Raw genomic sequence first — 122,518 nt, 5'->3', positions numbered from 1 at the left:
GTCTAGCAGGATGTCTGCATTGATTTAATATCTTTTAAAATTCAAAGGAGGATACTGATTGGGGGAAAGGAGGAGAAAAAAAATTAAAAATTCATTTCTCCATAGCTGCAAGAGAGCTAAATCACCATAGTGAGAGAGGAAAATTTCCAGGAAATCTAGCCCTGGGCCGAACACACTCCACAGTATGTTTGCTTGTGCAAAATATGTGGAGCTGGAATTTGCCAGGGCTGCCACAGGGTAGGAAAAGGATCAGACTTCCAGTAACAATTAGCACCTTCGTTTAAGAATTTAAATCAATGGCTTTCAGACTCCAAAAAGTGCATAAAAATCGCCTGAAGTGCATGTTTAAAATGTAGATTCTGCTGGGGATTTAGCTCAGTGGTTTCACTACCTGCTGCACAAGTGCAAGGACCTGAGTTCAATCCCCGGTACCCAAAAAAAAAAATGTAGATTCCAGGATTTCTTCTCTGCCTCCTCCCTTCCAATTCTGTATGTATGAGATAAGGCCAGGATTTTGTATTTGTTAACAGAATTCTGCATCTGATTCCAATGCAGGTAGCTAGAATCTAGCCTTTCAGAAAAACTAATCAATTGATCAAAAAGTAGAGAATACTTAGGTTGTAGACTCCGTACTTCATGAGCACCATTATAGCAGAGTTCATCAGCATTCATCTTGGGCTGCCTGTACATATCATCTTGGTGGACTGATCTATTTCCCCCTCCTCAAGCCTACACATGCCAAAGTGAATATCAAGTCACACCACCTACTGAAAAAACAAGTATTTGTGATGTGTGCTGCTATCATTTTCGGTCCTGCTGCTTTCTTCATCCTGGGAGGATATGTTTCTCCTTTTTTAATTTTAGGTTATTAGTACCTGTGTGTAATACATGTTTACATTCCTTGTGGGGAGTTGGTACATGTACATAACACATCTTAATTCCTTTTTCATCCTCTTTCTCTTCTTCCCTCCCTCCTCCTTCTTCCTGTCTCTTAATCCCCTTCCTTTTTTTGTACATGCATAATGTATACTGGGAGAATTCTTTCTACTCCAGGTATATATCCACTTTTAATCAGTGCCTTTCATCTTACACATCCATCCTCTTTTCTTTTTTTTGTTGGTACTGGGGATCAAACTCAGGACTTTGTGATTGCAAGGAAGGCACAGTGCCACTAAATCCCGGCCCACATCCACCCTCTCTTATCCTGTGTTTGCTTTCTCAGCCACCTAACCACTGAGCTTTACCAAGGTCGTCAATAAATAATGGTGAAGAAAAGAAACCCCTAAACTCCAAGATATAACACCTTGCTCAGTACCATCTTTCCGGTGCAGACCTTTGTCTTGGAGTTCTCTAACTCTACCAGTAATCTGTGGGTCTGTCACACAGATCTCATTACCCTGTAACAATCCCTACTTTCCTGGATACAGTGTTTTCCAATTTCTTGATGTGGTTCACTGGCCTTCAAATTGGAAAGAGTACAAGATCCCTTCCAGCAGATACATAAACATGGATAGTTTTAAGGGACTCATTTTCCAGATCATTATTTTCCATGTTTATTTTCTTTCTCAAAATTGAACTGCTTATGAATGCAGCAAAATGCTAGTTTGTACTTCCACTTCTACTTTCATAAGGAACAATTCATTTGTAGTATAATAGTACCATGATACAGTCTTACCCCAGGGTGTAAATATCTTCAACATGCCCACAAAAGGACAATTCTAAGTATTTGTTTTAAGGTCCTTGTCCCATTCCCCATAATTATTTTTAAAAATTCCTGAAAGCAAAGCAAAGAGAGCTGTGGCAAGAAATAGCCAAGGCTTTCATTGCAAGACTTTGATCTAGTCCGTCAAAGTGTCAAAAAAGTTACCAGTAATTATGTGGGGAAAATATATATAAAATTAACATTTTTATTTCCCCAGCCCTTTCTGAGTAAATGAGTTAGACTACCTCTAAGTGAAAGTATAACACTTAAGTAACTATTATTTCACTAGCTGGTCATGAAGCCCTTTCTAGTAAGGATTACAATTATTTGCTTTTAACTCTACTAACAAAGTTGAGTTAACTGATAGACCATTAAAAAGAATGTTTAATGATAAATCACTATATGATTTTTTATGTTTAATTTGGAAAGACCAGAACAAAATCCCTTGCATTCATATCTCCTTATTTATGTGAACAAATTTTCTCAATATATCTGTAAAACCAAAAAATAGGATGAAATGATTGTTGATCCTATTCATTTTAAAAATAAGAATTATCAGGGTGAGCCAGTCCCAGCACCCGGAAGGAAGTTCCCCGCCTACATCCCAGGCTCCTAGAGCAGAGAGGGTGAGCCAGTCCCAGCACCCGGAAGGAAGCTCCCCACCTCCATCCCAGGCTCCTAGGGCAGTGAAGCTCAGCTGGTCCCAGCACCCAGAAGGAAGCTCCCCACCTCCATCCCAGGCTCCTAGGGCAGAGAGGGTGAGCCAGTCCCAGCACCCGGAAGGAAGCTCCCCACCTCCATCCCAGGCTCCTAGGGCAGAGAAGCTCAGCCGGTCCCAGCACCCAGAAGGAAGCTGCCCCGCCGCCATCCCAAGCTCCTAGGGCAGAGAAGGTGAGCCATGCAGGTGCCAGAACCACCCCCACCCCCACGCCCCCCGCCATGGAAATGAGAAGACACATAAAAAGCCTCAAAAACAGACTTCTGGATCACTTACAGCAACCCCAAAGGGAAACGAGATGGAACAATCTGATACTCAACCACCTGGACTCTCTGAACTGGCAACAAAAGAGGATCTGGGAAAAATGAAATCAGAAATAATTACTCAGATAACAGCAAAGATTTTGCTCATGGTGCAAGACATGATTAATAAATCTAGAGAGGACACAGATAAAAAAATAGAGGATCTGAGGAATATGATGGAATCCCAACATAGGAAACAAATGGAATCCATAAAACAGATACAAACAGATTTCCAAGAGATTAAAAACTCCATCGAAAGTCTGCGCAGCAGAATGAACCAATGTGAGGATAAAATTTCAGATATAGAAGATAAGATTGCAATTAGTGAGGAGGAAAAGAAAAATTGCTTTAAAATTGTAAGGGAACATGAGAAATCAATCCAGCAGCTTCTAGATGATGCAAAGAAGAATAACATAAGACTGATTGGAGTCAATGAAGAAAGAGGAGAGAGTGCAGATGACATAAAAAAAACTCTTCACAGAAGTGATGGCAGAAAACTTCCCAGGCAGAGAAAAAGAACTTGACATACAGATAAGTGAGGCATGTAGGACTCCACCTAGCCTTAATCAAAAATATCTACACATAGGCATATAATACTTAGGATTCCAGAAATCCAACAGAAGAATAAAATTCTACAAGCAGTGAGAGAAAAGAAACAAATCACATACAAAGGAAAGCTCATCAGAATCACAGCAGACTTCTCAATCCAAACCCTCAAGGCAAGAAGAGCTTGGAGTGATGTATTTCAAGCTCTAAAGGAAAACAGCCTCCAACCCAGACTGATGTACCCTGCAAAACTATCTTTCATAATTGATGGAGAAATAAGATACTTTCATGATAAAGAGCACCTCAGAAACTTCATGAATACCAAACCGGCACTCCAAAAAATTTTAGACAATACCCTAGGAAAAGACAATAGGATCACAACCCCAGGAAACCCAGCAGAATGAATCCACTGGGCATGACAAATTAAATGCAAAGGGGGAGAATCCAACAAAAATAAAAGTCATTACAAGGCTTTTAAAACTTTTAGCTTCATCTCCCTAAAGAGTGTATAATTTAATCTTATTATTGTATTAATTAGTATTTTTCTGATTCTAGAGTTGCACACCTTTCCTTGTGCTATACTGGCTATCATCTTCTTATGTCTACTTTTTAATTGGGTTGTCTATTAATGAGCTCTAAGAATTCTTTATATATTCTGCTCATAGGTTATAGGCATTGTAAATATGGTCTGTTTAAGGACTACTTTTCATTTTAATGATATCATTTAAAGTTCTAAATTTTGATGGAATCTCATTTATCAATTTTTTTTCTTTTATACATCATGTTTTTTGTATCCTAGGTAGTTCTTGCCTACCCTGAATTCATAAACATTTTCCCTTATAATTTCTTCTTAAAGTTTTATACTTTTAGGCTTTCTTATTTAGGTTCATAGATCCCTTCAAGTTATTTTCATGTATGGAAAAAAAAGGGTTGAGGTTAATTTTTTATATACGGATACCAGGTGTTCTAGTGCCATTTGCTGAAGACACTATCTCTTCCTTGGCTCTTGAATCGAGTTTACAGTCTATAAAATGCTAATGTTAAATAATCTTTCAAAACTCAGTGGACCATATATGTGTGATTCTATTTCTAGATTCTCTGTTTTATTCCAATGATCTATATGTCTTTCCTTACACCAACACTGCCTTGATTACTGTAGCTTTAGAAGAAGTCTTAAAATTGGGTGCTAAATGTCTTCCAACACTGTTTTAATTTTGTTTTTGTTTTTGGCTTTTCTGGGTCCTTTGTACTCCTACATAACTTTTAAATTTCAATATCCAGTTCTTCATTTATAGCAAGTATACACAGACCTGAATTTTTATATATACCTTGTGTTTTCTAATCCTGCTAAATTCAAGTACAAGTTCTAAGGGCTTCTAGAGTTTTCTTAGTATTTTCTCTGTAGATGATCATTTCATCTACATATAAAGATTTTGCTTCTGCCATGCCAATCCTATCCTAGTTGTATCATTTTATTGCCAGACTATTTTGGTGGGGACTAGGTTTCAAAGTTTAATGGACCGATAAAGAGTAAGCATATTTGCCCTTGTTCCCCACCTTAAGAAGAAAGCATTGTATCCTCTCCATTCATACAAGGCATTCTCGCTGGAAGTATGGAGTACATGTCTTTAATCTGTTGAGAAGTTTCTGTTCTGCTTCTAGTCTCCTGATAGCTTTTACCATGAACAGCTGTAGAATTTAGTCCAATACTTTTTCTCCAACTAGTGACAGGATCATATGGCTTTTTCCTTTCCTCTGTTAAAATGATGACTTTTGGGGGTGGATCTTCCAATGCTGAACCAACACTGCCATCCCTATAACAAAACCACTTTCTACATCCTGCCAGATCTGACTTCTAATAGTTTGTTTTGTTAAACAAATTTCTATCTATGTTCATACTTTTTTCTTCTATTATCTTTATCCAATTTTAGGATTAGCACAATGTTGAGTTCCTAAAATGAGGGGAGAAGTGTTCCTTCTTTTTTCTGCTTTAATTGTTTGATATAATTTATCAGTTAAAATGTTTATGAGCCTGCTGTTTTCATATAGGTAGGTTTTCAAGCTAGGAATATACTTTCTTTAATAGGTGCTATTCAAATTTTATATTTCCTCCAGAGTTAGTTTCATTAATTTGTCTTCCAAGGTACTTCTTAGAAGTTGTCAAATTTATTTCAAAAAAGATTTTTGTAATATGCTTTCTATATCCTTTTAAATTCTGTAAAATCTGTGGTAATGTCTCCTAGATCTTAATATTGTAATTTAAAAAATGTATAACTGATATTGTGTAACAGGAAGAAAAGGTCTAAAAGAGCAGGGGAATTGGGAGGGGTAGGGGAAGGGAAGAAAGGGAAAGGAAAAAATATGAGAAAAGGAAAAAAATGGAAACAAGGTCTTTGCAAATAGGGAAGGATGGAGGGAATGAAGGGAGGGCAAGGGAAGGGGAAAAAAATAAGAACCAAGAGACTCATGTAATGGTACAAGATCCCAATGATGAATGTAACTGTATTTTATACCTAAAATGTACCAATATACTTAATGGGGAAAAAAATACAAAAGAAAAAGAAAGAAGAATTACCAGTCAGGCATGGTGGTGCATGCCCAGAATCTCAGCACTCTGGGAGACTGAGTCAGGCAGATCTCAAATTTGATCCCAGCCTGGGCAACCTAGCAACATAGTGAGAAGCTGGCTGAAAATAAAAAATGGGCCATATCTCAGTAAGAAGACACTAAGTTCAGTTCTATTATGGCTTATATCTAGATGTGCCCTCCCCGCCCAAGCCTCATGCACTCCTAGGAGGAGCTTTGGGGAGATGGCTAGATCTAGGGTGTTTGATACTGGAATTAAGGTTGTATGGAACTGGATTAGTCCATTGATTGGTAGTACCATGGTTCTTGGTGTGGCTGAATGAATTTAGTGTAAGACAGAAGCCCTGCCTTGAACATGGGTGGCACTATGCAAAAACTTTGTAGCTTAGATGTGATTAAAAAAAAAGAGGCAGGGTCACTGCCTTGCTGCCTGCTGCTTGCGGCCTCCTGCCTACTCTACCATGAACTGTTTGTCTTCTGCCATGCCAACCTGCCTTGGTGCCAAACAACTATGGACTAAAACCTTATAAACTGAGCCAAAATAAACCTTTCCTCCTTTAAATTATGGGTGTTGAGTATTTTGTTTCAGCAATGAGAAAAGTAACTAAGACAAGTCATCAGTACTGAAAAAAAGAAAGAAGGGAAAGAAATTATTCATTCATGGATATGAATAAAGAGAAGAAACATTCACTTCATTAAAGCATTTTCAAAAAGTTTTACATTTTATATGTAATAATAATTTATCTAAATATATACCACTGTCCTAGGAAAGAATGCTCCAGTCTCATTTCTAGAGACTAAAACTTGCTGATAGCATTCTGGAAATGCAGTGGGAGGAGGCTGGAGATTTGAGATTGGAGCCAGCAGATGGTGGTTTTGTTTTTGCTTTTGTTTTGTTTTGTTTTTGAGTCAAGATCTCACTGTGTTGCTGGCCTGGAACTTCTGGGCTCAAGCAATCCTCTTGCTTCAGCCTCCAGAGTAGCAGGGACTACAGGTATACACCATGGCCCTCAGCAAGCTGGAGGATATGTCACTAACTAGATTTGCTTTTGGTCTTATCTCCCACCCCATGAATTTATCTGAGTTCAGACTTTTCCAGAGCTTTCACAGAGAGTAAACCTACTTTGCACTTTTCAGTTTCTCTGCCTCTCTTGTTCCCCATGTGAGTTCACCAAAGCCATCCTCCACTGCCTGGATTTAAACAATTTTGTTTTTGTTGCTCACAGTTTTGAGAGCTTGTTTGGAGGTTGTATCAGGGGAGTGCAGCTACTCGTATAAGGTTCTTCTCTATGGGGGGTGTCTTCCTCTTTGAGTGGTGAGGGAGAAAGGGGACACCCTCTTAGACAGATCAGCCGAATCAACCCTAGCAATCAATGAGATGACAGATGTTGCAGCCAGATCTTACATCCTGCTGCTCACCATTTTGATACTGTGACTCTGATCTAGCATGCTTTTGGGTTACCCCTATACACCTCCTGCTGAGTGCCTTTTTGAATGCCAGTCACCCTGTCCCAAAGGTTATCTGGACATCTCTAATAGGTCCCCTCTATTTCCCTGGCTTCCAATGTCTACCAAAACTCTCCCCTTCCTGGAAGCCTTCCCTGCCTTGATCCCTCCACATTGCTCATTTCAGTCACACTCTCTTAAATAGTTCACTGGATGCACTGCACTTCCACTTTCCTACCTGTATACACCGTTCCCTCACACAGTGCACATTCCAGCCATCTGACATTCTGTGTGATGCGGCTCAAACATCATCACCTCTGTGCAGCCCTTCCTGGCCCTGTTAGTCTGGGCCAGGTCCCCCTCTGCCAGTCTCACCCATAATCCCCTGGGCTCTTCACTATTGCAGCACTTCCCATGCACTGTTCTAGTGGGCCTTAAAAATTATTAATGAATGTGTGACTAGTTAAAATGGAAAGGCGTTAGATATAGAAACAGAACTCCCTGTACTTAAGTTCTGTGTTTTCTCATATCCCCTGTATATATAACACAGTGCCTGGCCCATATTTGACCCATGATTACAAGAATAGAAAAAGATTAGAAATAAAGTTAACCCACCTACAAGAAATTCCTAAATTCTGATGAGAGGTTAGTTCAATTTTAAATATTTTTAGCATCTGTTACCACTGCCTTGCTTACTCCTTCAAAGTCTTACACCTTAGGAAAGGACTGAAACATCTCTGAAATTTGGCATCAAAACTAATTCAATGGAAAGAGCACAAAGTTTATGTAAAAGTAGAGCAGTAAAGCTTTTCTTTTTTATTGTTTCCCATCTTTTTTTTTAATTGTCAAAGACTAACTTACAAGATCAACAGACATTCAAGACCCAAGATATACTTATAAATTCAGCTACACAAGAGATACCTTCCTTAAATTTACTATTTTGAGTCCCCATACTACCTAAATAGTGAAAACTTAGCCCTAATAAAGCAGGGGTCACCACCACTCTTCCTCTCAGGCTTTCATATAAATTCCAGAAAAGTTTGTCTGACACCGCAATGTCATCTGTGTGTGCTAACACATGCTGAGATGTCCTACCAGCTGCCTGGTCTGTGGGCATTGATCTTCACAGCTTGCCCCAATTCACTTGTGTCTGTCAACATGGCCCCTTTGGTCTGGACCTCTGTGTGAATACTTCATACACAGGCAAATCATTCTGTGGCTACTGTGATATATTGCAGTCTCAGAACCTCTGGAGGTTGTTTTGAGCCACTTGCCTAAAGGAATAGGTATCAGATTGGCAGCCTGAAGCCATTTTAAATCTGCAAACATGTTTTTTGACTATATGATCAAATCATTTAACAAACCACCCAAAAATGAATGTGAAATAAACCATTGTAGATAACTCACAGTTCCATAGATCAGCATTTAGGTTGGGCTTAGCTGGTGGTTCTTCTGCTGGTCTCTTTTGGGATCACTCATGTCTGCAGTCATCTGGCAGTCAAATTGCCTCCTTTATAAGTCTGATAAGAGAACAATTCTGAAGCCAAGAGTTGTGGTACATCCTGTTATCCCAGCACTCAGGAGGCTGAGGCAGGAGGATCACTGAGCTACACAGATTAAGACCCTATCCAAAGTGGGTATGGTGGTGTCTGGGATGTCCTAAATTAAGTTTTAAGCCAGAAAATGGAGGCAAAAGATAGAGCAGGTCATTTTGACTCATATCTTCAAGGTTAAATTAACAAAAAAGGAAAAAAACCTGTTCTACATTTTGATATGCTGCAGACTAATCATCAAGACCACGTTGTGTTCTGATTTTGGAACAACCAACCAAGAATTTGCAGAAGCTTTTTATGGACTAATATCCTACTTTTGAACTTTGCCCATTTCATATTGTCTTGCCCTTCTTATCTATAACGAGTGCAGTTTCAGTGTAAATCATTTTTTCTTCTTCTCAAAATTTTATTCTAAAACATCCCAGCCCTGTGTCTGGGGACATTTTCCGAACTGCTGTCTGGCCATGCTGCTGGTGGCTTTGGGAATTTGTCCCATTTTGGTTAACATCTATACAGATCAATAAACCCTTTATTTTCAGGGACCTCCTGGTCTCAAAGTTTGATTTAAAACTTCCTTTTGTCAATGTTTAAACACTGGAGCTTCATTTTGTCTTGAAAACATACCCTACCTATTTTACTGATTGACTCTTCCTCCAGGTTTGTTGAATTTGCATTTATAATAATAAAGCCTACTTTACAAAATTATTTTTGTGAAATTAAATGAGGTAATGTCTGAAAAAAATCTGGCACAAGCAAGCACTCCGTATATATTTGGTTCCTTCCTGAATACTACTAGCCACAAAGTTGCTACATTCCAGAGACTGGAAGGAGTCACCAAGATGAAGGAGAAGAGGGTCCTGGAGCGGATGGCAAGAGAGTAACTCCTTGATCTGTTTTTATAGTAATAAGGTGTTAGGAAACACAATGCTTAAAGAATTTATAAGAACACGATATATTTGTTAAGAAATTAAGAAAACCGGCAGTAAACATCCCAGTTTGCTTTAAGTGAAGTGCTTCAGATGTTGAACAGTTTACTGGAGAGTCTTAGCTCCTCCCAGGGAGGCACTTGCAGAGCTGTGTGGTCCCTGTCCCTGTCTTCAAGCAGCTCTGTGGAATGCCTGGATCAGAACACATTTGTCCTCACCACTCTGCAGGAGGTGTGAGCACTCGTCTCTGTTCCTTTCCAGCAGGACAGAGTGGAGAAGCCCCTGCCACATCCCACAGGCACTAACTCCCACAATTTCCTCTCTTCGATAACTTTAAACCTCTACCTTTTGTAACAAGCCTGCTCCTTTCAAGTGGAACAAATAATTGGCTAATATTTATCTCAGGTGAAGAAGCAACCCGGCCTCTGCAAACTCTTTCATAAACAGCCACATTTAGTTAAAAAAAAAAAAAAAAAAGTTGTGTAAGCTATATATTTGCTAGACTTTGTCCCTGTATGTCAGTTAGGCAATCCTACTTGTTACTCTGAGTCATCTGTTGACCAGGGAGTCACACAAGATTATGGGAACAAGAAAGTCCAGATTTTGAAGAAGAAAAATCACTTCAGCTGCAACTTTGTCTCTCTGGGCCTGGATTTCCTAAAGTCATTACAATTGCAAGAGAAGGAAAATGGCTGAGCTAAAGGTAAGAAACCACCTCTATAGAACTAGGGGGTGTGTCTCATTGGTAGAACACGAATGTGCAAGGCCCTGCTTGGTTCACATAAACCAGTGAGTGCACACAGGAGCATGGAAGGGAGGAAAACAAAAGGAAAGAATCCATCTGACAAGTTTTTTGAGGCTTCTTCAGACAGAATTTATAGAACCTTCTGTGAACTCCTGGTATCCGAGTTTGGGGAGGTGGAGGGGTTACAGTTCAAACCTCTACATTCAAAGACTCCAGCATGGTGTCTGGGCATGGCTGGAGTGATAAGGGAGAGATGATAGAGGAAAGAGATATCAGCCATCTCTTGCCTTTGTTCATTTCAAATATTGACTTGGAGAACCTTAGGTGTTCTAAGGACACTCCTCCACCATAGACACACTTTTCATTATGTCCATTTGCTGCTCCCTATTTTCCGACACCTTCCTGTAGCTTCAGCTTCCTGGACTGCTTCCAGTCAACCAATTAGATGTGCATAATCTATTCAGTTGTTTTGAGGCTCAGGATCTGCCTTGGCCAGTAAAAGACCTAGCACCTCCTCTGGAAAATATTTTCTTCTTTTTATTTATGTGCAATTGAAAAATATGAATAGGTCAGGTGCTAGGTATCTTAACTATGAGTTAACTCAAATTGTAATCCTCAGAATAAATCTGAAATGTAGATGTTCTTGTTTTTATTCAACCAGTAAGAAAAGCAAAGCTCAGAGGAACTAAATGACCTACCCAAAGTCTCAGCTAGTAGGTAATGGAGACTGTATTAGAACTTGGGTTTATCTTAATCCAAAACCCAGCCCCAAAAAGAGCCTCTGTGGCTCCTACTAGACTGGTGCCTTAAGGATAAGAAAAGGCGTGTGTGTTCCTAGTGTCTAAAACCATACCAAGTGTTCAACATGTACAAATAGAACTGAATAAAATTGCCCAAACCTTGGTTTAAGCCAAGTAGATCAGGCACCCTGTTCCCCCACCTGCCGAATGCAGAATGCTCTTCTACCATTCCCAATGCAGGGTTTGAGTACTGCCTAATGCCCTTCAGCTGATCCTTCGAAAATCTCCCTAATTAACTGGGATACAGAGTAAACATGCTTGTTTCTTTATGCCTGATTGACCGTGCCCACAGACACCATGCTGGAGTTAACTCTTATTCTTTCATTCAGCAGATATTACGTGCTAGTGTATGGTGCCACAGATTAATATCAGACTGGAACTGAGTCCAGGATAGGTAGGTTCAAGAGAAACATCCTGAAGGAGGCTGTTTTGAAGCTGAGACTTGACAGAGGAGTAGTCATTAGCAAAGTAGAGGACAGGACCAGGAGGGACAGCATGTGGAAGGACACAACATACACAGACAGCCCTGCATATTCTTCGATCCCAGTGTTTCCACCACATTGGAGTTGCTAGAGGAACAGCCAAGTAGAGATGCCCAGGAGGTGATGTGATGTATAGATCTGGATTTCAGGGGAGTGGGCAGGGCTAGGGGAATGGATATGGGATCATCATGTCAGTGGTAGTAGTTGAAGTCTTGGAGGAGGGACAATACATAGACAGATTTTTGGGTTTGTGTTTTGGTGTGTTACTGGCTGTTGAACCCAGGCCTTTTGGACCAAGTTACATCCCCAGCTCATTCTAACTTTTTTTTTTATTTTAAGACAAGATCTTGATAAGTCACTAAATTGCCCAGGCTGGGCTCAAATTTACCATCCTCCAGCTTCAGCCTCCCAGAGTACTGGGATTACAAGTATGAGCCACCATGGTTGGCTAGAAACTTTGTTCTCTGATGAAAATCCTGTAAGGAAGTTTCCAGCAGGGGTTGGAAACATCCTTACCATTTATAAATAAATTATATCTAAAGTCACATCCTGCTGTAGTTTTAAGCAACTTAGTATGCAGGGCACCAGCACACCAACATGAATTGCATGCTGGTCTTTGTTCTCCATTTCAAAGGTGTTCCCAGCTTGCTGTCTAATCTCTAGAAGGAAAGGTTAGCTTCAGAGGTTAGGAATCTAAATACAGAAAGCCAAATTGCATCATACTCATTCTAATGGATAAACATTATGTAACTTTTTAGAATGTTTCTAATCTTTTATTTCTTCAAATGAAGTCATATTTACATAAAAGCACAATTGAGAGGAAAAAACTCAAAAAGACAAAATAATGAATTTGAAATGGACTACCCTACATTCTTGAGTAAGTTGCTTCACATCTCCAAGCCTTTGTTTCTTTATTTCTAAAATGAAGAGCCAGTTTTACTTGTGGACATTGAGCCGCACCACCAGATACTTGATTCACTAATTTGGGTCCATATTTAATAAGTTTCTGAAATTATTCTAATGGTTAGCTAGAGATGGGACCCCTGGCCTACATAATTTGTTTGCTGTTACTGTAAAATAGAAATTACCAGCAATTCACTGGCTTAAAACAATTCAAATTATTTCCTCTTACAGTTCTGAAGATTGGAACTCTGAAATTAGTATCACTGGGCTAAAATCAGTGAATCAGTGTAGCTGGTTCTTTCTTGACATCCTGGCAAAGTCTGTTTCCCTACTTCTCCAGCTTCTAGAGGATCCCTATATTTTTTGGATTCTTTGGCTTGTTGATCTTCCCCTATCTTCAAAAAGCATCACTCACATCTCTCTCTCTCATCACACCTTTTCCTTCTTTGCATTCATGTCTCCCTGTACCTCTGTCTTAACAGGACACTGGTGATTACATTTAGGGTGCACCCAAATAATCAGGAATTTCCTCATCCCAAGATCCTTAATCACATCTGCAAAAATTTCTTCTGCTATGTAAGGTAAAAGTCTCAGGTTTCAGCGTTTGAGATATAGATATCTTCCAAGGCCTTTAGCCTATAGCAGTGGGGGTAAACCTATGGCACGTGTGCCACAGTGGGCTGTTTGTTATCACTGAAAGCTTTAAAAGGTTAGTCATCACTGGCCTACAGTGACAAACTGCAAGTTTCTCTAACAATCTATAGTCTACGTTCCTGTCAAGGTTAAGAAGAGATACTGGACTCTGAACAGGAAAAAAGAGAAGCAGTAGTTCTATCTCTACCCTGACTTCTTTATTTCCTTCATGCTCAGTAAAAGTAGGGGACACCATCTGCTAGCCCCATCAGGTGTTACCCAAACTTCTCCTTCAGAAAAAGCATCTCATAGAACTACTGACAAGTAAATCATATCCTGGGAGCCAGGTGAAAATTAAAAGGTGCACTGTATACTACTGAGCTGCCAAAGAACTCAGTAGTTTACTCTTTTATTTAGGAAGTATGGATATAATTCTCCTAGAAATAAAATCATATTTTTTATGTTGGATCAAATTACTCCGAAATCTGAACCAAAGAAAGTACACAAACACTCATGCTTAATGTCAGGTTTTTATTTCATTTTTGTATAAGGTATATTTTTACACAATCACTGAACCAGCTGGAGTTGAATGCTTGAATTTTCACAGCTGATAAAGGAGTTCAGACAGTGTCCTTGAGCTCAAAGCTAAGAAAGCAGCTGCAGAATACAGCTTCCTCAATTCACATCCCTTCAGCAGAGAGGGACATGGCATTTTAAAGCTCTGATAAACTCATCTGTAATTTTGCTCCCAGAAGATTAGGAAAACCAACTGAGTCAATAATGACTCAGCAGCTTCTCCCTCCTCTTTAGCCAATGCACTGCAGCTAAAATGCAGAAAATGACTCAGAACTCACACCTCTCTCAGAGCTTGGATGGCGCCCTTCCAAGCCACCCGCTGTTCTTTCTGCTTTCTCTTCTATTTTTTAAAGCACAGCCTGTGTCGATGCTTCAGAATCACATACACTAACTCTTTTTTTTTGTTCTGAATACACTTGTAACCTCTGCTCTGAGACCAGCAGTTGCAAAGGGGAAGGTTAATGAATAAAATCACCCCTGCCTGCTAGAAAGCTCAGCTGTTCTGGGCACCTCTCAACTCTTCCTTCCTCCATGCAGAGGGAAACAATGAGGCGGTCAGACAAAATGAAAACACTGTGTTAGTGACTTGAGCCACAGGCTGCTCTAAAATTACATTTCAGAGAATTGAAAATAATTTGGAGTCATTACTGATTCTCAGCAGCTCAAATTCGATCCTGTTGATGAGCATGGTGAGCATGAGGTTTATTTTGAGAGAAGAATGTTACATTGGGTGGAGAATCAAGATACTTGATGGGCTCTACCATTTCCCCAAAGATATCATTCCCAATTGCATGCTGCTGCTGTGAACAAATCTGATTATAATATATCTTGTTAGGTTTTTTTATGTCATGATGAATTTTTAAATATGCAAATAATTGTAGGGGCTGAGGGTATAGCTCAGTGGTAGAACACATGCTTAGCATGCATGAGGCCTCAGATTCAATACTCAGCACACCCCCAAAAATTGTATCTGAAAGCAGAAGAATGATTTCACTTCTTTGCTTTCTAGGTCATAACTTTTCCCATTTGATAGTTCTTCCAAATATAGATACTGTTGGCTTGATCATTGCTCATACATCCAAGCATGCTACATCTAGTTCATCTTTCCCCACACTGCCAAGAACTCTAGAGGGCCTACCCTCCACCCACATTCATCCTTCTTATAATTCTTAAAGAAATGTGCTCAGATGGTGGCATTTCACTCACCCAGTAAGACTTAATTTTCCTTACTTATTTTGGGCTAAAATCAGTTGGTGCTTAAGGTATGGCAAAGGAGTTCTAAGCTCCCTTATCACCACATATGTATATACACTTGTAGTAGAAACTAGCTCTAAATGAGAAACTAGGTCCATCAACAGAAAACTGCTAAATACTGTCTATGGCCCAAGGTACCATAAAGACGAGCAAGACTACAATAGTCCCAGCCTTCCTGAAACATATGAAAGAGCGAAAAAACTACTGTCACAGTGACAGCCATGTGACAAAACTCATAGGTCTATTAAGCATTGCAAAAGTAAATCTCAGGTTGTAGTTGGTGGGCAGTAACTGAGGCAAGATGTTGCCAAAAATTTACTGGCTCTTTGTCAGAGTACCCAGTGGTCCATAAGCACAATGTGTCACAGGCATTTTGAAAATAAAGTTTCAGAGAAACAAAAGCTGTTTCAGGAGGAGAGTGGAATTCCAGTGCATCTCAAGGGTGGGATAGTTGGTGCTCTCCTATACAGAACCACTATGGTTCTTACAGTTGGTACAAGAGCGCATACCATATGCTTGCTGACTCTTGGCTCATTTCTCAAGAAGCAAGTTTATTTTTTATTTTTTATCTTTTTCATGACAATCCTCTTGAAGATTTAAGACAAGTTCTTTTTTATATATAAATATATCCTCAAATCATAAGAACGTAGCCAAAAGTTCCACTCGACTTTCCCATTTGAACTTCTTTTTCCTATTGGCAACAGGAAGTCACTGACAGTTTAAGAAGCAAGTTTAACTTCAATCATCCCAGAAATCACTTTGGTTCACTTTTACTCAGCTCTCTATGGACCAGTAATCTGATAAATAACTGAGCTTTTCTTTGAGGATCAATATCTATTGACTTGTAGTAACTGTTACCAATAAAGCAGTCTTTCATGGGAAAAAAAATAAATTTCAGGATCCCCATAATTTACCTTGTTGAGAAACTTCTTAACTTTTTCCCTCTGGGTGTAAAGTTAAGAGATGGCAATCATAGTAGTCTCCCTTGCCATTTTGAAAAGTTTCTGGGCTGGCAAATCTCCTACTCCTATCTTTCAACCTCGTTTATATGTATTCATACAGATACAAATACATACATGTGTGTGTGTGTATGTGTGTGTGTGTATTCCATGAATGAGCCAGATAATGCAGGGCTCTGCTGGCAGCAAGGCTAGTTTAGAGAGAGCACTCTGGCAAGGATTTTGCTGTCAATTTGATACACACAACTTCCCAGTTGTTTTCCTTCAGCATATGGAGGGAGAATAGATCTCTAAATTCAGGGAAGGTACAATCTAGGCCCAGCAAGATCCTACCAATCTAGAATTGAGATGATGCCTGAGCCATTTCCCCTCTCAGGAACTCCCAAAGACTAGATTTAAATAGCTTGTTCTTGTGATGAATAGGATCATTAAAAGCAAGCCTATACATCAACTAAATGCACCGAGTAGAGAATCTATGCAATATCCAGCTCTTTTCTTCTGATTGACTAGACATCTTTAAAATTCATATAGCTGTGTGTGGTTGTGCATGCCTGTGATTCCAGCACTGGAGAAGCTGAGGCAGGAGAATTACCATGAGTTCGAGGCCAGCCTGGGCTACATAGTGAGTTCAAGGCCAGGCTGAACTACATAGTGAGACCTTGACTCAAAAAAAATTTCTTTTTAGTTCATACAAAGCATATTGTCTTCCCTAAATGGTTTACATGCCAAGACACACCAAAGATATTATTACAAGATCATACACAAACAGATGACCATATAGAAATTCTTACCTTTGTATATTGCCTATTGTGAAATTCTCTTTAAATCCCATTAACGCTGACATTTGTGCCTTTGTCACATGCAGTACATTTCTGGATTTGGAAATGAATGTGCTTCAGAGGACCCTCGCTGTCCAGGTTCCCTGCCAGAAGGACAGGTATGAGTGAATAAAATACTTAGCATTGAATTGTCAGCCCAAGTGATTAGGTTGTAGGCCAAAATGCCTCTACCAAATAAGGCTCTTCTACGTTGGCAGGTGACCTGTCTATGAGTTTCACAAATAATTTGGACAATTGGGATACAAAGCAATGACAATATGAAGGTTAAATTTGGATTGGTAGTTACCTATCATCCAACCCAAATTAGTAAAATTAAATGTAGGACTTTCAGGAGGAGCCTCAAAGTTCAAGGCTCAGAGACTTCCCATTGAATAGCATATGACAATGATAAAATAAGTTACTTTAAAAATGTATGTACAAAGATGTTTGCACAAGTATTGGTATAGCAAAGCTATGATAAAAAAGTTTTCAAAACTTTTGAAGATATTTCATGGCATGAAAAAAATGCTTATGATAGTATTTTCTTAAAAAAAAAAAAGAAAGTATGATTATTATGGGATTACATGTATCACAGAATCTTGTATTAGTCACTATCTCATCACCAGGAGAAAATATTCAGCACCCACAATCTTAAGAAGGAGAGGATTTATTTTGGGGTCACAGTGTTGTCTATGATCTTCTGGCTCCAAGGCAGAATCAGCATGGCAGAGAGGCATGGCAAAGGAGCACTGCTCACCCCATGACAGCCAGGAAGTAGAGAGAGAAGGGCAGAGTCGGGGGCAACACCTTTTTAGGTTATACCCCAGAGACTCACCTCCTCTGACTAGGTCCTACCTCCAAACATGAGAATTATGGGGGACATTTTAGATCTAAACCATAACATTCTGCCCCTGATCCTAAGAAAATATATATCCAATTCCCTGTGTAAAATTCATTTAGTTCATCTGAGTCACCAAAGTCTCAACAGGTTCAGCATTGCTGAAAAGTCCAAGTTCAAAGTCTCCTCTGAGACTGAAGGCAAATTCTTAGCTATGAGAACATTTTTATTTTATGAAAATAAAAAAGAAAATTAAATACTTCCAACATATAATGCTACATCCTCATTTCAAAGGGAGGGAGAAATAGGGGGATAAAAAGGAATGGACCAAGCAAGACCAAAACCCAGTAGGGCAAACATTAAATCCTAAAGTTTCATGCTTAGCACCTGTGGCAGAGTGTAGTGAGATGTGTGCTCCGAAGGGCCTGAGTAGTCCCACCCTATGGCCTTGCTGGTTCTAACCCACATGTCTTCTTTCTTGGGCTGTCTCTGCTCACTGCCTGCAGCTTTCCTCAGCAAACATTCCATGTTCCTAGTATCTCTAATTTCCTGGAGTTTCCACTACACTTTTGGTTTCATTCCCAAAGCTTCATGCACTGCCCTCTCAGAGACTCCTTGCCTGGTCACCCAGCCTTTCCCCTGAAATCTGGGTGGAATCCTCCATGATACCATAACTCTTGCATTCTGCATCTCTGAAAAACTAGTCTCATGTAGATGACACCTAGGTCTGCTGCCAGTTAAAGCAGTAGCCAGGCCTTCTTAGACCATGCCTGAAGTGGCCTGTGAGTGCCTGGATGGCTGGGTATGGTGAAATGAATCTCAAATTCCCTTGAGCAAAGGGTCTAGGAGTTCTCTTCTTAAATGAAAGGGTTTACATTTTTTCAACTTTGAGCCTGTCATGAGTGGGTTCTTGCTGATTCATAAGAGGCCTTCAAGCCATCTTTCCTATTGCCTGATGCATAGAACTTGGCTTCTTCTTAATACTAACTTTTTGGCAATCATGCGGTCCTGGCTCTCCTCAGATCCCAATTTACAAGTGCTTCTTTTCTGACCATACTGCACATTTTTGATATAATCCCACTTTGCTGTTTTATCCTGATTCTCATTGTAGAACTGGCTGAAAAAATCCACTAGTACTCATGCTACAACCTGATCAGTGGTTGCCTTGAAATTTCCTCTACCAGACCAATTTTTCTACTACCTTTAATCTCAGTCTCTCAAAAAAGTCTCAGGACATGGGCAAAAGGTGGACAAACATTTTTCAGAATATAACACACATGGCTCTGATCCAGTTTCCAATACAGTCCTCCTTCTAATCTGAAACTTCATAAGCCTGGCCTTTACTATCCACATTCCTAGCAGCATTCTTGTCTTCTGAGTTCTAACCAGAATCACCCATCAAACTCTCCTTAAAATATTCTAAGGCTTGCTCACCCCATGGCATACAGGAAGCAGAGAGATAAGGGAGGAGCTGAAGACAAGAATACACCCTTCCAGGTTATACACCCAGTAACCAGCCTTCTCTGACCAAGTTCCACCTCTGAATACAAGACTTTTGGGATATAGTTTAGATTTAAATTATAAAAGATCCTCATTTTGGAGGACAAAAATAGAAGAAAGCATACTAACATGTTAACATTGGATGATTTCTGGTTGGTGAGATAATAGGTGATATATATTTTATAAATTTTCTAGAGTAAATGTGTTTGTTACTCTTATAATCTAGGGGAAAGCCACATGAAATGTTATCTATGAATTGGGGATGAACACATGCCCATTTGGGGCAAGACTCCCCCACTGAATTGGTTGGTGGGAACGTGTGATGCTTTTTGAAATGATGCTGTTTATTTCCTCCTTTGTCTTAGAATAATCCTCAGGTCTGCCCTTATAACCTGTATGCTGAGCAGCTCTCAGGATCAGCTTTCACTTGTCCCCGGAGCACCAATAAGAGAAGGTACAAGGATGATTAATTCTGTCCTCATACTGTGGGAACTATGACCAGGACTTTGTATTTCCTCCTGTACTTGGACCACAGCATCTTAGGGCTGCCCGAGATCCTTCTGACAGGCTGTGTTTTGGACTACAACCACAGTCCAAGCCTTGTTCCTAGCTAGAATCAAGTGACTGATAGGACAAAGTGAAATAACAGCTACATAGGGCCTGGAAAACTCACAAGTCCAATTCCACTTACAAATTCTAAAAAGTATTCACAAGAAAATATTTCTTCTAATTCTGTAATACTCTGACCTTCCTTTAAGGATTGTCTAGTTAAACTTTGGTTTTTCAGTATATAATGATTCATTCACATTTATAGAAGATTCAGAGACATATCTTTCTCAGCTGAGTAGGAGCATAATGTTCTTTGCATGAACATGTTGGATAATCCAAGATTGGATAGTTGAAAGGTCATGTGTACTATGGCCCTTTGTGGTTTGAATTAATAAGGTTTTTACTCTTTGGAATTTGCCCTTGCTGGAAATCAGCACATTTGTTAGCACAGTGCATCACGTTTGTGCTTACTCTAACTCCACAAGCCAGGTCAGTGAACTTGTTCCTTCGATTAACTTTTCTGGGACAGGTTGGATGTAACAGGTCTTGTAGATTCAGGAGGCAAAAAGTTTTGTGACTTAAAAAAAATGTATCTAATTGCAGGAATTTCAGTCTGTGAAGGCATCTGTGAACAGGGATGCTGCTGACATTGGAGATTTGAATAAGATTGCAGATGGTCTTGCACTGCTTACAGGGAGAGAATAGGTTGATCTCAGCAGTGTCCTTCTGAGAAGCAAACATGGCAGTGAATACTAAAACACAACAAAGGACCACACAAATGATATACTTTTTCTCTTACTAGTTAATCATGCTCACACTGAAGTGCCCCCTGAGTTTAAATCCTGGCTCCAGCCATGTGACCTTGGACAAATTATTAACCTCTCAGAAATTCTAGTTCTTCTTTTGTAAAATAGAGACTGTTATCACACACATTTTATAGTTGTGGTATGGATTAAAGGGCTTAGCATATTGCCTGGCAATGGTCAATATTCAATTAATAATAGATATTATTAAAATCATTACTGCCACCAGAGCAGAGTTTCTGCTCCATTCAAGATATCTCTAGGAGATAGTCAGAGGGCTGAGCAGGAGATATGGCAGGAGCTGTGTTACCATATCAGTATCAGTGTTGTTTCTTTCTTGATAGATAGGTGTTTGGAGGGACAGGGGAAGAGATAGAGTTTCTCATACATGTGAAAAATCAGGAGTTAATTCTACTGTTATTTAATCAGCCAGCCCTCACCACCACCAAGCCCAAACAGATAGGGTAAGGCTAGGGCATAGACAATTCCTATCCGTTCTAATGTATGACAACCAGGCCTTTGTGACTGTGTTCTTGATTTTGTGGCCCATGCATTGCCAGGCCACCTGGTCTCTGGATTCTGCCTGCCCCCATTATTCAGCAATATCTTCAGCCAGCAGGAGCTGAGCTCTGTTCCAGGAGGCTGAAAAGGAGCTGTTGGCATTTCATTAAGAAGCTGGCAAACTTCCTTGAATCAGAATTAAATCTCTGTCCAGGGCAATGTAGTGCTGCCTGGGGAGTTTTATAAACTCAGCTAAAAAATAAGGGACACTAGGCATGGCTCACCCATCTGTTTAGAACCCTCAAATAGTATCCACAAGAATTTTGTGAAAATGTTCAAAATCCCCTATAGGAAGATAGATCCAAACTCCGTGTACACATGGGCCAGAATTTCTCAGTCACTACTCACTTAGTTACAGAGTGCAGGGAACCACAAAACTATTAGAGATTCTATCTATCTCAGGGATTAAATTATATTTAATTAGTTAGCTAACCTCCTGGGTTCTTGGGTTCTGATAAGGTGAGAGATAGGATAGAGAATGTGGAATTTGGACTGGCAAAAATCTAAATGATTAAGGGATGTCAGACAATTGAACAAGCATCTAGTAAGTAAGTACCTACTATGTGCCAGGTACTTTAAGTATGAAGACTCTCAGTTTTCACCACAGTCCTAGGAGATAAAGATGAAGAACATAGGATCCAGGAAGTTTAGTAACTTTATCAGAATCATATCTAAAACATGAATACATGCTTTCAACCCCATGTACTATTAGGTGATGGAGGAGCTTAGCAAGTCTATCATCTGGGGTCGCATCATCAAGAGCTGGAGGAATAGGATGGAAACAGAACAAATCTAGCACATTTATCTCCCAAACAGCTCAAGGATGGGCTAGGCCCACTCCACCCCCTGGGGAAGATTGTCCTTGGGCTTAAAATAGACCTGGTCTTCCACTGTCAGGAGTCAGGTTCTTCTTCCTTCTGTACCCTGTCAGAGTAACGAAAAACTTAGTCCCTCTTAGTGACTTTCATTGTTCCTCTCCACTTCTGGAAGGATTTCCTCCTTCAGGATTCCTTCATCTGACTCTTCCTCCCTTCCCAAACCTTGAGATCTAGTCTTGGCAGAGAGGTGCTTAGTTCAGCCCTTGACATATTCAGACAGTAAGATTTAGAAAAGAAAGAAAACAAAAAACAAGCCATAAATATACTATAATAAAAGGCAGATACATACTCATAATTTTGGGTCATTGAAGTGTTAATTTCAGAAACTTTAATGACAAAAACAACCCAACTGAAAACAATATAGGACTTGTTCAAGTAATTCATACAAAAATTATTTGACTAATAAATAAGTGAATCAATTCCCAACCTTACTCATAATAAAAAGAATACAAAATAAAATGAGATACTATATCTCACCTATAAGACTAAAATCATAATATCCCAGACTTGGTGATCAGGCACTCTCAGACATTATTGGTAAAATTATACATACATTGGAGATTCTGGGAGAGTCCATATGAAAACTGTTAAGCTCTGATGCATTTAAGGAATAGCCTTGTAGAAATTGGAGAAGGAGCCATTTACCTCTCACAACTTTTAAAATTATTTCAATTATTTTTACCATTAGTATGTATCATGTTTATGGTTTTTAAAGGAAAATCTCCAGGAGGAAGACGGGGAAGATGGATTTGTATTTCAGAAATAACAAAGATAGCCAAGTGTGGCAGCACATGCCTCTGGTCCCAACTACTCAGAGGCCAAGGCAGGAGGATTTGGGCAACTTAGCAAGACCCTGTCTCAAAATAAGAAAAAAATTTATGGGGGCTGGGGATGTAGATCAGTGGTGGCTCTGCTTTCAATTTCCAGGACTGCCAAAAATAACAAAAACAACTCCCATATTCCTTCAATCTATATCATATTCATTGTGTTGATCTTTTAGAGCAATGACTAATATCCTATGATGTAAATAGGCTAATTTTTTTTCCTATGGATTTCCCTCAGGTACCTCCTCTTCCCTCAGAACTGTTGGGAAAGACAATCCTTCCTTGTTTGAGTGTATGGGAATAACTAGGAGCCAAAGCCTAATCTGAAGAGTGAAAGATGTAGTGGAAAGGAGAGAAGGGACCAGAGCTGTGGGTGGCAAGTGGCTGTTAAGAAGTGATGGTGTGTCATTGTCTTTCATACTAAAGCCTAAATATGGTTACTGACTCGAGTGTCTTCCTGAGGGCACCTCTGAGCCAGTCTGTGTGTCATCTAGCATTATCCTAAGGCTTGTGTGTTCTTGTTTCCTTCTAGCTGGCTGTATAGGATTCTACCTTCAGCTTCTCACAAGCCCTTTGAGTCCATTGACCAAGGCCATGTCACTCACAACTGGGACGAAATTGATCCTGATCCTAACCAGGTAACTTGGTCCTGTGAATTGGAGCACACCATATATCCAAAACCCAGAGCAGAACTATTTAAATCAGGGTCAGGGACCTTGAAAAATTAGACAGCTTTTAAAAATAAATGCTAGCATGTCTGTTTTGGGCTTAAACTTGAGTGGGGATTTTGGAATTAATTGATTGGGGTGTGTGTGTGTGTGTGTGTGTGTGTGTGTGTGTGTGTGCTTGTGTCTTTCTAGCCCAGTGATGGCAAACCTTTTAGAGAAGAGCACCCAAACTAAAACCCAAAACCCACTTATTTATTGCAAAGTGCCAATCCTGCAATTAAACCCAAATACTGAGGTTTTAGTTTAAAAAAAAAACAACTCAAACATTAACATCTTTCATTTTAAAAGAAACATACAATAACACGCGTGCCAAAGGTTCACCACCTCTGTAATCTAGCCTAATAGGCACAGGAGTAGTTCAGACTTGGTAGCAATGCCCAGGTAAATTGGATGAATGGAGATTATGCAGGCTTGTCAAAATACCTACATAGGTGTTTTGTTTTAATCTAAGCATATCACAGAATATGGAAAACATTTTCAAAACTGACATCCTTGAAGAGAGGCCTCTGAAATCTGTACAGGAATGAGAGATTTGTTGTTTGAGCGGGATGCTGTAAGTCTTGTGACAGATTGCTTTCACATTCTCTTCAGACTTAGGAACTTCCAATGTTTACCAGAATTTTCCTCCTTTTTGCTCTAATGATGAGTGGGCTTTTTGTCTGGGTATCAGTATTATTTATATACTCTGGTTGCAGCAATGAGACAGGCTCAACATGATAATGAGCCAAAGTCTTCCTTTTAACCTGAGAACTCTAGTATATTGCCTTTGTCTCTGAGTTTAAGTACATGCCACCAATAACAGGTTTATAGTGCAGGGTGAAAAACAGACCTCTACTTCCCAGCTGTGTCCTTGAGCCATGATGTTTCATTTATAAAATGTGATAACACCATCTGCCTTGCAGTGCTATTGTGAAGAAGACATGAGAAAACAGGTGTGAACATGCTTTGCAACCATGCCTGGCATGTTGTAGGCAAGAACTGTGACTCTGATACAGCCATCCTGAAATATTAACTTAAAGGTAGTGATAGTATCTATCAGTCTTGAAATTTATATTAGATTTTCTTTTTTGTTTTATATATTTTTTTAAATTTTGAGGTCTCCCTCTGCCCTTATTTCTCTCTTCTATCCTCAGGCCAAGGAAATCCTTTACTTCTTTGTTTATCAGGACATTTTGTGTATACCTGCGTATCTACTTCCCCTAACACTTAAACTTTTTGTAAAACAAAAGCCAAAATGATTCCTAGTCACTTTTGGTTTCCTGCCCTGTTCCATCTCTTCCTTCAATTATAGAAATAATCAAAGAACTAAACACAGCTCAAACATTGCCCACCCCTCTCCAGCAGAGGTAGAAAGAGAAACTTTCAGGGTAGAAAATAATGTAAATTAGCAAGTGTTAGCCACCTCACAACCATTTTGAAACTGAGATATTTTGTTCAAATAACTGATCCCAAACTTGTGTGAGGTTTAATGTATGCAGGGATGACCTCCCAGCCCTCCACGGGCCTGTATGTTGCCTTTGAGAATATTGGAGAAAAGGCAGGCCCCTGACTCAGCCCCCACACCAGGGCCCATAAAGCCAGGCATTCAGCTCCTGCCCTCCTCTCCTTCGGCCTGACAGGCCCCTTGTGCTGTCAAACAACTTGTACAGTTAACCTGGGAATGACGACTTTACTATATCCTAGAGTCTCTGGATCCTGACTCCATCTTGTTTTTCTACCTTGCCTCCCGCACTCTGGAGTGGGCAATGCGTCTGACCATGACAGACCATCTTCCATTAGCCATTACCTCCTCACTCATCTCACAAAGGGCTATAAAGTCTCTGCTCATTCTCTGCAGATCTGTTTGACTCCTACGTGGGTGATGTAGACAAAGTGAAAGCATGAACTGACGACAATAGAGAGATTAATCAGAAGGAAAGGGATACAAATTTATTAATGGGTAAATTACAGGAGAGTAATAATCTACAACTCAAGAAGGTTCAAACGCTTACATCCCTTTCTTCCTGAGAGGGGAATGGGGAGGTAGTGTCAGGTCCCTAGAAAGATGAGGCTGGAACTTCACTGTGAACAAAGATTGTCTTGTCATGCAGTTAACGTCTCCTGGGTAACCTCTCAGAGCTGCCTTAAGAAGTGATTTGCAAAGCTGCCACGTGGTGATGACTTAGTTTTCTCTCTTGTCATGTGATTGATCTTTGATGAGATTCCTAGGCAGGGAGTTTAAAATGATGGCATTTCTTTTTGGAAGATTTTTTTCTTACTCTGATAAGAGAACTTCAGAGAGAGAGACAGACAGAGAGAGAGAGAGGGAGGGAGGGAGGGAGAGAGAGAGAGAGACTCCTTGTATGAGGGAGAAACTAGGGAAATTTAAAGGGATTTAGATTCTAAGATTGTTTTTCAGCTAGCATGTCAAACCACCATACTTTGGGGTTCTGTTCTCTAAGCCTTGGAAGTTATATCTCAAATTCTACAATTTCTCTGTTAAAGTTGCAATGATCATACTAGTTTATTTTTATTTTGAAAGGTCTTAACTGCTTAATAACACAACTTCATCTTCTACAAGAAAATATAAAGGATGAATACATGTGCTTTCCTAGCACCTCTGGTCAGGTTAAATGGCAATCAAACATTTTTTTATGTACTATTTTTGATGATTGAGAGGTATTTGGACTGCAGTAAGTTTTCTAGTTCTTTCCTTCAGGTGGCAGAGAATCCTCAATTATGTTTCTGATAGTTCTTTCAAGTAGAGCCATATCTCATATTTTACAGAGGAACAAAGTGGTTGTAAAATCAGCGAGTAAGATGAAAATTAAGCATAAATGAAATTATCTCTGAAGAGCCCTTTAATCACTTATAAAGTGTAGGATATGTGGTTTTGTATGTGCTACTCAAGATGCTAATCTTTCTGCACACTAAATTTGAGAACCACTAAATTAGATTAAATTAAGGATTATGGGAAAAACCCATAGGCAGATTTCAGGAATTTAAATCATGTGTCCTTTAAGGTAGAAATCAAATCAATACTGGTAAATAGGATGGGATGGGGATTTTCAGTACCCCTGTCTGCTCACATTGTCCCTAACAATTTGTCTCAGCCTTCAAATCTTAATTAATACACCTTCATAGATTTGTTTGTGGTTGTCAGGGCAACTATGAAACCATATTTCTTTTACATAGTCTAATTTGGGATGGGGAACTATGTTTTAAACCTAACTTTAGGAAAAAGTGTGATGTGTAATATGCTTGGGAATATATTGTTATTAGTATATGTGCTGCCGAAGCAAGCACAGGGAATATAATGTTATTACATGTTATTTTCAAGATAATTTATTATTTATTATTGCTTCATGTTGTTTAGCATGAACACATCCTTTCTTAAAGGTTATTTTGAAGTATAGGCAGCATAGCCATGGAAACTGAAAAAAAAAAACTCTAGAGACTAAAGAATTTCTGAAATAAAACGGTTTACTGAGCCATTTCAGGTGCTAACCAGAAAAACAAAAGACCAGGTCCCAAGCCACATTCCCACCACTACCAGCAGCGGGGCTGAATGGCAGTTGGAAAATATCTGGCAGATCAGAGCAAAGAGCATGTAAAAATAAACTGGGGTAGGAAAGTAGTACTCTAACATACGTTGGCAACAGGTAAGGGGCCTAGGATAACACTGAACAAGAAAGCTTGGGGATAGGAGGGCAGTCCACAGGGATAATTGTTGCTACTGGATCAATTGGGGTTGACAGTCCTAAAACTTTATATGCAAACAGAGTGTGATAATCTTGGTGTTCACTGTGATGGGATTTAAGTCAAGAGCTCAACATAAGTAGTCTCTTTTGTTGGTTTTACCCCAAGCTGTTAGCTGATTAACTTGCCTTATCTCTTTCCCTCTCAATCCTCTGGCCTTTGTCATTAATTTTAGGACATCTCAGAAATTTTTTCTTTTATCAACACTAACCCTGTTACGTTAGAATTTTCTCTAGATTTGTCTTATTATATAAGTCACATATATTTATAAAAATTCAAATTATGTAGAAATTAATTCAGTAGAAAATAGAAGTCTCCTATCATAGGTGAGAGTCTTGTGTATGTTAATTCATTATTTCACAAACAGTTGCCAGAGAAGTTCATAGCACTCTATTAAAAAGCTTGAGCAAATAGAATCATCAGTATATCTGTTGCAGAAGTTTCCACTTGCTTCTTAGTAGACCCTCAATCTATATTTGTTCCTCCTTCCTGTTTCCCATTCCAACATTGCTTTACATTTGTCCCTGAACTTGTTACTTTCTCTTGTTTGAATTCCTCAAACACTTCTTATATGGTAACTACCAAATGGCTTTCTGCTCCAGTACCTCCCCTGCTGGTTTGAGACCCTGTGTTCACACACACTGTGAGAGGTACGCCTCAGAACATCACCTCCATCCAGATAGTGGTTTACCTTGTCACCAGTCACCTGCTTCCTTTGCCTTGATACACACAACCTGGCTGTTCTTGAAAAATCATTTACTCCCTTTTGACAAGTTAATATCTCCTTCCAATTTTATGCTGCATTAATTAACCACAGAAATCTGCCTTCATCACTTTCCCCCCTCATAACCTCTTCCAAATATGTACTCCAGACTCTCACTGAGAAAGTCTGAGAAAATTATATTTAGGTATCTCTCTGACAGTCCTTCCCAGCTGAAACCTGTATGACAGGTATGCTTTCACCTGTCAAAGCCCACATCCAGTACTTCAGCAGCTTCACCAACTACCCACTTGAGTCATCTCTGGGAATTTGAGGATTTGAAAATTGCCATGTTTCCTCCTCTCTGATATTCAATCCCACAGAGAACATCATGGGATAGGTTGTCATCACTGTCATCCTGATGCCCTCCCAGGAAGATGGGGGCTTATCTCCCCTCCGCCCCTGACCTTGATTTTCTTTAGTGTTTATTTAATCAATGATCCAAAAGTTAATGAAAACTTTTGAGTGTATTTAAATTCAGCCTGTAGATATAAGTTCAACCCATTAATATTTTAAATAAGAACCATTCCTAACTTTATCGTGTGTCTTCTTCTACTTCCTGAAGTCTCAGAATTTAATAAACAAATCTGCGTCCGATTTAACCACAGTTTTACAGATTTCCATTACCATTCATGAATCAGCATTCCACTTTAAAAGTCAGAGTCTTTTAAAATTTATTTTTCTTATTATCACAGTCCTTACTTTTGATTGTTGGAAAGTCAGACTTGACCCAGTTAAAATAAAGCTTTAGCTGAGGAGACTACTTCTTGGTTCTCAATCACTATAATTGGGATCAAATGAGAAATACCTCAAAGCTAATTAATGACTATATCATATAATTCCTTCTGTTCCCAGTACATGTAAATTATAAAAAATGTTTAAAAACAATATACCCTTACAGAATTTTTGCTGTCTAATTTGTCAAATTGTTTAGGTCTTGCCATCCTGAAAGCCCTCTCCTGTCCAAATTTGTCTTGGTTTTTTCCTACTTTTTTTAGTCTTTTGCCCAAGTGTTTCTCTGTCTGTATCTTTGTCTCTGTCTCTGTCTCTCTCCTTGTCTGTGTCTCTGTTCCCCTCTGCTCACCCCCTCCCTCCCTCCCTCCTTTCTCAGTACTGAGAATCCAGGGCCTCACAAGCTAGGCAAGCATTCCACCAGCCCCAGCAAAACTTCTTAAAACTCCCTTTCAGCTGGGCATGGTGATGCATGCCTGTAATCCTAGCACTTGGGAGGAAAACTGAGGAATGAGGATCACCATGAGTTCAAGGCCAGCCTGGTCTATATAAGCAAGACCTTATCTCAAAAAAAAACCAAAAACTTTTTTAAAAATTTGTCCCAGACTCCTTCCCCCTCCAATCTTCTCTCCCCTCACCTAGCATGTTTTGCATGCTCTACATGCCTTATCACCAGAGGTTGTTGGCTTGCCTCTGCCGTACCCTATCTTGTGTCTCTACATAATGACATTTGTTTGTAGGTCCCCCATCCCCTTTTGGTAAGAGATCTGCATACATAACACTAGTCTCCATCATGAACCTGAAGATCAAGGACTGCAGTGATAAGGGGGAAATCAGAATTTTCCATAGACAGCCTGAAAGGAAGGGAAAGAACTGTAAATACTCTTATATTAATGTTTTGTTTTAAAATCAGTTATACATATATATTTGCTATAATTATGGTCAGCTGTAATACAGTTTTATATTGTTTTTTTAAAATTTAAATATCATGTTTTGTGATTTTTTTCTATGACTTTATAAACTCCTTAAGGGCAGATAACTTTAATGCTGTATTATAATCCAATATATGTTTATAGACAATTCCTTTATTGTCAGATATTTAGGCTGTTTCCATTTTTGTGCTATAAATCATCCACAGTTAAATACAATCCTTATCTCTGTAGCATTCCAAAGCATAAACAGCTGACCTCCTCTTTTTCCTTCCTGAGTCTATTTCTTCCCTGGGCTCTGTGACATAGCACTGACTGCTAAGCCTACAATGGAGTGTTCTCTTGTTTCTGAGCTAGACTTGCTTACCTCCTCTTGTCTCTATCTCCCTCCCAGGAGGAGGGTAATTACTCTCTTCTCCTCTTCCCTTTTCTTCAATTTCTTATTATACTCATGTTCCCTCTCTCCTCTGTGTTAGTCTGATAGGGCCACCATAACCAAAACAGACTCATAAAGATTTACTTTCTCACAGTTCCATATTATAAGATGGAGGTGTCAGCAGGACGGGTTTCTTTTGAGGCCTCTCTCCTTGGCTTATAGATAGCTGTCTTCTCTCTGTGTCTTCATGCCATTTTCCTTCTTTAAGTGTCTGAATCCAAATTTCCTCTTCTTATAAGGAAACTGGTCATCTTCAACTAGGCCTCACTTTTAGGGCCTCGTTTTAACTTAATTATCTCTATAAAGATTCTATGTGCAAATACAGTCACATTCTGAGGTAAGAATTTTACCAGGTGAATTTGGGAACACAATCCAGCCCATAACATGCTTCCTCCACTTTCTCTCCCTTTCCTTCCAAGTATTAGATAGTGATTCCCACGTTTGTTGCATTGTGGGTTTGTTTTTTGTTTGTTTGGGTTTTTTTGCCTTAGAAGTGAAGGGATAGTTGTTGATGAGAAATGCCAAGGTGGGACAAATTGAGGGGAAGAACTCCTTGAGGGACAGAGGATTTTTCTAGCCCACTTTGCTTCCCACCTCCCTTGTCTCTTGCCCCACCCCAACATACATACACACCTCAGCAGGTAGCAATATGGAGGCCTACCTTCACCCAACTACCTGGGCCCAAATTTGCTATAGCCTTGTGGGCCACATTGGAGGAAGTCAGTTAGACCACCCTGGGGTTCAGAGGCCATGCTCGAGCTGTTATCACTGTGGAAACCCACTTACACTTTATCATGCACTTTGTCTCCTCTTGCCATCTTCCACATCTCTAGGTTTTCTTTTTTTATTTTATTTTATTTACTGCTCCATGACATTAATGGCCATCTCTCTGCAATATGTTTTACAAATGTCTCTCCCAATTTCACAACTCACATTGGACATTGCCATGTATGTGTCCCATCTCAACAGAGTCCATCTAAAATCATCATAATCCCATCCAAACTACTATCTCCCCTTGGTCTTTCTAGGATGTTACTGACACAACTGTGCTTCACACACCCAGGTTTGAATCCTTAGAGTCATTTTAGAGAACTTATCTTTATTCCTCTATAAGGAGTAGAGGTGTGACATCCACAGGGAGTCTTGTTTAAAATGTGGAATCCTCAACTACACTCAGCAGAGACTCTGATTCAGTAGGTTTGAGGTGATACCCAGAAGCCTCTCCAGATAATTCCCATGTAGGTGGACATTAAGAAATACTGCTTTAAGAAATATTGCTATAAATGGGGGAAAAAGAAGAACCAAGATGTATCATGTAAAGGTACAAATTCCCAATGATGAATGTGATTGTAATGTATAGCTAAAATATATCAATAAAAAATTTAAAAAATAAATAAAATGCCGAACCCTTAAAAAAAAAAAAGAAATACTGTGGTAGAGCTTTTAAAAAGATATCTCTGGTTCTTTCCTTTCTTTTCTTTTTAAAATACTTGTAGGTTTTTAAATTTTTTTTTATTAGTACATGTTTGTGGTACATAATGATTACATTCACCGTGGGGAGTTGGTGCATGTATATGATATATATTAATTCTTTTTTATCCCCTTCTCCTCCAGCCCTCCCCCTCCATCTCTATATATATATATGGTACATTTTTGTATTACATAATGATCATGTTCCTTATAGGGACTTGGTATATGTATAAAACATATTACAATTTCCCTTTTTGAAAAAAATCTCATTCTCTCCCCACCTTCCTTTCATCTCTTAGTTTCTTTCCCATATGCTAAACATCTATCTTCCTATTACTTCCCATTATCTGTCTCTTATTTTGCTCTTTATTTATATTTTTTGGTTTCTTATGTAAGAGAAACCATGTGATATTTAATCTTGTATGTCTCATTTATTTCATTTAACATTATGGTCTCAAGTTGGATCCATTTTCCTATAAATGACTGAAGTTTATCTTTCTTTATGGCAGAGTAGTACTCCATTGTGTGTATATACTGTATTTTCTTTACATTCATCTGTTGATGGACATATAGGCCACTTCTAAGATTCAACCACTCTGAATTGTGGTGCTATAAAGTATGCATATATCATTGTAATATTATATCTTTAACTCTTTCAGAAAGATACCTAAAAGGGAAATAGCAGGGTCAAATGGAATTTCCAGTTTTAGTTTTTTTGAGGAATCTCCATACTAATTTCCATTGTGGTTGTACTAGTTTATACTACTACCACAGTGAACAAGGGTTCCTTTTTCCCCATAGCCTTGCCAGCATTTGTTGCTGGTTGATTTCTTGATGGTAGCCATTCTTTTTGGAGCAAAATGGAATCTCAGTATTGTTTTAGTTTCCATTTCCCAAATGGCCAGCAATGTTGAACATTTTTTCATGTATTTACTGGCCATTTGTACTTCTGACAAATGTCTATTCATTTCAGTTACCCATTTTTTAATTGAGTCTTTTGACTGGGGGGGGTGTCTAATTTTTTTGACTTCTTTATATATTTTACATTTTAGTCCTTTATCTGAGGAATAGATAGCAAAATTTTTTCCCATTCTGTAGGTTGCGTCTTTAGTCTGTTGGTTGTTTCCTGTGCTGTGCAGAAGTTTTTTAATTTGATAAGATCCCATTTGTTGATTCTTGGTGCTATTTCTTGTGCCAATTGGGGTTCTGTTCAGAAAATCCTTGCCTACACCTATGTCTTCAAGAGTTTTACCTATTTTGTCTACTAGCAGATTAAGTTTTTCTGTTTGTTTTTTTTTTGGTACCGGGGATCAAACTTGGGACCTTGCACTTGCGAGGCAGGCAGCGGAAACACTGAGCTAAATCCCTGGCCCTACACAATTTTAGAGTCTAGCAATTCTCAGTTTTCTCCAACTATCCTTAATGCCTGTGGTTTTTCGAGGTGCCACCCTATTCCAGAGGCCCCTCTGATTACCCAGACTGTGGCAATGTCCAAGCTGAAAAGTGTCCCTGCTCATGACAGTAGATAAGGAAGCTAGTCAAACACCAGATCCATGGTGAACCCAGGCTGTAGGGTGAGGACTCAATTATTCAATGCTGACATTTTCAAACCCAGAGCAACTCAGGCCTGGCCTGGCTCTTGGCTTTGGAGAGTGGGGCCTGTGTCCTTCCCAGTCTGAGCTCTAACCCCTCAGGGCTTCTCTTTCCAGCCTGCTCCCTGGCTCCTTATCTGTGGCTGTCTCTCACCTAGTAACCATGGGAGGCTAACATTGGATACCCTAAAATGAAGCCATCCCATAGCTGTACTCCATCCCATATTAAAACACTTAACCCTTTCCCAGAATGTCACCCAATCTGGCAATATAGTGGGTGCCTGCACTAGGATGCCTCCCCAGTGTTGTCTGTCACGTTGAAGGACTCCCATCCAAGCAAAACCCAGTACTGCCCTAGAGATCAGAGCTGCCAGCCCAGTCCACCACTGCCATTTTTCCCTGGCGTTCCCTGAGGCCCCAGCACTCTTTCTGCTTTGGCAGAATCAGATGAGACAAAGTCTAGAGTGTTTCTTTCCCTTCCCTCCATCATGGTCCATCTCTTCAACTTCTCTGTAGCTTTTTCAGTTCCTTCCCAATTCCCAGGGCTCGCTCTCTCTTCTGCTGTCTCTCTCTTCTCTCTCTCTCTCTCTCTCTCTCTCTTTCTCTTCCTCAAATTGTTATTTTTCAGTATCTGGTTTCTAAAATCTCAGAGAGGCTGAATTGCTGCTCCTCACCACTTTGCCATTTAAAAATCCTCCTTCCTTTTCTTGATTATACTTCCTACACAACTCATCTCCTCTTTCCTAGACTATTATAATGGCTTCCATGTGGCTTCTTCACCTATATGCACCTTGCTGCCAGTCAGTTCACTAAATTATCATCTCAAAAATCTCCAAATTCCCCCCACGACCCCTCCCCTCTACTGCCTGGATAGTCCAGGCTCCCAAGACAGGAGGTCAAGACTCCTGATTCACTGTCATGGGCCTTCAAACCTCTACTTCCTGCCATTTCCCTTACTTACCAGCCATGCTAGGGCCATCACCATTCCAGGACAACACCAGAAATCCTCCTGTCTTGATGTTTTATGCTCTTTCATCTACCTGGAATTTTCTCTTCTTCACTCACAAATGTCTACCCATTAAAATCCTACCAGCTATTAAGACTCATTTTAAGTACTACTTTCTTCCTTGAACTCTTTCAGTATTTCTCAGAGCATCTGAGAAGAGGAGGTATGTCTCCATCATTTTCATCTGATCTGTGGGACCCAGCATATACCTTCTCACAAATAATAAAATTTGCAGGTATTTGTTGAATTTACTCCTTGGTAGCTCAGACCTCATCATCCTATAAATAGACTAGATTGCATTTCCATAAGTGCATTCCCTGCCATTTGCCAACAGTGCAGTGCACAGTGCCCTGTTCAGCCCTTTTGGACAGCTTGCTAGATCTTTTTTATTATATATCTCTATCAACTTATATTTCTCTCCTTAGAAAGATATTGGAGCTGTCTGCAAACTAGATGGTTTCATTACTTGAATCTCTTATTTTCCATGCATAAGTTGTTAAATAGGCCCTATGCCAGGATATATTCCTGTGAGAATATTCTTGTTTACATGTTTCTTCCAAAGGCATTTTTATTATCCATTTCCTTATTTCCTATCAGGTAGACTCTATGTATCGAGGATGTTCTTCAGTGGTTTCCCTGAGGTTGGAGACTGTGCCATGATCACCCCCAGTGCCGGGTATAAAATTTGGCACACAGAGAGATTCAATAGATATTGTTTGAGTGAATTAATATAAGGGGATTGGACAAGAATGCTGACATCAATCTTAGCAAAGGTATGGTCCCGGGAGTCAGACTGGGCCAGGATTACTTAGCAGTAGAGGGATAGTGAATAAGAGTCAGATTGAAAGTTGAAATGTAAGACCATTAAATGTAGTTTAAACCTGGGTTGATCAGGAATAGTTTGAGAAAAAGATCAAGACAGGCTGAGATAAAAGTTCTCAAGGTATATAGGTTAATAAAAGGGACTGACAGAGACATCAGTTCTTAGTAGAGAAAATTCAGATACTCTAAACCATCAGTTTTCTTCTATAAAAAGATGATAAAATTCATACATGCCTCAGAAGGTTGTGAGAATTAAATCATCCAACAAATATTCAATATATGGAACTATGTTCCATAATCTATGCTAGGTGCTGGATATCTTAGTCATTTTTTCTTCCTCCCTTCCTCCCTCTCTCCCTTTCCCCTGTTCCTCTCCTTGTCTTCCTAACTGCCTTCTTTCTTTCCTTCCTTTCATGGTGCTGAGGATCAAACCCAGAACTTCGCTCATGATAGCCAAGTGCTCTGCAATTAAGCTACATCTTCAGTCTTATTAGTCCATTTTTTGTTGTTATAACAAGATACTGAGGTTGGGTAATTTATAAAGAATATTGGTGTGTTTATTTCAGACTTCTTGAGGTTGGGAAGCCCAAAAGCACAATGCTGGCATCTACTGAGGGCCATCTTGTCGCATCCTAACATAGCAGCAGGCATCACACGTTAACATTGAGAAAATGTGCTAGCTCAGGTCTCTCTTCCTCTCCTTACAAAGTTATTGCCTTCATGGGGGCTCTATCTTAATGACCTCATCTAACACTAATTATTTTCCCAAAGCTCCACTTCTTAAGTATTATTGACATACAAATTTGAGGATTAAGATTCCAACACAGGAACTTTTGTGATACACTTCTGCTGTGGTTTTGATGAGTGTACTCCAAAGGTACATGTGTTAAAGGCATGATGTCCAAGGTGGAACAATTGGAAGGTGGTAGAACCTTTATCTTTAAGAGGTGGGCCTTAGGTCACTGAAAATGTGCCTTCAAAGGGAATTATGAGACCTCATTCGCTTTCTCTCTCTTTTTCTTCTTGGCTCATGAGGTGAGTGGTTTGCTCTGCCATTTGCTCCTGCCATAATATGTCTCCCTCACCAGAGACCCAAAGCAATTGGGGCTACTCAGTCTTGGACTGGAACTTCCAAACTTGTGAGCCAAAGTAAATCGTTTCTCTATATATGTTAATTCCCCCAGGTTTTTTTTTTTTTTATAGTAATGGGCAACTAATATGACATTTAAACTATAATACTGGGTAATGAATATAAAGCCCTTAGCTTTGCATTCAGGGGCAAGGTCAAATGCAAATGTAGGCTTCTGTCCTTGACGGTTCATCTTTTTTTTTTTTTTTTTATAGCCTCATGAAAGAAAGACTTTAGGAAGTCTAAATAAACTATTATAATGTGTATGCTTCTTATCTATGTCCTTCTCCATTACCTCAAAGAACTCCAGTGGATCAATCAGAGCGTGATTTCTCTCCACATAAATTATGCTTTCCTTTCTCCTCAAACTGCAAGATTTGCTGAAGAATTCAGTGAGCCACTATTTTATTGTACTCACCCTTGCCTTCTTATCTGGACTGAAACTTGCCACTAACAATTACCTTGGACCTCTCTCAGCCACAGCTGCTTAAACATTATGATCTCAATTTCACCCATAAGCTACTTCGAAATTCTTGGGTAGATGATACTGACTTGTAATGATATGTCTATCTCTAGCCAGCCAATGTTGTTAAGACCATTCAATCAGTCCAGGCTAGCTAAATCCATGTCGATTTTGAGTGAAATCTCAGAAAATCAAAGAATCTTAGTGTTGAGAGGGATTTTCATATCATCTAACCTAACTCCCAGTCTTCTAAGTTTGGAAATACTTAGGCTAATTATTTATATTTCCTTTTCATCTCTGAGTATGAATTTTGAATCTCAGTTATTGAATGTTGCTAAGGATTTCTGTCTTCCTCCTTTGGAAATATAAAAGAATTTTAAATTCTGACTTTGGAAACCCTTGAAGGTGTTTTTCAAATTATTTTTTACCACTTCATTTATACTAAGTAGAAGCTTATTTTCCAACAGAATTTGTGAATGCAACTGCAAAATATGTGAAGTAATGATATAATTGAAAGGAGAAATATACAAATCCACAATTATAATTGGAGACTTCAATACTGCTCTCTCAGGAGTTAATAAAACAACTAAAGAGAAAAGAAGAAGGGATATAGAAGTGATGAATTCGTGTATGCATGAAGAACTGAGTTATATATTGGAAATAATCTTTGGACTTTCAGAAATAGTTGTAAATTTGCTAGCTATTGCCTGAGCATCATTTTGCTTTCAAAACCTCTCATAAATTTGCTATATTCTTATTCTTTGAAATATAGTAATGTTCTCAAGTGCCTTATATCTCTTCATCCAATCATTCAATAAATATTTACTGATGCCTGCTAGAGTCAAAATATTGCATCAGGTGTTACAATTGGTATCATTGTTTCTGAAATGTTTAATAAATTCTGTATAAGGGAACTATTTGACATTATATAGTATTAATAAAATAAACTTTAAAAGTTGTTGGATAATATTAGTCTAATTGGTCTCCCATAATAAAATTCCATAGACTGGGTGACTTCAACAACAGAAATTTATTTTATCACAATTCTGGAGGCCACAAGTCCCAGATCAAGGTGCCAGCAAGGTTGATGTATATGTTAAAGGCTCTTGTATAGGACCACTTTTTCACCACATTCTTATATGGTCTTTCCTCTGAGTTCATGCGGACAGAAAGTAAGATTGCTTCATCTTCTTTTAAGCCATCAGTCCCCAAACTTAAGATTTCATTTAACCTTAATTACCTCCTAAAGATCCTATCTCCAAAGCAGTCACACTGGAGTTTAGGGCTTTCACATATGAACTTGCAGCAGGACACAATGCAGTCCATAGCAAGGACTAAATCAGTTAGAAAGCATTCTTTATGTTTTTCAGAAGGACTTTTCTGAAGTCTTATAAAATTTCAGTTCTCCCCAGTATCCTTTTGTTACATGAAAAAAAAAAATGAGAGAGGAAGAAAGAGAGTGAGAGACAGAGACAGAGAGACTTTCCTGAGGTCACAGTAAATGCAGAGAGAATAGCAGAAACCAAGTCTCTTAGTTCATCCCAGTACACTACCCTCTTGGTCTGGCCTTGGGTAAGAGAGTTACTGCTCTACAGCATATGTACAATTAGGATTAATAGGAGTCGTTTCATCCTCTTCACAAAGCTTCTTCCTCTCATTCACCAAACTATCATAACAGGGACTCCTGAATCAGTTATCTTTCTTTCTTAAGGATTCAGGCTGGATTCCTCTTGTTGGTATTGCACTTATCAGACCTGCCTTGGGGTTTTTATTATCCTTCATAATATGGGCCCTATACAATCTGAACATAGATTCTGAACAATCTGCTGCCATCAGACCAACAGATGAATGATTCCTCTTCCTTTACCATCTGTCATTTGAAGGGAATCTTTTTTTTTTTTTTCAGTAATGAAGGTTCATCAAGGCCATTGCTTTATCTGGAATGTGGATCCTGCTGAAGGCACACTTCCTACACTGTCACACAGTTGTCTTTTCTTCTGCTACTGCAAGCCCTCTTTCTTCATTACTTGATGGCTGATATACTACAGAAGACCTTGAAAAGCTAGCCAGAAAACAGATCAAAAAGCTAGCAACAAATCAGAGAGCAATTCCTATGCTGGTCTCTCTACTTATGTCTCTGTCTGTCTGTCTGTCTGTCTGTCTCTTTCTCTTTGTCTCTGTGTCTCTCTATCTCTCTCTCTGTCTGTCTCACTCTGTCTCTCCTCCTTTTTTCTCTATCTCTGTTTCTATCTCCCTTCTTTATCTCTCTCCCCCTTTGCTTTCTCCTTTCTTTTATTTTTTATTTTTATCTTAAATATGTAAATCCTTAGATTTGTATTATTTAGACATTCCTACTATTTAGTAACTAGCATTATCACCACCATATCTGGCCCAAGATGCCACAATTTAATTCACTGATTGCTTGGTTGGCTGATTAGTTTATTGCTAAGGCAGTTCACTAGATAGATTTTTCTGAGCATAATGTTTGTTTCAACAGTACAGTGATCATAGAATCTCTGACTTCGCTGTGCTGATTCTCAAATTCTGACTGCACTTTAGAAGAGCTTCTTATAAAATACTGATGTGTAGGCCCCACCTTTACAGATTCTGATTTAATTTGGCCTTGGTTTCAAAGGCTGTGCAGGTGATTCTCATGGGTATCTAGTGTTGAAAATCTCTGGTTAGAGTGCTAAAATGTTGCCTAGGCAACCATTGAACTGATACTCAAAACTTTTCCTTTGGAAAATGTAAAATGATGACTCTTTTTCAGACAATTTTCCTGGGTATGCAAACTGCACTGCTACTACAGAAAGAAGTGGCAAAGTAATGGTTAGCAGTAGACCAGACCTCTCCACAAAACTACAGCAGTGCTCATGGGTCGGGGTATAGCTCACTGGTAGAGCATCTGATAAGCATGTGTGAGGCCTTGGGTTCAATACCCAGCATGTGCGAGCACACACTCACACAATACAGCAGCACTCAATTGTGGATAAGTGGATGGTACTTCCCAAGGTCTGGGGAATATCCTTTTAGGACAGTAGTTTTCAGCTAGGAGATATTTGGTCCCCAAGGGACATTTGACAATTTCTAGGATATTTTCAGTCATTACAGCTTGGAAGAACGCTACCTGCATCTAGTGTGTGGAAGTCAGGGATGATGCTAAACCTCCTCCAATTCACAGGACAGCTCCTATACAAAGAAGTATCCAGTACAAAATGTCAAAAGCAATGAAGGTTGAGAAACTTTTTCCTAGATTTTGCTCTCAAAGTCTCCCTTCTCCCCCAAGAAAAATCATTCTTAATGGAATTAGTCCTGAAGTATTTCTATCTTTCTGAAGCACAATTTCAAAGGTCTTTTTCAAATCCACTTTTGGTTTCTTTTCAAGTAGTCTCAAAATGTGATCTTCCTGCTTTGTTTTTAAGAAATGAAGTCTGAAGTCTGTTTCTTAACTATGTATGTCAGAGAGGCAGAATCATACCAGCACAACCTTTTCTATTCGCTGCTTCCTTTCCCATCTGGCTGTGCTTCTGAAATACAGAATGAACTGAGCCACAGGACCAGATGGAGCCCTGCCCAGCTGGCCTCCACCAAGCACTGCAGCCAATGGAGCCATCCCTGGGTGAAGGTCACTTCATGAGACATGCACTGGGAATGCTGGGGGCATCAGCCACCAGCTTAGGCAGGTCACACCTGCTGCCATGTTGATTAATAAGTGCTGGGCTGACACTTTGAGTGGGGCCTGAACCTGCTGACTTTTCTCTCCGCTTCTTTAGATCAGTTTATTATTAAATTAAAGATTGTTGTGATTTAAACTGAACCATCAGGCAGCCTGAGGACAAAAGCAAGGTTTAGTATGGAAACTGAACCTGGTACTATATTTACCAAATCTAATCTCAGCTGGGTGTGTTTCCTTTCTCTTAAAGAAATAATTCAAAACCCCCAGGGCTGGAAGTCGAAGCAGAACCTTCCCCTGTGGTGTCAGGAGCCCACACAGAGAGGCTAGCATGCTAGGAAACAGAGCTGATTATAAATAGCATGAAAAGCAGCATCAGTCAAAATTCACTGATGTGCCTGAGCGAAGTGTTAAAAGAAACAAATAGCTTCTGAAAGAGAAAGCAATGATTTCTATTTTTATAATTGAAAGTGCTAAGGAACAAAGATGGTTTAGATTCATGTATGTTAAAAAATACACTTATGAACACATGACATACACACAACACACACACACACACACACACACACACACACACACCACCACCACCAACAACAACAACAACAACAAAGCTCCTTTAAGGAAATGATGGCTGATCATTGATTTTAAAATACCCAAATCACAAGTGTTCACAGAGGGAGTAGCTGTCCTTTAGAAAGTCTATGGCTTCTCTTTATGAAATAATTTTTCTATGTGTGTATTTTTTTCTCCAGCTCAGATGGATACCATTTGAGATCCCAAAAGCCTCTCAGAAGAAAGTGGACTTTGTGAGTGTAAGTCAATTCTTCGCACCTTCCCGCTGCCTGCCTCTCTTCTGCAGTGAGTGATCTAACCATTTGTGGGCTGAATGCCAAGCAGAAGCAGCCCTATCAGAAGGCAGCAGAGACAAAAGCACCTGCATATGCCCTGGGGGCTGGCCAAGGATGTCTTACACACACCAGATGGCTCTTGACAGCATAAGGCACTCAGGAGCTACTTACATCTCAGAAAGGCCAATGGAAAGCAAACATTTTCCTACCTCAAGCCCCCTTTCTTTAGGCTAGAACAGGGAATCTTAACTATTTTGCTCCACGGGCCCCTTTGATACTCTGGTGGCAACTGTATTTTTAAATGTATAAAATAAATTACATTAAATTACAAAGAAGTCAATTATGTTAAAATATAATAATGAAGATATTAAAATAAATTTCATTTGGCATATGGTCATATAATATAAGCTTCCCTTGTTAATGTACTAAAATAAAGATCTATGGAAAATGTAATAACTATGGTTGGGCATGTATGACATTTTAAGATATCTGCAGCATATGATATAAAAATATCCATGATTTCTGTCATTGATAAAGATATGGGCACTACTCATACTGCTGTAGTTTGCTGCCTGTCTTCATATAAGTTGAAGGCAAATATAAATTTCACTCAGATATTAGTGAAAATAAATATAAAATGTTTCCCATCCAAACTCATAAACCCCCTGAAGTGGGCAACTGGGTTAGAATGGCATCATCTCAGGTAACAAGTCTAGTTAGTATGGTGCTGGCTGGCAGCTCTGCCTGGTAATTATGGGTTCTGGGAATACTGGAACACTTGTGCCAAGAACAAGGGCTATCTGGGTGAAAGAAGGGAGCTAGAAGGAAGTGAGGTTAAAGAAAGCAAACAGAGGCTTCTGAAGACAAAGTCAGCTCATGGCTTACTGAGGGACAGTCCAAGTGTCCAGCCATCAGCCACATTGTTAAATAATCTTGAATTCTTTATTTTTACTAAGTGCTCTAAATCTTGTACATACTCACTTCAATAGACTCCACATTTTTAAACTGAGTTAAAATACAAAGAGAAATCCATCCTTCCTGCGCTTCCTTCTTTTGTGCTTTCCATCTGTAGGTTTGGGTGAAGGCTGTTTTGGGAAGGTCCACGTGTTAATGGTTTCCTGCACAGTGGATCTTTTGATCACATAGCTGAGAGAATTAATCAGAATGCACTGTGCTGGGGAGATTAGGATGATCCTTTTGAATTCATTTTAAGTATTAAATTTGTGCTTTGTAAGTTTATTGGATATAGCCATTAAGGCAATCCAGATTTAGGCCATGGCTGGCACCGAAGGTCAGCCACAACCCAACAAATATTAAGTAAATTCCAGGTCCCCCAGAGGCAGTCTGGATTCCATATATCCCACTGGTCCTGAAGAGAAGATTCTACTTGATACTTACCTCATGACACCCCTCAGGGGCAGGAGGGAAAGCTAGTCTCTTGGGCACTATTCATATTCACTGTTCCCTCCCAATGCAGGGCCTGCACACCTTGTGTGGAGCTGGAGATATCAGGTCTAACAATGGGCTTGCTGTCCACATTTTCCTGTGTAACAGCTCCATGGAGAACAAGTGAGTAGCATAGTGCTAGGTCAGGACATCCCCATTTCCAAAGGCTGTTGGCCAGAGGATGAAAGACTCACTCTTATAAAATCACATGTGCACATATAATGTTGTTTTCATTATTGTGGGGGTTTTCTCTCAGAACAGTGTCAATATGTATTTATTAATAATGTTAATAAGCATTTCTATTTTGACTGACTCTTGTGAGATAAACAAGAATGTAACATACCAGTGCAAAGAGAAAACTGAGGATGTGGTCCTGGAATGAAGGAGTAGTTCAATAGGCATTTTGACTTTAGGTAGGTTTGAGTTAAAATATTCTTAATTTCTAAGGTTCCCCAATCTTGTTCTTGAGGCGGAAGTCATGCTGCATGAGCAGCCATTAAAGCCACCTGTTGGTGGTAGATCAGGCTAACAGAACTGGCTTCAGGTAATAGCTTTGTTAAGATTAATGTTCCTAAGTAGAGAAGTTTATGTGACTTATGTTCCTAGTTTTTCACTCTCCTGAACTTGATTTACAAAGTGCCATTATTGTTTGCAATGATATACAAGTCTTGTCACTTTCCAAAGCAGTTCTGGAAGTCCTCTTTCATGAGTGTCTTTACGGTGTGATCAAAAATACAGCAGTGAATGCTGCCACCAAGTGCCATCTAACAGAAAGAAAGGCTTGTAAAAACATTACCATGTATTCTCATCCACTTTATTCACCAGACTTAGCACCGTGTGATTTCTGGTTCTTCCCCAAAGTCAAAATGACCATGAATAATAAATATTTTGAGTTGATTCAGGACATCAAATACAACTAGAGACACTCACAGGTGAGGATTTCCAGAACTGCCTCAGAAAATGGGAAGGATGATGTGTTTGAAGTGAAGGGGAGTATATTGAGGGGAGGTTAATGGCCATCTGTCTTTTATTGTAATAATTTTTAAAAATTTTTAAATATTTGCTGTATTTTTTTATCATACCTTATAGTTCTGAAATTTTTTGTTTGCTCTATGAGGGAAGAGAATAGGTTATTCTGTTCAGTATCTTATGTTCAGCATTGAGCCTGGTACACAACAGTCACTAAACAGTAATTTATAGAACATATTAATTTGTCTAGGAAGTGTTAAAACAGAAAACCACAAGAAGTAATCTATTTTTCAGATGCTTTTACAATTCAGATGGGGATTTCTTGATTGGTAAGTTCTGAAGATTTCCAATCCCTTGATCCTTAGCTACAAGCCCCTTTCTAATTTTCTATGCATTATTTTCCTACATTCTCCCATCTGTTTTATTACATTTTATGCAATCTATAGACTGAGGTCTAGAGGCCAACGGTGGTATAGAAAAGATGTCTTAATCACTTTCCTGGGACACAGTACCCAACACCTACAACCTCAAGGAGGAGAGGTTTATTTTGGTTCATGATTATAGTCTATGATCAAATGGCTCCAAGGGAGAACAGCATGGTAGAGAAGCATAACAGAGGAGAGCTGCTCACATCATGGCACCAGGAAGCAGAGAGAAGGGAGGAGGCGGGAAGGTAACTACACCCTTCCAGGTCACACCCCCAGTGACCGCCTCTAACCTCCCCACAATACACACAACTGACCAGTGGAAGAATCTGCACATGAGTACAGCTCCCCTGTGTTCCAATCACTTTCCTAAAACCTCATCTCTGAACACATGAGGCTTTGGGGGGATGCGCCAGAGCTAAATCATAACAGATTCCTAGCATACCCCAAAGCACCTACTCTATTTCTGATCTCTATTTGCCCTTCTCTTCTGGGCCTTTCTGATCTGAGAAATCTGAGCAGTTTAAATGAAATGAAGAGTGATACCAACCTGTGATTACCTTATTTTTAAAAAAACTCTATTTGGGGTGGGGGATTTAGCCCAGTGGTTCCGCCGCCTGCCTTGCAAGAACAAGGTCCCGAGTTCGATCCCCGGTACAAACAAAACAAAACAAAACCTCTATTTGCCTTCAAATTTGCCCAAGAAAAGTCAATCTGTCAACGATAAGTACAATTTAAATACAAATTTTCATGAGACCATTTAAAATATAAGATCTAACAGGAATTTTACTGGTACATATTTCCATCCCATTTGGTGGCTTTAATACTGATGTTCTGGAGTTAACATTTTGATGTAGACATTTGATGCGCAAATCCCAACCTCCTGCTGAAACTGTCAGAAATGGGTGCTTTTCCATCCTATTTCTGCTACCCTTTTTGGTCAATTCACAAAGCTGTATGCATACAAGCACCTCACCTGGCAACCATTAAAAAAAGAGCAGTAAAAGAAAAGGAAGTCATTTTTTAATTCATATTCTTCCAGACAGAAAAATAGCTAACTGAAGTTGTCAGAATACAGTATACATTTTCCCCCAAGAGACACAATGAAGCTCTTTTTATTTGGAATAGAAAGAAAATTCAGCCCTTAAGCATTCATGAAATGGTTCTTGCACAAAAAGAGTTGCTCATCACTGTCCTATCTTTTTTTCATTAGTTCCCCAAAAAGGGAAGCTTCTCATTTACACTGAGTTTGGCAAGATATATGTGCAGCCCAATGAGATCTGCGTCATTCAGGTTGGTAATGTGCCCCCTTTCCTCCCTGCCTCTCCCTAATTTGGGAGCAATCAGATGTTTCAGCTACTGCTATTTCCAACTCTAAAATGTCTCTGTTATGTCTAGGCACTAGGGAGGAATTTGAGCTACACAGAAGGCTTTGTTTGCAGAAGTGTAAGCAGGCTTAAGTGCCTGCTTTTGTTTTAATATAGCTCACAATCCAAAGCAAAAAGCATTTGTCATTTCATTTTCCTAAATGTTCATAGTTGTTCTGGAGAGGCTCTGTTGGAGGTAGGCAGACATGAAAGTGTTTTTGTTTTAAGTGTGGTTAAATCAGGGCCACTGTTATCTCTAGGCCTAATAAGAAATTAGACTAGATTTGGCTTGGTTCATAGATGTGATTAGGAGCTAGGTTTTTCTACTAACTCATATTTAATCTGGGTACCTCCCAAAGATAGCTTAACAAACCACAGCTTATAATTGCAGGTGTGATTTTGAAAAGCACATCTGTGTCTCTGTCCATTCCAGAGAGGAATGCGGTTCAGTGTAGATGTCTTTGAGGAGACCAGAGGCTACATCCTGGAGATCTATGGAGTCCACTTTGAGTTACCTGACCTGGGACCCATTGGTAAATCTTCACTATAAGTCTCTAAGCTTCATTTGAGATATAGGAGACAAATAACTGCATGAAAGTTGAACATCCTTCTCTCTCACTGTCTCAAATTTCAACTTTCCTGTTTAGACACCTTCTATAGACCAACTGTCTTTCTAACTGCATGTGTAACTAAAAATGACTCAAGCCAACCCATTATAAATTTCTCTCTAGTATAATACATAGACCATTAGAAATACAGAGTGACAGATTCTAGGTATGCAGTGTGTACTTCAAACAATGGTTTACTGTGGCCAGGGTCATCAAGAACAGCTTCACAGAAGACATAAGATTTGAGTAATTCTTGATGAAAAGTTGAGGACATGTAAAAAGAAAAGGGATTACAAGCAAAAGCATACAAGTGGGAATGTACCCTTCAAATAATCATTTTCTTAAATCAATAGGTTGTGTGTAAGTGGGGAAAGCCAACAAAATGGTTAGGGTTCTAGCCTATGAAAAGGGGTATTGAGGCTGATGACATGCAGTCTGTGAACCTCACATTCCTGCTGAGCACTTTCTCCCAAATCCACAAACATAACAGTAAAAAGGTACACCTCTCAGTGCCATGAAAAGCAACAGTTCCCACAAGACAGAATAAAACTTCCAAAAGTGAATCAAGGTCCCCTGGTCCCCATACCTCTGGCAAGCTGGTGGCAGAAGATGCAGGAAAAAAAAGGGAAGGTGTTAGGAGAGGTTGCTCTCAAAACCTCCCGTGGAGTAAACAGAAAGCTGGGGAAATCAGCCCTTGGTTTCCTCTTTGGCCGTACCTCCCAGTTCTCCCTCATCAACAGCTTTTCAGAGCAAAACAGGGACAGGCCAGCATGTGCCTTCTGGTCACTCCCCTGGGGGATCCAAATATTCAGAGGAAGGTGGGAGGTGGCAGAGAGGCAGCTGGAGCCCTGGCGGGCCGTCTGTCATCCTGCTCACCACCCACTCTTCCCACTTTGGTCTGGCTTCCTGCTGCTCCCCAGGCAGCAGAGGCTCTGGGTTCCATGGAACATGTACCCTCTGGAAAATATATATAATTTACTAACCAGCTGGGGGCTTTTTTTTTTTAACCCCGGGAGCTGGAAATGATAAAACACTCCCCAGGTCTGTCCTCTCAGAGTTAAATTATGTTTTTGTATTTACGCTTTTCATATTTGGTCTTTTGATTTATTTTCTTTCTCTGGAGGGAACACTCCTTCCTAAGCAGGGCTGAGTAGGCAAGTCCTGAATACTTGTTTCTCCCTGAATGGCAGGCAGAATTTTCAAGCTGGAGAGAAGTTTTATAGACTTGGATTCTGAGTTCTGTCTAAAGAGCAGAGGCCTGCTTCGGACAGCAGTATATAGCCCACCCTGTACATGAGGTCTAGAGTACTCAGGTCTTCTTGGAAAAACAAAGGTCTAATATTCTGTCAGATCTTCCATTTTCCTCTTTCTTATTTCCTTCCTTTCCCTTTCTGTCAACTGTAATGATGAAATAATGCATATAAAATGGCCTTGTCACTCTACAAATGGAGGAGATGACGTTGATAATGATACTAATGAGTTTTGTGAATTTTTTTTCTAACCAAATTCCTTGGGTCTTCCCAAACAGGTACCAGCCTGGGCATCCAGTGAGTCTTGGAGTAATGAAAGCAATTTGTAGAGTTGTTCTTTTTTTGTTGCTGGTTTCTGTTTTTTGACACTGGGACTCACTATATAGTTCAGGCTGGCCTTGAATTTGCTGTTACTGTGTTCTAGGGGCTAATGGCTTGGCCAATCCTCGTGATTTCTTGATACCTGTTGCCTGGTATGAAGATCGTCAAGTATCAGGTGGTTACACTGTGATTAATAAATACCAGGGGAAGCTGTTTGCTGCTAAACAGGTAAAATAAGAGGTTTGATAGCCAGGGAGGGAATGAGCAATTCCTGATGGCCAAGACCAGTGTTAGGAACTTCACAAACATCCTTTCTTAGCCATTCATGAAAACTAGCCAGGTAGGGATAAGGAATTTACCATTGTCCCAGCAAGTGGCAGAACCAGCATTCAACCCACATCTGTCTGACTCAAAAAGCTATGCTATTTCTATTCACCCAGCAATGACAACTCTGCAATGCAGAGTCTCTATAAATGGTGAGGGAAACATAATGCACAGGCAGTGTAATTTGTTCTAAAAAAGAATATAAGTTAACAAAAGGATCAACCAAGATTTATATTCACCAACTGCCACCCTGTTTTAAATACAAGTCATAGTTGATACAAAGCAAGTAGAACTCAGTTAATTAGCTTGTCTTGGTTTATACCACAAGCCTGATAATCTCAGGACATAAGCAAAGGCACAGGTAACAATAATTTTTAAATTATAGCATAATATATGATCTGTAATATAACATATTAATATATATTATTATTTAATATATTGAGCATATGTTAGAATCAATTAATTGTGTGCTAAAAAGAATCCAAAAATCTCTTCTGTTCCCATTATTTGTTTGCTTTATTTTGTTTACCTGACTTATTGCTTATATTTGGCAAGGCATATTATTTCCTCAAACAGCATCTAGAGGTCACACAAACCAGCAGAGCCTTTGACACTTAAATTAACCACTGAGGCAGACACATTCAGGGTTTCTCAAAAGTGTCTGGGGACCATTTACATCAAAAAACCTCAGAGAGGCTTGTATAAAATGCAGATCTTTAGATGGTACTCCAGCCTGACAAAAATAATAACCTCTGGGGATGAGAAGTGGAAATCTATGTTCATTTAAAACATGCTCTCACCTTCCTTTTTACATACAGCTCTTAGAGAACTGTCATTCCATAAGCAGTCGGCAGCAGCTATAGAAAGGTTTCCACTTCCCACTTGGACCTTGTGCTTGTTATCCTCTGTGTGAGCCCCACAGACCCTTTCTTCTTGCTCAGCCATGGTCTGTGCCCTGGACTTTTGGCCTATATGGGCAGTATTGTATGGGCTCCTTAGTCTGCTGGCTTTTGGGGAGTTTGGGCCACATGAAATTAGAGGGCAGGAGAAAAGACAAGTTGAGATATTTCCTCCTTGCTCCCTTTCTATTTGTGACTGTTTTCTGGCAATAACTGCATTCCCCTCCTTCTGTCCCACTCCCTCCCTGTGTCCAGGTGAGTAGCCCAGTGGTGTGCTGCAGCCAGTTCATAAAAACTCACACAAACCGATATGCACACCTCTTCATAACTATGTGCCTTGCAACGTCACATTGGTAGCTCAAAAATGATCATGCTGGGTCGGGGATTTGGCTCAGTGGTTTCACCGCCTGCTGCTCAAGCGCAGGGACCTGAGTTCAATCCCCGGTACCAAAAAAAAAAAAAAAAAATGATCATGTTATGAGTATTTACACCCCAGAAATCAGCATATGCTATACATCAGAGCTTTTTATTTTTCAAAGAGCTAATTGTCTGTTAACTATTTAGCAATGTATCCCCAAGAAATCCCTTCTTCATGGTTCTATCTCTGGCTAGAGTGTTATAACTGTTTTTCCCTCTCTATTCCTCATGCTAGGAGTCACTGTCTTCTCACTCTTGTGAAGCTCAGATACCTCTTCAGCTCTAATCATTCCTTTTAAACCTAAACCACCTCTGTGAGTTGTCTGTTCATTACAGTCTTTGGAAGATTCTGAATTGGATCCTCTTTCCCAAGTAGACCCATAGTGGCAGTAGAGACTGCCTCCTAATAGCGGAACACCAATTCCCTCCAACCCCTGGACAGGACCAAGAAGGACCTTACACTCACTCTGATATTTCAAATCTTTGGGACTGGAATTTTTAGAGGTCTTCTCCCCTATCTTGTACTCACCAACCCAGAGCACTATGTCTACTGGAAGTTTCTATGGGATACAAAAACCTGGAGAACTATCACAGTAAATGATCACTGCATCAGGAAACAGAGGGTAATCAAGATCATTTGAAAGTTGTTGGCATCCACAGATTCCCACAGCTATGATAAAAAATGTTGATAAGACAGTACTTAGTAAATGTGCTACACTTCTGCTGCACATGTGATCAGAAGGCAGCTTCAGTTTATGAATAGAAAAATAGGGTTTATGGATAAGTGTAGGGGGGTGTTAAGCACCCACAGAATGATTAAGAGTTATGCTTCTCCCAAAGGATGGTATAATTAGATTTAGAACAATATAAAATAAAGAGAGAGTTATGCCCAGTACATATTGTAGGATCTCAGTTACAAAAATATTGATGCGAAGATCGTCCTTTCCTGCTTTATGTGATTAGGCTATCTCCCCATTCAATGTTGTGGCCTGGCATGGGAACTACACACCCTACAAGTACAACCTAGAGAACTTCATGGTCATCAATTCAGTGGCTTTTGATCATGCGGTAAGTCTGTACCTTGTAGGGGCCTTAGTGGTAGATCAGCCCTTGCATGGGAGAGATCCATGGTAGACCATGAAATTTTCACATTTAACATTTATTTTCAAGGTTACCTTTGGAAGGCCTATGCATAGTCATTTGTTCCTTGGTGAAAAAGTAAATAACAGCTAGTGAGGAAGCCAGTCCAGATATTCAACATTCACCCAGAATTACAGCTCAGTTCTTTGCAGAGTAATCACATTAACTCTTATAGATGGATTAGAAACTTAAAAAAAAAAAAACCTATCCAACTGCTAATGTTAGTGATGGACTTAGGAGAAGAAAACATTTATGGATTTGAAAAGGTCTTTGTGTCCACAAATCTCAGGAGACTACTCTGCTTGTTCTGGTTGCCTACCTGGGACCCTCTACTCTGGGCTGTTTGGCACTGATGGAGGGAAAGTCCCTCTTCTGGGGTTACTCATAATGTTCAGGGCTTGAACTTCAATCAAAGACATTCTAGTGTATGAACTTGGTCATAATTTTTAGTCAATTAGTGGCCACAAATAGGTCCTTGATCTACTGTAGGCCCCCAAAGTCCCACACTCTTGATAAAGTGCTAGTTCTGAGATCCTGTGGGAAAGTTCATTTTGCAACCTAGTTCATAACAGATTAACTGAATCCACAAGCTGGAGGGATAATTAAGGCAGAAGCCAGAGAATCAGAGACAGGAGGATTATTATGAACCATTTAGACTTATCTCTGGGGGGACAAAACTACTTTTCTGAATAACTGCAACTCTTAATGACCCAAAGGAGGAAAGAAAATCAAAATGCCAAGCTCCAAACAACTTGAAAAAGTATCCTGAGACACTGATAAAGCTTTATTTGAGCCTCATGACCATTTCCTCAATAGTTTCAGAGCATTTCTCGTGACAGATGAAGAAATGTTAACTCTGCCAGCCATAAGGGTTGGTTTTTTAAATTTGAATTTACACAGGTCCAATCTTCTCTGTACAGCTGTTATAGCTTCTTCTAAAATTCAGATCCAATCGCTCTTCCACCACATTGGAAAACCTATGCAGGCTCCCCACAGTTTAGATAAAAGTCTGTGCTCTGAAGCGTGGCATCTGATGCTCCTCACCATCTGGCCCTGGACTCCTTTTCCAGCACCACCTCTTGCCCCTGTCCCTTCTGTCAGTGCACCCTGGGTTTTAACCTTGTCTCCTCTGCATAAACTCCCTCTGCACTTTGATGTTTCTTCTATTTTCTGTAATAGGATGCCTTTTTCCTCCCTCCCTCCCCGTCCCTCTGCCTCCCTTCTTGTCCCTCCCTCCTTCCTTCCTTCCTTTCTTCTCTCCTTCCCTTTTATTTCTCTCTACCTTTCTCTTTCTTTTTTTCTGTTCATTTATCAAGACCTAGCTTAAATGACATCTCCTCTCTGAAGCCTACTCTGGTCTTTTCAGGTAGAAAGAGCAACTTTCCTCTTCCTTGCCCCAACTGAAGGCTGGAGATACAGGGATGAGATCACAAGCATCCCTGACTCCCCAGATGCTAACATGGCATCTGAAATGAAACATGATTGTTGATTTCAGTTAAAGAAAATTTCAGTCTTTCCACTAAAAGAGTCTTTTTTTAAAAAAAAAAAAAAGTTTTTAAAAAATCACAATCTTGTCCCTCAAACTATCCCCCTCTACACTATCACCACCAAGACTGGTGGAGTAAATGGTGTGTTTTTGATCTGAGAGTCAACAAAGGTCAGAAAACAGGAAAGCAATTCTCAAACTTTCTTGCCTATGCATACAATCTGGATTCCCCCAAAGAGAAACATATCTGCATCTACACCAAAACTTAGAAACTATTTTATCCTATTAGAAACTATTTTCCTACCTTACTCTGAGAATCTCTCCTGCCCAAGGAGAGAAGGCTCTGAGAGAAGGTAGCACCACTGCTAACAGAGCCATGGGGTGGGATTGGGGGGTAGTGTGGGCCCAGCAGGGTGAATAAGCAGCTCAGAATCCTCTTAGCTGGTGTGAATTCGTTTTGCTTCAAGCACAGGAAGGGTCAGATGTGTGATTACTGAACTCTGACCAGAAGCCCAGACTCCTGGGCCTTGATCTGTGTCATTGATCAAAAATTAAACTATTGGTTAAAAACACCTTTGAGCACAGATGACATGTGTGTCCTTGTCCAGTCATGTCCCTTGCAGCCTGCATTCAGTCTCTCCTTGTGCATTCACAGGACCCATCCATTTTCACAGTGTTGACTGCGAAGTCTCTCCGCCCCGGAGTGGCCATCGCTGACTTCGTCATCTTCCCGCCTCGGTGGGGGGTTGCTGACAAGACCTTCAGGCCTCCTTATTATCACAGTGAGTCTTTTTCCAAGTCAAACTTGGAATTCAGAAAGCAAAGCAGTGAGCACTGCACATCAGGAATAATGCCCAGATTGTTCTGGGCAGTTTTCCCTGCCCTGAGTTCCAGATACTGCCCCCCAGGCCTGCTGCTGATTCCCAGACTTTAAGCTGCTCAAACCTCACACCATCTATAGGGATGGCAGGATGCATAGACTTCAAGCTTAGATCTCTGTGTTCTCCAGCCCTGAAGAGAGGCAGAAAAGTAGGTAAAGTGCTTACCAAGTTTATGTACATTTCAGATCTTTCTTTTAAAGAATGGAGAATGACAGCAATGTTGTTAGTTAACTGTTCTGGGGGACTTCATTACCTAAGTCTGGCTCAAGGGCCAGGATAATGTGCCCTCTGGTTATTCCTGCAGTACAAAGCCAACCTCAGTCTACACTAGAGGACAGATTCTATTCTGGAAAGAGTTCCTTCAGGGTACTTGTTTCCTAGATCAAGATCTTAAGAATCTACTATTTTTATTTTACTAATAAATTGTGAGTAACAACTAATGTTAATGGCCTGTTCAAAAGGCCCTGTTATAAATTCTGTAAAAATGTTAACTCACTTAATTACTGTAACAGCTAAAAGAGATAGGTAATATGATTATCCCCCTTTTTATTTACCAGAAGATGAAACTGACACAGAGGAATTTGTTGATTCTCAAGATCTCACAGATAGTTAATGGGAGAGTCAGTGTTTGATCACAGACTGTCTGATGCCAGAGCAGACACTATGGCCACTAACTGAAATGGCTAGCATAGTGGCATAGTGCCCAATTCATAATATGCATCTAATATTTATTCAATAAGTGAGTAAGATGGATCATAACTATGTTTAGTGAGGTTAATATTTTTCATTGTGCAATAGATAGCTGAAAATCAAACCTAAGTAAAGAATGGTGTATAATTCTGCTTCCCAAACATTGCATTTTTTTGAACACAGAGCTCTAGAAAGACTCTAAGATGCTTTTCAGCTGAAACATTCTGGAAAACAAATTTCTTTCCATAGTTCACTGAAGGGTCTTCTGTTTATATGAAGTTTGTGTCTGTATGTAACAGTTCCCAGGTACCAGGGCTCTACAGTGTACATTACACCAAAGGACTGATGTAGGCATTTGTGAGGTGGGGAAGTAAGGTATTCAGGATCAAAAAAGGCCACTGCATAGTTAAATGCAAGCATCCCCTTTTCAGGTGCCATGTCAAGAGTGCCTTTTAAAAATAAATAGTTTATGCTCAAGGCCCACCCCAGAGAGTTTATTTCCTTGGCTTTAAGGTAGAACCTCAGACTTGCATTTTGAGCCAGCAAGCCAGGGGATTGTGACAGAGGAGTTTTACAGACATTTTGTTGAGAAATCATGACCTCGCATTTGTCTTACCACCTGGGCAAAGGGATAACAAAACAGAGTGACTTGGACAAGTTTGCTTTTGTGCTATAGGCCCTCAACTCACTCCTTCATCTTCCTATGTACTTTAGACCACCTGAAACAAATGACCTTGTGAAATATCTCCTATAATTTTTTAAATGACTCTCAAAGTAAATTTGACCCTGGGATAAATTTCATAAAGCTATGGATGCCCTGAGTTGGTTGAGAAAAAAAGCATAGAACCCCAAGTTAAAAATTAGTTTTACCACAGTTATCAAAAATATCTCTTTAGCAATACTCAAACTCTTTGCTACTTTGATGTAACTTTAAAGGCAAAGTGGCCAATTACTGCTGTAGAAATGTTGCCTCCAGTCATTTTAATGCAACTTCGCCAACGAGATTCGGCTTTAATCAGAAAGGCAAATTCTACCCTCCCACTGTCCTTTGAAATATTGTAAGTGATGTAGAAATGTTATCACCAAACTCACTGCTAACTAAATTCATATTCAGATCAAAGCTGAATTCCATCTTGGCTCTTTCTTAAAATTAAGCTGCAAAGGTGACCCGAAGGATACATACTAAAGTGAGGAACCTGACAGCAAAATTTAAGTCATAAGCAGAACTGTTTTTAAAATACAGACACTTTGTGCTTCCATTTGCTTCTTTTCCTCTATTTCTGCTTCATGGAGAAGCAAGTTGAGATATGATCTTCTGCAGGCACTGTCACACCCACACTCACTTTGTAAGGATTTGAAGCAGCTTTTTGTTCTAGGGGAAGGGTGGGTATGGCTGCTTAGATTATGGAAATAGTTTGACACTTTCTTACACTTCACACATAAGGAAGAAGGGCAGGGATTGACCAAATCAAGTGTTTGACTTTGCATGACTTTGCATCTCTACTCTGTGGTTTTCCACATTCTCTCAGGACAGATTATGAGTCCTTTTAAACAATCTCTTTCTTATTTCTCTCTGTATCACAGTACTTAGCCCAATAGCTAATCACATATGTTTTATGAATGGACAGGTAGATGGGTAGATGAACATGGAAAGGCATTTAAATTTTCTCAAGTGTTATATTTCTTTCATTCTTGCTCTAAAGGTGTTGTTATTCTAATAAAGAGCTTTTATTTCATAGAAACATTACATTGAAAGATTATAAGCAGGATAATTTTTGTCAAATTTTGTGTGACTCCAGAATACATTTAACTTATGAGAAACTGGATTTCCTTTTAAGCTAGAAAATAACTGTCTAACACCCAGAGCTATTCAATAATATAATAGGTTGCTTTGTAGAGTAGAGAGCTTCTATCCCTAGAAGGCATGCAGGGAAAATCCCAGGAAGTACCCTGTCAGGAATGATACAGAAAATCCTTCTGCATTGAGTACGAATAGGGGTCATTTCTAATTTTAAGATTCAGGTTTCTAGAAGAACTAAAGAATAAGATTATATCTGATCACACACATTATCAATTGATAACAGACTGTAAGTCCAGATTTCTTTATATTATGTCACCTTTCATCAGTACACACACACACACACACACACACACACACACACACACACCACTTCAGCTTTCTAGATTGGTAATCATAAATACTGTAATGCCATGTATTAAAGGGATAATTTGGGAAGAGGTTCTGATCTAGGAGAAAAGCTGATATTGATATGGGACTTGTTAATTAGGACAGAATGCTTCCATTGTTTATTATTTATTTGCATTTTCATTTTTTTCTTGTCTAGGCCTTGGTTTTCTTCAGGTCTACCCTAGTTTCTTTCAGATAGTGGATCTTTTTTTTTTTTTTTTTTTTTGGTACCAGGGATTGAACTCTGGTCCTTGCGCTTGAGCAGCAGGCAGCAAAACCACTGAGCTAAATCCCCAGCCCAAGATAGTGGATCTTGAGACTTCCCAGTCCACATAGCCATGGAGTAGAGCTTAGCCTACCAAGAATTCGACACTGATTGATATTTTGTGGATGCTCTTCTGTAAATCCATACTCTTTATTGTTAATCCATGTTTTCTATTAATCCTATAATATTTATCAGATTTTCTATCTCCTTATTCTGTAGAAATAATGCTAAAAGGGAATTTTTTTTTTGTCTTGCCTTCAATAATAAAAACAATGCTGCTTCCACCTTTCCAGGGAACTGCATGAGTGAATTCATGGGACTCATCAGAGGTTACTATGAAGCAAAACAAGGAGGATTCCTGCCAGGTGGAGGCAGCCTGCACAGTGCCATGACCCCTCACGGCCCTGATGCAGACTGCTTTGAGAAGGCCAGCACAGCCAAGCTGGCACCAGAGAGGATTGCTGATAGCACCATGGTAAGCGGTTTAGGTGCCACTTCTCTGTGCTTCATTCTCCCCATCTGTATAATGAGTGTGCTATCCAGACAGCAGATGGCAGTAAGTTAACCTTATGGGCTGTTCCACACTATTCAAGTACAAAAGACTATGACTATATCTGTGGGAAAGATCTTCCTATATCTACATGCAGCCCTGGGTATGTGCCCTGTCTCAGAGTCTTCTGCTTTAGGAAGTAAACCCCTAAGGCTACAAAAGCAGGGGAAGCCAGCTGCCTCCTTCGGCCAGTTTTAAAGCCAATACAGGTCAGGAAGCCTTTGCATCACTATAGTCGGTGCTTGTGAGCAATGATTCCCAGCTGTTTTATTTTCCTGCACTCTGCTTTGGCATGGGATGAAACTGATGGGATTTAAAACCTGCTCTGTATTCCTCCTGCATCAGGCTCTAAACATTGGAGATGAACACAATTGCAGTTGGCTATGGTACTTGATTTTATTTTAGTTTTGCATTCTTGGAGGTAGAATTAATGAACCACGAGAAATAATTTTATACTAAATCATATGCAAAATTGCTTTGCATTTTAAAATAAATGTCTTCAGTGCTATCTGGTTTCAAATCTGTTACAGAGAACTGTTCAACCCCATTCCCCATTTGTAAACTGCCTAATTTTTGAGCAGTAGCTCTCCTTCTATCCCTACAGTTTACTTTCAATTCTAATCCCAGGGCTAGAGTTGGTGGAGCTTCCTGCAGGAGTGTGGGCCAGAGTCCTTCCTATCTGCTTAGTCTCTCTTCTATTTCCCCTTGCAAGGGCCTCTTTGGGGTTTCTATAGGACCCCACATCTCTATGAGACATAGCTTGACAAACTCATTTAAGCTATTCCCTCTGAAGCCTCCTGGAAATGCATAGGCTACTCCAGGATTGCCCTGAAATAACCTTTGGTGCCCTAAATTGGCTTTGGGCTGTCAGTGTTCCTGGGGAGCAGTGTCTACAATAGTGAGGCAGAGAATAGGGCTGGTTTTTTTGTTGTTGTTCTTTTATTGGTACATTTTAGGTATACAATCTGTTTACATTTATCATTGGGTGTTTGTACCTGTACATGATATATCATGGTTCTTATTTTTTTCCCCATTACCTGTGCACCCTTTACCCCCTCTGCCCTTCCCTATTTACATAGATTTCATTTCCTTTTTTTTTCTTTTCTCATAGTTTTTCCTTTCCCTCTTTTCCTTTCCCCTTCCCCTCCCTTCACTCCATCATCTTTGGACCTTTTTTCTTATTTCAAATTATCAATTATTCATTTTAATCATTTTAACCCTTGTTTACACTATCAGTTTCTCACACTAGAGAAACTATTTGGTATTTACACATAGGTGTCCTATTTATTTCACTTAAGAATATGGCCTTGATATGCATCCATTTAGCTATAAATGACTCTAGTTTTTCATTCTTTATGGCTGAGTAGTACTCCATTTTATTAAAAAAAAACACATTTCCTTTATCCAGTTTCCAGTTGATGGGCACTTGGGCTGCTTCCAAGCTTTAGCTATTACAAACAGTGCCACTATGAACATGGGTACACATATATCACTGTGGTACGATTCTTTTAATTCTTTTGGGAAGATACCCAGCAGGGGAATAGCTGGGTCAAATGGGACCTCTAGTGCTAGTTCTTTGAGGTATCTCCATACTGATTTCCACAGTGCTTGCACCAGTCTGCACTCCCACCAACAGTGGAGAAGGGTTCCTTTCTCCCCACAACCCCGCCAGCATTTGTTATTTGTTGATTTCTTTATAGCAGCCATTCTTTCTGGGATGAGGTGGAATCTCAGTGTTGTTTTCATCTGCATCTCTCAAATGACCAGTGATGTTGAACATTTTTTCATATATTTGTTTGCTGCTTTTACTTCTTTGTCTGAGAAATGTCTGTTCATTTCAGATGCCCATTTTTGAATTGGGTCTTTAAATTTGGGCGGTCTGATTGTTTTCAGTTCTTTATATATTCTAGATAGTAGTCCTTTGTCTGAGGTATAGCTGCTAAAATTTTTTTCCCATATTGTAGGTTGTCTGTTAGCTCTGTTGGTGGTTTCTTTTGCAGTGCAGAAGCTTTTTAATAAGATTAGATCCCATTTGTTGATTCTTTCTGCTAGTTCCTGTGCTGCTGAGGTTTTGTTCATGAAGTCTTTTCCTATGCCAATGTCTTCAAGAGTTCTACCTAACTTATCTTCCAGCAAATTTAGTGTTTCTGTCTTAATATTTAGATATTTAATCCACTTCAATCTTAGTTTAGTGCATGGTGATAGGTATGGGTCTAGTTTTAATCTTTGGCAGGCTGAAATCCAGTTTTTCCAACACCATTTATTAAATAGGCTATCTTTCCTCCAATGATGATGGTTGGCTCCTTTGTCAAAGATGATGTGGCTGAGCATGTCTGGAGTTGTTTCTGCATCTTCTAATCTATTCCACTGATCCTCAGGTCTGTTTCTTTGCCAGTACCATGCTGATTTTATCACAGTAGCTTTGTAGTATAGTTTCATGTTGGGGATTGTGATACCCCCTGCCATGTCTCTGTTGCTTAGAATTGCTTTAGCTATTCTAAGTCTCTTATGGTTCCAAATGAATTTTTGGATTGTTTTCTCTAGTTCTGTGAAGTATATTGTTGGAATTTCAATTGGCATTGCATTGGATCTATACAGTAGTTTTGGAAGTATGGCCATTTTCATGATATTGGTTCTTCCTACCCAGGAACAAGGGATGTCTTTCCATTTTCTTGTATCCTCTTCGATCTCTTTTTTCAGAGTGCTGTAGTTTTCAGTGTAGAGGTCTTTTGCTTCCTTTGTTAGGTTGATTCCTAGATATTTCATTTTTTCAGATGCTATTGTAAAAGGAATTATTTCCCTAATTTCTCTCTCAATGAGTCTGTTATTTGTGTACAAGAAGGCTATTGTTTTTTGAGTGTTGACCTTGTATCCAGCTACTCTACTGAACCTGTCAATTAAGTCTAGAAGTCTGGTGGAGTTTTTTGGGTCTTCTATGTAAAGTATCATATCATCAGCAAATAATGACAGTTTAACTTCTTCTTTTCCAATCTTTATTCCTTTTATTTCTTTCTCTTTTCTAATTGCTGTGGCTAATGTTTCCAGAACTATATTGAACAAGAGTGGTGATAGTGGCCATCCTTGTCTTGTTCCTGATTTTAGCATGAAAGTTTTCAGTTTTTGACCATTTAGTGTGATGTTGGCTGTTGGTTTTTCATAGATAGCCTTAATCAGGTTAAGATAAAGACCTTCTATTTTAATTTTCTGTAGGGTTTTTATCATGAATGGGTGCTGGATTTTGTCAAATGCTTTTTCTGCATCTATTGAGATGATCATATGGTTTTTGTCCCTGACTCTGTTAATATGGTGTATTACATTTATTGATTTACGAATGTTGAACCATCCTTTCATCCCTCAGATAAATCCGACTTGGTCAGGGTGTATGATCTTCTTGATGACCTTCTGTATTCTGTTTGCCAGTATCTTGAGGATTTTTGCATCTATGTTCATTAGGGAGATTGACCTGTAGTTCTCTTTTTGGCTTGGGTCTTTCCCTGGTTTTGGAATCAAAGTAACACTTCCTTCCAGGAATGAATTTGGAAATATTGCTTGCCTTTCAATTTCCTTGATGAGTTTAAAGAGTAATGGCATTAGTTCTTCTTTAAATGTCTTGTAAAATTCAGCAGTGAAGCCATCCGGACCTGGGCTTTTCTTTGTTGGTAAATATTTTATTACATTTTCAATTTCATTCATTGTAATTGGGGTGTTTAGAATTTCTATATCTTCTTCATTTAACTTTGGCAATTCGTATGTATCTAGGAATCTGTCCATTTCTTCTGTGTTTTCCATTTTATTGGAGTAGAGGTTCTCGAAGTAGGTATTGATGATCCTCTGAATTTCTGTTGGATCTGTTGTGACTTCACCTTTTTCTTTCTTAATTGCATGTATTTGTGCCTTTTCTTTCCTTTTTTTGATAAGGTTGGCTAAAGGTTTATCAATTTTATTTATTCTTTCAAGAAACCAACTCTTTGATTCATTGATTTTTTTTTATTGTTCTCTTAGTCTCCATTGCATTGATTTCTGCCCTGATCTTCATAGTTTCCTCTCTTGTACGAGCTTTGGATTCATTATGATCTTCTTTTTCTAGGAGCTTGAGGTTCTGGATTAGGTTATTTATCTGAGTTTTCTCTGTTTTCCTAATATAGGCATTCACTGCTATGAATTTCCTGCGTAGAACTGCTTTCATTGTGTCCCATAGATTCCTGTATGTTGTACTGTCATTTTCATTTACTTATAGAAACTGTTTAATTTCTTCTTTAATTACTTCTGTGACCCATTGGTTGTTCAAGAGGATGTTATTCAGTTTCCATGTGTTTGTTGGGGTTTTGCGGTTTCTTGTGTTATTGATCTCCAATTTTATTGCACTATGGTCTGATAATAAGCAGGGGATAACTTCAATTCTTTTACATTTACTTAGACATGTCCTATGAGCCAGCATGTGGTCTACTCTGGAGAATGACCCGTGTGCAGCCAAAAACAATGTGTATTCCGATTTTGTGGGGTGGAACACTCTGTAAATATCTATTAAGTCCATTTGTTCAATAGCTTGGTTCAGTTCTAGAATTTCCTTGTTAACTCTTTGTCTAGATGATCTATTTGTGATAGTGGGGTACTGAGGTCCCCTACTACAATTGTGTTAGTGTTTATTTGGTTTTTCATGTCTATTAATATTTGTTTTGTATAATTGGGGGCATTCGTATTTGGTGCATATATATTTAGGATTGTCATCTCTTCCTCTTGGATTGTTCCCTTCACAAGGATGTAGTGACCGTCTTTGTCTCTCTTAATTAGTTTTGGTTTGAAATCTACTTTGTCTGCAAATAAGATTGCTACCCCTGCTTTCTTCTGGGTTCCTGTGGCATGGAGAACTGTTTTCCATCCTTTTACTTTCAGTCTATGAGTTTCTTTTTGAGTTAGGTGTGTTTCTTGTATAGAGCATATTGTTGCATTTTCCTTTTTAATCCATTCTGCCAGTCTGTTTCTTTTGATTGGTGAATTGAGGCCATTAACATTAAGGGTTATAATTGATAGATATTGATTTATCCTTGTCATGATGTTTTACTTTTGTTGGCTCTTTTATTTCTTATTTTTTCCCCCTTTCCCTTTAGTGTCTTACCTTGCCTGGTGGCTTCCCTCTTTTGGGCCTCATGGAGTTGTGACCTTCACTGCTTTTTTCTAGGATATTGTTTAGAATTGCTTGTAGTGCTGGTTTGGTGTTCATGAAATTTCTCAGGTGTTCTTTGTTGTGGAAGTATCTAATTTCCCCATCGATTTTGAAAGATAATTTTGCAGGATACAACAGTCTAGGTTGGAAGTTATTTTCTTTTAGGGCTTGAAATACTTCACTCCAGGCTCTCCTTGATTTGAGGGTTTGTGTTGAGAAGTCTGCTGTGATTGTGATGGGCTTTCCTTTGTAGGTGATTTGTTTCTTTTCTCTAACTGCTTGTAAAATTTTGTTCTTCTTTTGGATTTCTGGGATCTTGACTATTATATGTCTAGATGTAGATTTTTTTTTTGATCATGGCTGGTTGGAGTTCTGTATGCTTCACTTGTCTGTATGTCCAATTCTCTACCTCTGTCTGGGAAGTTTTCCACTATTACTTCTGTGAACAGTTTTTTTTTATGTCAGTTGTGCTTTCTCCTGTTTTTTCATGGACTCCTATCAGTCTTATGTTATTCTTCTTTTCATCGTCTAGCAGTTGTTGGATTGATTTCTCGTGGTCCCTTACTATTTTGAAGAAATCTCTATTTTCATGGTCTCTAACTGTGATCCTGTCTTCTATATCTGATATTCTATCTTCAGATTCTCTTAATCTGCTGTAGACACTTTCAATGGAGTTTTTGATCTCCTGAATATCTGTTTGAATCTGTTTCATGGATTCCATTTCTTTCTTATGTTGGGAGATCATGGTTTCCATTTCTTTCTTATGCTGGGTATTCATGGCTTCCAGCATGTTTCTGAGCTCATCTATTTTTTTTATCTGTTTCTGTTCTAGATCCTCTAATCATGTCTTTCACTCTGCTCACCATCTCTGTAGATATCTGGGAGATTATTTCTGCTTTGAATTTTCCTAGAGCCTCATTCATCTGTTTTGTTACTTCCTGTGCTATCAGTTCAGGGTATCCAGGTGGTTGGTTATGGGACTTTTCCATCTCATTTCCCCCAGGATTTACCCTTGGTGGGGTGGAAGTCTGAGTTTGTGCCTTGCTTAAATGTCTTCTCATTTTTGTTTTTGGTACTGTCCTTGGTTTAACTCCTGGGTTGATAGTTTGAAATTGTTTATTATAGGTATCTTTGTTGCTTGTAATTAGAACCCTTATGGAATGATTGCTTCTCAGAGGTGTCTTCCAGATATAGCTGGTCTTTAAGTTTTGAGTCTCTAATGACTCTAAGGCTATCTCATTTTCCTTATACTGGGAAAGTTCATTGACTAGATCAATACCAACACCTTAGCCCAAGTGATACAATCAGCAACACCATTGCATCAAGTACATCTTCAAAAATGACATTTTGTGGTAGTTATTAATCTATCACCTTTAGCTGTGTGAATTAAATCAAGATCGAGGACCAACCCAACATATAGTGAATAAACTCTTCAATATAACAACTTTATCCTTTGGGAAGGGGAGTTAGAAGGGGTTGGGGAGGGAGGGACAGATGGGAAGAAGGATGGGGAGGGTTAGCAGTGTGGCTAGAGGACACAGGTGGGAAGGAAAAAGGGAATAATAGGAAAATAAAGAAGAACTCTGAATGAGAACCAAAACAGGGACAAAAAGGGAAGATGAACAGTGTGGGAGAGCAAGAGAGTGAGTGTAAGGGAGGGAGATAGGAAAGAGAAAAGAAAGAAGAAAAGAAAAGAAAAAAGGAGAGAAAAACAAATATTTGCAAAGAGTAGGAAAAAAATTAAAGATAAGAGGAGCAGAAGAAAAGAAAAGAGAAAAAACCTCAAATTAATAATACTAATTTTGGGAATAAAAAATAACAATGAAGATGAAGGGCCTCTCTCAGGGTATGTCTCTGCTGTCATAATAGACAATGTGGGTAGCAGTGTGAAGATATAAGTCAATGAATCTAAGCAAGCTAGCCACAGACCCATGAGATTCAGGCAGATTTCTGGCTGCAAGTCCCAAGTCGAGCTCCCTGTCCTCCTGTAGGGCTGAACTCGGCAGAGTTGTATTACAGGTTCCAGCTGCCCTTCCCCTGAAGATAGTCCTGGTCCTGATGGGAGGTGAAGATGACTTCAACTTACCCAGTACAGTGGTCTGGTGGTCCGGTGTCCTCTGTGTCTTTGTAGTGTGGAACAGGTGGCTGTAAAGAGAAGAAGCCAGAAGAACGGGGTGGGGGTGTCCAGTGGATTGCTGCCGGGGCGCGGGCTGATTCGGTGTGTTCCGAGAGACTCGCGACCTTGGTACGGCGTTAAATTGGGCTGTTTTTGTTAGGAGTAAGACTTTGGGTAATATCTAGGGCCTGGGTTACAAGTAGGAAATGTTCTCCTACTTAGAGAGGATTAGGAGCATGGGAGACACTGGGTGTGTGGAAGTTCAGAATCCTTGGAAGGGGAGATCTATTGTTTTACCTAAACCTAATTTTGGGTCTCCTTTACCATTTTCCGTTTTACAATTTAGGCCCAGGTCAGTCTATGTGCTGTCTTTAATATAGTTTGGAATGAGTAACTTGATGCAATATTGTCTTCACAACTCATCTAGAAGTGGGCTTTTGGTACTCCTGCCAGACAGTGAAGCTCCACAGGAATCAGCAAAATATAGTAATAGCATATCTATCATCTTTCTACTTAAATAGTGCTTTATATCTTACAGAACACTTCACTATTATCTCATTCAGTCCTCATATGAAGCCTGTCACAGGAAGTCAAGCTAGAACACTTATTTGCATTCATTTAGGTAAAAAGAAGTTAATGTATACGAGACACCAAACATTAATGCGGGTGCTATGGATTGTGTCACAAGAGTTATATCATTTTCTTTTTATCTCTGTATATTTTTTAAGTTTCCTAATGTGAGCATATGAGAATCACAAAGTTTGGTTTTTATTTTCATTCTTATTTTTTTAAAGCCACTGTAAACAAGAAAATCAGCAAATGATGAAACTGAAATGTCTAAGACACACAGAGTGCTTCCATGTTCTTTCTGTTATGGATGCAAACCTCCAGAACACAGTGGGACATCCACTGCTCAGACTCTTCTGGGAGATGGCTTTTTAAACTATTCCAGCCATTTCTGTTGTTTCCTTTCTATTTCCCTATTCCTCCTTTTCCTTTCCCAGCCTGTCTCCTGGTCAGAGTCTTGAAAAAGAAAGTTCAAATCTCAGCTCTGCCTTGACGTATCCCCTTAGACAAGCCATTTCCCAGGTCTGAGTCTTAGTTTGCTTTATGAAATGGGCACTGTGCTCTTTCACACAAGGGCACAACCACGGTAAGTGATGGCTCCTAGGAAGAATATTTTCAGATCTAGCAAATTTAGCTCCATGATGCTATGAGGACATTGTGGGTACAAGTGCCCAATTCTCCTTGGCAGAAGAAACTTGACACCCTGAGTAGTTAAAGATCTTGCTCAAGGTCTCACTTGCTTGAGCCAGTGCCCAAGGTTTGGGCTTCCTCTCCTCTCCATGCCAACACATATGATTGATTAGGAAAAGATTTTTCCTACTGTGCCTTCTTTTGACAACTGTTGAAATCTAATCAAATGTACTTGATTGTCTACCTCACCTCTTCTATCTCACCTCTATCCTCATTTCCTATAGGCATTTATGTTTGAATCTTCCCTAAGTTTGGCTGTCACCAAGTGGGGACTCAAGACCTCCTGTTGTTTGGATGAGAACTACTACAAGTGCTGGGACACCCTCAAGAGCCACTTCACCCCCAATTCTAGGAATCCTGCAGGACATAATTGAGACTGGGGCATCTCTACCACAATTGAGAATGCAATTTGTTTGGTCTCTTTGAGAATCTCATGTTCTTGGGTAGCATAAGGTGGGGAGACTGATTAAAATGAGAACCCACTTTTCTTAGTCAAGTAACTCAGAACATTTGTGGAAACATATTTGGAAAGTTCTATGACTATCAGCTTCATTGTTCAATAAATACTTGCTGGTATTCTGCAGACATGGTAAATGGTCATAATCAGGTCTTGATAAGGCAGATCTATGTTGGCCAGCATTGGTGGGCCAGGCGAGGCCAAGAGATTGGAGAGAGGGTAGGGCCCCTTCCCCTGTGCTTGACCTGAGGGCCTTTTTCTAAGAGTACAAGTTGAAGTAACTACAATTCCAAATCCAAGTAACACAATACCAGGAATAATAGGACAGCATTAGGAGCCTGAGCCAAAATGAAGCCCAAGACTAAGCTCTTAGGAATCAAACCAGACCCAGGGAAGTTCAGGTCAGCAGAGCTCCAGTCAGCCTGCTGTCAGCCTAAAATAGATGGGTATCAGGCAGTCTAATAGAAACCCAGCCACCAAAAACTAGTACAAGCACTATGGAAATCAGTATGGAGATTCTTCAAAAAAACTAAAAGTAGAAGTTTCATTTGACCCAGCTATTCCTCTATCTTCCTGAAAGAGTGAAAAACATCATATTATAGTGATACATTTGTACCTATGTTTATAACAGCACAATTTACAATCTGGGAAGCAGCCTACATCTCCATCAATGGATGGATAAAGAAAATGTGAAATTTATACATAATGGAGTACTACTGTACCATAAGAAAAGATAAGCATCACTCATTTTTAGGAAAATGGACGTACCTCAAGACCATAAATAAGTCAGACACCAAAGCTTAAACATCACATGATTTCTCTTATATGAGAATCCCAAATTTTAAATAAAAAACCAAATAAAATGCAGATATTAGGAAGTAAGGAGATAGCTCTTTCTCAAATGGGAAGGGGACTGAGAGATGGAGGGAGAGAAAAGGGATGAAAAAAGGAATTAAGATGTGCTGTGTTCATGTACCAACTCCACACAAGGAATGTAAATATTATGTACTGCAAACATGTACTAAAAAGAAAGAAAGAAACCCAGCCACCAAAAAGCGAGACTAATTCATTTACTTTGGATTACTAATTGTCCTTGTTTGCCTAGAATTGCCTCAGTTTTTGCAATGAAAACCCTGTATCCCAGGAACCCCCTATGGTCAAATGGGGACCATTGTCCACTCTACTGTTCATTCATTTATCAATCCATTTGGCAACCATGTGTTGAGTTCTTACTACCAGCTCCAGAGCAAGCTACTGGGAAGAATAGTTGAAAAGGACAAAGCAGTATCTCCCCTTATGGGGAATATCTCACCATCTGGGGAGATCAAGGTAAGAGAGAATCAAGATCCTTTAAGCACAAAGACATGATAAAAAATAAGGCAGTACAGAATGGACAGCTGTACGTCCCTTCCTGTGGTCAGCATCCCTCCCAGAGGCTTGGGCTATCCAAGACAGTGTGAGTCAGTTAGGTCCTTCTGGAGTGGGAAGACACACAGATCAGACAGAAATATGATAAGAAGCAACATTTGTCACTGCTTCTGTTCTGTAGTTTTAAAACATTTCTCCCAGTTTGTTGCCATGGTAGCAATTTTTATAATGCTGCTACCAAGTTTTCATTCAATAATAGTTAATGAGAGGCAGCTACCTGCCAGGACTAGGAACTAGAATTGCCAGATAAAATTTAACATGTCCAGTTAAATTTTAATTTCAGACAACCACATATGATTTTTAGTGTATGTCCTACACAATACTTGAACATCATTATGGTAAAATTTTATTCATAATTTATCTGAAACTCAAATGAGAAGCTTATATTTGTATTTGCTAAATTTGGCAAACCTGCTAGGAATATAGAGGTCAAGGAGGTAACTGTTTTATTCTTTTAGTTTATTAGTATATGTTTGCAATACATAATGTTTGCATTCCTTATGACAAGTTGGTACACGTACAGAAGACATCCCAATTCCTCTTTTTCATCCCTTATCAGCTCTCTCCCTCCATCTCTTGATCTCATCAAGGAGACAGATATTATCCTTGCTCTTGGAGAGATTATATTTTCAAGAGGGAATTAGACAAAATAAATAAGCAAATTAATTACAAACTATGAAACATGCTGAGAAGAAAATAAATAGGGGTTGAAATGGACCAACACATGGAATGAGCTAGGAGAGATCTTTCCTCAGTAAGGAAATCTTCAATGAAATAAATGACTTTTAGCCAGACAGACCTAAAGAATAGAAAGGAGCAAGTCTTTGGGAAAGTGTGAAAGTGGAGTGGGGTGGGATGAGAAGGAGCATATTCCAACAAAATGCCTGTGGGGTCAAGGACCTGAAAGAAGAGTGAGTATGGGAAGCACAGGATGAGGGTATTGCAGCAGCTCAGGCAAAAAAAAAAATGACCTTGTCCTATGAGGCAGCACAAGACAGAGGCAGATCCATTCCAGAAAGCTTTGGAATGCTCCTGAAAGGACTTGTTCGATAAGGTGTAAAGGGTGAGGTGAAGACATCTTGAGGGCAGAACTAGGATGAATGCTGGATTTCTGGCAATGGTATTTCATGGCCTCAAGAAACAAGATGAAGATATATTTGAGGGTGACAGAGGTTGGTGTGAACTCCAGTGTTCCTTGACATCACAGAGTCCTTATTAAAACTTAAACATTATTAGCTATCAAACCAGTTAATATAGCACCTTTAAATAAGCCTTAAGGATGACCACTGCTGCAGAAGCTTCCAGCAGCTCCTGGAATCCCATCAGTAATCATCAACCATGCTCAACTGACTGCTTTCAGCTGCTGGCACCGAGAGAGTGTTGCCTGAGGCCAAACCAGAGCTCAGCAAGTACTAGAAATGAAAGGCTCTGGACACAGGCCTTGGTCAGGGACAAATGAGAATTTGTGAATAAACATGGCAGCTCTCTTGCTCCATACTTTGTGTGTTCTACCCTGGCTCTCTGCCACTCTCAAAGGGATTCAGTTCCATGAGTTCATGGTGGCAACTTCTTGCTACTGCAACAATTATTTCTTCCTTCCTTTACCTCTCACTTTCCCACTCTTGTGGTTCTTCTTTGACTGTTCTTTGAACTTCAAATTAAGACAACCATTAAAATATTTTATTCCCCAAGCCTAGCCTTTCCTTTTTGAGCACATCCTAACCTTATGTACATAGTCCCTCCATTCTGACCCATTTTGGCTCTCTCCGTTATTGGTTCAGTGGCAAAGCTTTTGTAGGCCTTCTTGGTTTCCATACACTTAGCACTTTTGTGCTTTGTCTCCCTACTCCTGGCAGTAACTCCCCAGGTAGGGGTGATATTTCACCCGGGCCGGACTGTTCACACTAATTAAAAAAAAAAATGATTTATTTTCGCTTAGTTGTGCCTCGGGTCAGCTAGAAAGATGTGTATCATTTCCTTAATTACCTATTCTCTAAGATGTGTTCCTCTACCAGGTTCCCCAAGAAAAATGCCATCTCTTTGTTTTGAAATGGAAAACCTTAAAGAACAAAAAGCACACCAGTTAGGTTTCCTCCGATAGCAGGCAGGTTTTTTGCCAGACCCTCTTGGCATCTTTGTTTATTTTGCCATTAGAAAAGTGTGCAATAACAGCCATTTCCCTTTTTCCTTCCAGAGAGATTTCTGTCCCAGCCCATGTTACTAGCAATGGCTTGGGCCAATGGTTCTCAATGGGAGCAATTTTGTTTCCCTACACCCACTCCAAGATATCTGGCAAAGACTAGAGACATCTTGGGTTATCAAAACTGGAGAAAGCTCTACTGGCATCTGGTCAACTGATAAAAATCCTGGGAAGAACAGGACAGTCTCCCACAACAAAGAGCTATCTGGTATCCAGTGTTGACAGATGAATTAGCTCTTTGTTTCGGCTGTATGTTAGATCTCTAGGCAACTCCTTTAATTCGCAGAGCTCAGGGAGTGCCACAAACCAACTACATTAGAAACTAGGGTGGTGCCCTACGTGGAGAACTCTTTCAAAATTCCTAACATGATTGCGATGGACAGGCAAGACTGAGACCACTGTGTTAGAACTTTGTAACCGGGAATGAAAACCCCAGTTCAACCTCGATCTTGGCCCAGCTTAGGGTTTCCTAGGATCTACATAATGAAATTTTTTAAAAAAACATATCCCTAAAGCTCCCCATTTCCCAGTAAACATGGGATGGGATGGCCGTGTGGAGTGAGGGATTACCCAGGAGGAAAAGCAGGCCCTGGACCTCCCATCAGCACATCCCCTGCAAGAGTGCCCAGATGGGGCACAGGGAGAGGTGGTGATAGACAAAAGAAAGTTAAGAGAAGCTAAGGCCCAGATGTAAACTGTAAGTTAAAAGTGAACTCTGGGAGGCTGAGGTATGAAGGTTGTAAGTTTGAGTCCAACCTGGGCAATTTAATGACTTAGTGAGACCCTGTCTCAAAAAATTAAAAAAAAAAAAAAAAAGAGAGTGAGAATGTGGCAATGTAACTCAGGGCAAAGGCCCTGGGGTCATCCCCCAGTACTGCAAAAGAAAAAAAGTGAACATGCAGTTCCCGTATTATGATTTTCTAGTAATACAGAAATGCCTCAATAAATATATGACAGAGTTCTTACTACTGAATCTGAAGGAAATTTTGTCCTTCTGGGAAAATATTTTACTACCAAATGAAACAAAAACAGGCTTAAAGACTTGAGTGCTGACATTTAAACTTCTTTGTGACATTTAGTGGTCAGCTAGCCTTGAATTTGATAAAATCAACTTTATATAATTACATTACAAAAATCAGAGGCCAACATATGGCCAACATTTATGCTTTTATGAGGCAGTGTAGTGTGTGGTTAAGAGCACAGACGCTAGAGCGATTGCCTGGGTTCAAATCTAGGTTCTACGATTTGGTGGTGGTGTAACCTTTAGAAAATTACTTAACTTATCTGAGTTTTGGTTTCTTTAGCTATAAAATGATTATACCTACCTCACAGTATTAGTTAAAATAAGTTCCTTAAAATAATAATAATACCTATTGCATTATATAATAAGTAGCTATTATTTGGGGAATGTTCATCTCTTTATCTTGCTCTTGAAACTGGTTTTTAACTATAACTAGTAGGTACTTATTAACATAATAACCAATATACAGTAAAACCTTGGATATTGAGTAACTTGTTCTGTGAGTGTTCTGCAAGATGAGCAAACATTTCTAATAAATTTTAACTTGATAAATGAGCAATGTCTTGCAACAGGAGCAGTACCTGACACTAAATGTCACATGATCACAACTGAGCCAATGGTTCCTCTCTCTCGCTGCTCTCTCTCTTTCTCTGTCTCAGATTGTGGCTGATCGTTTCCCAACAGCAAGAAGTTATGGAGGAGATCTTGTCTGCAGAGGAGAAGGAGAAGGTGGAGGAATCCCCCACTTCAAATGAGATTAGGGAGATGTGTAAAATGTGGGAAACAGTGCAAAATTGTGTGGAAAAGCAACACTCAAATAAGGCTGTAGCAGTGTGAGTGATGAATCTGTTCAACTACAATGCAATGTCACATTTCTGAGAAATACTCAAAAGAAGACAAAACCAAATGTCATTGGATAGATTCCTTCATAAAATTATACAAAGAGAAAAATATTCCATTGAGCCAATAGATAGCAGTGATTTCACTAGTGATAGTGAAAGCTGTCCTGCGCAATAACTTTCGTTTCTCTTCTCTTCTCCCATCAGCCACAAAGGTTTTCAAAGGTAAGTACAGGTTAATTTGTTTATTTTTCTTTGTAATTTGTATTTTCTTTATTATTTTATATTATATTACAGTGTTGCAATTATTTTTATATGAATTTTTGGGGTTGTGGAATGAATCATCTGAGCTACCATTATACCTTACAGGGAAATTTGCTTTGATGTACAAATGCTTTGAATTAGAGGCATGTTTCCAGAATGAATTACAGTCACAAATCAAGGTTTTACTGTACATAAATTTCATTTTTTGGAAAGAATCACAATTAAGATTACAGGTGCTTCCTAATCAGCCCACTGCAGACAGGCAGGTCTGTGCACGCCCTACCAAGGTCCTGAGTCTCACAGAACACGCCAAATCAGCCTGCTGCAGACAGTCAGGTCTGCCCACGCCCTACCGAGGTCCCCAGTCGCACGGAATATGCCGAATCAGCCCGCTGCACACAGGAAGGTCTGTGCATGCCCTACCGAAGTCCTGAGTCACACAGAAGACACCGAATCACCCCTCTGCAGACAGGCAGCCACCTGGTTCCACACTACAAAGATGCAGAGGACACCAGACCACCAGACCAAGGTACTGAGTCCCGCTGCTCCCGGCCCAGAGGTAGGGGCTTCTGAGCCATCGTCCCACTGCTCCTGGTCCAGAGGAAGGGACTTCCTGGTCACCATCTCTCCCGCTGCTCCCAGCCCAGAGGAAAGGGCTTTTGGGCCACCTTCTGTCCCCCTGCTCCTGGCCCAGAGGAAGGGGCTTCCGGGCCACCATCCCTCCCACCACTCCCGGCCCAGAGGGAGGGGCTTCTGAGCCACCATCCCACTGCTCCTGGTCCAGAGGAAGGGGTTTCCCGGTCACCATCACTCCCGCTGCTCCCAGCCCACAGGAAAGGGCTTTTGGGTCACCATCCCTACCACTGCTCCCGGCCCCTGTCCCACCTCTCCCAGCTCAGAGGAGGTAATCTGTGCAGGCGCTAACAGCCCCCCTCCCCAGTCGAAATGAGAAAACACGTAAATAAGTCTCAAAACCAGACTTCCAGATCACCTACAGCAACCCCAAAGGGAAATGAGATGGAACACTCTGATACTCAACCACCTGGACCCACTGAACTGGCAACAAAAGGGGATCTGGAAAAAATGAAATCAGAAATAATTTCTCAGATAAAGAGGAGAAATTGTGCCCCTAGTGCAAGACATGAGGAATAAATCTAGAGAGGAGCTCAGGAACATGATGGAATCCCAAAATAAGAAAGAAATGGAATCCATAAAACAGATGCAAATAGATTTCCAGGACATGAAAAACTCCATTGAAAGTCTACACAGCAGAATGAGCCAATGTGAGGACAGAATTTCAGATATACAAGATAAGATTGCAATTAGTGACCAGGAAAAGAAAAATTGCTTCAAAATCATAAGGGAACATGAGAAATCAATCCAGCAGCTCCTAGATGATGCAAAGAAGAATAACATAAGACTGATTGGGCTCAATGAAGAAACAGGAGAGAGTGCAGATGACATAAAAAATCTCTTCACAGAAATAATGGCAGAAAACTTCCCAAGCAGGGGGAAAGAGCTTCACACACAGATTGGTGAGGCATATAGGACTCCAAATAGCCTTGATCAAAAAAAATCTACACATAGGCATATAATTGTTAAGATTCCAGAAACACAACAGAAGAACAAAGTTCTCCAAGCAGTCAGAGAAAAGACACAAATCACGTACCAAGGAAAGCCCATCAGAATCATGGCAGACTTCTCAGTGCAAACCCTCAAGGCAAGAAGAGCTTAGAGTGACATATTCCAAGCCCTCAAAGAAAACAGCCTCCAACCCAGATTGATGTACCCTGCAAAACTATCTTTCAAAATTGATGGAGAAATAAGATACTTTCATGACAAAGAGCACCTTAGGAACTTCATGAATACCAAACCAGCACTCCAAAAAATTTTACACAATATTCTAGGAGCAGACATTGAGGATCACAACCCCAGGAAGCAAAGCAGAATGAACTCATCTGGCACAACAAGAAATTAAATGTAAAGGGGGAGAACCCAACAAAAAGAAAAAGTCATGCCAATGACAAGTCAATACGTTTCAGTTATAACCGTCAACATTAGTGGTCTCAATTCACCAATCAAAAGAAAAAGACTGGCAGAATGGGTCAAGAAGCAAAATCCAACAATATGCTGCATACAAGAAACACACTTACTTCAAAAGGAAACTCATAGACTGAAAGTTAAAGGGGGAAAACAATACTATATGCAACAGGAACCCAAAAAAAAGCAGGAGTAGCTCTCCTCTTTGCAGATCAAGTAGACTTCAAACCAACACTGATTAAGAGAGAAGACGAAGGACACTACATCCTTGTAAAAGGGAGAATCCAAGAGGAAGAGATGACAATCATAAATATCTATGCACCAAACACTAGTGCACCCAACTATATAAAACAAATACTAATGGACATGAAAAGTCATATATGCACTAATACAATTGTAGTGGGAGACCTCAACACCCCACTGTCACAAATAGATAGATCAACTAGACTAAAAATAAGTAATGAAATACAAGAATTCGATCGAACTCTTGCACAAATGAACTTAACAGATGTTTACAGAGTCTTCCACCCCACAAAATCAGAATACACATTCTTCTCAGCTCTACATGGATCATTCTCCAAAGTAGACCACATACGCACACATAGAACATGTTTAAGTAAGTGCAAAGGAATTGAAGTTATCTCCTGTATATTATCAGACCACAGTGCGATAAAATTAGAGATCCATCACAAAAGAAACTCAAAAAATTTCATAAACACGTGGAAATTGAACAACACACTTCTGAATAACCAATGGGTCACAGAGGAAATTAAAGAAGAAATCAGACAGTTCGTTCAATTAAATGACAGTGACAATAAAACATATCGGAATCTATGGGACACAATGAAAGCAGTCTTAAAAGGGAAATTCATAGCAGTGAATACACATATTAGGAAAACAGAACAAGCCCAATTAAACAATCTGATGCTGAACCTCAAGCTTCTAGAAGAAGAAGAGCAGGACAACCCCAAAGCTCATACAAGGGAGGAAATTATAAAGATCAGAGGAGAAATCAATGCAATGGAGACTAGGAGAACGATACAAAAAATCAATGAAGCCAAGAGTTGGTTCTTTGAAAGAATCAACAAAATTGACAAACCTTTAGCCAACCTTGTCAGAAAAAGGAAAGAAAAGGCCCAAATCCATGCAATTAGGAATGAAAAGGGTGAAATGACAACAGACCCAGCAGAAATCCAGAGGATCATCAATACCTACTTCCAGAACCTATACGCCAATAAGATGGACAACACAGAAGAAATGGACAGATTCCTAGATACATATGAATTACCAAAGTTGAACAAAGAAGACCTAAAAATTCTGAACAACCCAATATCAACCAATGAAATTGAAAATGTAATTAAAAACTTATCAACTAAGAAAAGCCCAGGCCCTGATGGCTTCACTGCTGAATTCTACAAGACATTTAGAGAGGAACTGCTGCCACTACTGTTTAAACTCTTCAATGAAATTGAAAGGGAAGCAATACTCCCAAATTCATTCCTGGAAGCAAGCATCACCTTGATCCCCAAAGCAGAGAAAGACCCAACTGAAAAAGAGAACTATAGGCCAATCTCACTAATGAACATAGATGCAAAAATCCTTAATAAGATACTGGCAAACAGAATGCAGAAGATCATCAAGAAGATCATACACCCTGATCAAGTGGAATTCATCCCAGGGATGCAGGGATGGTTCAATATACGCAAATCAATCAGTGTAATACACTATATCAATAGAGCCAAGGGCAAAAACCATGTGATTATTTCCACAGACGCAGAAAAAGCATTTGACAAAATCCAACATGCATTTATGATAAAAACCCTACAAAAAATTGGAATAGATGGTCTCTACCTCAAACTGATAGAAGCCATCTATGAAAAACCAACAGCCAATATCATACTAAATGGTCAAACCTGAAATCCTTCACACTACAATCAGGAACAAGATGAGGATGTCCGTTATCACCACTCTTGTTCAATATAGTTCTGGAAACATTAGCCACAGCAATTAGACAAGAGAAAGAAATAAAAGGAATAAAGATAGGTAATGAAGAAGTCAAATTGTCATTATTTGCAGATGACATGATACTCTATATAGAAGACCCCAAGAACTCCACCAAAAGTCTTCTAGACTTAATAACCAAATTCAGTCAAGTAGCTGGTTACAAGGTCAACACATAAAAGTCAATAGCTTTCCTCTACACCAATGACAGACTCACTGAGAGAGAAATAGAGCAAATAATTCCTTTCACAATAGCATCCAAAAAACTGAAATACCTAGGAATCATCCTAATGAAAGAAATGAAAGACCTGTTCTCTCAAAACTATGGCACTCTGAAAAGAGAGATTGAAGATGATATCAGAAAATGGACAGACATGCCCTGCTCCTGAGTAGGAAGGATTAATAGAGTGAAAATGGCCATACTTCCAAAACTGCTATATAGATTTAATGCAATTCCAATTGAGATCCCAGCAGCCTACCTCATGGACCTTGGGAAAACAATCCACAAATTCATTTGGAACAAGAAGAGACCCAGAATAGCAAAAGCAATTCTAGGTAACAGAGACATGGCAGGGGGTATCACAATCCCCAACCTGCAACTCTACTACAAAGCTACTGGGATAAAACAGCATGGTACTGGCAAAGAAACAGACCTGAGGACCAGTGGGACAGATTAGAAGATGCAGAAACAACGCCAGACACACTTAGCTATCTCATCTTCAATAAAGGAGCCAAACACCCTCACTGGAGGAAAGATAGCCTCTTTAATAAATGGTGCTGGAAACATTGGGCTTCAACTTGCCAAAGATTAAAACTAGACCTGTATCTCTCACCATGCACTAAACTAAAATCAAAATGGATTAAAGATCTAAATATTAAAATAGAAACTCTGAACCAGTTGGAACAGAGGTTAGGTAGAACTCTTGAAGACATCGGTGTAGGAAAAGATTTTATGAACAAACCTCAGTTGCCCCTGAACTAGCACAAACAATCAACAAGTGGGATCTCTTCTTTTTAAAAGGCTTCTGCACAGCAAGAGAAACCACCAGCAGTGTGAAGAGACAACCTACAATGTGGGAAAAAAATCTTCACCTGCTCTTCCTCAGACAGAGGTCTACTATCTCGAATCTATAAAGAACTTAAAAAGATCAGACCTCCCAAATTTGAAGACTCAATCAAAAAATGGGCATCTGAAATGAATAGACATTTCTCACACAAAGAAGTAGAAATGGCAAATAAATACATGAAAAAATGTTCAACATCACTGGTCATTCGAGAGATGCAAATGAAAACAATGCTGAGATTCCACTTCACTCCAGAAAGAATGGCTGCTATCATGAAATCAACCAATAACAAATGCTGGTGGGGCTGTGGGGAAAGAGGAACCCTGCTCCACTGCTGGTGGGAGTGTAGACTGATGCAACCACTGTGGAAATCAGTATGGAGATACCTCAAAGAACTAGGACTGGAAGTCCCATTTGACCCTGCTATTCCACTGCTGGGGATCTTCCCCAAAGAATTAAAAGAATCATACCACAGTGATATATGTGTGCCCATGTTCATAGCAAAGCAGTTTGTAATAGCTAAAACTTGGAAACAGCCCAAATGCCCATCATCTGGCGACTGGATAAGAAAATGTGGTTTTTTTATAAAATGGAGTACTACTCAGCCATAAAAAAGGAGAAATTAGAGACATTTATAGCTAAGTGGATGCACATTGAGGCAATACTCTTAAGTGAAATAAGTAGGACACACATGTGTAAACACCGAATAGTTTCTCTGGTGTGAGAAACTGAAAGTGTAAATAAGGACTAAAATGTATAATAGGTAATGTGAAATAGGAAGAAAAGGGGCAAAGGGGAAGGAAGTGGGAGGGCTAGGGGAAAGGATAGAAGGGAATGGGATTAATATGAGAAAATGGAAAAATAGGAACAAAATCTTTGTAAATAGGGAGGACTGGAGGGGTTGAAGGGAGGGCTGGGCAAGGGTGAAAAATAAGAACCAAGAGAGACTATGTAAAGGTGCAAATTTCCAATGATGAATGTCATTATATTGTATACCTAAAATGTACCAATGATTAGAATGAATAATGGGTAATGTAAAATAGGAAGAAAAGGTCCAAAGGGGTAGGGGTAGGGGTAGTGGGAGGGGGAGGGGAAAGGAAAGGGAAAGGAAAAATGATGAGAAATGGAAAAAATGGCAATAAAGTCTTTGTAAGTCGGGAAGGGTGGAGGGTGTGAAGGGAGGGCTAGGAATGGGGAAAAAAAAGAACCAAGATGCATTATGTAAAGGTACAATTCCCAATGAGAAATGTAATTGTGTTGTATACCTACAATGTACCAATAAAAGAATTTAATACAGAAAAAAAAAGATTACAGGCGCTTGTGTCCAATACTTTTATAGCCAAATGAGTTTGAGCAAGTAAGAACTTCCCTAAGCCTTTCCTTCCTCATTTGAAAGAAGGAAATTATTTATTTCACAGGCATTTATTTTGTGAGAGTTAAGTGAGATAATGCATTAATTCATCCACATGGTTTTCAGCACACAGACAGGCAAACATTTGTTATTATTATTGTTATTCTTTATTTTTACTGCTGTGACTCAGTAAATACATACTGTGTTTCCCAAAAATAAGACTGGATTTTATATTAATTTTTCCTCTGAAAGACACAACAGAGCTTTTTTTCAGGGAATATCTTATTTTTTCATGCACAAAACTTACATTTATTCATGTACAGCAATCTACATTTATTAATTTATTCATGCACAAATATCTACATTTATTCATGTACAAATACAGTCCTTCAGTAATCTTCTGAAACATCATCATAACTCTCCCAACCCCAAGTTCTGGCCTGAATTTCTTGCAACTCTAGCTCATGTAGAACCATTGGTCCCAATCTCTCTTGTCCAGCAGTAGAGCTCTCCTTAAATGAGCACTTCTTGTCCGTGTAGCTTACTCATAGTGCATTGGCAATACAGAGGTCAGTGATTTTATCCCATGCATTCTTCACCCAAGTCACAACCTCGTGCAGGTGAGGCTTCACAGAGTTTCCATTAAATTAAGTGCTAATTGAAGACTTATGAGACAGGAGTGGCAACAAAAATGATGATAGTTAAGAATTATGGTCCACACAAAAACAACAAAAAATTACAGGCACCAAAATTCAGAAAACGTTTCTTTATTACATACAAATGCATAAGTACATCTGTTACAACACACAACATATTGAATTATGAAGATTCATATTAGGCACAACCACATCTGTTCATTATCAAGTGCACACATTGTGCATTGTGTCTATACTCTGGTCACTCAGCAGTAAGTATCGAGTTCATCTGTTTACATAGGCGTTTACCTTTTGTCCAAAGGCTCCTGCTTGAGTGTTTACATATTTAATTATAATTTATGTTATCATTTATTTTTAGTATTAATGTCAATAATGTAATGTTTATAATTTATTTATATTTAATTATATATTAATATTATTATTTCATAATTCAACACTTCTGTTGTGTGTTGCAATAGACGTACTAAATGCCTCCATCTGCCTGACAGTCTTAACTGGGGTTCATTTTGGGGGTAGGGCTCATATTATGAGCATCCTGAAAAATCATGCTAGGGTTTACTTTCACTTAGTTCTTATTTTGGGGGAAATATGGTAGCTCCTGCCTCAGGGTGCTATGGTGTATCTTCTATAGTAGATACTAGAATAACTAAGCTGAGGTCATTGTTCCCAAATAAATTAGCATGTAGCTGAAAAGGAAGGTGTGTGCCCTTCTAAAACAATAAATAACAGGTGTCCAAAGTATGGGACATATAGAAGCAGTTTATCCTTTTTGTCATCTCTAGGTCCAAGAGTAAGAAAACCATACTGAAACTTAATTTGGGATCTCAACAATGTATATTAAAAGAGCAATTGAAGTAGAAGTTAAGATAGAATTTAAAGTGCCTTTAATGAAAGCAATTTCCATGTGACAGCCTACAGAGCTTTTCTTCTTTCTTAATCATGAGGGCCCTTGGGGTGCTCATTAACATAATCTAAAGTTTTAAAATCTAAAATTGCCCAAGAAAATCTGACACAGCCCACTACAGCACTATTAACAGTGATATGTGTAAAAACCAAGTAGTCCAACTCTTTATAGTCCCTAGAAGAGAAATTTAACAAATCAGGCAGTTTTGTTCATTCATGAACATTTACTGACTCCATTTTGGATTCTATGAATAAACTTAGAATCCGAAGAACAGGTATATTTTATGATACCCCTTGAAAGTGTATGTAACATCTAAGAGTGCATTTAACTGTAAGTATCTGAAAATCTAACATTAGCTTAACAACTAGGGCTTTATCTTATTAAAGAAGTCTTTCTCATTACCTAGCCAAACACATTGAGAACATCTGTGCATGCGGTAAATGTGGACAGATCCTCGTAAGGGTTGGCAGCTTCAGGAACATGCACAGAGGTGGAGAACCCCAAGATCTGACAATGCATGGGCTAGGAAATACAGAAGAGAAGATGGACATGGAAGAAAACCCTGATGAACAGTCTGAAATAAGAGAAATATTTGTTGAAATGCTGGATGATTTTAGGGACAGTCATTACCAAATAAACAGTATTCAAAAAAAGCAGTTATTTAAACATTCTGCCTGTCCTTTTCGATGTCCTAATTGTGGCCAGCGTTTTGAAACTGAAAATCTAGTGGTTGAACATATGTCTAGCTGCCTAGATCAAGATATGTTTAAAAGTGCAATTATGGAAGAAAATGAAAGAGATCATAGGCGAAAGCATTTTTGTAATCTGTGTGGAAAAGGATTTTATCAGTGGTGTCATTTAAGAGAACACTATACTGTTCATACTAAGGAAAAACTGTTTGTCAGACATATGGGAAGCAGTTTTTAAGAGAACGTCAGTTGTGTCTGCACAATGATATGCACAAAGGCATGGCCAGGTATGTCTGTTCCATTTGTGATCAAGGAAACTTCAGAAAACATGACCATGTATGGCATATGATTTCTCATTTATCTGCTGGTGAGACTATATAAGCAGACCAGGTCTGCTTTCAGATATTCCCAAATAATGAACAATTGGAGCAGCACATGGATGTTCATCTGTATACATGTGGAATATGTGGAGAAAAATTTAATTTAAGGAAAGATATGAGATCACATTATAATGCCAAGCATTTGAAAAGAACCTGAGATTTTCTACTGTATTAATGTCTAGTTGATAGCAAACAAAACACCAAAACAAAAAGGATATGAGGTATTTAGAAATCGATTTTATAAGATGAATTGTTGGAAAAAATTTCAAAGCCCTTTTATCTTTAATATTTTTATTTAGGATCTTAAGTACTCTTTAGGTGTTAAATGTTTATCATTTTTGTTGTTTCTTAATAGCATTCTTTGTTTCTAGTTTTCTTTAAAATTAATTTTAAATGTAGACAATAAGTTGCTGTAACCCCGTCAATGACTACTAAACTTTAGTTTTTTATCAATAAGTTTCAATGACTTCACTATTTCTATGTGTGTTTCTTTTTTGGTTTTTTCTTAAGGTTATCCTGTGAAATCTTAAGCCAACAGTCTTGGCCATTCTTGTTTAAAGTTTAAAAATTTTTTAAAAATTATTACTTGAAATTATCCCATTCAGGTTTAGCTTTTTTTTTTTTTTGTCTTTTATCAGTTGAACAGTGGATTAGCTACTGCTTATTCTCCCTTATTATCAATGAAACTCCAATTCTTAAATTGATAAACTTATTAGGCAAGTTAGGTGCACTGAATGTAACCTGGAAGGTTGACATGGGCTCAAACTTGGCCTAAAACAATTGCTGGTCCTGAGGAAATTCCTATAAATGAACATCTCCCTGGTTCCAGCACCTGCCTCACAAGCACAAGGACCCGAGTTTGATCCCCGATACCAAAATTTAAAAATATATAAATAAACATTTCCTATAATTGATAAAATATTATCATTTAATAATCACATTTAAAACTTATATTAAGTGTAAATCCCAATGACTTTCCCTCACTTGGGAAATTGGTGGGGATAAGCCATTTTGTTTTGTGATATTAAATTTAACTATGATAGTTAATTAAAAGACATATTCATTAAAAATATTTTAATTTAAAATATTCTGATTTCTAAAGTGTGTTAGTTTATCAATTATTTTTGCTTATAGATTTTAATAGGAATATCTAAAGGAAAGTAATTTTTCACCTTTAAAATTACATACTTTTGGTATTTTGAGATTTGAGAAAGCTGCCATGTATATTGATAAATCTAATGAAATCAATTATAAATCTGGTTGTTCTATAAAAGTAGAGTTGTGTAAAACTGTGTTGTGTCTTAGATTTAGAGAAAGTGTGTTGTGGCAAATTGCAATTTATCATGCTTTATTTCTGTAAAGGATACAAAATTTGAGTATCATATAATCACAACATAAGTGGAAACAGTTTATCATTTTTCAATTAAAGTAGTATTGTTAGTTGTTATTGACATAGGGTCTGCATCATTACATGTGAATTAAAATACTGGCACAATTGACCCATCAATAAATATACTGAAAAAAAAAAAAAAGAAGTCTGGCTGGGTCTGGTAGTGCCTGCCTGTGACCTCAGCACTTTGAGAGGCCCAGCCAGGAGGACTGCAAGTTTGAGTCTAGCCTGGGCAACTTAATGACTTACCAAGACCCTGTCTCAAAATAAAAAATAAAAATGACTGGGAATGATGTTCAGTGAAAGGGCTCTGTGTTTGATCCCTAGTACCACAAAAGGAGGAGGAGGAGGAGGAGGAGGAGGAAGAGGAGCTGGGAGGGAGGGTGAGCTCAAAGAGGAAAGGAGGAGTAGAAAGAAGAGGAGGAGGGGGAGGGGGAGGGGGAGGGGGAGGATGCTTTTATGTTCAGCACCCCCAGAAGGGACAAACCTGCCAATACTTGCTTTGTATACAAAATGCTTTAGACATCTGCCCAATTTCACCCCAAATCATTCCCCCAATAAAATGGTTTTTCAATCTTCTGTATGTATGAGGTCAGAAAATTGACCGGCAATTGTCTAGCACCTGACAAGGTCACTTCTAGTTACAAGTAGGTGACAAGGGCAATCAGTTCCTAATCAAAACCTAGAATCCTAGTTTTAAAATAGGAAGGATTCTAGAAAAATTGAACAGGTAATTTCTCCTGTCCAAACTTTTCCTTTAAAATTAAGCTGTGAAACTAGTAGATCTTCAAAAATTCTCCCAGATCTAACATTCTATAAATCTGTGAATGTACTAGAAAACCTAAAAGTGCAACTGGAAGTCCCTACTTTCCAAGGTACTAGCTCTTATGCCCTCCAGGCTAGACTGGGTGTCTTTTCTCAGTACGCACACTTTCACCACATCTGTCTATATCCCTTTCAAAGACTGGCTCAATATACACCCTCTGGAGTCAGGCTGCTAGGTTTGTGTTCTATGTCAGCCCTTAGCTGGGGAATTGGGGAAGTTATTAACCCTTTAAATCTCATTGCATAATGGGGACTTCCTTTGAGGTATTTTGGAGGATGTGTAAAGCCCTAGTTTAACTTAGTGCTAGACACAAATCAAAGCTTTATGAGTTTTTGTCTGCTATAATTGTCTTTCTTCACTATTAATTCCTCTAAGAAAGACCTGTATATTCTTCATATTCATAGCCTCAGGGCAAGTGACAGGCTCATAAGCATTAAACAATGCAGAGGAGATATTCAGGCCAGTGCCTTACAAGAATTTATTAAGACACAGGCCTGCCCAAGTGTCTCCAGAAAACTCAACCATCCCCAGGATTTGCAGACCAATAGCAGTTCCTCCTTCTTGCAGTCTGCATTGTTGTCTCCTTCCTAATGGTTGGAAGAACCAAATAAATCATTTTTGGGCCACCCTACTGTAGAGCTTATCTTTGGAGTGGAAGCTGCCTGCTTAGCTTCTAAGATATGGCTTCAGGGTAGTTGACTCACAAAATTAATAATAGTACGCTTTGATGTTTTTCTATCTTATTTTCTTTCTTTTTTATTAGTATGTGTTTGTGATATATAATAAATACATTGATCATGGAGAGTTTATACATAATACATATAGTACCTTAGTCCTTTTTACTTCTTCCTCTCCCCCTTCCCACCTACCCCCCCATCCCTTTCACATCTCCACAGTCTACCTCCCTATTTCCTGTCATCTACCTCTCATTTTGCTCTTTAAATTATTTATACTTTAGATTTCTCATATGAGAGAAACTGCAATATTTAACCATGTCTGATTTCATTTAGCATTATGGCATCAAAGTGCATCCATTTTCCTGCAAATGACTCAAATTAATCCTTCCTTAATAGCATATATATATTGCTTCCAAGATTTAGCTATTATGAGTTCTGCTGCTATATACATGATACTCACGTATCACTGTAATATGATGTCTTTGGGGGAGATACCCAGAAGAAATATAGCTGCGTTAAATGGAATTTCTAGTTTTAGTTTTTTGAGGAATCTTCATATTGATTTCTATAGTGATTGTACTAGTTTATATGGCCACCGACAATGCAGAAGTTTGCTTTTTTCCAACAATCTCAACCCACATTTCTTCTTTTTTGGGTTATTGATGATAGCCATTCTATCCGGAGTAAGACAGAATCTCAGAGTTACTTTGATTTGTATTTCTTTAATGTCTAAAGTTGCTGAACATGCTTTCATATATTTATAAGCCATTTGTACTTCTTCTGAGGTGTTTATTCATTTTAATTGCTCATTTTTATTGTTTTTTATTATAAGGGGTCTAACTTTTTGAATCTTTTTATATATTCTAGATATTAGTCCTCTGTCTAAGGAATAGTTGGAAAAATTTTGCCTACTTTTTGCTCTGTTCATTGTTTCCTTTGCTGTACAGAAGTTTTTAATTTGATATTATACCATTTATTGGTTATTGGTGTTATTTCTTGTGCAATTCAGATTCTGTTCAGAAAGTCCTTGACTATGTCAAGAATTGTGCCTATTTTATTTTTCAGCAGATTATTTTGATATTTATGTCTTTGATCCATTTTGATTTGATTATAGCATACAGTGAGACATATGAATCTAGATTCATTCTTCTGTATTTGGCTAACCAATTATCTGAGGATCCATGATTAAAGAGGCTATCTTTTCTTTAATATATGCTTTTGGTCCCTTTGTTGAAGATTGGCTGAAGACCCTGGGATTTTTTTTTCCGTACCATCAGTTTTGTTCTACTGATCAATATGTCTGTTTTTGTGCCAGGACAATCCTATTTTTAATCATTTTAGCTTTGTAATATAACTTGAAATCCAAGATTCTGATGTGTCCTGCTTTGCACTTATTGCTCAGGGTTGTATTTGGCTATTTGAGATTTCTTCTGGTTCCATTAAAAATTTTAAGATTGATTTTTCTAGTTTTGAGAAGAGTGCTGTTGGCATTTTGATTGGGATTGCATTAAATCTGTATATCATTTCTGGCAACATGACCATTTTTACAATATTGGTTCTGCCTATACAAGAACAGAGAATATCTTTCCATTTTCTAATGTCTCCTTCAATCTCTTTTCACAGAGCTGGATAGTATTCATTATAGAGGTCTTTCATTTCCTTAGTTAGGTTGATTCCTAGGGTGTTTTTTTTTTAAGCTATTGTAAATGAGGTTGTTTTCCTGATTTTCTTTTCTTGGTGCCTTCATTGTTGGTGTACAGAAACACTATTGATTTCAGTGTATTGACCTTGTATCCTACTTTGCTGAATTTATTTATTAGCTCTAAGAGTCTTCTGGTGAAGAATTTTGGGTCTTCTATGTAAAGGATCATGTCATCTGTGAATAAGGAGAGTTTGACTTCTTCCTTTCCTATATGTATACCTTTTATTTCTTTCTCTTGTCTGGTTGCTATAGCTAAGATTTCAAGTTCTATATTGAACAGGTGTGCTGAAAGTAGAAACTTTGTTTTGTATCTGACTTTAGAGGAAATGATTTCATTTCTTCCACATTTAGTATGACGTTTGCTGTAGGTTTGTCATAAGTGGCTTGTATTAGTTTGATATAGGTCCTTCTATATCTATTTTCATCAGAGAGTTTATCATAAATGGGTGTTGAGTTTTGTCAAAAGCCTTTCCTACACCTATTGATATGATCATGTGATTTTTGCCCTACTTTTGTTTATGTGATGTATTATATTTATTGATTTATGTGTGTTGAACAATCCTTGAAACTGGTCATGATGTGTGATTTTTTTTTTTTTTTTTTTTGGTACCAGATATCAACCTTGGGCTTGTGAGGCAGGTGGCGGAACCACTGAGCTAAATCTCTGGCCCAGATGTGTGACCTTTTTAATGATTTGTTGCATTCGGTTTGTCAGTATCTTGTTGAGGATTTTTGCATTTATGTTCACTAACTAGATTGGCCTATAATTTTGTTGTTGTTGTTGTTTGGTGGTTTTTGTTTAGTTTTGTTTTTGCTAAGTCTTTGTGTGGTTTGGGAATCAGGGTAATTTTAGCTTTGAGAAATGAGTTTGACAGTCCTTCTTCCCTTTCAATTTTAGGGAAGAATTTGAGAAGTATTGGAGTTAGATCTTCCCTGAAGTTCTAGTAGAATTATGTGGTGAATCCATCATGTTGTGGGCTTTTCTTAATTGGTAGGGTTTTTATTACTGCCTCTATTTCATTGCCTGTTATTGCTCTATTTGAGGTCGTTTTCTCTCTCTCTCTCTCTTTGAGACAGGATCATACTACATACTTCAGGCTGGCCTTGAACTCACTGTGTAACCCAGGCTGTCCTCACACTCATGATGATACTCCTGCCTCAGCCTCTTTAGTGCTGGGATTACAAGCATGTGCTACTATGCCTGGCCAGTTTTTATCTCTTTTTTTTGTTCAATTTTTGTAATTCATATGTGTCTAGGAATTTCTCAAATGTATCATTCAATCTCCAAAGTATTTGCAAAGTTTCTGTGGTTTCTTTTGCTGTTGGTTTCTAGTTTCATTCCAGTATAATCTGATAGTATGAAGGAGATCATTTGGACTCTTTTGTATTTGTGTAAGTATGCCTTATGGCCTATTTTGGAAAAAATCCCATTTGCTGCTGAGCAAAAAGAAATGTGCATTCTGTTGTTGGATGAAACACATGGCAGGTATCTGTTAAGTCCATTTTTTCACTGGTGTGGTTTAACTCTGATATTTCTTTGTTGAATTTTTTCTGGTTGACCTACTTGTGAGAGTGGGGTATTGAAGTTCCTTGCTATGATTGCATTGTCTATCTGTCCTTTTTGTCCAGTAGTTGTTGTTTTATGAAGTTGGGTGCACCAACATTCAGTGCTTGTATGTCTACAATTATGATCTCTTCCTCTTGAATCATTCCCTTTACTAGTTTATAGTGACTTTCTTTGTCTCTTCTGATCATTTTTTATTTGAAGCCTGATGTGTCTGAAAATAACATAGTTATTCCTGCTTGCTGTCTGGCTCTGTTTGCTTGAAATATCATTTTCCATCCTTTTACTTTCAGTGTATATACTTTATTTTGGATGAGGTGTGTCTCCTGCAGGAAGCCATTGTTGAATTTCATTATTTTATCTAATCTACCAGTCTGTCTTTTGATTGGGGAGTTAAGACCATTGACATTGAAACTTATTATTATAAACTATCATTGTGTTATTTTTCTAGTGTTGATTCCTTCATTTTTTCCTTTTCTTTAACTACTCTCCCAGCTGGATGTATACTTTCCTTTGGTACTTTTGGCCTCCTTCTCTCTGTCTAGGATTCTCTTAAGTATTATTGTAATGCTGATTTGGTGGTCATATATTTCTTTAGGATTACTCTGTCATGGAAAGTCTTTACTTCTTGTCAATTTTGAAGGCCAATTTTGCAAGATATAGAATTGTTTTTTTAGGGCTTGAAAACTTTTGCTCCACTATCTTCTGACTTTAAGGATTGTCTGGAGAAATCCACTGTTATTTTGATAGACTTGCTTTTATAGGTTACTAGTTGTTATAGGTTACTTTCTGCTTTTCTGTAACAGCTTTTAGTATGTTCTGTTTGTGTTAAATTCCTGAAATTTTGATTACAATGTGTTGTGGAGAGATTCTTTTCTGGCTGTAGCTACTTGGGGTTCTATATGTTTCATACTTGAAAATTCAATTCTTTCTCTAGGTTTGGTAATATTTCTGCTTTGATTTCAGTGAATAAAATTTGTATACCTTTTGACTCATCTTCCAACTTTTCTTTTTTTATATTTTTATTAGTGCATGTTTGCAGTACATAATGTTTCATTCCTTTTGCAGAGTTAATACATTTACATAACACATCTTAATTTCCTTTTTCATATCCCTTTTCCTCCTCTTTCTCCCCCTCCCTCCATCTTTTGATCCCCCTCCCATTTGAGAAATATCTATCTCCCTATATCCCATTATCTAATTTTTATTTTCCTCTTCTTTATAATTTGGGTTTCTCATATAAAAGAAACCATGCAATATTTGAGTTTGTGTGTCTGATTTATTTCACTTAACAATATGGTCTCAAGGTACATCCATTTTCCTACAAAGGACTCAAGTTTATCTTTATGGCAGAGTAGTACTCCATTGTGTATAGATACCACATTTTCTTTATCCATCCAACTGTTGATGGACATAACTGCTTCCAAGATTTATGTGTTATGAATTGTGCTCCTATGAGGTTTTGTTTTCTTTTAGTCTTGTAGCAGCTGTTGGATCCAGCTTTCATGGTGTCTTAATGTTTTTAGGATATCATTGAATACATGATCTACTATATCAACCTTCTCTTCAAGTCCTGACACTCTGTCCTCACATTGGTCAAATCTACTACCCACGCTTTCCATTGAATTTTTTATATCCTGGACTTTTTCTAGATTTATTTTCATAATTTCTAATTCTTTACCAAAATGGTCATTCACGTCTTGTTTAACTGCATCAGCTTTTCTTTTTTGAACTCACTGAACATTTATTAATTAAATTCTTTTATCTGTTTATTTAAATCCTAAGTTCACCAACAATCTTGTGAATTTACTTATATGTTTCTTCTTTAATCTCTTTGAACATTTTGACCATTTGTTCTTTTTTTTTTCTTAAATTCTTTTATTGGTACATTTTAGGTATACAATTCATTTACATTTATCATTGGGTGTTTGTACCTGTACATGATGTATCTTGGTTCTTATTTTTTCCGCATTACCTGTGCACCCTTCACCCCCTCCACCCTTCCCTATTTACATAGACATCATTTCCATTTTTTTTTCTTTTCTCATAGTTTTTCCTTTCCCTCCTTTCCTTTCCCCTTCCCCTCCCTTCACCCCTTTGTTTTTGGACCTTTTTTCCTATTTCAAATTATCAATTATTCATTTTAATCATTTTAACCCCTGTAATGTTCTCTGCTTCAGAGCCTATGATATCAGCTTTTAGGGAGTTAAGTATTTTGGGAGGCATCTTGTTGTCTTGCCTTCTTAAATTTCTATTGGTTTTGTGCAGCAGATTGAAGATCAGTTAGGAAAGAAAAACTCTATCACCACTGTGGAGATCTATTTAGTTAGATTCCATCTCCCTATACTGTGATCTGTGTTTGATTATGTTTTGCTGTTTACACCCCTCTTTAGCCTACTTGATGTAATGAAGCCAATAACAGTTGCTGTATTACAAGCAGACAGTAATTACACCAGCATCTTCAGAATCAAACATATCTCAATCATAAAACTTAAATTAATTGTTTTGACAATTTCACATTCTTCCTCTTTCAAATAACTTAGGAAGCTAATGGGTGACTTGTCAATGATGACAAGTACGCTGGGATGCAGAGGATGAGAGAGTGAGGAAGAAGAAAAAAAAGAAAATAGTTCAGAAAGAAGGGAAGGTGAAAACAAAACAAAATGAAAGTGAGGAGATAGGACTTTGGTAGTGATATTTTTGTATCTGGAATGGAGAAGGAAGAAGGGCTTTGAGAGGTTATCTTTGGGGGATGGGGAAAGAAAGAAGAGGGAGGAAAGTATGATTAGAGATTGGGGGAACCTATAGGAGGTCTAGAAGCAATTAATAAACTGACAGCTTGTATTTGAGTCCTCTGTACACAATTTTTGGTGAGGGTTACTCTACTCTGATCATAAAGCACTAATTAATTCTTATTCTCTGCTATGTACATTGCAGAGATGCAAAAGCAGAGTCCTTTCCAGGGGAACAGGGTTCTGTTAGCTTTCAGCTGTGCTCCTGTGGGTGTGACTAGCCAGACGTTTTGTCTTCAATTAGTTTGGAGCAGAGGGAGCTGAGGGTGAGACTGGTCAAGCACTTAATCTTCCAGGTTTCAGTTTGGGGGTTCTTCCCAGGCCCTTTCTCTCTGTGGCAGTTCCTGTTGCTGTTTACTTCTGTTCCCTCTCTGCTTCTGCAGGTGGGCAGGCTGTGCAACCCCCTCTCATCTAGGCCTTCTCCAAGTTTTCTGTCTATTCTCTCATATAACTTCTATCCAGCCAGCAGTTTAGTGGTGCCCAGAGCTTGGTGGGGCAGGGCCCTTCTGCATGGAACTCAGCAAAGTCAAGAAACCAATGGGAGGGCAGTCACCTGGGCTTCTAACTGGTCAGTCTTTGTGACCAGAGGGATCACACATGAGTGCTGATCTCTTTGACATTTTGGAAAGCGGAGCAGTGGACAAGAGGGCACAGAATTTTATGGGATTTGAAGTCTAGGTAGGAAAGTGCCCACTGTACTGGTAGCACCACTCTGGGGTCTCTTCTCCATCCTTGGATCATACAGGTCACAGCCACTGCATGCTCCTGCCTCTCAGTTCCTATCCAGAATTCAACTCTTGTTTCTTTCCATCCCAAGGACTCCATTGCCACCTTCTAATTGATTTCCTGACCTCTCTCTTCCTTGGTAACTTGATCTGAGGGGTCTCCTTCCTGCAAATATTTTGGTTTCTGGGCCCCACCTTCCAGTGAGAAAGGAGCTCATCAACACTGCGTGGGCTTGGTTAACTATCACCTGGGCTCTAATTCCACTCTGAGGGCTTGAATTGCCACCCTTGGGTGTCAACTGCAGTTGCCAGAGCCACTGTGTTTTGCTGGGTTTCTTACTCTTCCCTCAGCTTCATCCTTCCAGGAGTCAGATACTTTATTAGCTGGAGCTGAGCTGTGAGCAGTCCTTGAGCTAAGAAAAGACACTGCTTTTCCCTGTAGACAGGATATTGTCTGCTGTGTTACTCATTTAAATTGCCTTCCCATACCTGGATTTTTTTTTTCACACCTAACCAGTACCTACAGATACTGGCAAGTGACCTCCAAATGTCTCATGAGTACTGCTAGCTCTAATCTGCTATCCTTCATCTTATATAAAACAGGAATAAAACTCTCTTTAGAAAACTTTGTGTTTTAAATTGTGTGAAACATACATATCTTTTTAAAGTATTTAACTGTGCAAATCGTCAAGAAATGTCCTCTGCATTTTTCTCCTCCCCCTTTCCTCCTCCCCTCCAGAATGTCACACCAGACTATAGCCCCCAAGTTTCTCCTTATTGATTTCTGTATCAACGGCTGCCAGTTTCTTCCTTTGCCCAGTCCCAAGATTCTTCTGGAGCCTATTATAAGAGATGAGTGATTTAACTGTAATTGGTGATAGAAGTAAAGAATTGACTCCAAACTAAGGTGATAGTCTTTGTGATTATGGGCAGAAAATAAACTTGAACAGATTTGCTCCAGAAATCTCAGACATTCCAACCAGCCAGCCATCTCCAGGGAAATTCAAAGGTCAGGGGTCAAATGCTGAGCTTTCTTCAATCCTTTGAATATGAAACTTGGCCATGAGATATCAATTCACACTGCACTTTCTTGTAACTCAAAATGAAGGGTCTCCATGTAGATGATGAGGCTTGGCTTTTCTCCAGGACATAGTGAGTATTAGCATACAAGAAGCCTCTATCTCAGCCAGAAAAATGCAGTCACCAAGCCAGAAAGGAACAATTGGAAGTGGTACAGTCAAAGCTACTAGAACAAATGGGTCCTCTAAAAGAAAAATGGAAACATTATGAAAATTCTTTCTGTTCACACAAAGACAGAAAATGACAGTAGTAGCTTTGAAAACGCAGACTCTATTAATACTGTGTTTTTAGAATTATATTTTAAATAATTCTAAAGTGCTGTCCATATTTTGAAATCATGCAAATTTGATCAAAACAGCCTCTTGTACAGACTTCTAATGTCTTCAAGAACCCCATTAATTATCCTGAAGAATATCAGAGAAAGGCAACAAGTATTCTGTATCTCCTCTGAAGTTATGAGTAGACTGGGTCAGGTAGCACTAGGAATGAGAAAACATAAAGTAAATCAGGGACTGGATGCAATGGAATTGCAATCAGAACAGGAATGTGATCTTTTCTTTTCTGGCAGGATCTGTGCCAAAGGGTAAAAAGACATAGTATTAAACAAACCAGCCTGTTGTGGGGTCAATGCTATTCCAGAGAAGGAAAAGGGATGTCATAAAAGGATAAGGAATTAAGAATGGCTCCTCTTTGTGTGTGGATAAAGAGGAACTAATAGAGATAATATATTTATACTTTCATAAAGCTTTTGACAAGTTCATATCTAGACGACTCATCCTAGGATTGGCAGGGGCTGCTTTGTTCTGCATTGGAGGCTGTCTAAAAAATTACAAATCATATCTGATTGATAATCAACAGCCTGATTACTGGTCTTCCTTCAGCCTCTCTTGCCCTGTGATCATATTCCACCCAGGAACCAGAGTGATCTTCCAGGTATCCAAATCTAATCGGGTTGGTATTGTTTTTTTGGGTTTTCTTTGGTAATGGGGATCGAACTCGAGACCTTGAGCTTGCCAGGCAGGTGGCGGAACCACTGAGCTAAATCCCTGGCCTCGGGTTGGTATTGTTTAATGCTTTCAATGCTTCTCACTAAAATCATACTGAAGTCTCTTTATGTGACAAGGGCCATATGATCTGTTCCTAGCTACCTTCTTTACTACACACTTGCCATTTTTAAATGCTCAGCAGTACCAGTGTGGGCTTCAGTGCCCAGGGCTAGCAGCATCAGCCAGACAGATGGCAGTATTTGGAGCTCAGACAAGGTAGCAATTGGTGTCCTCATCAGACTACTCAGTGTTATTTGGGACATTGTTTTTGATTACTAAAAAAAAAAAAAAACTTTTGAAATTGATTATATTCTCTAGAACACACTGGCCAATAATTCCATAAAAATAATTTTATAAAAATGCTTTAGAAGTTCCTACCATGCAAAATTTCCCTGGGCAGTGCCTTCTTTCAACCTATAGGCACTAAGGATACAATATAAATATTTTTTTTCTGTTAATAAGGGGTATTAGAATAACTCCCAATGAAAGATTGATCTTTATCTTGCTTAAACCTTAAAATCATTACAAAAACATATTACATCATAAAAAATAGGCAGTGAGTTTGAACAAGCAAATAACAAATATAAATGGACAAAAATATATGAAAAAATGTTAACTCAATAATAAATGAAATGCAAATTTAAAATATTTCATCATGTTAAAAGTAATCATAGTAAACACTAAGACTATATGTCACTGCTTTAGGTCCTTTATAAGTAATAACTCATCAAACAATACTGGAAGTATTTACTAGGAAGAGATGGTAACTGAGGCAAGATAATTTAACTATTTTCTAGGTCACTTTGCTAACAAGTAGCAGAGCAGGGATGCAAAGGAAAAGAATCTGGCTTTAGAGACCACTGCTAATCATTATGCTCTGTTGCATCATTGAAAAGAATAGTAAACAGGCCCCTTATTCGTTGCTTGGGAACACAAAGTTATAAAACCCATATACCAAACTGAAAATATTTGCCTTTTTATTGACCCAGAAATAATACTCCTAGAAATTTATCCTATGAAAAAAGTTAGGGACAAACACAAAAATTCACCTGCAAGGTCATATATTACATTGATCATAAGAACTAAGTAAATTATAATAGATGTATGTAATAGAATACTATTAGCAGCCACTAGAAATGTCATAGAATTATTACATGGAATGATGCTCATTAGAAATCATTTGATCCCAAACTTACAAATCATTTTGTACAGTGGATCTCATTTTGTTGAAAAAAAATATATAAGCATGGAGTGGGGAAAACACTTCAGAAGGATATGTACCAAAATTTCTTCCCTATGTGAGGAAATTAGGAGTGACTTTTTATTCTCTTAAGATTTTCTTATAAGAGACACATACATGTGCATACAAAGAAAAAACACACTAAACTTAGCTTAAAAAGAAAACTGAAGGCCTAGGTAAGATTCCATTTTTTGCCCTCTAGTAAAATTAGAATAAAATAATACAATTCTTTGAGATCTAGAAAACAATTTAAGAACAGTGGCCATTAAAAGTGGTGGGGGAGGCAGGGGTAGTTAGTTATAATTATACTTGCAGGGGCAAGTTAGGAAACAGAAATCACATGGAAATTGGGAATAAGAACCATATGACTTAGCCAAAGTTCAATGGCATGATATGGCAGCTGAAAATCCAAACTGGTTTGAAGACCCATTTTGCAAAACATCGTAGCTCTCTAGCATTCTGCCATTATACACAGCTACTTCATGTGTCTACTGCCCTGGCCAGTTTCTCACACTTTCTAATATTTTTGCCTCAAAGTTTCTGTTCTATTAAGTTCCCCATTACTTCAGTGCCTTAGTATGAAGTAGCATAAAGTGGGAGGCAATCTGTATAATGCTTTGGGAGTCTTCAACATCAATATTTTTAAGGATCCAGTGGTCTTCAGAGTGTCAATATATCCCCTCCAAGAAGAGGGTTGATTGTTCCATTTCACACCCCTTCCATCTAAGGAGGCACAGCCCCTTGTGGATGAGTCTCTGGACTCTGGAGGCAACACATATCCTGCTAGAGAACACTGCTGTGTCGCATTTATGTGGTGATTCATAAAGCCCCTAGTTTTGAATGTAGTCCACAGAGGGTTGTGCAGGTCCAAGCTGCAAGGTAAACAGCTGCTACTTCCATCATGTAACACAATAGAACCAATACTCTAGGTATCCATGGTAAATTGGGATGCTGTTTGGAGTCTCTGCAGGGTCCTGGCAATAGTATAGTTGCACACTCCTAAGGTTCTGAATCAAGCCATGCCTTCTGCAACAGAGGACAATTTACCACCCCCAAAGCAGCTGAGCACTCACTATGGGATCATATGACCATTCAACCAGAGCTGGCCATCATGATCTGCATGTCAGAAACAGAGTCATGTTGTCAAGTGAATACAGTAAGCCTATTGAAGGATTAGCTAAGGTACCAACTTTGGGACAATGTCCTGCAGTGTTGATACAGGGTTGACCATGTGGTAAATTCAGTGAACCAAGGTCATAAACATTGTGCTATGACCCAGTAGCTAGAATTCAAGAGAAAATAGGACTGGCCTCTTTTGCCATCCCAGTGACTAACTTGTGGAATAAATGCCTCCCTCCTATACAACTTTAGGTTCTGATGAGTAGGTCTTGATTCACCCTGTGAGGTATGGGAAGAATATTTCATCAGAGAAACATAATCTATAGCTCTACCTCTTCATCATTTTGGGCTTTTTATATCCAATAAAGAGTAGATCAAAAAGCTTTGGGTATTAGCAACAGCAATACTGATTACAAGTAAAGGTTACAGCTACACAATGTGGACTAGAAACATCTGGAGCCTAGGGATTCACTGCAGCATCTTGGTGGTTCCATGTCCAGGGTGACTGTAAGCAGGCAATGGCTATAACAGAGGCCTGATGCTGCCACAGTAAGACTAGAAATGAAGATCTTCGTGATTCCATCCAGAAGCAACCGAGCTCTGCTGAAGTCATGGCCAAGTAAGTTACATATAGGAAGTATGGTTGGGGGAGATGGTGATAGCAGGTATGGCCTCCCAGCCAGTTCCAACAGTGTGGACTGTAATTTGGTCCACCAACCCTCCTCTACTGAGTGTTGTGTAGATTGTACATAGCCATAACCTTGAAGGACATATTACAGATTGGACTCAATGCATGCACAAACAGATCCAAATAACAGGGGACATGAAGAAACTGTTTGCCCTAAGTTTCCTTTCTCCATGAATGATATAAGTCAGCCATTCTATACTCTCACATAGTAGAAGGAAATTACATGAAGTAACTTCTGACCAATGGAGACAGGATAAGTATTTTCTTTTTCCATGTTTGGAGGTAAGTGCATTCCACAGGGCTCCTCTGAGACTCCTTGTGGGAGCCCATCACTCTGAGGCAACAGGTCAGTAGCACACACTTGATGGGTTTCCCTCTTCCTAGTCCCCCACCACTCTTCTTTCAGATCCTAACTACTTGCATATAAGCCTTCTTCTCAGGTTGTGCCTTTAGGGGGGTAACAAAGACTAATAACAGAATAGCGCATATGCTTCAAAATTTAAGACCAACATACTCATATAAATAAGGCCTATAGAACATTTACAGCATCTGACTCTTTGGGGATGATACTGTCAATTTCAAAACTACAAGGCACGGAGCAACTTATTTTTTTAATACCCCTACTTTATCTTCATAACCTTAGATGAGGAAATGGAGGCCTAAAATTCCAACTGCTAAATTTGAGGTCACCTTCTGACTTCCAGATCCGACTTCCAAAGCCCATGCCCTTAACCATTACACTGTTACTCAGCATGACTTCCACCACACATCCTCACTGAGGCCTTTAATTTAGCCACTCTACAGACCTTGCCCTTTCATGCTGTTTCATCCTGTCAACACCAGAGCCTAGATCAAATACCATCTCCCTAAATTTCCTTATCAGCTTACCAATAGCATTTTTCTTGAATCTTTCTTGTATTTCTTACACTGTTATTACTGTTCTGCTGCTGTGGTATGACTTGGCCATTACTGCCAGACATGTACTAAGCACTCAAGTAACTGCACAGTACACAGTGATCAGTTTGTACTCCTTACACACAGGCACTATGAGTCTATTGTATTCTGAGCACACAGCACAATGCCTGACTCTGAGTTAATGCTCTATGTTGAGTGATTAATGAATACATATAAATTTGTTTCTTTATTAAACTACAAGCTCTTAGAAAGCAGATTCTTAAATGAATGTTAGCCATCTTTCCGATGGCAGTGATTCCCAGCGTAAGTTGCTTTTGCTTCTGTTAAGGTGTTAGTGAGTTTTAACACTGAATCAAGGCAATATGAAGACAAAATAGTTAATAACAGAAGATTTTTTTTAATTTTTTTGGTTTTTTGAGACAGGGTCTCACTATGTAGTTCAGACTGCCCTTAAACTCACTAGCACTCCAGGCTGGCTTCACAGTTGCAGCGATCCTCCTGCCTCAGCCTCCCAAGTGCTGGGATTACAGGCATGCACCACTATGCCCGGCCTTTAGTAGAAGATTTATTTAAGCAAGAAAATAGTTATCATTGCCAGACTTAATATGAGATATTAAATGGTCGTTCCAATTTTCCTTCCTGGATAAGCTTTTCCTTCCTATCCTGTAAAGACAGAAAAACAGCAGATGAAAAACAATGCATTGTAGCACAACCCACAGTACAGCTCTGAAAATCAGAATAAAACACTCCAAACTTAATGGCAATCGCACTATCTAAAGCCCAGGGAGTGGAAGTAGTAATCTGAAGAACTAAAGAGACAGTAAGAAAATGCTCCTACTCAAAACCACCTATATTCTAGTAATTAAAAATAAATTACCCACTAAAAAGCATAAATTGAAAGCAAAATGCAAACACCTTCTGGGAAAGTGTGGTCAATTCATCATGTAGCCAAAGACACAAGCTCTAATAGAAGAGTGGGATGGCCATCTCAAGACCAAGATAGACGAGAGGGCTCCAATCTGGTTGCAGCAGCAGGCTTGGGGCTGTGGCCAGGGTACTAGAGCAGAAGTGGAATGGGCTAGTCCAGAGATAACCTTGTTTCTCTGGAATCACAGGAGGCCTTTGACAGAGGTGATTCCCAGCCAGGCTGCTTTTGCTTCTTTGTTGTTTATCAATACATTTTAACATTAATTCACAAAATGTGACCAACGTAACCAGAATTCATGCAAAGAGGGAACATGGAAAATGATTTATGTACTCTCCAAATATGTGAACCAGTAAACATCATCTCTTTTCAAAACAAATGAACAAAGGAAGCTAAAAATTCTGCAAAGATAAAACCTAAAGGTTAATCCAATAGAACAGTTTAATTTCTACGTATCTTCTAATGAGAAAAAAGTAACTTAATAATCACTGTCTACTTTTCTTACATTATTTTTAAAAATCCACCAGAAAAACTCATGAGTAATTTATCTTAGACAAATTTAAACTGACCATTTTATTACTTTAAATTGTGGACCAGACATCAAATTAAATTTGAAAGATCCAGAGACTACCGTGATTTTTAACAAAATATATTTCTATATGAGTTAAAATAACAAAGCAGTAAAACCAAACATGTAATTGAAAACATGTTTTAACTCTGACTAGAAAGGAATAAAGACACGAGAGAGAAAGGGGGAGTCAGGTTTCATGGCACATGACTGGACTGTAATCCCAACACTCAGGAGGCTGAGAAGAGAATCATAGGTTGAAGGTCAGCCTGTCTCAAACACAGAGAAAGGGGGGCATGAGAGAGAGAGAGAGAGAGAGAGAGAGAGAGAGAGACAGAGAGGCAGGAGGGAGAAAGACAGAGAGGGGGGAGGGGGAGAGGCAGGGAGAAGGGGGGAGGGGGAGAGGCAGGGAGAAGAGGGGAGAGAGAGAGAGTGATTAAGAGATTAAGAGATTGAGAGACTGACCTTGAAGGCCAAGTTTAGAGCTAAGGTGGGCAGGGAGCCACTGATGACAATTATCAAAATAAAGAGGTACATCTGGCACTTACCCAGGAAGCCTATCACACAGAGACTAAGACTAAACATTTGATCCTATTACTTACCCTATCCATTTTGAAAACATAGTACCAGAAGATGAGGGGCCCAAGTCCAAACGAAATTCCTATCAGTGAGTTTTTAGGAGTGGGTCTGAAACTGGGATAGATATTAGCTGATCTTGCATAGGTCCAACGAGTCAAAGCAGGATCTTCCTAAAATTAATGAAAACAGTTAACTTAAGAAGGGCTACATTCAGAAACAGATTTATCAGGACTTCTATGAAGGACCAGAGAAGAAGCCTTTTGTTACATACAACAGTTAAGGGTACCACCTGCATATTTCTAAATACAGTTTTATGGATGATCTTTCATTTCCAGAACTATTGGCATGTGCCACTATGCTTGCTCTTGGTGGGGGGGCGGGGGTGCTGGGAATTGAACCCAGGGCCTGAGCTACATTCCTAATCCTTATTCCATTTTGAGACAGGGTCTTGCTATGTTGCTCAACAGCCCAAGATAGGCTCAAACTTGTGATCCTCCTGCCTCAGCCTCTGGGATTACAGGCACACACCAAGACACTCTGCATCTAGGACCCTTTCTACTGCTATCCCAACACTTGTCTTCCAGGCTACAAATAAGCCACAGGAAGATGAAAGCAGAAGTAGGCCAAAACTCTGGACTATAAGATTTTTTCCTATTATTGGTAATTGTTTTGCTGCTGGGGCTTTAGGTCTACTAGACACTGAGCTATATCCCTAACCCTGAAGTATACATTTCTTAAGCTGAGTTGGCTAATATTTTAAAAGAAAAATCAGTACATAATACACTAACATTTTGTAGGTATGGTGGCACACGCCTGTAATACCAGCACTCTGGAAGGCTGCAGCAGGAGGATCACAAGTTCAAGCCTACCCAGAGCAACTTACTGAGACCTTGACTCAAAATTAAGAAATTAGAAAAGGGTTGGGAATGTAGCTTAGTGTGAAGGCCCTGGATTCAATTCCTTGTACTGCCAAAAAAAAAAAAAAAAAAAAGTCTGAAGAAAGGTCAAAGTTATAAAAGAAAAACAGCTTATCTTGGTGCTAATCTACTCCAAACACATAATTAAATTTAATAATTAAATCTCCAAATAATTTTACAGAATTACACTCTCCAATTAACTGATAAGATAAAAATAAGCAAATAAAATCAGCTTCAGGCTTTAATATGCAACATGAATTAAGGTCCTAATCAACACCACAAATCACAGCAACTTTGCCCTGAGATAATCAGCTGGAGCTCAGAAGTATGGAAATCTTATGGTGGACATGATTCCTGACCTTTCTGGCATGTTGACATCCCACAGTCAGCTGTGAGAATTCACTACTATACTCAAAAGTCCAAAACTACCTTCTGCTATTCTACAAACTAATATTATCATATGGACATTAAAAGAAAGAAAATATAATAATGTTCTGCAGCAGATTTTATTATTCCTATAGTGCAAACAGAAACAGTAAAGCAGGTAAGGACAAACAGGCAGGTTCAAGGGAATGTTTGAGCTCAATACCTAAAAGGATTAAATACATCTATTCTGCTAAAAATGTACTTGAATGACTATCCAATGTCAGACTTTTCAATCTTCCACAGTTCTATGCTTTAACACCTGCCAGATCTGTCTTCCAGAAACACATACTTCATTTTATAAAAATACCAATAGCCCCCATGACCATGGTTCATTAAGTGCAAACTGTTACTAAGAAAGATTAAGACACATTCCAAAAGACCCACCATAGCAAACAGTTTTCCTTCTATCACCACCCAACATCTAATGGACTACTAGTGGCATCAACATGGTGAATACTCCTTGAAACTATTTATTCACTTGACTTTTTGGGCCTCCTCCTGCTTGGCTTTTCTCCTACCTCTCTGGCTATTTATTCTCTCTTCTCTTTTGCTCTTTTCCTCTAGTCTCAATTTCTTAATATTGGACATCAGAACTTGTGGTCTCCCCTATTTACTCCATTAATGATGTTATCCAGTCAGGTAACTTTATCTATAGGTTGTTGACTCCCAAAGTTTTACATCTAGCCCTAGACCTTTACTCTCAACTCCAAACAATATCCAACAACCTGTTCAGCACTGACATATTGCCTAACAGGAATCTCAAATGTCCCTTATCCCAAATTGACTTCCTAATATTCCATTTAACCTCCGTATGTAGTCCTCTCACATTCTACTTTATTTTAGTAAAAGGAACCTTCATTCTTCTAATTGCTTAGGTCAAAAACCCTGGAGTTAGCTGGCCATGGTGGCACACATCTGCAACTCCAGCACTCTAGGAGCTGAGGCAGAAGGATCACAAATTCGAGCCCAACCCAAGTAATTCTGTGAGACCATGTCTCAAAATTAAAAAAAAAAAAAAAGAATTTAAAGGGGGCTGAAGATAAAATTTAGTGTGAAGGTCCTGGATTCAATTCCAGTACTGCTTTAAAAAAAAATTGGAGTCATTCTTGACTTTTTCTCTTACACACCACATTTAATCTACAATCTCGCTGGCTCTCATTTTTAATACCTACCCAGAACTGACCACTTCTCTCCAATTCCTCTGCTACCAATCAAGAGATTCCATTATTATAACAGCCTCCTACTAACTCATTTCTCTTCCCTTGCCCTGGCTCCCCCATACTCAACTCTCAGCTGAGCAACCAGAGATCTTGTTAAAATCCAAACTACATGACTCCCTTTTCCGTAAAAGTCCTTGCAATGACGTGAAAGGCCGGGTGTAATCAAGTCTAGGTAACTCTCCTGACTTCCTTTCCCATTCAGCCTTCATTCTTCTTTACTTTAACTACAAGGATCTCCAGTATTTTTCAAATTAGCTAAACACACTACTGCCTAAGGGTGCTCATACCTCATTCTCTCTAGCTAGCATGCTACCTTTCAGGGAGGCTAGCTCCCTCACCCTCCCTTCTACAAATACTAATCCCCTCCCCTACTTTTTCTTACCACAATCTAATATGTAAAATGATCTAATTGTGTTTGTTTGCAGGGCCTGAGACTGAACCCAGGGCCTCAGGCAAACTAGGTTAGCATTCTACCACTGAGCTACATCTCCAGCCCATAATTTAGTTTTTAACTTACCACAGTTCTACAATGACAGGGATTTTTGCCCACTTTGCTCTCCATGTTACCTCAGAATCTGAAATAGGCCAATAATAGACCCTGAGCAATTACTTACTATTCAGTCAATCATTCCTAAAGTCTAGGCAAGGGAATTTACATGTATTGATTAATAAATGATTATGCCACACATTCAATGAAAGGAACTAAAAAGGTAAGTATTATTCTATTTTACAGATGAGAAAACAGAAACTTCCCTGGGTCATTGTGCTGGGAAATAAAAAATCTGGGGTTCACATCTCAGATCCGATGGAAGCCTTACCCACTCCCCGCCCCCATCATACTATCCAGCACATCAAACTTGGTTATGGGCATATGTACAGAATAGATGTGTCAAGTAAAAAAGGTTTTGACTGAAGAGCCAAGTAGGTAACAGCAAATACTGTGGGCTACACAGACCAGGGTTCAAATTCAGCTCTATGACTTGATAGTGGGTATATCTATGAGCTGTGTCCTGCCCGTAGTGTACCCTCATCTCGAAAATAAGACAGTACAGCTAAATGCTTTTAGGAGTTGTGACATTTGAATAAAAATATTCAGAAAGGGTTTAGCAAGTGTCAGGCACACTGTAACTCTCCTTCAGTCCTCACAATTTCCAAAAATTCCTAGAGAATACTAATGAACTGTTGGTTAGTCTTTTTTAAAACACCTTATTTGAGATACTTAAGATAGCTCTTGCACATAAAACTATCAAAAAAAAACACTTGTTAAACAATAACAGCTTACTGGGCATTTATTGTCTGCTTGGAATGTGACATGGACGATCTCATTTAATCTCGCAATTCTATTAACACTGTATATTGTTCCCATGAAAACATTTAAAAATTACGATTTAGAGGGGCTAGGTAAATTGTCCAAGTTCACAGTGGGCCAGTACATTGCCTTTCAGTCTCCTTTCAAGTCCAAAGTTGCAGCAAGTTGCAGGGTCTTTAAAAAAAATAGGAGAAAAAATCACTATATTCCCTTTAGGAGAGAACAGTAACTCTAGGAGTTGTGAACTGAAAAGTACGGAACAGTTTCTTAAATTATACATCGTATTCTGAGACGTAGATGGGTCTGAACAGGCCGGTTACATGCCAGGCACTGTGCTACTCCAGGTACGTGTCTTATTTAATCTTCATAACAGACTCGTAAAAGTATCATATTGTACCCATTTTTCAGATAGGAAAACCAAGGCTAAGCAGAGTTAACGTTCTCAAAACCAGACAGGGAAGAGGTGTTCCAGGCAGGGCTCAAACCAAGACAGATCTGAATCCAGAGCCCATCCTAGACTGGTAGCTCTCTGAACAAGGTCAAAAGGCTAAGGATGTGACCTATCTAAGGTCCGGAATGGGAATGCAGGCCCCCGCGAGGTCTCCTGTGGAGTCTGGGAGCCCCAGGCTGAAGGGACCGCAGACTCCGGCCCTCGCGTCCCGCCCGGCCAGCCCCCCACTCACGATGAGCCCTCGGCGATTAGGGTCGTTGAACTGAAGCAAATACTCTCGTTTAAGCCGGGCTTTTATGGCCAAACGCTCGACTTGCGCATTCCGGGCTTCCGGAGATATGTCGTATTCGGCTGGGTCAAGAGTAGGGGGAAGAGGGGCCAAGCGCGAGGGCTTGTACTTTGGGAACGCCATCTTGCGCGCCCCCGCCAGCTCAAAACTGCATCTGCGCGACTATGAGACACCGCCTCCTTCTGCCGTGTGACGGTCTACTTTAAGAAATGCGCCTGCGCGTTAGGAGGCGGGTAAGGTGTTGGCGGGTGGAGTTTAAGGAGGATCCCGGCCTCCTTCCCCAACCTTTCTCCTGCGGGCTCTCAGCTAGTGATCTGCGCATGCGCAATGTTTTCCCCACCTCTTGATTTGTGCGCATACTTCTGTGTTAGTCCGAGGCTGCTTCCTAGCACAGATTGTTTATTAAGGTTGAGCTGTGTGATCCTGACCAAGTCTGGCTCTGGTGTCTGAAGGCCTCGTTTTAAGTCTGAGTGTACCCAAACGGCGTGACCGTGGACAAGTCATTTAATGTTTGCCTTTCCTTTTCCTTCTCCTGAAGATAATGACCTATTTATCCACGTAGCAAACTTGTGAAGAATAAATGAGCTAATTAACAGAAGCCAAAGCACCTTGCAAATCCTAAACCCTTATCCAAAAAAGAAGCATTGTATCTGACTTTAAAAGATGGTTTGGGGTGGGGGTGAAGGTAATCACATCTCCCAAGTTGAAGTCCAGCCTTGGCAACTTAGCGAATTAGCGAAAGCTTGTCTCAAGATAGGTAAGGGCTGGGTTTAGGTTTGCATTAAGGACAAAGGCCATGGGTTCAATCCCCAGTACAAGAAAGAGAAAGAAAAGACAGAAGGAAAGAAAGGGAAAGGGGGAAGGGGGAGAAGGAGGGAGAGAGGAAGAGAGAGGAGGGAGGAAGTAAGAGGAAAAGTGAAATGTAACTTTCTTCAACCCTATTATTCTTTCCTGTCCCCTCACTGTCGCCAAGGGGAAAAGCCACACATCAGGGTTTTGGGGGTTACCAATAAAGTATTTCTTGGGGGAAAATGTAAGTATTTCTACAACTCAGACAAGGAAAGCTGGATCAAGAGAACTTCAGCTAGCTGAAACCTGAGGACATGTAGGTTTGTGGGAAAATAGTTGCTAGGCAGAGAAGGGACCTAAAAAGTGTTGGCACTTGAAGTGATGGGGAGAGGCAGAGGCATAGCTGTCAAAAGTATGCAACATTTTAAAACTTTTAAAATATTTATTAAGCACCGACCATGTGAAGCATGTTGCACACTAGTCAGCCTTAGTCTTCTAGGCTTGTTAGAGAAAATACGGAAGAAATGGAGGCTGAAGGGTTTGTCTGAAGGGTTTGATCTGACAGGCAGAACAGACAGAACAGGCAGAACAGGATAATATTTGCAAAGTACTTTACTGTCCAAATGAATACAGAGTAAAATGGAGTCATATGAATACAGGCTGAGGAAATGCAGAAAAAAATTGATAAAATCACTTGCGTTAATTTTAATGAAACAAAAAATGGGAGGTTGAATTTAAAAAAATAAAACAATATGAAAAGCAGGAGCAGGGTATAAAATTCTAAACACTGCGTAGATAAAATTGGAAACACTCTCTTGATTTAGGAAGAGGGTAATGTAAGAGGAAGAAAGAAAGGAATACAATGCATACAAGCCAGCTGACATGGTTAAAAAGATTTGGGGGACTGCAGGAGTGATAGAGCTCTGCTTATGTAGCAGACAGAAGGCCCTGGTTCAATCCCAGAACTGAGGTGGGGGAGAGCAAGAGAGAGGAAGAAAGGGAAGGGGCAGAGAGACAGGCTTTATCAAAGCAAAATCTTTCTATGAGTTAAGGTGGTTAGTTATTCCTACACTTTTCTGATTACCATAAGGATCATTTAGGGTGACTGTCAAAACTATGGAGTTTTAAAAACTCCTAGTTTCTGTTCTGCTCTTGGAGATTCACAATTGGTGTGATAGGGGAGATTCTTAAAATATTACATGGTTGGGGAAAAAAAGAAATCAATACAGTTGGTCTTTCCTTTCCCAAGTCAATTGTTACCAGAAAAGATCCTTTTAATCTATTTGAATTTATTAAAGATCCAGACCTACATTCCATATGAAAGAAAAAGATTTCATTAGGACTTTGTCTTGAAAAATTCAGCCAAAATTATGAAATTAAATTTATCTTACACCTAACACATTTTAGATTACAGTTACTATGTGCTAATTCTAATATCTTAACTGTTAATTTTGGGGGACATAGTTTTTTTTAACATTGTTCATTATCCTTCACTTTGCATTTGATTTTGTAGCAGGATCATATTTACAAAAGAATTGAAGAGCTTTATACAGTTTTCCCAAATCCTTCTCTTAATCCTTTCCTCCCTTCTCCTAATTCCTTGAAATCAGATTATCTCCTTTTGAAGTTATTGATGGCAACATCATTCTTACTGATTTTCTCTTTTTCGTTTGTTACCTGATCTAATTGTGTGAGATCTTCTTTATTGGTGACTTTTCATGTGGATCCAAGCAGTTCACCAACCTCACTTCTTTTTTCTTTAACATCACTTCTATCAATTTTATGAAATTCCATTATCTTTTGCAAGATTTGCAATAGATTTCTATTGTGTTTTAGGGCTAGGCATTTCCAGATGAATGACCCAGGCTTTCATGGAGGTGAGTGAAGGCACAAGGATTAACAGATTGGGCAAATTTACATGAGGAGCAATTTCATAAGTTCTCCTCTTTTATCATTGAATATTTCATGTTTTGAAGACTTTGGTCTTTTAAAGAAATGTCCTAATAGAATTTATCAGAATTATTAGGACATGCACTTTTGTTTGGCTGGAGAGGGTATGATCTGGTGAAGTGGAAGAATTATACATGCAATTCTGTGGAGTGGTCAAACTATGTGAATGAGGCAGAGTGTCAGGAAGCAGAGAATCAACATGGAGATCCAGAAACCATAAGAAGAGTGACTCAGGAAAAGATTGAATTATCTTTCTTTTCCCTCTATAGAAAACAATTTTACAAAATCACTGCCATTTGAAGAGGTAGACAAAGTTATGCAGCCAAAGTTTATAGGAGAAAAAAATAGGTATATCAAGAAGTTAATAGTACAAATATTTCTCTAGCTTCTGTGATTTTTAAATAATTTATGATTTATTGTGATTTTCCTTATTCATATGTAATTATGTTTGCAGTTTTTTAATTTTTTTCCTCTGCTGGGGATCAACGCTCCCCCCAAGTATGCTACGCGTGTGTTTTACTGCTGAGTTACAACCCCAGCCCATGTATAACTTTTCATAAAGAAGTTCTCCCCTCCTTCCCCTGATCCCATCCCCAAATTATGAGTTTCAAGTCCCTTCAAGTCTGGATATTTCTGTACAAAGTCTTGTTAAGGCTTCGCGGAGGAGACACAGAGTGCTATGTGAATTGTTTTAATTGGCAAGAAGATGCAGGAACAAGGGTTAGTTATCTCTCCAATTGTGTAGACACCCTGGGCTTCCAAAATTCTCTCTCTCCAATCTTGAGAGAGTAAGAACAATATCCTAGAGCTCTGATGGGTTATGTGAGCTTTTACGTAAGCTTTTACGTAAGCATCCACATACACTCAACTCATTTTCTCTTTGTTTATGAGGTTCTGTTTTCTTCCAGAAGAAGGTATGGGGTCTGAGTGACACTATTTAGTTGGACTGCACCAGAGTATCATTATATTCAAATCTTTTGAGGCTCTGCTTATTGCCTCAGTCATTCATGAAGATGATTATACAACTATGTTAGAAATGACTCACACTGAATAACTTTCTTTAGAAGTAATATTGTATCCAGCAGGCACTTTGGGAATACACAACCAAAGCCAAGCATACATTACTTTCTATGTTTCTTCTATAGTTTTATCAGAAATTTTGCTATTTCATTGAGGCAGATCCCTCCATTTTATTATAATCAAACGGTCTTACCTATTTTTATTCATTTCCTCTTTCAGATGACTTTCAGAATTAACTTGTCAAGTTCCACAAAATTTTTATTGAGATTTTTATTGGAATTGCACTAAATTTATGCCTTAATTTAGGAGAATAAATGTGTTTCCTTTTTGCTTTTTTAACTTTATATTTTTTATTACTACATATTTGTCATACATATTGATCACACTCATCATAGAGAATCTGTACATGTACATAATATATTTTGATTCTACTTTTTTTCCCATTCTCCTCCCCTCCCTTCAGCCCTTTCTCCCCTCTCCCTTTACAAAAGCTTTGTTTCCACTTTTTGCTTCTATTCTCTTTTTTCAATTTTTCCTTCCTTCCCTCCCTCTTCCCCCTCCCCTATTCTCCTTCCCATTTGAACATGTTCTTCGTTCTTCCCAATATCTATCTTCCATTATGGTCCTTGTTTATCCTTTGGATTTCTAACGAAAGAGACACAATGTGATATTTAAACTTGTAAGTCAAATTTATTTCACTTAAGATTATGGTCTCAAGGTGCATCCATTTTCCTGCAAATGACTCAAGCTTATCCTTCTTTATGGCAGAGTAGTACTCCATTGTGTAGAAATACCACATTTTCTTTATTCATTCATCTGATGATGGGCATATGGGCTATTTCCAACATTTAGCTATTACAGATTGTGCTGATATGAACATGAGTATGCAGATATGATTGTGTTATGATGCTTTTAACTATTGTGGGAAGATGCCTAGGACAGAAACAGCTGGATCAAATGGAACCTTTAGTTTCAGTTTTTTTGAGGAACCTCTATACTAATTTCCATAGTGGTTGAACCAGTTTATGCTCCTACCAGCAATGGAAATGGGTTCCATTTGCCCCGCACCCTCTCCAGCATTTCTTAGTGGTTGATTTCTTGATAAGAGTCATTCTTTCTGGAGTGAGATGGAAACTCAGTGTTGTTTTAATTTGCATTTCTCAATTGACCAGTGATGTTGAGGATATTTTCATATATTTATTTGTTTGTACTTCATCTGAGAAATGTCTGTTCAATTCAGATGTTCATTTTTGAATTGAGTCTTTAAATTTGAGGAGTCTTTTTTTTTCTTTTTAGTTCTGTATATTTTCTAGATGTTAGTCTTTTGTCTAAGGAGTAACTGGTAAATATTTTTTTTTCCCATTTTGTGGATTGTCTCTTCCCTCTGTTGGTGGTTTCTTCTCTCTCTCTCTCTCTTTCTTTCTTTCTTTCTTTCTTTCTTTCTTTCTTTCTTTCTTTCTTTTTTGGTACCAGGAATTGAACTCAGGGCCTCACACTTACCAGGCAGGCACTGCACCACTGAGCTACATCCCTAACCCTGTTGGTGGTTTGTTTTGCTATGCAAAACCTTTTTTATTTGATGTGATCCCAGTTGTTGATTCTTTTTAATATTTCCTGTACAATCAGGGTTTTATTCATAGAGTCTTTGCCTATGCCTATGTCTTCCAGACTTTTACCTATTCTGTCTTCCAACAGATTTAATGTTTCTGTTTTAATATTTGCATCTTTGTTCCATTCCAACTTTAGTTTATTGCATGGTGTGAACTATGGGTCTAGGTTCAGTTTTCAGCATGTGGAAAGCTACTTATCTCAGCACCATTTATTTAGAAGTATATCTTCCCATGAAGGTGTTTGGCCCCTTTGTCAGAGATAAGGAGCTGAGTGTGCTTTGAGTTGTTTCTTCATCTTCTATTCTGTTCCATTGATCTTTGTGTCTTTTTTTGCCAGTCGCATACTGTTTTTATCATGGTAGCTTTCTAGTATAACTTCAGATTGGGGATTGTGATGCCTCCTGCCTTGCCCTATTGCCAAGAATGCGTTTGCTATTCTAGGTCTCTTCTGGTTCCATATAAATTTTAGGATTATTTTCTCTAGTTTTGTGAGGTATGCTATTGGTATTTTGATTGGCATTGCATTAAATTTCTATAAAAGTTTTGAGAGTATGACCATTTTCACTGTCTTGGTTCTACTTGTCTAAGAACAGGGGATATCTTTCCATTTGCTGAAATCCTCTTCAATCTCCTCTTTCAGAGTACTGTAGTTTTCAATGTATAGGTCTTCACTTTCTCTGTTAGATTGATTCCTAAGTATTTCATTTTTCTTGATGTTATTATGAAAGGTGTTGTTTCCTGACTTTCTCTCTTGGTGAATTTGTTACTTGTGTACAGGAATGCTATTGATTTTTGAGTATTGAGTATCTGGCTTTGGTGCTGAATTTGATTATTACTTCTAGGAGTCTTTTGGTGGAGTTTTTTGACCTTCTATGCAGAGTATCATGTCATCAGCAAATAATGAAAATTTAAATTCTTCCTTTCCTATCCATGTTCCTTTTATTTCTTTCTCTTACCTAATTGCTCTGGTGAATGTTTCCAGAATTATATTGAACAGGAGTGGTAATAGTGGGCATGCTTGTTCCTGATTTTAGAGTGAAAGGTTTCAGTACCTACAACTTGGAAGCAGCCCAATTGCCCATCAACTGGAGACTGAATAAAGAAAATGTGGTATTTTTATAAAATGAAGTACTACTCAGCCATAAAAAAAGGAGAAATTAGAGACATTTGTAGCTAAATGGATGCACATTGAGGTGATACTCTTAAGTGAAATAAATAGGACACACATGTGTAAATACCAAATAGTTTCTCTAGTGTGAGAAACTGAACATGTAAATAAGGACTAAAAGGTATAATATTGTGAAATAGGAAGAAAAGGGGCAAAGAGGAAGGGGACATGGGAGGGGTAGGGGAAAGGAAAGAAGGGAATGGAATTAATATGAGAAAATGTAAAAATGGAAACAAAGTCTATATAAATAGGGAGGGATGGAGGGGTTGAAGGGAGGGAAGGGGAAGGGTGAAAAATAAGAACCAAGAGAGACTATGTAAGGTGCAAATTTCCAATGATGAATGTCATTATATTGTATACCTAAAATGTACCAATAAAATAAAATTTTTTAAAAAACAAGTATATAGTAATTTCTTTGTCTCATCTGATCAGTTTTGACTTGAAATCCTCTTTATCTCCAACTAAAATAACTACTCTTGCTTTTTTCTGGGTTCTTGTCACATGATGTAATATTTTCCATGCTTTATCTTTCAGTCTATAAATTTCTTTTAGAGTTAAATGTGCTTCTTTTATGCAATATATTGCTTGATCTTGTTCCTTGATCCAGGATGACAATATGTTTCTTTTATTTAATAAATTGAGACCACTCACATTGATGGATAGTTGATAGGTATTGACTTATCCTTGTCATATTATTTTCCTGTTGTTCATTTGTTTTCTTTTCCTTCTGTTTAATTGTTTGCCTCGCCTAGTGGATTAATTCTATTGGGATTCTTGGAATTGTTGTCTTCATTGTATCTTTCTAGATATCCTTCAGAAGTTTTTGGAGTGCTGTTTTGGTGGTCATGAGTTTCATCAAGTGTTCTTATTATACAAGTATCTTGTTTCTCTATCAACTTTGAAAGATAATTTTGTGGGGTATATCTTTCTGGATTGGAGAGTATTTTCTTTTAGGACTTGAAATACTTTACTCCATGCTCTCCTTGACTTAAATGTTTGAGTTGAGAAGTCTTCTGTGATTCTGATGGATTTTCCTTTATAAGTGATTTATTTCTTTTCTGTAACAGGCTTTGTTATTCTATTCTTGTGCTGAATTTCTGGAATTTTAAATATTTTATGCCATGGTGAATTTTTTTTCTGGCCATAGTTTTTTTGAGTTCTATATGTCTCATTTATCTGTATATCAAATTCATTTTCTATGCTTGGAAAGTTTTCTGCTATTACTTCTTTGAACAGATTTTTTTGTGCCTTTTGTGCTATCTTCTGGTTCTTCGTTGATTTGAATTAATCTTATATTAGTCTTTTTCATTGTGTAGCAGCTGTTGGGTTGATTTTTCATGGTCCCTTGTTATTTTTAAGAAGTCTTTCATTTGATTATTGCCAAGCACAACGCCTATCTTCTAGATCTGATATTCTATCTTCACACTGGTTGACTCTGCTGCATATTCTTTCAGTACAATTTTTAGTTAGGGTTTTTTGTTTGTTTGTTTGTTTTTTGGTACCAGGAATTGAACTCGGGTCCTTGCACTTGCACAGCAGGTGGCAAAACCACTGAGCTAAATCCCCAGCTTTCAATACATTTTTTTTGTATTAAATTCTTTTATTGGTACATTGTAGGTATACAACACAATTACATATCTCATTGGGAATTGTACCTTTACATAATGCATCTTGGTTCTTCTTTTTTCCCCATTCCTAGCCCTCTCTTCACGCCCTCGACCCTTCCTTATTTACAAAGACTTTATTTTCATTTTTTCCATTTCTCATCATTTTTCCTTTCCCTTCTTTCCTTTCCCCTGCCCCTCCCACTACCCCTACCCCTTTGGACCTTTTCTTCCTATTTTACATTATCCATTATTCATTCTAATCATTGGTACATTTTAGGTATACAATATAATGACATTCATCATTGGAAATTTGCACCTTTACATAGTCTCTCTTGGTTCTTATTTTCACCCTTGCCCAGCCCTCCCTTCAACCCCTCCAGTCTTCCCTATTTACAAAGATTTTGTTCCTATTTTTCCATTTTCTCATATTAATCCCATTCCCTTCTATCCTTTCCCTTAGCCCTCCCACTTTTTTCCCCTTTGCCCCTTTTCTTCCTATTTCACATTACCTATTATACATTTTAGTCCTTATTTACACTTTCAGTTTCTCATACCAGAGAAACTATTCGGTATTTACACATGTGTGTCCTATTTATTTCACTTAAGAGTATCGCCTCAATGAGCATCCACTTAGCTATAAATGTCTCTAATTTCTCATTTTTTATAGCTGAGTAGTACTCCATTTTATTTAAAACCCACATTTTCTTTATCCAGTCTCCAATTGATGGGCATTTGGGCTGTTTCCAAGTTTTAGCTATTACAAACTGTGCTGCTATGAACATGGGTGCACATATATCACTGTGGTATGATTCTTTTAATTCTTTGGGGAAGATCCCCAGCAGTGGAATAGCAGGGTCAAATGAGACTTCCAGTCCTAGTTCTTTGAGGTATCCCCATGCTGATTTCCACAGTGCTTGCACCAGTCTACACTCCCACCAGCAGTGGAGCAGGGTTCCTCTTTTCCCACAGCCCTGCCAGCATTTGATATTGGTTGATTTCATGATAGCAGCCATTCTTTCTGGAGTGAAGTGGAATCTCAGTGTTGTTTTCATTTGCATCTCTCAAATGACCAGTGATGTTGAACATTTTTTCATGTATTTATTTGCCATTTCTACTTCTTTGTCTGAGAAATGTCTGTTCATTTCAGCTGCCCATTTTTGGATTGGGTCTTTAAATTTGGGAGGTCTGATCTTTTTAAGTTCTTTATAGATTCGAGATAGTAGACCTTTGTCTGAGGAAGAGCAGGTGAAGATTTTTTCCCACATTGTGGGTTGTCTCTTCACACTGCTGGTGGTTTCTCTTGCTGTGCAGAAGCTTTTTAGTAAGAAGAGATCCCATTTGTTGATTGTTTGTGCTAGTTCACGGGGAACTGAGGTTTTGTTCATAAAATCTTTTCCTACACCGATGTCTTCAAGGGTTCCACCTAACCCCTGTTCTGACTGGTTCAGAGTTTCTATTTTAATATTGAAATCTTTAATCCATTTTGATTTTAATTTAGTGCATGGTGAGAGATACAGGTCTAGTTTTAATCTCTGGCAAGTTGAAGCCCAATGTTTCCAGCACCATTTATTAAAGAGGCTATCTTTCCTCCAGTGAGGGTGTTTGGCTCCTTTGTCGAAGATGAGGTGGCTGAGTGTGTCTGACATTGTTTCTGCATCTTCTAATCTGTTCCACTGGTCCTCAAGTCTGTTTCTTTGCCAGTACCATGCTGTTTTTATCACAGTAGCTTTGTAGTAGAGTTGCAGGTTGGGGATTGTGATACCCCCTGCCATGTCTCTGTTACCTAGAATTGCTTTTGCTATTCTGGGTCTCTTCTTGTTCCAAATGAATTTGTGGATTTTTTTCTCAAGGTCCATGAAGTATGCTGCTGGGATCTCAATTGGAATTGCATTAAATCTCTATAGCAGTTTTGGAAGTATGGCCATTTTCACTCTATTAATCCTTCCTACCCAGGAGCAGGGGATGTCTGTCCATTTTCTGATATCATCTTCAATCTGTCTTTTCAGAGTGCCATAGTTTTGAGAGAACAGGTCTTTCATTTCTTTCATTAGGATGATTCCTAGGTATTTCAGTTTTTTGGATGCTATTGTGAAAGGAATTATTTGCCCTATTTCTCTCTCAGTGAGTCTGTCATTGGTGTAGAGGAATGCTATTGACTTTTGTGTGTTGACCTTGTAACCAGCTACTTGACTGAATTTGGTTATTAAGTTTAGAAGACTTTTGGTGGAGTTCTTGGGGTCTTCTATATAGAGTATCATGTCATCTGCAAATAATGACAATTTGACTTCTTCATTTCCTATCTTTATTCCTTTTATTTCTTTCTCTTGTCTAATTGCTGTGGCTAATGTTTCCAGAACTATATTGAACAAGAGTGGTGATAGTGGACATCCTTGTCTTGTTCCTGATTTGAGTGTGAAGGATTTCAGTTTTTGACCATTTAGTATGATATTGGCTGTTGGTTTTTCATAGATGGCTTCTATCAGTTTGAGGTAGAGACCATCTATTCCAATTTTTTGTAGGGTTTTTATCATAAATGCATGTTGGATTTTGTCAAATGCTTTTTCTGCATCTATGGAGATAATCATATGGTTTTTGTCCTTGGCTCTATTGATATAGTGTCTTACATTGATTGATTTGCATATATTGAACCATCCCTGCATCCCTGGGATGAATCCCACTTGATCAGGGTGTATGATCTTCTTGATGATCTTCTGCATTCTGTTTGCCAGTATCTTATTAAGGATTTTTGCATCTATGTTCATTAGTGAGATTGGCCTATAGTTCTCTTTTTCAGTTGGGTCTTTCTCTGCTTTGGGGATCAAGGTGATGCTTGCTTCCAGGAATGAATTTGGGAGTATTGCTTCCCTTTCAATTTCATTGAAGAGTTTAAACAGTAGTGGCAGCAGTTCCTCTCTAAATGCCTTGTAGAATTCAGCAGTGAAGCCATCAGGGCCTGGGCTTTTCTTAGTTGATAAGTTTTTAATTACATTTTCAATTTCATTGGTTGATATTGGGTTGTTCAGAATTTTTAGGTCTTCTTCGTTCACCTTTGGTAATTCATATGTATCTAGGAATCTGTCCATTTCTTCTGTGTTGTCCATCTTATTGGCGTATAGGTTCTGGAAGTAGGTATTGATGATCCTCTGGATTTCTGCTGGGTCTGTTGTCATTTCACCCTTTTCATTCCTAATTGCATGGATTTGGGCCTTTTCTTTCCTTTTTCTGACAAGGTTGGCTAAAGGTTTGTCAATTTTGATGATTCTTTCAAAGAACCAACTCTTGGCTTCATTGATTTTTTGTATCATTCTCTTAGTCTCCATTGCATTGATTTCTCCTCTGATCTTTATAATTTCCTCCCTTGTATGAGCTTTGGAGTTGTCCTGCTCTTCTTCTTCCAGAAGCTTGAGGTTTAGCATCAGGTTGTTTAATTGGGATCATTCTGTTTTCCTAATATGGGTATTCACTGCTATGAATTTCCCTCATAAGACTGCTTTCATTGTGTCCCATAGATTCCGATATGTTTTATTGTCACTGTCATTTAATTGAACGAACTGTCTGATTTCTTCTTTAATTTCCTCTGTGACCCATTGGTTATTCAGAAGTGTGTTGTTCAATTTCCACATGTTTATGAAATTTTTCCAGTTTCTTTTGCTATGGATCTCCAATTTCATCGCACTATGGTCTGATAATATACAGGGGATAACTTCAATTCCTTTGCACTTCCTTAAACATGTTCTATGTTTGAGTATGTGGTCTACTTTGGAGAATGACCCATGTGCAGCTGAGAAGAATGTGTATTCTGATTTTGTGGGGTGGAAGACTCTGTAAACATCTGTTAAGTTCATTTGTGCAAGAGTTCGATTGAGTTCTAGTATTTCAGTACTTATTTTTAGTCTAGTTGATCTATCTATTTGTGACAGTGGGGTGTTGAGGTCCCCCACTACAATTGTATTAGTGCATATATGACTTTTCATGTGCGTTAGTATTTGTTTTATATAGTTGGGTGCACTAGTGTTTTGTGCATAGATATTTATGACTGTCATCTCTTCCTCTTGGATTCTTCCCTTTACAAGGATGTAGTGCTCTTCTTCGTCTCTCTTAATCAGTGTTGGTTTGAAATCTACTTGATCTGCCAAGAGGATAGCTACTCCTGCTTTTTCTTGGGTTCCTGTCGCATGCAGTATTGTTTTCCACCCACCCTTTAACTTTCAGTCTATGAGTTTCCTTTTGAAGTAAGTGTGTTTCTTGTCTGCAGCATATTGTTGGATTTTGCTTCTTGACCCATTCTGCCAGTCTATTTCTTTTGATTGGTGAATTGAGACCATTAACATTGATGGTTATAACTGAAACGTATTGACTTGTCATTGGCATGACTTTTTCTTTTTGTTGGGTTCTCCCCCCTTTACATTTAATTTCTTGTCATGCCAGATGGGTACATTCTGCTTTGCTTCCTGGGCTTGTGATCCTCAATGTCTGTTCCTAGGCTATTGTGTAAAATTCTTTCGAGTGCTGGTTTGGTATTCTCGAAGTTCCTAAGGTGCTCTTTGTCATGAAAGTATCTTATTTCTCCATCCATTTTGAAAGATAGTTTTGCAGGGTACATCAATTCAATACAATTTTTAATCCCTGGATTTCTGTTTGAGTCTGTTTTATGGAATCCAGTTGTTTTGTACGTTGGGCATTCATGTTTCCATCACTTTCCTGAGCTCCTTTATTTTTATTTTTTATTTTTTGGTACCGGGGATTGAACTCGGGTCCTTCTGCTTGCGAGGCAGGTGGCGGAACCACTGAGATAAATCCCCGGCAACTCCTTTATTTTTTTATCTGTACCTACTCTAGATTCACTAATCATTTCCCCCATTATGATCATCATTAATTATCTGTTTTGTTTTGTCAAGAGACTTACTGATCTGTTTTGTTACTTCTATTGCTACCATTTTAGAAAGTTCACGAGATGGCTTCTAATTGTTTTTCACCTCAATCACCCTTGATTTGCCTTGGGTGAGTTGAAGGTTAAGGATTTCATCTTGCTTCTGTGTTTTCTCATTTTCTTTTTTTGTTTTCTGTGTCGAGGCTTGTAAATTGCTTATGGTAGGTAGCTTTATTACTAATATTGAGACTTCTTTAGAAAATGACTACTTTTCACAGATGTCTTCTAGGCATAAGGGGCTTTTGAATCTGTCAGTATCCTGCCTCTTTAATTTATTAGGGATGCAACATTGCTGTCTGCCTAACACCTACTTCTCTGGTACTGAACTATAATATTGTTTACAACCCCCAGACAATCTAGATATTGGCATACAAGGAATATCAATCGATCACAACTATGTCACCTTTGCTAAATTAGTACAATCAGTAATAACAGTAGCAGCAAGCACAGACTGGAAAATGACAAACTGTTAAAACTAGTAATTTGTTCCCTTTAACCATAGGTATAAGATTTATGGTTATATAACAATATCTGTGACAAATCAGAAAAGTATATACAGTAAATATCCACTCAATAGAGTGACTTTACCCTAAGGTGAGAAAATTTATAAGGGATAAGAGGAAAAAATACAAAAATAAGAGAAAGATTAGCAGCAAGACTGAAGAACAAAGGATGACACTCAAGCCTCAGGAAACTAGTGAAGAAGACAAGAGGGAATGAAACAAAAACATGAATTAAACATACAAATCTAAACACAATGTTCACACTCACAAAAAATAAAAAACAAACAATAAGAAAAACAAGCTCACAAGTAATGAAAAGGAAGAAAGAAATAAAGAAAGACAGACAGACAGAAAGAAAGAAAGAAAGAAAGACAGACAGACAGACAGACAGACAGACAGACAGAAAGAAAGAAAGAAAGAAAGAAAGAAAGAAAGAAAGAAAGAAAGAAAGAAAGTTAGTTAATTCTTTGTGATATCAAGCCTGTGGTTGTCTTCTGGGGTCTACAGTTTTCTGGTACTGTCAAATTCAGGGCACGACTCTGCTCTCACTGGTAGACTAAGGAGGCAGTCAGAGACCAGACCTGTGCTGGATAATCCCAGACAGCCTGTAGTAATATTAGTGCAAGGTGCCAGTTCTCGTATTTGCAATTCCACAGAAATTCAAACTGATCCTGGCCTCTGGTCGTGGAGTTGGTGCTTGAGTTGTTTAGCTTATAATACTCTAGGTGTTTCTTGCTGGCCTGACCATGGCCCCCTGACCCTGGATGTCTCCCATGGTTGTCCATGGTTGTCCTTTACCCAGGCACTGTTGGTTTTTAACACTGGGAACTCTGAAATGAAGCCAACCCACAGTTGTTCTGAGTTCCAGGTTCAGTTGTCCCCTCCCTAAAATGGCATCAAACCAAGCACTGTTTCCAGGAGACAATGCTGTCACTTTTACTGGAGTCACTCATTAGCTGTTGTAGTGCATAGAATCCACTATTCTATTCCACTGGTGTGTTTCTTCTTGGAAGCCTCTGCAGTCACCTGCTTTCACTGTGTTTCTGTTGATTCAGTTCACCCTTCTCACACCACAAACCAGGAGCCAGGGGAGAAAGTGCAGATTGCCCCTTCCTTTTTTTGCATTGACATCTGCCTCTTCAAGTCCTCTGTAGGTTCATATTTTCTCTGCAGGTCCCTCCTGGGTCCCAAGGATCCACCTCCCTCCTTTTTTGTTTATTTGGTTTTTGTTTGTTTGTTTGTTTTTTGAGACAGGGTCTCGCTTGGTAGTTCAGGCTCGTCTTGAACTCACTATGTAGCCCAAGCTTGCCTTGAATTCATGGCGATCCTCTTGCCTCAGCCTCCCAAGTGATTACAGGCATGCACCACCACACCCAGCTCATCTCCCTCCTTCTTTTCTTCTCCAAGTTGTTATTTTCCAGTATCTGGATTCTGAATCTTGGAGAGATTGATTCATTGTTGCTTACTGCTATGCCATCTTCTGGAATCCCCTCACGTCTTTTTTTTGCTATGTGTGGCTGGGAATTGAACCCAAGGCCTTGTACATGCTAGGCAAGTGTTATACCCTTGGGCTACCTTTTCAGCCTAACATTCTTATTATATTAATGATCCTATCCATGATCATTACTTAAATTTCCTTTTATGTCCTTCAATCATGTTTTGTAATTTTTTCCATAAAGAATTCTCATCACTTCTATTAGATTAATCCTTGTTATAGTAGGTTTTATTGCAAATGTTTCTTTTCCTACTACATTTTCTAACTGTGGCTGATATATAGGAATATTTGTTTGTTTGTTGTACCAGGGATCGAACTTGGGACCTTGTGCTTGCGAGGCAGGCAGCTGAAACACTGAGCTAAATCCCTGGCCCTAGGAATATTATTGATTTTTATATACTGATCTTGGAAGCAGTATCCATGTTTAAGTTGTTGTTAGTCTTTTTCTATGCAATCTTTTGCATTGTTCTATGTAGTCATTTATATCTTATGTAAAGGAAAATCTTTTCTTTTCTAGGTCATATGCTTATTTTTTTCTCTTTCCTTGTAGTTTAGCTAGGGCCTCCAACATGACATTATATAATAGTAGAAATAGAAGGTCTTCTATTTTTTTCCCAGCTCTAATAGGAATCTTCAGTTATTTCATCATTAAATGTGATATTTGCTGTAGTGTTTTGACAGCTCTTTGTCAGGTTAAGAAAATTCTTTATTTTCTTTTCCAAAATGGTCTTTGAAATCATAAATGGATCTATAATTGATCAATTATTATCTCCACCTTTTTTGATGTAGTATCACATGGTTCTTCTTTATTAGTTTGTTACAAATACAGAGAAACTCACCAGGTGGTTCTGAGTGAAACTGTTTTATGTTCTAGAATTAACCTTACTTCCTGGCCACAATGTGTGTGTTTTTAACATACTGATGAACAAATTTATGAGCCTTTTACTTGTAATTTTACTGTTTGCATGCATAAGTAAATTAGCTCTATAATTTTCTTTTTTATTTTGTTCTTGTCTAGTTTCAAGTATATTATACCACACCATCTCTCAATAACAGTTTGTATAGGAAAAGGAGTGTCTTTTTCTTCAAGACTTGGCACATTTGTATAACTGTCTGTGTCTTCCATCTTTGTTTCCTCAGGGAAGAATTTAACTATCAATTTATTTTCTATAGTGGTTGTTGTCTTGCTCAGGTTTTATATTTCTTCATGAATCAAGTTTAGTAGCTTTTATTTTCTCAAATATTTTTAACTCATTACCCTTGAGTTTCTAGTCTTATCCTATAAATTTTCTAATCTCTACTGTCTTTATAATTGTTTCCCTTTTTACTTCTAATATTATTTCTTTATTATTTCTTTTCCCCTTCTTCAGTCTTGCTAGAAGATTGTCTGTCTATGAAAACATAAAACCCATTTTGTAGAGCTGTTTTAAGTTCACAACAAAATTCAGAGGAAGGAACAGTTTTTTCATATACCAGCTGCCCCCCCACCCCTACATGTATAGCTTCTCCATTATCAATGTTTTCTTTCATCAGAGTGATGAACCTACACTGACACTTCATTATCACCCAAAGTCCATAGTTTACATTAGGGTTCTCTCTTGGTTCTACATATGTAGACAAACTTTAGTGACATCCATCCATCATTATAGTGTCACACAGTGCTTTCACTGCCCTGAAAATTCTCTGTGCTCTGCCTATTCCACTTTCCTGTCTCCCCTGCCAAACCTCCACCAGCCCCTAAGTACCACTTATCTTTTTGCTGTCTCCATAGTTTCACCTTTTCTAAAATATCAACAGTTGGAATTGTACAGTATTTAATCTTTTCAAATTGCCTTCATTCACTGAGTAATATGCATTTAAGATTCCTCCATGCCTTGTCATGGCTGGATAGCTTGTTTTTATGATTAATAATATATGCATATAATTTGTACATTTTATTTAACTGTATATCTCTACATATTAGTTTGTAGTATATGCCAATAAAACTAGTGTCATGTATTTTTGAGTATTTCATAATTTTTATAAATTTTTTCTTAAATCACATATTACTTAGAAATGTATTCTTTACTTTGTTTTATTTATATGTTTTATTGTTAATTTCTAATTTAAATACATTATTATCAGAGAAGTTTGTATAATTTTAGTCCTTTTAAATTTACTAACATTATGGGACTTCAAACGTGGTCAATTTTTTCTTTGGTCTTGTTTGGTTTGGTTTGTCTTTTTTTCCCAACTACCAAATTTAATGAAATTTAACTTACTGATAGGAAAATGTATAAATCACACATACTTCAGTGAGTTGTTACAAAGTGAATACATTGTTGTAATTATACATAGTCAATTCTTATAATAGTTCCATGTGAGCTTAAAAAATGTATAGTCTATATTCATTGAGTGCAATGTTAGATTGAGCTTGGTAAGTATGTGGTTTGGATCTCTCGTCTCTTTATTCATTTTTGTCTATTTGATCTGTTTCCAATGTATAATTTTATTATAATCTTTCAATACCATTATGGTTTGTTAATTTTTCTTTGAGCAAAATTTGAGTACACAGGGTGAATTGAAGGAGATATAAAATATTTTAATATGTATGCTTCTGTAAATTGTTTTTATCATTAAAAAAAAGTAACTCATACATAATGGTTGGCTTGTTCCAACCATTTAGTGTGCTGTATACAAACCAACCAGAAAAAGAAAGATTTCTGCCTAAAATATACAGTACACTTAGAAACACATCTGTCATGTAGACATACCCAAAAGCTTATGAATATTACATTTTGCATTCCTCTTTTTCAGAGTGTCTTTTTATCCCAGTGTTAGAATATATCTGTTCTTATTACTAAACTCACTTACATAAGTACATATTTGTACTTAAAAGGAACAATAAGTTTTCTACAAAGTGTAAGGTGACATTCTCTTGCAAGTTGTCAATTTAACATACAATAGGGTCAATCCTCTTAGTTGAGCCTATGTTGGTCTTTGTGATAAAGTATTGCTCTATCATCATCTTTTGCTTGGGGAGAGCAACAACCTCCACCATGATTTTCTCACATACATCTATGAGGTAGATTGGATCTTATTTTGTCCTTCAAAAACTTGTGTATTCAAAGTTTGGTCCTAAGCTGATGGTGCTATTGGGAAGTAGTGGATACTCCAGGAGGTGGGGCCTACTTGGAGGAAGTATGTCACTGGGGGGTGTGCCTTTGAAAAGCATTCTCTCTCCCACCCCAACCCCAGCAGTGTGCACTCTTTTTCTCTTTCTCTCTCTGCTTCCCAGAAGCCATGAGGCTAGCAGTGTTCTTCTACAAAGCCCTTCAGCCATGATGTTTGTGCCTTGCCTCAGGCTAAAATCAGTGGAGCCAGCTGACTATGAACTGAAACTTCTTAAATTATAAACTAAAATACACATTTCCTCCTTAATTTTTTATTCTCAGGTATTTTTTTACAGTGGTGGAAAAATGATTAACCCAATCTACAGTGGTACCTTGGTTCACAAACTTAATTCTGTCCATGATTCTAGTCTCGAAGCAAATTGGATAAGAACTAAATCAAACTCAATGGCTCTGTCCAATGTTGACTGTGGAGAAATTTGATTTGGTTCTTGTCCAGTTTGGTTTGTGACCTGAATCATGGAAAGAATTAAGTTTTTGAACTGAGGTATTCTTGCCATACACCCATTTCTTCTCCTCATAGCTGCCAGAGTGACCTTTTTAAATATACATGCTCCTATGGTCCCTAATTAAGCCCTTACAAGATTTACAACACCCAAGGTGGTCTGCTTCCTGCCTCTTCACTATACTTGGGTCTGTGCTCCTCATCACTGTCTGAGTTCCAGTCACACTAGCCCCTTTTCAGTTCCTTCTTTCTGTAAGATCTTTGAACTTACTCTTTACTCTGCCTTAAACATATGCTCTATACAAATGATGGTGAAACTTTTAGAGACTGAGTGCCCAAACTGCAATCAAAATTTCACTTATTTATCACAAAGAGCCAACACTACAATTAAACCTGAATACTGAGGTTTTAGTTTAGAGAAAAAAAAAACCTCATGTATTAACATCTTTTGTCTTAAAAGAAAAACACAAAAGTACAGATTTCAATGATAAAAATAGCTTTTTAATGAAGCATAAAAGTTTGCACTTGGCATGCTTTTGCACAGTTAATGTGATCTTTGGTCTTGTATGGATGCTGATAATTTGTCAAACCTTGGCTCACACTTCATTAGTTTGAAAGCAACACATGCAGCATTCACATTATTTGTTAGTCTGTTTCTTGTATAAGATTTGATATAATTCAAAATTGAAAACAGCCGCTCATAAGCATAAGATGATCCAAACAAAGTAAGAAAAGCAATCCCAAATGCTTTCATTGACTTAAAATTATTTGGCAGAGAATTCCACACTTTAAGGATTTTGTTTTCAGAACTATCAAATGTGCTGTCCTTTGTCATCCCTTCATACTCTAGCTTCTCAAAGGTTGCCTGCAAGTCATAGAATTTATTTTTCCAGATAGAGCTTTCTTGAAATTCTAATAGCATCATGTCTAGACTTTCAAAATCTAGCCAGTGTAAACATGAAAGACCAAGTTCTTCAAATTTGGCTTTATCTGGAGAAGTAAGAAAACACAGGGTTGTCTCCATCTTATGGAACTATAAAAATCTGTTACTAAAATTCTGAAAAGTTCCAGCTGCTACAATGCTAGAAAATTCCTTCT

At 38.7% G+C, this 122,518-nt stretch overlaps 2 protein-coding genes and 1 pseudogene across 4 annotated transcripts; 2 read left to right on the top strand and 1 right to left on the bottom strand.

Annotated features, from left to right (window-relative positions):
- Positions 1-6,842: 6,842 nt before the first annotated feature.
- Positions 6,843-80,209, top strand: Hgd (homogentisate 1,2-dioxygenase). Of its 3 annotated transcripts, none has more exons than XM_087209217.1 (16): positions 10,288-10,482; positions 16,997-17,068; positions 19,653-19,741; positions 23,435-23,540; positions 41,133-41,192; positions 42,706-42,797; positions 43,938-43,972; positions 45,282-45,361; positions 45,869-45,968; positions 47,718-47,842; positions 50,218-50,322; positions 52,536-52,662; positions 56,198-56,379; positions 70,757-70,826; positions 71,144-71,161; positions 79,623-80,209. In XM_087209217.1, exons 1-16 carry the CDS (start codon positions 10,468-10,470, stop codon positions 80,141-80,143), a joined length of 1,797 nt encoding a protein of 598 aa, XP_087065343.1. In that variant the 5' UTR covers positions 10,288-10,467; the 3' UTR covers positions 80,144-80,209. The 3 variants fall into 3 exon arrangements, with proteins under 3 accessions (XP_004835697.1, XP_087065343.1, XP_087065347.1); XM_087209221.1 differs by lacking the exon at positions 79,623-80,209 and adding an exon at positions 71,449-74,308; XM_004835640.4 differs by lacking the exons at positions 70,757-70,826; positions 71,144-71,161; positions 79,623-80,209 and adding an exon at positions 65,216-65,585 and having other exon boundaries at positions 6,843-10,482.
- On the top strand, positions 15,467-16,990 carry LOC106009567 (cytochrome c oxidase subunit 7A2, mitochondrial pseudogene; annotated as a pseudogene).
- A 16,214-nt stretch (positions 80,210-96,423) lies between the features above and the next one.
- Positions 96,424-102,926, bottom strand: Ndufb4 (NADH:ubiquinone oxidoreductase subunit B4). Its single transcript, XM_004835641.4, has 3 exons — positions 102,677-102,926; positions 98,145-98,291; positions 96,424-96,712 (listed from the first exon to the last, which is right to left on the bottom strand). The coding sequence occupies exons 1-3, from the start codon at positions 102,854-102,856 to the stop codon at positions 96,650-96,652; spliced, it is 390 nt and encodes a 129-aa protein (XP_004835698.1). The 5' UTR covers positions 102,857-102,926; the 3' UTR covers positions 96,424-96,649.
- Positions 102,927-122,518: the final 19,592 nt, after the last annotated feature.

Source organism: Heterocephalus glaber, unplaced genomic scaffold (genome assembly GCF_053883595.1).
Source record: "Heterocephalus glaber isolate CG9 unplaced genomic scaffold, H.glaber_assembly_v1.0 deba00000122, whole genome shotgun sequence".
Lineage (NCBI taxonomy): Eukaryota > Metazoa > Chordata > Mammalia > Rodentia > Bathyergidae > Heterocephalus > Heterocephalus glaber.
This window is presented reverse-complemented; position numbering and strand designations above follow the sequence as displayed.

Coding starts and splice junctions, on each gene's coding strand:
- Hgd (XM_087209217.1), top strand. Junction 23,541..41,132: donor TTGATCCTGATCCTAACCAG/GTAACTTGGTCC, acceptor TTTTTTCTCCAG/CTCAGATGGATACCATTTGA. Junction 50,323..52,535: donor CAGTGGCTTTTGATCATGCG/GTAAGTCTGTAC, acceptor GTGCATTCACAG/GACCCATCCATTTTCACAGT.
- Ndufb4 (XM_004835641.4), bottom strand. CDS start 102,856: ATGGCGTTCCCAAAGTACAAGCCCTCGCGCTTGGCCCCTCTTCCCCCT. Junction 98,292..102,676: donor CTAATCGCCGAGGGCTCATC/GTGAGTGGGGGG, acceptor CATTAATTTTAG/GAAGATCCTGCTTTGACTCG. Junction 96,713..98,144: donor ATGTTTTCAAAATGGATAGG/GTAAGTAATAGG, acceptor CTGTCTTTACAG/GATAGGAAGGAAAAGCTTAT.